Consider the following 144,179-nt stretch of genomic DNA (forward strand, 5'->3'; position numbering starts at 1 on the left):
CAAGTCATGGCAGCCCTGGGGTTTGCTGTTTGGGTGACTGTGAGTTAAGTTTGGCTCAGGAGTGCCTTTGCCCGTGTCCCTGTTCCATTTTCACCTCAAGAGTTCCTCCTCCTCCCTTCTATTTTGTGTGTAAGTACTTTTATTGGTGCAGTGTAATTATACATCACTATGAGGTATAGACACTTGGTATGTTTCCCTCTGGATCCTACCCTCCTTATTGAGATTGGTATTAATTTCATACAGGTAGGTAACATTCTTTAAGCTCTTACCTTCTTTATGTCTCTATCTCATTTTCTCTCTCCCTTAAGCCCCCTGCATTGCTTCATTGGAATCTTAAGTCTTTTATCTAAGGTCTCTTTGTTACACAATTTCTCTGTAGCTTCTACATATGAGAGAAAACATAGCTAACTCTTTGCTGTCTGAGGCTGGCTAATTCCACTTAAACACAGGATTCTCAAGTTCTACCCATTTTCCTAAATTTTATTTATCCTCCTTATTCCTAAAGGGGAGGGGGTGAGGATCTCTTATCTTTATTTTGTTGATAAAAACTGTCATTTAATTGGAAACTATTTTATATGAAAATAACCAATTATGCCAAATTAGTGCTATTTTGTGCAAAGAAAGTATATCACAGTTCCTTCTAATGGTCTGCTATTCCAGCAGAATTAATTGCCCAAAGAATTAAATGTTTCCATTTTTATTTCTCAAAATATTTTATGATTTCTTTTTAAATTTTATTTTATTGGTGCACTATAGTCTCACATCATAATGTAAATCATGTTGACAATGGCATACATTCACACAGTACTTATTACACACTGGCCCCCTCCCCCATGTCATTTCCTTCCCTCCTGATACTGAGTGTCCATGCGTAAGAAGATGGAAAGACCTGGAGAACATTATGTTACGTGAGATTAGCCAAGCACAGAAAGAGAAGGGAAATATGTTTTCTCTAATATGCTTGAGCTGGGGAGTATTTGGGATACCGGAGGGACTCCAGATAATGGAGAAGAAACCTCAGCGAAACCAGGCAGGAAGGGTAGGGGAGGAAGAAGGCTGAGGTTCATTAATGGAAATGCTATCTGCAACTATGTGTATACGTGTGAATATAACATTGCTAACCTGGACACTCAGTATCTTTTATAACTGTTTCTCTTGAGGTTTTCTATTCAGAGCTAGGCAGGAATCTCATCTCATGAGGGTTGGTGGGATCCTCCCTCCCATTCTTTCCTCTGCTCTCCTCTCATCTAATGCCTAATGATGGTTGTTGGGGAGCTGGAAGGATCCAAGTAGAGAAACTGTAGGTGAGGAAGTTGCTCTAGGAGTAGATCACTCAGACATGATAAGAAAAAACAACCTCCCTATTGCAAGAATTATCTTTTATGTATTTCTGCATCTCCCTTGCTCTTGGCATAGATTCAGTGACTGTTTTGAATAGGTGGTTGAATTTTAAACTCATTGGCTTTATTCCCAGCCAGGAATAACCCTACATGTGACCCCGTGAACAAATGAGGAGGATATTTATGGAACTTGGGAATGCTTTAAGACTGAAATGAAATGACAAGTGGGAAGACTCTGCAAGTGTAAAACCATATATTCAAACAAAGGATTCTTCACACACATTTTTATTTCTTTATTTATTTTTGTGGTACTGTGGATGGAACCCAGGGGCATTCTACCTTCGAGCTACACTCCCAAGCCCTATTTTTTAAAATTCCTTATTTTAAAAGAGGGTCTCACTGGGTTGCAAAGGGTCTCACTAAGTAGGAGCTGAGGCTGTCTTTGAACCGCGATCCTCCTGTCTCAACTTCCCAAATGCTGGGATTACAAGCATGTACCACCACACCTGGATCACAAACATTTTTAATTGTGTGTCTGAACATATCTTGCATGCTCCTTCTTTCTTGGCCTTTTAATTGGGGGGGGAGGAAGTGTACTGGGGATTAAAACTAGGGGCATTCTACCTCTGAAGTATACCCCAGCCCCCCTTTTTATTTTAAAACAGGGTTTTGCTAAGTTGCTGAGGGTCTAAGTTGCTGAGGCTGGCTTTCAACTTGCAATCCTCTTGTCTCAGCCTTCCAAGTACTGGGATTACAGGTATGTACCACCCTGCCCAGCACTCATGGCTTTTTTAAATTTTATTCTTTTCATCTCTTTCCCTTTCTTTTCTGAGACTTGTAAGAGGACATGATCACCTTCTTTGATTCATCAAAGACTCTGAACTTGCATTACTATTCTGCTTTGTGGCATTATTACATGTTGATTTTTCTTATCTTTAAGAGGGTAACCCATTCCACTTTGATTTTTAAGTGTTCGTAGGAGTGGTGCCTCTGAATTACTAGACTCCAGGCATTGCAATAAGACTACAGCTTTAAAACATTGCAAACTCTCCTTTAATCATAAATTTTGAGAACCTAAAAGGACCTTAGAATCCTGCTGTCCTATTTTTTTTTAATAGATGAGGAGACCTGGGCACATGGTTATTGAATTAAAGGGCATTTAATTTTTTTTTTTTTTTTTTACTGGTGCATTGTATTCATACATCATAATGGGATATAAAACTTGTGTAGACATGCATGCACACATCACCCAGTTAGCCCCTACCCAATCCCTACCCCATTCCCTCTCCATCCCTCCTTCCCATGATTGGCTTAATGGTTGACATTGGTATGTTTAAGTACAGCCTGTGCTTTATAAAGTCTCCTTCTTCCCCCCTCCCAATTCCTCAGTTAGGTTGCCTTATTTGCTCCTCTGCAGGATCTCCATTTTCATCTAGAATTCCTCCTATGACCCATTTCTCCTTAGCTTTCACATATTAGGGAAAACATCCAATTTCTTCTTTTTTGTGACTGACTAATCTGTCTTAGCATAATGTCTTCCAGTTCCATCCATTTCCCTGAGAATGATGTAATTGTGTTTTTTTTATAGCTGAGTAAAATTCCACTGTGTACATATCCTACAGTTTTGTAATCCATTCATCTGTTGATGGTCATCTTGGCTGGTTCCATAGTTTGGCAATGGTGAATTGCGCAGCTATGAACATAGATACGCGTGAATTGGTTTGGTAGCTTGGTTTCATTTCTTTTGGGTAGATACCAAGAAGTGGTATTGCTGGGTCAAATGGTAAATTTGTTCCCATTCTTATAAGGATTTTCCATACTGTTTTCCAAAGTGGTTGCACTAATTTTCAATCCCACCAACAATGTTTTAGAGTTCCTACTTGCCAGCATTGGTTGTTGTCTGTGTTTTGATGATTGCCATTCTAGTTGGAGTTAGGTTGGATCTCAGGGTAGTTTAGATTTGCATCTCTCTGATTGCCAATGATGTTGAGCATTTTTTTATGCATTTATTGGCCATTTGAATTTCTTCTTTTGTGAAGTGTCTGTTTAGTTCGCTTGACCATTTTTTGATTGGATTTTTTTTAGTGTTGAGTTTCTGAGTTCTCTGTATGTTCTATATATCAGTCCTCTATTGGAGGAGTAGGTGGCAAAAATCTTCTCCCATTCTGTTGGGAGGTTCTTGACAGTTTCCTTTGCTGAACAGAAGCTCTTCAGTTTAATGCAATGCCACATACTGATTTGCCTTTTAGTTTCATGTGCCTTTGGTGTCTTGTTGAGAAAGTTTTTATCTGTGCCTATGTGTTGCAGTGTTGGGCCTATGCCCTCTTCAAAGAGCCTCAATGTCTCTGGTATAATTGCCAAGTCTTTGATCCATCTTGAATAGATTATTGTGCAGGGTGAGAAAGAAATTTATTTCCATTTTTCTCCATATAGTTAACCAGTTTTGCCAACACCATTTGTGGAACAGATGATCCTTCTTCCAGTGTATGTTTTTGGCCCCTTTGTAAAAAATCAATTGGCTGTAAGTGTGTGGACTTGTTTCTGAGTTTTCTATTCTGCTCCATTGGTCTATGCATCTGTTTTTGTGCCAGTGCCATGCTGTTTTTTTTTTTTTTTTTTTTATTACAATGGCTTTTTAGTATAGTTTAAAGTCAGGTATTGTGATTCCTCCTGCATGGTTTTTTGTTGCTGAGAACTACTTTGGCTTTCTGTGTTTTTTGTTTTTCCAAATGAATTTAAGGACTGATTTTTCTATATCTGTGAGGAATGATCTTGGTAATTTAATGGGTATTGTATTGATTCTGTAGATGAGTTTTGGAAGTATGGCCATTTTGATATTTATTCTGCCTATCCATGAACATGGAAGACCTTTCCATATTCTAAAATCTTCTTTGATTTCTTTTTTCAATGTTTTATAATTTTCTTTGTAGAGGTCTTTTACCTCCTTGGTTAAATTTATTCCTAAGTATTTTATTGTTTTGTGGGAAACCCTGAGTGGAAACGTTTTCTGAATTTCTTTTTCAGTGGATTTATGGTTGTTGTACAGAAAAGCTTCTGATTTTTTAAGATTGATTTTGTATCCAGACACTTTGCTGAATTAATTGATCTGTTCTATGTTGAATTTGTTGGGTCTTCTAAGTAGGTATGTTTCTTGCAGGGTATATTTCTTGCAAGCTGCGTATAGATGGATTCTGGTTTTTAATTCATTTTGCTACTTTATGTCTTTTTATTGGGGAGTTGAGGCCATTTGCATTCAGTGTGATTATTGAGAGATGATTTTTAATTCCTATCATGTTGAGATTTTACTTCTGTTTGAAATACTGTTTGTTCTTCTTTGCTTAGTTGTCTGCTGGATGGAAATTCTTGTTTCTCTGTTTCTGGCATGTATTACTTGTTTCCTCTTTGTAGTTAATCTCTTTGAGTATTTTCTCTAGCGCTGTTTTGTAGGCATGAACTCTTTCAGCTTCTGTTTGTCATGGAAGATTTTTATTTACCCATCTCATTTGAGGGATAATTTTGCTGGGTAGGAAATTTTTGGCTGCAAGTTGTTTTCTTTCAGAGTTTGGAATATGTTACTCCAGGCCCTTCTGGCTTTCATGACTTGGTTTGGGAAGTCTGGAGTTATTCTAATTGGTTTCCCTCTGAGTGTCACTTTAAGATTCTCTCCTTGGCTTCTACATTGGTCATTTTGACTATTATGTGGCATGGGTAATCTTTTATCTGATCTTGTCTAAAGGGGGTTCTAGAAGTTTTCTGTACCTGTGTCTCAATCTCTTGCTCTATGTTTGGAAAGTTTTCTGACATTACTTCTTTGAAAAGATTGTTGAGCCCATTGGTTCACCTTCTTTTCCCTCCTCTATGACAATTATTTTTAGGTTAGCTCTTTTAAGATGGGCCCATATCTCTTCAGTGTCCAATTTCTACTGTTGAACTGTTTTTCTGTGTTATATACTATATGTTCATTTTTGGTTCTAGGAGCAAGATTCTACTCTCCATGTGGTCTAAATGATTATTTATAGTTTGAATAGATGCCTTTATTTCAATGATTGCATCCTTTATTTCTTTCAGACTTTCTCTAAATTTTTTTCAGAATTTCTCTATTATTTCTACAGTTACATTCCTGATTTGACCTTCTGGAGATCCCTGCAATTCTGTGTTATCAGATTCTGTAATTGTGGAGTTGTGGGATCTCATTGCTCCTTTGTTGTTTCATGATTTCAGAAGTTTGCCTCTGTTGCTTTTGATAGATTTCTTTCAGTCTTTAGGTGTCAGCTGGTATATTCAAGGGCAGTTTATATTGTATTCAACAGTAAAGTCTGAGGAAGGAGGACAGTGAAGTAGTAAATGGAAGAATAGGGTAAAGTCTCAGGGTTGAATAGAATGAGAGTATGGTAATGAGTTTGGTAATGTAATATATACTAGAGATTAGAGATAGTAAACATATAGTAGTACTCTAGTAATCAATGTAGAGTTTCTGGTATACTGATATGAGGTGAAATTGATACAAGACAAGGGAGAGATAAAAAGCAGAAAAAAGATAGGAGAGGGATAGTGAGAATAGAGTTGGTATGTACAAAGGAAGAAGTTTGAGAGAGGGTTTGGGAAGAGGGTTAAAAAAAAAAAAAGAAACAAACAAAAAACCCACCAGGCATACACACTCACACACACAAAAAGAACAAAAAACCAAAACAACTCCAACAACAAATTAATGCAACTCTACAAATAAATGACTATTCAGCAGATAGGTCCACTGTAGTCTATGTGCAGATACCGAGTGTCACTGCTACCCTTCCTGCTGCGAAGTGTGGTTCTCTGAGATTTTCTCAGTCTATGCAGATGGGTGATATCATTGGGGTTGGATTTAGTATTAAGCACAGGTCACCCTCCACGCTTTCTACAGATTTGGGGTCTCAGTCTCTCCCTGGCACTTTTGGTGTCGTATGCCTCTGAGACCAGACTCAATGTAGGAGTCTCTGTTCTCCGCAGCTAGGGCTGTTCTGGTCTGACTTCTCCCCATTTGCCACAATTGGGAGATCTGTGGTAATCCTGGAGCTTCCATTAGTTGGTTCTAGTGTTAAGTTAGACCTTCCCCCCACACTGTCCGCTGATCACAGCCTGAATGTCTGAGCTTCTGTTTTGTCCAACAGTGGTCTCCATTCCCACATTCTCCAGGTTGTGTTGGAAAGTCTCAGACTTGGGGTATTTATCGGGCCTATGTGATTTCCTACAGGCACCTGGCTGGGCGTTTTCCCACAGGGACTGCAACCTCACTTACAGTATTATTGAGCACTGCTCTGAGTCTCTGGAGGGTGTGGTAATCTCTGCCACCGCTCCTCCTTCACTGGGTTGAACCACAAGATCTCAGACCCAGGGAGTTTATCGTGGCTGTGCTAGTCCCTAGGGGCACTGTACTGGAAGTTCTCCTGAGGGGACTGCAGTTTCACCTATGATTTTGGTGCTGGTCTGGAGCTCTAGGGGGCATTGTGAGCTCAGCTGTCTCTGCCAAGATGGTGCTGCCATGGCACCCTTGGTGGCCAGTCTGGCGGATTTCTGTTCTTGTTTTGAGCTCCACTCAGGATCCCTGGAGGGCATGATAAGCTCCTGGAAGCTGTAGCAGGTCTTTGTGCGGGATGTCTGATGTCTTATAACCTGTGGATCTGCAGCTGCTCACTTTGTTTTCCTTTTCATCTCTGGTGTGCAGAGCTGTGAGGGAAGACTGTGCCGGTGCTGGCTGGAGGGCAGGTTTTTTTTTTTTTTTTTCTCTCTGGTTGATCTTCTAATCTTCTTTTTCTCTGTCCCTTGTGTTTATTGTTTTTATTCTTCTACTGATAGTATTTTCTGGCTTTGTAGAGCTCTGTTTTTGAGGAAATGGAGATGAAACTCAGAGGCTTTCCACCTCTGGTCTATACTCCTAGACCTATTTTATATTTTATTTGGAAACAAGGTCTCACTAAATTGCTGAGAGCCTTCATAAGTAGCTGAGGCTGGCTTCAAACCTACACGATCCTCAGCCTCGCGAATACTGGGATTACAAACATGTACCACCACGCCCAGCTTTTCTTTCTTTCTTTTTTTTTTTGTTGGTACTGGGGATGGAACCCAGGGGCCTTCTACCTCTGGCTGCAATCCCAGACCTATTTTATATTTTATTTGGAAACAGGGTCTCTTAAGCCAGCTGAGGCTGGCTTTGAACCTACGTGATCTTCCTGTCTCAGCCTCCCAAGCATGGGGATTACAAGCATGTGCCACCATGCCCAGCTCTTTCTGCTATTTATTTATTTATTTATTTATTTATTTATTTATTTATTTATTTTGGTGGTACTGGGGTTCCTGGAAGCCCTTCTACTTCTGGGTTATACTCTCAGACCTATTTTTATTTTTGGAAACAGGGTCTCCTAAGCCAGCACGGCTGGCTTCGAACCTGCGTGATCCTCCTGTCTCTGTCTCCCAAGTGTGGGGATTACAAGCGTGCACCACCACACCTGGCTTCTTTCTGTTATTTTAAAGATGCTTTTTTCCGGAGTTGTGGCAGCAGTTCTGAGATTTAAAAAATGCGCGAAAGCTCTCTTCCTCTGGGGTTTGGAAGAGTGTTTATTGGGCCTGGTGGGGTCCAGTGCTTGATCCCATGAATGCCCATCTGGTAAAGAAGTCAGAACTTGCAGGCAGAGTGGATGGTGCTAGCCACAGTTGCCTGATAGAGAGTTTTAGGTCCTTTGCTTTTTTCCTATTTTTGAAGGAAAGAAGACAAAAGCAGAGGAACATTGGATATTGTGAGGATGGTAAGATTGTCTTCCATGTATCCTTGGGGATCTGCCAAGGAGGGCAAAGGAAGCAGCCTAAGAACTTCAATAACGGCAAAGGCCAGTGACATTTCACCCAGCCTGGCTAGAATGGGCAATAAGTGGTCACTTTTGACAACTGCTAATGAAGGAGTCCATTGTTATACGCATGTCGGCAAGCACAAGCCTATGTGGTAAAGATGCTGTGGAACTTTTTTTTTCCTTTTTCCTTTTCTCTCCTTTCCTGTTCTTTCCTTTTTGAGTCACATCCCTTGCATATCAATTTCCTTGAGGGTGCACTTGGCAGACATGAGTCTCATGTTCACTCTGCCAGCCTCAGTTCAGGGGCTCTCACTGATGGAACATCCTGCTGCATGGTGTAGGCTGGCGATGCCTCTGTATAGACTGGGAGCTGAATATGCCATATTGTACTGCAGCGTTTTAGATAACTTAAGGGAATTTCAAAGGTAACCTGGATGATATTCAATATTGGCTACATATGCTGACTTAGATGATAACTTTTATGTAACGTGTCTTTATAGCAGTGTGTATGTGTCTTTATATGCTCCAGCTACCTTAAGGATTAAATATACTTGTGTGACTTAGGCTTGGAATTGAATAGTAAGTTTATGACTTCAACTTTAGTGGAAAAAATGGAAACCAAGTTTTAAATGCCTGACTTGGAAACAGTTTGAAACATCTATAAGTAAAGGCAAATCAGTTCTTTGTAGATGTCTGCATATTATACCATATTCCAAGCTCTTTAGTAATTTAGGGGTTTTATATGTTAAAAGACAGTTTTTCTTGGAATATAAACTTTTCCCCCCTCTCTCCCCTTAGTGATTTGCCTTCAAGGAAGTTGGGAAGTTGGGAGCTCATATCAACATGGCAAACCTCCTGAAAACGGTGGTGACTGGCTGTTCCTGTCCATTACTTAGCAATTTGGGGTCCTGTAAAGTTCTGCCTGTGAAGAAGAATATTTTACGACCACTTCATACTTATCAGTCACTGTGGTGCAAAGCCCCTGTGAAACCAGGTAAAGTCTCATTTCAGTGTTTGCTAATTGGTCCCTCGATGACAGATAAGAACAAATGCCATGCATTTTTATGGCTTGGTGCTTATAAGAGATTATTTCTAATAAAAAACAAGGGAGTGCTATCTTCTTTTTCCATGTATAAAGCCTCCTTCCTTATTGCTATTGTTAACAGAGAAGAAAAGATAATAAAGGATAAAAGATAAACCAGTTGAATTTTACCTGGGAGCTTATTGTTTATATTATTTCTCCTAGCAATTTCCCTTGCTTCTGGTTAGTGTTGAAGAATTTTACTATATATAGCTCATCTGTGCTCAGGAATTAAAAATTAAGTGTATTAGTTGATCTATATTAATGCTTTCAATTTTAGTAAATGGCAGTTTCATCTCAGTTGGTCAGGTCAGAAACCTTGGAGTCATCCTATATCCTTTGAGTAGGTGAAGGTTAGCTCTATCTTATATATAGACTCTGTCCTCTTCTCAACGTTACTTGGTCCAAGCCACCATCATCTGCCACTGTACTGATGCACCAGTCTCCTAAATTGTCTCTGAGCTTTCTACTTCTACCCTCTTATTGTCCATGGCAGTGACGATAAACTTTTCAGGATGTAAGAGCAGAGTAGGAACTGAAGTCTTCCAGTGGGTTACAAAACCTTTCCTTTTTGACGTTCACCATTCTTCTTCTGCTCTGTGGTACAAGAGAAGATGCTAAAAGGGAGCCCTTTTGAGCTGAGTCAGCACCCTCCCATTAGTATTCTCAAAGATATCTCAGCATTTCTATTTATCCCTCACTGGCCATGCTTCAGGCAAGTGGCTATTTGTAGGGGAATTTAGTCTTTCATTCTAGATGGAAATATACCCAACTAAAAATTGACCTTTTATTAATAAGGTGGAGGAAAGGATGGATGTTTGGGCAACAACTGTTGATATATAGAATAATACCTTTCTTCATTTTAAGTTTGTAGGACTATTTGTTTATGAAGGTCCCCTATATTGCTAGGCATTTTGAGTTATTTTTTGCCTTGAATAGACTTAATAGCTTCTTTATACTCAGATGACAAGTCACTATTGGCAGAATACCTTTCCCTTCTTTCATCTACCTATCCATCCATCCATCTATGCATTTTCTTTCCCATACTGTATAGGTTCTTCTACTTTTTTCCTATAATTTATTTGTTGTTCCCAGGATTTGGGAAGCCGAGACAGGAAAGATCACAGGCTCAAGCCAGCCTAAGCAATTTAGTGAGACCTGGGTTCAAAATAAATAGAGCTGCAGATGTAAGTTGGAGATGGAATGCCTCTGGCTTCAATCTCTAATACCCCCCCAAAAAAATTGTTGAATAATTTAGTTATTACTTTATACAAGTTTAACATTCTAAGTTTGACTGATTGAATCTCCTTGGTTTTGTAACTAATTTCCCTGTTCCTTTTATTTTTTGTAACATTTAGTTAGATCTATAGAATTATTAGACTTAGGTTTGCTTTGTTTAGGCAAGAATACTTCCTTGGTGGTACTGTGTACTGTTGTATTACATTAGAAGATTAGTAGCTGGGTGTGGTGGTGCACGCTTGTAATCCCAGCATTTGGGAGGCTGAGACCGGAGGATCGTGGTTCTTGGACAGCCTCAGCTACTTAGTGAGGCTCTCTGCAACTCAGTCAGATCCTGTTTCAAAATAAAGAATAAAAAATAGGGCAGGGGGTGTAGCTCAGAGGTTGAATGCCCCTGGGTTCCATCTCCAGACCCGCAAAAAAAAAGATTAGTGAGTGAATTTAGGTGCCATTGCGATCTATTCACTGTTAATTTCCCATTAGCTTTTTATACAGACCCTGTAGCAGCCATTTGATTTGTCATTAACTCAATCCAGAATTTTATTAAGGATTTCAAACTAGGAATAGTTTATCAGTATTTATTAGCTAGAATTTTTTTGTAGAGAAGTCTTTTTTCTCCATTATTTAGTTACCCTGAGATTGTACTAGAAAGGTAGAATCAATGCTTAATCCTTTCCAATTATTTACTAGTTTTGCTAATAATCAATTGCTTTCCTTGTGTATTAGTTTCTTATTCCTACTGTACCAAATAGTAATGAACCTAGAAGCTTCATATCATACAACGTTATTATCTTATACTGCTGGAAGTCAAAGTTTGAACAGATCTCACTAGACTTAAAGTGTTGGCAGTCTGTGTTCCTCCTGGAAGCTCTAGAGAACAGTCTGCTTCCTGGCTGTTAGGGAGCACCTGCACTGTTGACTTGTGGTCTTTTCCTCCATCATCAAAGCAGCAGTGTAGCATCTTTAAACTCCACATTGACACTGACTCTTCTGCTTCCTTCTTCCTCATTTAAGGACCCATCCAGATAATCCAGGATATTCTTCTTAAGGTCAACTGATTAGCAACCTTAATTCTACCTGCTACTTTAATTAATTACTCTTTGCCATGTATTTTCACATATTCTCAGGTATTGGGGATTAGGACATGCATCTTTTTTTGGAGGCCATTATTCTACCTACCACATGATATTTCCTCCTAAGTTGACCAATGAAGCTTTAAAAAAAGATTTCATTTGTTGAACATCAACACAAACTCAGGATTATAACATCTTTGGTTGTACTTTACACCATTAATTAATATTCTTTTTGATGATCAAATTATCATATTTGGCCAGTGCAAGTCATTTCAGGTTGGCTCCTAAATTCTTTTGACATGATCTTGGCCATATATGGTAGCTTTCTTGACTTTTGGCATAAAGGGCCTACCTAGATATGAGGTTGTTAGGTAAGTAAACTCCAGATAAATGTATATGATTTAATTTTGCACATCAGTTCAAATATTTGCCAACTTTCTATTTTCCTTCCTCTCCTAGTAGGAAGTAAGCATTTGTTTGCCTTTGGTTTACTGTAGACTGTTAATGTGTAAATAGTAATGAAATCAATGACTATGTTTAAGTTCATGTATTTTAGGTTGACTTATTTTTTCTAAGGTTTTACTTAATAGCTTACTCTGTACTTATAGTTTGACTCATTTTTTCTTATGTATATTCAGAGTTAGGTTTTAAGAGTGAATTCCCTAGACTTTAGTAAAGCTTATAGGGAGGCACTCTGTTTTAAAAATTGTGCTTACTCCCACATATTGAGTAAAACAGCAGAAAAAAGTAATGGTCTTTGGATAAAGCTGGCCCGAACCATATATAAATGTTTCTATTATATAGGCTCTTTTAGGTTGCAAGGAACAGAATTGTTTTAGGTTACATTTTGTGATGAGGGTGCATTGAATGTTTTCTTAGGAAGAATAAGAGCCCAGAAAACCCCTCATTTAATCTTGGACAAATGAAAAGTTATTCTGGATTTCATAGCTGTGATTCATATTCTGTCTTTAAATATCCACTATGACTATGTCTACCAGTATTGCTGCTGACTGTGCTTACAAATAACGTATGTACCATTCTACTTTTGTGAGTCTCTCATTCAAACTCCCTGGGAGAGAAGCTGATTGGTTCTGTATTCTCTGACCAACATGAGTGTCCTGGGTCAGAGCTCCTGTGTGAGTCATCTTATAGGCTACAGCTGCCCTTTCCCTGCACTTCTGTCCTGTAGAGGGTCATCTTGGACCTCTTGCTGACGCTCTTATCTAACCAGTTCTTGCTAAGCATACAGGGTCTCAAGATAGAACACTTGGAAATCTCCGAGGAATTGCCTCTAGCCAGATTGACAGAAAAGGAACTTTAGATGTGACAGATCACCAAAGTATCTAGTATAGGGCTGTTCTTCAAAACAGTTACTGGCTTTTGTCTTTGTTAAAGGTCAGAACAGGGAAACCTGAACCCTAGAAGGTTAATTTGAAGAATGGAGTTAGCATGCTGTGTGATCTTTGAACTCATTTTTATCTCTAAGAATAAACCAAGTTTGTTCTGTGCCTTGGAGACAACCATTTGATTAAATAAAATATTTAGCATTTTAAGGAGAGTGGACATAATTTCTCATCATTTTTTAAAAAAGGTAAAAGAATTATTGATATGAATCACGAGCATCATTTGGAATAGCAATATATGTGATATATATATATATATATATATAGTTTTTTTTTTTTTTGGTGGTACTGGGGTTCCTGGAAACCCTTCTACAACCGGGCTACACTCCCGGACCTATTTTTATACTTTTTTTTTTATTTGGAAACAGGGTCTCTTAAGCCAGCGAGGCTGGCTTCGAACCTGCGTGATCCTCCTGTCTCCACTTCCCAAGCACGGGGATTACAAGCATGCGCCACCACGCCCGGCTGTGTGTAGTATATTTTAAAGAACAGATTTCCTGTACCCATTACTAAATCTGTTATTAAACATTAAAAAAAATTTTTTTTTACCTTTGTCTTTCTATAGGAACTCCATATAAGCAACTGACTGTTGGAGTCCCCAAGGAAATTTTCCAAAATGAGAAGCGAGTGGCATTGTCCCCTGCTGGTGTCCTGGCCTTGGTCAAGCAGGGTTTTAATGTTGTTGTGGAATCAGGTGCAGGTGAAGCTTCTAAGTTCTCAGATGATCACTACAGAGCAGCAGGTGCCCAAATCCAAGGGGTGAAGGAAGTGCTGGCTTCTGACTTGGTGGTCAAAGTAATTATGCTTTTTCCTTCTCCCATTGATGGCATGCTGACTTTTTGAAATCCTTCCATAGAAAAATTAAATTACTTTCTCTGGTTTTATATCTCTTTCAATGTTCTTTCTTTCTTTTCAATTGACACACAATATTTTTATATATTTTGGGTACATTTTTATGTATACATTTATGAGCAATGGTCAAATCAGGGTAATTAGCATATATGTCACATTAAACTGTAATCATTTAGCTTTTCCTATTTTCAGATGATGCCTTTATTCTCAAAGAAATGGTTACATGCTGTGAATATTTTTCATGCTCCAGTAGAACTTTTGTCAGACACTGGTCTGTATTTAATCATGAGAAGTAAAAAAGTACTTTTCATTTTTATACTTGTTATATGGAAATTCCCATTTAATTGGCTAGGAAGAATTTGCATGGTTCATTTAAATCCAGATTATCCACAGGTAAGTATTTAACTGCCACTAGAATAGAAAGAAGGTGTAGACCTCCACCTGGAACTGAATGGGCATCTGGTACCTGGAAGCACAGTGATATTCACTGACATAAGTGCTATTTTTATCGAGGGTATGACTATTCTAAAGAAAGAAGAATTAGAATAGCCTTACCAATTCCTAAAGAAGATCTAAAGGTAATATATAGTAGAAGTTTATATGCTAAAGAACTTTAGAATTAATATCCCAAGTAAAAAACAATCATGAAGAGAAGCTGAACATGATGAAGCATACTTGTGATTCCAGTACTTAGGAGGCTGAGACAGGAAGATGGTATACTCAAAACCAGCCTCGGCAACTTATCGAGGCTCTGTTTCAAAATAAAAATAAGAATGGTTAGGGGTGTATCTTGGAGATAGAATTCCCTAGTCTCTCCCACCCACAAATCATAGAGAAAGAGAGCCCGTATCAAGTTTAGTGCAGATGATAACTAGAATTGAGCATTGAATTAATCCCTAAACCTCTTGTAACCAAGGTAAACAACAAAGTGGGCTATAGAAGTATAATTACCAGATTAATAAACTTACTTTTTGGGAAAGACATGCTTTCTTTTATATTAATTCCTAAGAAGAATCACATATAAGTGTGTGTGTATTCGTGTGTGTGTGTGTGTGTGTGTGTGTGTGATATTAAGTCCACTGAATAATTTGACAAGATAATTTTGTAGATGTTGGTGATTGAACCCAGGGCCTTGATTATGCAAAGCATAAGTTCTACCACTGAGCTACACCCCCATCCCCAACAAGACCTTAAGTGGTAATTTTTGCTATAGAAAATTAATAGTGAAATGTATGGTATGGAGCTAAATTGTAATTCAGTTAAAGATCTTAATAGTTTTAAGTATAAATACATGGTGATATAATTTGATATACAGAAAAAAATCTTAGGGGAAATGGGAAAGTAAATACAGCTGATTACAGTTTTAGGTGGCAAAACCTTTTTGAGATGTCCCTTAATAAAAAGATATAAGTATGTACAAAAATTTTGTAAATGCTCTAATTTTCTTTTAGGGTTTCATAATGTGTACGAGCATGTAAAAAGTGCTTTGAGAAATCTATAATACAGAATCTTATAAAACTTTTTATGCCAGCACTAATCAACTACTTGACCTGGAGCCTCTTTTTTTTTTTTTAAGTCAAGTTTGTTAATATCCTGAGGAACACCTTCAGGGTACCATTCAATTGGCTTGACATACCCAGATGCCCACAGTCTCAGCTGAGCATTTGCTAGGGGCCAGTAGAATCAATTCAGAGTTGTTCTCTAATTTTTCTAGATCTCTATTATAAATTTTCTTGGAGGAAAAAAATAGACCTTGCCAAAAAAGTGTTTTGTTTTTGTTTTTTGCAATGCTTGGGATCAAACCCAGGGCCTTACTTGTGCCAGGCAAGTGCTCTATCACTGAACTACGTCCAACCCAATCTGGACTTTTTTTTTTCTTTTTCTAGTACTAGAGGTTGAACCCAGGCCCTTGTACATGTGAAGCAGGCACTATAACCTGGGCTTGGTGTCACATGCCTGTAATCCCAGTACCTGGGAGGCTGAGACAGGAGGGACGCAAATTCAAGACCAGCCTTAGCAACTTAGCGAAACTCTCAGCAGCTTAACAAGGCCCCGTTTCAAAGTAAAAATAAAAAGAGCTGGGAGTGTAACTCAGAGTGCAATGCCCCTAAATTTCACCCCTGGCATCAAAGCAAACAACCAACCAACTAACCAACCAACCAACCAACTAACCAACCAACCAAAAAAAACAAAAAGCCCCAAAAGTAAGGCAGGTGCTCTCCCAGTGAGCTACATCCACAGTGCAGTCTTTTTATTTACTTTTTAGGTATTGAGGATTGAACGCGGGGGCATTCTACCTCCGAGCTACACCCCCAGCCCTATTTTTCATTTTTTATTTTGAAGAAGGGACTCACTAAGTTGTGGAGTCACTGTCTCAGCCTCTCAAATGCTGGGATTACAAGCATGTGCTACCACACATAGCTCAGCTCTATTTTTTTTTTTTTTTTGGTCTTACTGGGGATGGAACCCAGGGGCATTCTACCTCTGAGCTACGCCCCCAGCCCTTCAGGTCTATTTTATTTTAATTTTGAAACATGGTCTTACTAAGTTGCTGAGGCTGGCTTCAAACCTGCGATTCTTCTGTCTTAGTTTCCCAAGTACGGGGAGCACAGGCATGTGCCATTATGCCAAGTAGGAAGCTATTTATTTTAAGCAGAGCACTATCATGGGCAAATTTATTTATATGTATATGGCAGTACTGAAGATGGAACCAGGGTCATCGTATCTCCAAGCTACACCCCCAGCCCCATTTTTTAGTATTTTTATTATTTGAAACAGGTTCTCACTGAGTTGCGAAGTGCCTCGCTAAGTAGCTGAGAGCTTAGAGCTACTAAGTAGCTGAGGCTGGTTAACAACCTGCAGTCCTGTCTCAGCCTCCCAAGTACTGGGATCTTAGGCTTGTGCCACCATGCCTGTCTCACAGTGCAGAGTCCTGAATCATGTGCTTCACCAGGTCAACACCTGACGTGGAACAGTAGGCAAAGGTGCCTCCAAGCTAAGCTGTGGTGAAATGCTGTGATGGGAAATAATTGACTCAGTGTTTGTGTTTCCTGTGTTTACTTGCTTAAAAGCATTACTGCAAATGGGGAATTAATAAAATGGGATGAAACTTCTAAACAGAATGCATTGTAGCTTTTTGCTTAAGCTGAGTTCAGCAAAGCTACTTCCTTGAATTGTTTGTCTATAAGTAGTCACTTGAAATTTTAAGGTGACATAAGTCTATACTTACTGCCATGGAGATTTTGGTTCTGCATCATTCCTAATGTCTCGCCATTCCAAATGTTTATGCTTGCCCAAATTAGCAAGGGTGGAATCTTTGAACACAACAAAAACTTTCAGTCTGTTTATTCTAATGTCTTTTAGTTTTAACAGAGTAACAGGTTTTGAGAGGACAGGTTTGTTATTAAACCTCTGTATTATTTCATTACTTTACAGTTAATTGTCAAATCTCAATCAATACTGTATTTCCCAGGTATGTGTGCTATTTACACAGAAGAGTTCATAGGTCAATAGTCAGATAATAACTTAGCTGAGTACAGCGGTGCACACCTATAATCCCAGTACTTGAGAGGCTGAGGCAGGAGATTGCAGCTTGGAGGCCAGCCTCAGCAGTTTAGAGAGACCCTTAGCAACTTAGACTCTGTTTCAAAATAAAAAATAAAAAGGGCTGGAAATGTAGATCAGAGGTAGAATGCCCCTGGGTTCAATCCCTAGGACTACAAAAATGAAGACATAAGTATACATCTTTGTGTGCCTTTCCTTCCTTAAGAATTTGGGAAGACGCTTACTGATGAATTATTTACTTTTGGAGTATTCCTGCAATTATGGTATCTTATATATATTGTCCTGTTTACTTAAATATATGATTAAGGTATTTACATATATATTTACATTTATATATATATATATATATATATATATATATATATATATAATTTTTTTTTTTACCACGTTGGGATGGAACATGGCTTTGTGCATGCTAACCATGTGCTCTACCATTGAGTTACATCCCCAGCCCAATAATAATGATGATTATTATTTTTTGCAGTACTGGGGATAGAACCCAGGGGCATTCTACCTCCAAGCTATACCCCCAGCTCTATTTTTTATTCTTTATTTTGAAACAGGGTCTCCCTGAGTTGCAAAGGGCCTCACTAAGTAGCTGAAGCTAGCCACAAACCATGACCTCCTGGCTCAGCCTCCCGAATGCTAGGATTACGGGTGCGTGCCACCATGCCTGGCTAATAATTATGTTTTTTAATTTGTTATTTGACTTTGTTTTCAGGTGCGAGCCCCCATGGTTAATCCAATATCAGGTGTTCATGAAGCTGACCTTTTAAAGACATCAGGAACGTTGATTAGTTTTATTTACCCAGCCCAAAATCCAGAGTTGCTAAACAAGCTTTCAGAAAGAAAAACTACAGTTCTGGCAATGGACCAGGTTCCAAGAGTCACAATTGCTCAGGGATACGATGCACTAAGCTCCATGGCCAACATTGCAGGGTAGGTTGATTCTTTTCCCTTTTAGCTGGACAAACATCCACATGGTAGCTCTTCTCTCTTCCAGTGCTAAAAATAGTTGGAGATTGTAATGATAGTTGGAGATTATAGTCTTTTGAGAGTGCACTTAAATTATTTTTATAACTAATTTTATTGTTTCACAACCATCAGATAGAAAATTAACTCTGTTGTACACTCCTTTTTAATCTTTGTGGGTAGAAGAGAAGTAGTATTTCCATCTACCAAAGGAAATAACAGTCAGGTTATTTGTATGTGGAATACATTGTATTTTTTTGTGTGTGTTTGTGTATGTATTAGGTTGAAATTGCCACTTTCCTAGGTCAAAAGTGTTTGCATATTGGCAGTTTTATTTGGTGAAATGCAACACAGGTTGATTATCTCTAATCTGAAAAGCTTGGGACCAGAAGTAGTTCAGATTTTGGAATATTTGTATATATAAGATATCTTGGGGCTGGGACCCAAACCTAAACATAAAACTATTTATGTTTAACATATACCTTACACACATAGCATGAGAGTAAATTATAAAATACTTTTAAGCCAGGCGTGGTGGTGCATGCTTGTAATGTACTTGGGAGGCTGAGACAGGAGAATCACAGGTTCACGACCAGCCTCAGCTACTTAATGAGACCCTCTGCAACTTAGTGTGACCCTGTTTCAAAAATAAAAGAATAAAATAGGCTAGAGTTGTAGCTTGGAGGTAGAATGCCTCTGGTACCACAAAAAAATCCCCAGTACCACAAAAATTAAAAAAATAATAATTTTGTGCTTGAAACAAAGCTTATGCATTGCAACAGAAGAGTCTGGGAGGAGCTGGGCGTGGTCATGCACGCTTGTAATCCCGCGCTTGAGAGGCAGAGACAGGAGGATCGCGCTAGTTCGGAGCCAGCCTCACTGGCTTAAGAGACCCTGTTTCCAAATTAAAAAAAAAAAAAAAAAAAAAAAAAAAAATATATATATATATATATATATATATATATATATAAAGAAATAGGTCTGGGAGTGTTGCCCGGAGGTAGAAGGGCTTCCAGGAACCTCAGTACCACCACCAAAAAAAAAAAAAAAAAAAAAAAAGAAGAATCTGGGAGGGTCGTTTTTCCCCTTGAGGGCATTGAGTGGACAGTGTAATGCACCTGAATTTTTTACTGCAAACGGCCATGTGAGGTCAAGTGTGGAATTCCCACTTGTGTCATGTCAATGCTCTAAAAGTTTCAATGTGGAAATATTTTGGGTTTCAGAGTTTCAAATTAGGGGTGCTCAACCTGTATGTGCATATTAGCAGATTGACCATCTTTATTAGATTTTACGTAGGTGATTTATAAAACAGTTAATGAATAGGGAAGATGTATGAATCAAAGGAAGTCTCATGTGGCATCACAACTCATCTTGATAAGTGGAAGCTGAGTCATCTACTTCCAAGGCTGTGATGTTACTAAGCTTCTTTTTCCTGCCAGCACTATGACATTCTGTGTTCGTTACCTGGAATGCTGTGTGGAGAAGGATCCTGAGGTCCATTCTACTCAGAGGAATGTGGCTATGATTGAGTGATCATGCCTGCTCTGGGTGAGGGAGAGGAGCCACTGCATGAATGCAGTGTGTTGTTGACCTGGCCTGGGAGGGTGGGGAACTGTGGAAAAGGGCAGTGCCCCTGAAATCACCTCCTCTAGGAGACTAAACTTAATTTTAAGCATGAAAGCAACTAGTAGTTATCATTTTGCCAATGTGAATAAGGCACCAACAAAAGAAAACGCTTTTTAAAAAGTTATGTGTTTCCGGAAGATGGCGACCGAGAAAAGCGGGGTTTAAGAGCCCCGCTAACAACCAATCTCCATTACCACAAAATCAGCGCCTTTCATAGCCAGAAAACACCATCACCAGTGAAACAAAAAATCACCAGGCTCCAGAGAGAAAGCGGACTGAGAACAGAGCCACAGAGGAGATACACCGGCCTCACGCCCGAGGACATGGCAGACGCGGCAGAAGCGCCATACTGCCGGCGGCACCGGCGAATTCACGGGATGGCTACAGCAAGCCGAGGTGAGCCACTGCGGAACAGCCAGGCGGGATTTCTCCGCGCAGAGAGCATCTAAAGCTCCCAGTGGCCGAGCTCAGCACACGGTGCAGAAATTGAGTGGAAATCAAAACCAAGAAGAAAAACACCAGCCCCACAGCCGAGGGCGTAGCAGTGGCGCTATATTGCCACCGGCGGCAGCAGCACCGAATTCAGCGAGGCCAGTACAGCTACATCTGCGTACTCAAGAACTGTGAGTCAAATTGCGGGCCACAGAGGAGAAATCCCAGTACTGTACTCCCTGAGTCTTGACCCAGTGGGGGAGGGGCGGTGGCAGAGATATCACACCATAGAGAATGTGCAACCTGGCACCCCCCACAGTCTAAAGCAGCCTCTATCAACTCTCTGGGTCGGAGACTCTGTGATAAAACCCAGTAAAGGAGTAGTGGGGTCTGAGATACTACTGACTCGAGATCCAGAGCACCTTAAGGGAAGTCATAGTGACCCAAGGGAAGAACCCAGAGAAGGCACAAACTTCCAAAATCATGGGAAAGAGGAATAATACTGGAGCAATAAATGCCCACAACCCCACAACATCAGAACCCGATAAAACTGAAAATCAGAGATTTCTAGAAGATCAAATCAGGAAAATAACTGTAGAAATAATAGAGGTGCTTCGAAAAGAACTCAGAGAGAGCCAGAAAGAGATAAAGGATGCAATTAATGAAGTAAAGGCCTCAATTCAAAGCACAAACAACCGATTAGAACACATGGAGAACAGAATCTCGCTCTTAGAAGATGAGCAATCCAAAAATGAACGCATAGTTTCTAATCTAGGAAAAAATATCCGACAGCAGGAATCTGATATTGAAGAAATATGGGCCCATTTTAAGAGAGCTAACCTAAGAATAATTGGAATAGAGGAGGGAAAAGAAAGTGAAACCAAAGGGATCAACAATCTCTTCAAGGAAGTAATAGCAGAAATTTTTCCAAACATAGAGCAAGAGGTCGATACACAGGTCCAGGAAACTTATAGAACTCCCTTTAGACAGGATCGGAGAAGAGGATCCCCACGCCACATAATTGTCAAAATGACCAATGTGGAAGCCAAGCAGAGAATCTTAAAGGCAACAAAAGCAAAGGGCCAAGTGACATTCAGAGGCAAACCAATTAGAATCACTCCAGACTTCCCAAACCAAGTCATGAGAGCCAGAAGGGATTGGAGTAACACATTCCAAACTCTGAAAGAAAACAACTTCCAGCCAAAAATTTCCTACCCAGCAAAACTTTCTATCAAATTAGATGGAGAAATAAGAAGCTTCCATGATAAACAGAAACTGAAGGAATTTATGTCTTCAAAACCAGCACTAGAGAAAATACTCAAAGAGATTAACTACAAAGAAGAAATAGGTAACACTCACCAGAACCAGAGAAACAAGAGTTTCCATCCAACAGACAACTAAGATTGGTTATCTGTGGAGATTCATTATTTATGTTAGTCTTTTACCTATCTCTAAATTGTATTGTTTGCCTTTATTGTTAATTTTTAGGATTTCTAGTTGGAATACTAATATACCTTCAGATATAGCATTTGGAAATATTTTATCCCATTCTATTAGTAACTTTTAACTCTGCTTACATTGTCTTTGGATACACAATATATTTTTTTATTTTTTAGGGAGTTTGTATACTCTTCTGTTGCCTGTGCCATTGAAATCATATCCAAGAAATCACTGCCAATTTCAATGTTGTGAGGTTTTATGACCCAGATTTTCTCCTAAAAGTTTATAGTCTTAAGATTTATATTTAGGTCTTTTATCTATTTTGAGTTAATATTTGTATATGGGATTAGGTAAGGGTCCAATTTTATTCTTTTCCATGTAATTATTATTTTTCAACAATATTTAGTTAAAAGATTATTATTTCTACCACCGAATGTTCGTGGAAACCTTGTCAAAAATAACTTGACAATATAGGGAAGAGTTCAGCTCTAGGCTTGTATTTAACTCCAATGGTTTATATATCTGCCTTTAGAACAGTACTACACTGTTTCAATTATTGTAGCTTTATATGGTTTGAAATCAGAAAATATATATCTTCTAGCTTTGTTCTTTTTCAAGATCGTTGTGGGTATCTAGAGTCCATATTCCATATTAGGATAGATTTTTTTTCTGAAAAATAAATATATAAATATATAATAGTTTCACCTAAAAAAAATAGAAAAAAAATATTCTCTGGTAAGAAAGAAAGTAAAAAGAAATATTGAAATGTTATCTTTAAGTCATCAAAAGCTTGGTATCAGACAAATGAAACTGTTATGTGAGATTATCATTTTTAATTTTGGATAAATTGCTATAATACTATATGTCAACCACTAAGCCAAGCATGGGAGGGAGGGATGGGGAGAGAATGGGGTGGGGATTGGGTGGGGACTGACTGGGCGATGTGTGCATGTATGTCTACAAAAATTTGTATCCCACTATGATGTATGAATACAGTGCACCAATAAAAAATTAAAAAAATAAAAATAAAAAAATAAAAAGTTATGTGAAAAATAAGACAAAAATTAATAAAACCTAAATTTATAGCCTGTTTTCTTAGGTTTTATATTTTAGGTGAGGCATATGAAATATGCAATTGATTCAATTTTGTATTTTAGCTGTTCACTTTTTGATATGAATGAGAGGTCTTAAACAAAAACTATAAGTTAAAAACATTTTTGTTGTCCTGAATATAATATGGAAATGGTTTGTTTGAAGATACTGCTTGTGGCATTAATATATATTAATATAATGGTTTTATATATTATTTATATATTATTATATAATATATTATCTATATATTTTTATATATTATATATTATATATTATATATTATTTATATATTATATATTATTATCTATCAATATAATGGTTTTTATATATTATTATATATTTATATAATGGTTTGTTTGAAGATACTGCTTGTGGCATTAATGATATGCCAAGGGACAAAATAAACTGTTGCCATACTTGTTTAGTTAATAAAAGAGTTGTATTATGCCATGTGGGACTTAAATTTTTATATAGAAAATAATGTAAAGTAAAGGGTGCTGTTGATTCTATTATGTGAAATGCACATGTGTGAAATAATATAAAAACCAGGAGCTCAGCTAGGTGTGATAGTGCACACCTGTAGTCCCAGCTAGTTGGGAGACTGAGGCAGGAGGATGGATCACTTGAGCCCAGGAGTTTGAGACCAACTTGGGTAACATAGTGAGACTCTCAAAATGAAAGAAAAAAATCCATTAGTTTTAGATCAGTATTTTGAATTGCAGAATATTTTGAGCAAAATAAATATGAGGCAATAGAAATAAAAAAAATCAAATAAGAGCTGAATGGGCTTGGTTGTATTTTTCTGGAAACAAGTATCCAGAAACACATCTCCTTTCCATTCTACCAATTATGGCCCCAGGTTTGCCTGAAGTCTCAACCTTTGGTGATCCAGGGGACACTATTTGAAGAATCACTATCTTATGTCCTGAGCTGATATATACAAAGGGCATTGTGTGAAGGGAATATATATTCACATGAGATTTGATAAATCATTACCTAACTTACATAGTCATCTTACAGTGAAGATGTGTTGCCTTTAATGCATTATTATTCATTCTGAGATTTTTGCCTTTTATAAAAAAAAATGCCCAGTTTGTTTTTTTCCAGAACCAACAGTCTTTTTATATCTCCTGTGCAATGATTCTCATTTTTGTAACTTTTTTTTTTGTGGTACTGGGGATGGAACCCAGCAATATTGTACCTTCAAGCTACACCCCAGCCTTATGTTTTAGCTTTTTTATTTATTGAAACAGGGTCTCACTGAGTTGTAAAGGGCCTCGCTTAGTAGCTGAGACTGTCGGTGAACTGTGGTCCTCTGATCTCTGCCTCCTGAATGCTGGGATTTCAACCGTGCCCGGCTCATTTTTGTAATTTAAGAGTAGTGAATGAATATTTAAAAGCATTAATTCTAAAATTCATTCTTACAACGGCCTTTGAATATTAGTCATACTTGCCCTTTGAAAATTTCTATCACTTGAATTCAGAAGTAAGATAAAGTTATCTCTGAAGGATTGTTTTCCTGTTCCAGGGTGACTAACTCAAAGTAAGAGGAGTGACTTTTACATGTTTTTGCATTAATTATCAAGTATTATACAAAATATAATCAGAGAGAGGTTTTGTTGCAAGTTAGCAGGTGGGTCTTAACATTAAATAGTTGTATTATAATATTGAGACAGTGTATATTACAGAGAAAAAATGTAAAAAGAGTACCTTTTAATTTTGAAATGCTACAAAAATGAGATTAGTGTACTATGCCAGAACTATCCTATTGGAGCAAAGATGGTGTGCACTGTTAGTTTTATTGCATACTTATTAGCTAAACCACTTAATGTTTATTGAACATTTATTGTATGATAGGCATTATGCTACGAGCCTCTCCTGTGTTAGCTCATTTATGTAGTCTTCATAGCTCTCAGCGATAGATGTTCTTTTTGTCTCTACTTTATAGATGATGAAACCAAGAATCAGATTTTCTTAAGGTCACAAAGCTAGTCAGTGGTAGAACCAGGACATAAAGATTAACATGAGGTTAATATGTCTCAAAGTCCCAAGCTTTCAACCATTAGAGACCAAGGGTAGTGTTCTTCGTTCTCTGAGGTTGAGATATTACCATATCCAAGCATATAAGAAACCTAGGAATGCTTCCCCCCTTCTGTTATATGAGGAGTACATAGTTATCAACCTCATTTTGGACAACACAATAAAGCAAAATGAAAAGTTTAAAGAATGTAGAGTTTTAGCATCCAAAGAAAAGCATTGCTAGCATTTTTATGTTTTTCCTTCTTTTTATATTTCAACTGATCTTCCGTGGTATTTGTTATGGAGAGGTAAAGCATCATGGCTATGTGTTGCTTCTATTGGCAGCTGCCCAGGTTAGGCTTCTGGTTCTGACACTTACTAGCTGAGTGAACTTGGCAAATCTCTTCATCTCTCTCAATCTCAGCTGCATCTCTATTTTATTATTTTATTTATTTATGGTAGTGGGGATTGACCCCAGGCCCCATTTTATTTTGAAACAGGGTCTCACTGAGTTGCAGAGGGCCTCTCTAGGTTGTTAAGGCTGGCCTAGAACTTGGGATGATCCTGTTTCAACCTCCCAAATACTGAAATTATAGGTGTGCACCACCACACTTGGCTTCAGCTTCCTATCTTATAAAATAAAGTCAATATTTGTACCTATTTGTAGGCTTGCTGTGAAGATTAAAGGAATAAGTGTATATACAACACTTAGAACTATTCGTGGCACATAGTAAATACAGCATAAACGTTACGTGTTATCCTTTGAAAAGTATAATTGATAACTTGCCATAACATATGGACCTAAGATCTTTAATTAAATGGAATTATCTATGCTTATTTGTTTCTTAAGCTATAAAGCTGTTGTCCTAGCCGCAAATCATTTTGGACGGTTTTTCACTGGTCAGATCACGGCTGCTGGTAAAGTTCCTCCAGCTAAGGTAGGTACAACTTTAATGTTTCTTCATAACACAAATTAATTAAAAATTATAGTCTTAAAATACAGTTACTTTTAAAGCTTTGTTGTATCTTAGCTTTACTGATGACTTGTGATGTTCATAAATTTATGGGGAGCCTCAAAACTCACCCATAATTTAAGATTACTGGAAAAAATGGACTTTGACTATTTTTGACTTACTAACTTGAAATCTTAAAGGGGCTTTGAATAAGTTGGTCGATGGTCCTATTTGTTACTAATTTTAAAAAAGCTTTAAGATATTCTTCAGCCGATTTTGGGTTTCCTCATTATTGCAACATTTTGGCTCATAGAAAATACTTCTTTGATTTCCTCACTGTCAGTGTTTGGGTGAAGAGGACAGAGGTGGGAGGTGGTGTAATGAGGGCATTGGCAGAGGGAAAGATGGTGCTGCTTCTCACATCCAGTTTGGGAGAAGAACAGTTAATGCTAAGAAATGGAGGAAGGCTAGGAAAATAAACAGAAGGTCATGTTGTGACTCTTCAATTCCAAGTACACTAAATAACAGCATACCTGAAACCAGGTAAAGAAAAGAGGACCACTTTGTTCCTGCTCTCAAACACTTTGTTAGATAAATCCTGAGTTCTACATTTTTTTTTTTTTTTTTTTTTTTTTGCGATACCAGGGATGGAACCCAGGGACATTGTACCTCTGAGCTACACTTATGCCCCCCCCTTTTTTTGGTCTTTTTATTTTTGAAACAGGGTCTCACTGAGTTGTGAAGGGCCTCCCTAAGGCTGTCCGCAAACCTTGATCTTCTGGTCTTTGTCTCCCAAATGGTCAGATTACAAGTGTGCACCACCACACCTGGCAATCCTAAATTCTACTAACAAAACAAAACAAAAAACAACAAACACCTAATAGCAGCTTCAAGAAACCTATTATATATTGCTTTGAGAACAGGCCACATTAAAAAAAAAACAGCACGTGGTTTTGACAAAGGACAGAATACTTAGTGAGAAAATATGAGTGAACAATGCAGACACGATGTGTGAAATGATTAAATTTTTATCTCCTTTGGATTGTGAGAAGATGTCCGGCAGTCAAGTTGGCCAGAAATTCCATGCCGTTCTTTTTCTTTTTCTTTTGTTTTCATGCTGTTCTTAAACAGACAGAATACTTTGATGTATAAATCTACTACTCAGTTTTTTTTTTTTTTTTTTTTTGGTGTGGAGGTGGGGAACTGGTACTGGAGATTGAACTCAGGGACATTCTACTTTTCATCTATAGCTCTAAGCCTTTCTATTTTTTATTTTGAAACGGTCTCAGTTGCTGAGGACTTCACTAAGTTGCGGAGGCTGGCCGCGAACCTGTGACCCTCGTGTCACAGCCTCCTGAGTACAGGGATTATAGATGTGCACCACCATGCCTTGCTCGCTATTCAGTTTTGATTAGAATCTTTTGAGAAATATGTGGAAGTTGAGAGGAAGGCTGTGACTATAAGGGATTAAAAGATGAAATGAGACAATAGGCTTAAAAGAAAGAGCCAGTCAGCCTGGCTGGTGGAAAAGTCAGTCGGGTGGAAAAGCGACTGCATTTCCTGGAATTTAATTGCTGTTTCAGGGATTTTGTTTGCACGTCAGAAATAGTTTTCTGAAAATGAAACATTAACAGTTAGCTGGGCTTATCAAGGTAGAATGCAAGAGCTTTCATTTGGGGTTTTCTTAAACATAGAGGGTTTTTCCTTGTTTAGAAGGAACTCAAGTCAATCAGTTGAAGGCTTACAGAATGCTAGGCATTGATGTAGGTGCTTGGGAATGGCGAACAAGGCGGACAATGTCCCAGACACACAAAACTTAAATTCTAGAGGGAGAATACAGTGAGGACACAAATAAAAAGCCAGAAAAACAAGTGAGATAATTTTAGACATTAAAAAAAAATGGCCCAGATGATGCTATTTTAGCTAACAGATGGCAAGGGCTCCTTTAATATTTGAACTGAGACCTGAAGGATGGCACGAAAGAAACCAAGGATTTAGGATCCTAGGCAAAAAGAGCAACACATATACAGGTCCCCAGACGGGAAAGGGTCTAGTGTGTTCTAGGAAAATAAAGCCACTGATGTTGGTGTGTGGGGAGCAGGTAGGGAGGGGTCTGAGATGATGTGGGAAAGGAAGGTGTGGCTGGATCATGTGGGGCCTGTCTGGAAGGTCATGTTATACAATTTGGAATCTCTCACATAAAGGAAACGTCCCAGTTAGGATTTAGAAAAATCATCTGGGCGATTTGTGGGGAGTGGGTAGTAGAGGGAAGAGTGGGAGCCAGATTTCTCAGGAGCTGGTCTCACCTGGAAGATGGTGGGAACAGAAGGGGATGGACTGGGGATTTTTGGGGATTAAAACCTATAGTACTTCCTGGTACATTGGAAATGGGAGGATGCAAAGGTGCAAAGGGAGGATTCTAGGTGACCTTCCTCTTGTCTCAAGGATGTATGCAGTGAGTCTTCTTTACTGAGCCGGAGAAGCCAAGAGGAAATGCAGGTTACGTGAACACTGAGAGCATTCCTACAGGTAGCTCCTTTTTCTTGCCCTTTTTTTTTTTTCCTGTTTCTTGAATACATGTCTGCACTGCACTGGGTAGCAATAAATGCTTTAGTTAGATCCCATCAGTTAATGTAATGACAGTTTGGGATGGCATTTGGACTGCTGTGTCACCAGTGCTAAGCAGCTCGCTCAAGGTCATCCAGAACAAGTTAGAACAGAGGCAGAGTTTCTTCCTTCCTTCCTTCCTTCCTTCCTTCCTTCCTTCCTTCCTTCCTTCCTTCCTTCCTTCTCTCTCTCTCTCCCTCTCTCTCTCTCTATCTCTCTCTCTCTGTCTCTCTCTCTTTTCTTTTTTGTGGTACTGGGGAGGGAACCCAAGGACTTTCTACCTCCAGGGTACACTCCAAGGCCTATTTTTTAAATATTTTATTTGGAAACAGGGTCTCACTAGTCAGCCTCACTAAGTAGCTGAGGCTGGCTTTGAACCTGTGCAATCCTCTTGTCTCAGCCTCCCAAGAACTGGGATTATAAGCATTTGCCACCATGCCTGGCTTGAAGAGAGGCAGAATTTCAATCTAAGCTCTTGACTCATGATCTCTAGGCCCTTTTTTTTTTTATCCCATGTTGCAGAGAGTTATTTTCTATGGTGGAATCTATATTGCTTTATTCATGTGCTATTCTGTCTTTTAAATTATGGAGTCTTTAACTGGCTACCATAATCCTACTACTTGAGAGACTGAGATAGGAATATTGTGAGTTCAAGGACAGGCTTGGCAACTTATCCAACTTATTGAGACCCTGTTTCAAAGTACTAAATAAAATAGGGCTGAGGTCGGCATGGTGGTGCTCACATATAATCCCAGTACTTGGGAGGCTGGGCTATAACTCAGAGGTAGAGCACCCATGGATTTAATCTTATTGAAAAAATGGAGTCTTTTCTATTTCTTTTTTTTGTTAAAGAATTTTTTGTATTGGCAGATAATAAGATTATACCAGTAACTTTATCATGTACAACATGTTGTTTTCAAGCAAGTGCACATTGTAAAATAGCTAAATTTAGCTTATAACATATGTATCACCTTATATAGCTATCATTTTTGTGATGGGAACACTTAATATCCATTCTCCACTTTTAAAATAATAAATATATCATCATTATCTATTGCTATATTGCAGTACAATACATTTCTTTCTTTCTGTTTTTTTCTTTTTTTTTGATACTGGGAATTGAACCCAGGGCCTTTCTACCTTTGAGCAACATTCTCAGTCCTTTTTATCTTTTATTTTGAAACAGGGGTTCATTAACTTAAAAAGAGGGCTCTGTTAAGTTGCTAAGGCTGGTCTTGAACCTGTGATTCTCCTGTCTCATCTTGACATTACAGAAATGTAAAATCATACCCAGCTTACACAATAGCACTCTCTTATGCTTGCTCTCTCTCTCTTTCTCTCTCTCTCTTTCTTTCTCTCTCTCTTGTGGTACTGGGGATGGAGCCCAGGGGCATTCTACCTCCGAGCTCCTGCCCCAGCCCTACATTTTATTCTTTATTTTGAAACAGGGTCTTACTGAGTTGCAAAGGGCCTCACTAAGTATCTGAGGCTGACCATAAACCCTGATCCTCCTGTCTCAGCCTCCTGAATGCTGGGATTACAAGTGTGTGCCACCACGCCTGGATTTATAATAGCTCTCTTGAAGTATAGTCCTTCTAGCTGTGATCATGCATCCTCTTTATTTTTTGATTCAAGATAACTTGGCATAGTCTTATGACTTTTACTTTTTACTTTTTAAAAATTTATTTGTTGCTGGGCGTAGGTGGCGAACGCTTGTAACCCCCACGCTTGGGAGGCGGAGACAGGAGGATCACGCAGGTTCGAAACTAGCCTTGCTGGCTTAAGAGACCCTGTTTCCAAATAAAATATAAAATAGGTTTGGGAGTGTAGCCCGGAGGTAGAAGGTAGAAGGGTTCCATCCCCAGTACCACCCAAAAAAAAAAAGTATTTATTAAGTAGTAGTAGAATTTTTATGTAGACCATAAAATAGGTTGGTGCCATGGAGCCCAGGGCTTTTTCTTCACTTTGGTCTTTTCTTATCCCTTTCCTATAGACTTTTCCCCTTCCTCCAACAAACCACCATCATTTGGACCAATTGGCATGATCTCTGAGACATGGCCAAGGGGGTCACTGTAGCAGTTTGATAGTCTAAACTTTTAAAAAAAGTGAAAAGAGATGTGGGCATGATGGGTGGGTGGGAATTTATAAGCTTCACTTTCTGTGGGTGGTGTTTTTTCTACAGGAGCAGGGAGCTGCCTTCAATGGACTATTTATAGGCTCTATAAGAACCTTCTTTGTGGAAGGCCCATTCCCGGCTAGACAGTTTGTTTGTGAGAGGGCAGGGAGTTCTTTGTTTCTGAGAGGGCAGGGAGACTTGTGCTGAGTTTGTTCTTAGTTTGTTTCTGAGTTTGTTTCTGAGAGGGCAGGGAGACTTGTGCTGGGAATTTCTTTGCCTCTCTTGGCTCTGGGCCTTCCATGGTTAGGGAGATTAGTGACATCACATTATACCTCATGTATAGTTCGTTCCAAATGGTTTAGAATTCCGCAGTTGTTTGCCAGCCGTTCTGTTCAGAAGCATTTTAGCTACAAATTGGAGTTAGGGTAGATGTTTCTCTCAGGTTGTGCTCATCTTTGAAACGTGATTTGGTGCTTTATGAGCATAAAAACTGTGGAATTAGAGAGGGGAGAGGTAGTTAGAATGCCACCTGGGGATTTCAGTAGTAGTAGTTTTGTAGAGCGAGCCAGAAGCTGTTAATCTTTAACATATGCAACGTTGCCTGTGCTTACATAGTTTTACACTGTGATGCTGATCCTGGGCTATTTTTAGCGAAGGTTGTTGGCCATTGCTAGCAGTTACTTCTTTGATAAATTTTTAAAACAGTGGTGGTTTTGTTGAAGAATAGACTGTCTACGTGTAGACATGTGTGGGAGGGCTGGTCATCAAAGCAACCTGGCACAGTCATGCTCGTTTGTTATCCCAGCATGTGGAAGGCAGAGACAGGAGAATTGCAGGTTCAAAGGCAGCCTCAGAAACTTAGTAAGACCATGTTTCAAACTAGAAAATAAGGAGGGCTGGGATGAAGCTCAGAGAGAGATTAACACTGGGTTCAATCCCTAATACTACACCCTCCCCCCCCAAAAAAAAAAAAAAAGAAAAGGTAACTGTGACCCAAGCTAGTTTTTTATTTTTTATTTTATTTTATTTTTTGGTGGTACTGGGGGTTCCTGGAAGCCCTTCTACCTCTGGGCTACACTCCCAGACCTATTTTTATACTTTTTTATTTGGAAACAGGGTCTCTTAAGCCAGCGCCTCTGGCTTCGAACCTGCGTGATCCTCCTGTCTCCGCCTCTCAAGTGCGGGGATTACAAGTGTGCGCTACCACGCCCAGCCCAAGCTAGTTTTTAGCTGGTGATTTTTCACAACCAACTGATAGTGAACTTTAATAAAAACGTAAGTGGTTCTCTCTTCTTTTCCAGATTCTGATTGTTGGTGGTGGTGTTGCTGGGCTAGCTTCTGCAGGGGCGGCCAAGTCCATGGGTGCCATTGTTCGAGGATTTGATACAAGGTAAGTGATTTATTGGTGACGGATATTAAGTTTCAAATGGAACCTATTATGTTTTTCTTAGAATATAACTCCAGTGGAGTCAGGGAGGTAGTCCAGGGGAAGGGGAGGGGGAGGGAGGATCAATGAAGGAATCTTCCCCATTGACATTATGAATATATGTAAGAATACCAATGTTAATCTCAATGCCCTGTATGGGGAAGAGATGAGGAGGGAGGCGGGAGCCCGGGAAAGCCCATTAAGTGCTGTGCGCATGTATGTCACTATCTCTATGAACTACATTTATGATGTGAGATTATATACACCAATAAAATGCTGGGCGTGGTGGCGCGCACCTGTAATCCCCGCGCTTGGGAGGTCGAGACAGGAGGATCCTGCAGGTTCAAAGCCAGCGTCAGCTACTTAGTGAGGCTCTCAGAAACTTAGTGAGACCCTGTTTCTAAATATAAATATAAAATACATCTGGGGGTGTCTCCCAGAGGTAGAATGCCCCCCCGCCACACACAAAAATGTATAACTCAGTGGAAGAAGAAAAAAAAAGGGGACAGGCCCAACTTTAGTACAGCAGAAATGATAAATGAAAGATTGAAAACCGACAGCTGACAGTTCTTTCTCTCTGTGAGTTGGCTGTGAGGTTAGAGCTGTCTGTGTCCTGAGTTTCAGGCATGTTGCCTTAATTTGTCCTGTTTCTCTTCAGGATGCTTTCAGGCACTAGGTAGGACATGAACATACCGTGGGTGTGAGGAGAGAGCAGCAGAGGGCACAGCTCTGCATCCCGTGGGAGGAAGCCTTAGAGTTGACTGAGCCTCCAGGCACTTTTCACCTAAAGAGTAGCCACATCTTCATCATTATTATTGCATTATGCATGTTAATGCACCTGCTTTGAATGTAAAGAGAGAGTCCAGTATCTTTCTCTGATAGTTTTAGAACCTCTAGGTGAAAAGCACTGGGCTTCGTTCATTCTGTATTTCTCTAAAGCATTTAAACATTTTCCTAGATTGTTTCTAAAGAGAAGTTTAATTAAATTCTTTTTTATTACTGAAGAGAATAGATGCTGGATTTTATTAAATGCTTGTTGAGGCCGGGCGTGGTGGCGCACTTTTGTAATCCCCGCACTTGGGAGGTGGAGACAGGAGGATCGCGCAGGTTCAAAACCAGCCTCACTGGCTTAAGAGACCCTGTTTCCAAATAAAATATAAAAAATTGGTCTGGGAGTGTAGCCGGGAGGTAGAAGGGTTCCATCCCCAGTACCACCAAAAAACAAAACAAAACAAAACAACCTTGTTGAGTACTGTTATCATTGAGGTGTTTCAGTATTTATTGAGATTGAAACATGTAGTTATTTATTATCAACCAAGAGCAATAGAGAAAGAATATTACTGCCAATCTTATTATTTTTTCTTGTTTTCTTGGTGATAGGATTGAATCTAGGATCTTGTGAATACTAAGCACATGTTCTGCCTCTGAGCTACACACCTTAACTATCAATCTTGAATACAGAAAGCTAAAAATCATTCAAAGTTGGAAAGAATGTGACTTTTCAGAGTAAATAATTTTCCTAGAATATAGTTAATAGTTCCTAGGTGGAGTTGAAAGAAGTGATGTACTGATAAAAATCTGGGTGAAATGAGAAAATAAGGCATGTCTTTAATAGCTGTGTCACAAACCAAGGAGAACCAGAATCAAGGATTCCATTTATTTTGCTTTTTCATTTTCAATGATGATTTTTCCAGACCTTTGAGTGTTTAAAATACATGTTCACATTTTTCACTGTAGTGGTCAATCACATTAAATTAGACATGCATTTACTTGGCCTAGAGATAATTTGAAACTTGGTGGTGGATGAACTGCTAAGAATTTAGTGTACTGATCATTGTTTTAGAGGGTATACAGAGTAGGCAGCTAGAATGTGACTGTTGCTTAACTCTGTAGTTATAATTTATTCAGTTTATAATTTATTCAGTTTATTATACAGATAACTGAAGTGTGCAGTGAAGATTCATGCGTCTGGAGTGATAAATTCTTTTTAAAAGAATTATAGCTTATTAATCTAGTCATGGTTTTTAAACTAGGTGTTCATCATATTTCTAGATCAAAGTGATCTAGAAACCAACTGCATATTTTTGTGGCAAGGCTGATATACATATATTTTCAGTTAAATATTCTAAAAACTTGAGGATAGCTCATTGTTCAATGGTATTAAAGCCTAGAATATTTGAATTATTTGAAGCAATAACTAGTAGTTGGAGGTATATAGCTTAGTGGTAGAATACATGGTTAGTTTGTGTAATGCCCTGGGCTCAATCCCTGGCACCAAAAAACAAACAAAAGTTACTAGATACAGCTGAATGCAGTGATGCAGACCTGTAATCCTAGTACTTGAGAGGTCGAGACAGGAGGATTGCAAGTGTTTGGCCAGACTCAGGAATTTAGTGAAGTCCTATACAACTTAATGAGACTTTGTTTCAAAAAAAAAAATAAATAAAACAAGTCTGGAGTTATAGCTCAGAGTTAGAACACCCCTGGATTTCATCCTCAGTACCACTAAAACTAAACCAACCAACCAAACAAACAAACAAAAGTCACTAGGAGATTGCCCTCTTAATAACAGTGATTATTTTGCCTAACACTTGTTTACAAAGTTAAAAATATAAAAGCATTATTTTCTGTTTATCATTTATCGTAAAAATAATATATAATTATTTCTTGTCTCAGTCAGCATTCTCACTATTGTGACTCAATAAGCCTGACTATGAAACTTATATGAAGACCAGGTGTTGTGGCACACACTTGTAATCCCCGCGCTTGGGAGGCAGAGACAGGAGGATCACACAGGTTCGAAGCCAGCCGCGTGCGCTGGCTTAGGAGACGCTGTTTCCAAATAAAAATGTAAAAATAGGTCTGGGAGTGTAGCCCAGAGGTAGAAGGGCTTCCAGGAACCCCAGTACCCCACACACACACACACACACACACACACACACACACACACACACACACACAAAACCTTATATGAAGGGAGACTTATTTGCTCACAGTTTTGGAGATTTTAGGTTCAGTCTATATCAGTATGTCAGGCTGGCTCTGCAGAGCTCAGGGCATGGCATTGGGAAGGAGGGAGTGAGAGGAGGAGGGAGGGAAGAAGAGAGGGAAGGAGAGAGAGTGAGAGAGCGAAAGAGAGAGAGAGAGCGAGCAAGCGAAAGAGAGAGAGAGTGAGCGCACAAGCACCATCCCCAAGAGCCACCCCTAGGGACCCACCTCCTCCAGCCACACCCCACCTGCCATGGTTACTACCCAGTGAGTCCATTACAATGGATTTTTCCATTGATGAGATTATAACTCATAGTGATATCACCTCTTATCATTAATACATGAGCTCTTCAAGAGATATTCTTTATCTAACCATAACATTTCCCCATTCAGAAAAATATAAGAAAGTACAAAAAATGAAAATAAAAATAAAAGCCAGGTGTGGTGGCACATGCTTGTAATCCCAGTACTTGGGAGGCAGAGACAGGAGGATTGCAGGTTCGCAGCCAGCCTCAGCTACTTAGTGAGGCTTCCTCCTGAGGCTAATTCCACTTGTGGTTGCAGCTTGACCTGCAAGGACAACCTGGGCTGTGATTGCCTTGTTAAGCTAGCAGTGAGAACTCTGGCTCCACAGTGGAGCTCGTGTTCTTCCATTTATGCACACTGCAGAACATGATGGTTGCTAGGGATTTGTTGGCTCAGACCATGGCTTCCCAAACTTCCCTGATGGCAAGAATGACCTGCTGCTCTTGCTGTAAAAATAGCTCCCGGCCTCTCTGCTGAAGATTGTACTTCAGTGGTTCTTGGAAGGGGACTGGGAATTTGAATTTTTAACAAGTACCTGAAGTGATCATTGTTATTAGGGAGACATGGGATTTATTGTACTGGAATGAATGTTGGTGAATTCTACCAAAGAGCTGGAATATTTGTTGACTCTGGTTTTCCAACCAGGATACTATGGTTGGGTAGCATCTATTTATTTTTTATATTTATTTATTAATTAATTTTTATACTGAAAATGAGCTCAGAGGCAATTCTACCTCTGAGCTACACCCCCCAGCCCTACTTTTTTATTCTTTATTTTAAAACAGTTTCTCACTAAGTCACTGAAGGCCTCATGAGGTTACTGAGGCTGGGTGCAAACCTGCGATCCTCCTGTCTCAGCCTCCCAAGTACTGGGATTGTAAGTGTGCACCACCACGTCTGGCAGAATTCTTTTTTCTTCTTTCTTGAAGTGCTAGGAATTGACCCAGAGCCTTACACATGCTAAGTAAGTGCTTTACCAGTAAGCTACATCCCAGCCCCCATTTATTTTTTAAAAGTGAATTTATTTATATATTTACTTATTTATGATGTTAGGGATGTAACTCAGAAGCATCCTATCTCCAAGCTACACCCCAGCCCTATTTTTTATTCTTTATTTTGAAACAGGATCTCATTGAGTTGCAAAGGGCCTCACTAAGTAGCTGAGGCTGTCCGTGAATAACAATCCTCCTGTCTCAACCTCACAAATGCTGAGATTACAAGTGTGCGCCACCACACTTGGCAAATTTATTTTTACATAATTTAAATATTTGGCTTTTCATATCTTACCATTTACTACCATTTACAGGTCACTATTTTCAAGTATAATTTCATGAGAACTAGAGACAAAATCACTTTATTAAATATTTCTACATTAAAGAGCTATTTAGCCGGGCGTGGTGGCGCACGCCTGTAATCCCCGTGCTTGGGAGGCGGAGACAGGAGGATCACGCAGGTTCGGAGCCAGCCGCCCTGGCTTAAGAGACCCTGTTTCCAAATAAAAATATAAAATAGGTCTGGGAGTGTAGCCTGGAGGTAGAAGGGCTCCCAGGAACCCCAGTTCCACAAAAACAAACAAACAAAAAAGAACTATTTATGTGGGAAAAGCCTCAAAAAGGACAACTTTAGAATATTTACAAATGAAAAAATTTCTAACTTGGATATGAATGAAATAAAATAAAAATTATTATTATTATTATTTTTTGTGGTACTGTGGATTGAACTAAGGGGCATTCTACCTTTGAGCTAACATGCCCAATCCTATTTTATATTTTATTTTGAAACAGGGACTTACTAAATTGCTGAACACTTACTAAGTTGCTGGGGCTGGCCTTGAACCTGCAATCCTCCTGTCTTGGCCTTCCAAGTACTGAGGATTATAGGCATGCACCACCATGCCTGGCTGACATGCCAAATCTTAATGTACACCTGGCAACATACACTATCATTATTGGGGCCACAAGGAGCATAACTAATTACTGAGACTGGGATTGGCAACAGTAAAATTCTTTTTGCAGCTTAACATGGGTAGATGTTGGAATTCACCACGTATTTATGGAGAATATATATATATAATTTTAAAGAAGAAACATCAGAATAGTGTCACCTGCTTTGAGGGGGGAAAGATGAGAGTCTGGTCAAAGGCATCAAAAGAAACTCTGAACTTTTGTCTATATACGGTTTATACTTCTTGAAAATGTACATGTAAGTGAAGATTTTAGGGGCCTAAAATTATGACTGGTCTCCTTTAATAATCACGCCAGAGCTGCAGCTTTGGAGCAGTTCAAGTCTCTTGGTGCTGAGCCCTTGGAGGTGGACTTGAAGGAATCTGGTGAGGGACAAGGAGGGTATGCAAAGGAGATGTCCAAGGAGTTCATTGAAGCCGAAATGAAGCTCTTTGCTCAGCAGTGCAAGGAGGTGGACATCCTTATCAGCACCGCACTTATTCCAGGTATGCCGCTGAGTAAATGGTTATCTTTAGAGAGCTTTCACTAGTGACTTTTTAAATACTGAGGATTCATAATCATTTACTATTTGAGTATACGTGTACATCAATCTTTTCATATAAAAGTCCTAGAAAGTGAGAAGGCACATGACACAAATTGCTGCAGCCCTTGGGGTAACAGCTAAAAGTGATTTTGTGTGCTTTTTTTCCCACTGTTTTATATGACTGTGTTCGTAGATCATTTTCTATGTACGATATTGTATTTGTAAGCAGTTTCTTCTGCTTAAACCGTTGATAAATTGATTGTTGATGTTTTTGTGCTCTAGTTGTTAAGACACAGTGTTCTCATTTTAGGAAATGCAAACACTATTGAAAAATATGAAGAAAAAGTACAGATCATCAGAAGTTCCACTAGCAATGCCCACTACTAATCGATCTTTCCTCTCCTCCTCTCCTCTCCTCTCCTCTCCTCTCCTCTCCTCTCCTCTCCTCTCCTCTCCTCTCCTCTCCTCTCCTCTCCTCTCCTCTCCTCTCCTCTCCTCTCCTCTCCCCTCCCCTCCCCTCCCCTCCCCTCCCCTCCCCTCCCCTCCCCTCCCCTCCCCTCCCCTCCCTTCTTCTTCTTCTTCTTCTTCTTCTTCTTCTTCTTCTTCTTCTTCTTCTTCTTCTTCTTCTTCTTCTTCTTCTTCTTCCTCCCTCTCTCTCTCTCTCTCTCTCTCTCTCTCTCTCTCTCTCTCTCTCTTCCTTTTTTTGTACTGGGGATTGAACCTGGGACATTCTACCTCTGAGTTACACCCACCAGCCCTATTTTATTTTTTATTTTGAAACGGGGTTTCACTAAGTTTGAGACTAGCCTTGAATCAGTAATTCTCCTGTCTCAGGCTCCCAACTACTGGAATTACAGGTGTTTGCTACTGTGCCTGACCCATTGCTAATCTTTTGATGTTTATTTTTTCATAAACGTGTGAGAGAAATTGGAGCCCTTGTGTGTGTATTTAGGGAATTTCCGGTCATCTCCTGATTATTTTCTATGACATATTTGTTCTTTCCAACCAGACTGTGAGTTTTCTGATGGCAGGAATTACTTTCTAGGCTCATTGCAACATCTTCTAAAGAATATTTTGAATCCCAGTCGTTGGAAGGCTGAGACAAGAGGATCTCAGGTTCAGAGCCAGTTGCATCAACTTAGTGAGGCTGTCAGCAATTTAGCAAGACTGTTTCTAAATAAATAAAAAAATGGGGCTGGGGGTATGCCCCTCGGTGATAATCCCAGTAAAGCGCGCGCGCACGCGCGCACGCGCGCACGCGCGCACACACACACACACACACACACACACACATTTTGTACTCAATGCATGATTTCAAGCCAATAAGCATTTATCATCAGTAAATAGTAATCTGATCTGGCAAAATTTTGTAGTGAAGTAATCATCTATCTTTTATTTTCTTACCTCTTTGCCTGGCTTTTCCTTCTATTATTGAATAATAAATACCATGCTGACTCTAATATTTTTCCTTTTTGAAAGAAGGTAGACCAGATACTAAGAGCTTAAATGATTCATGAGTGCTTGTGTTTGTTCTTTCTAAGGAAGCCTCACTTTCTTTGGGGGCAGGTGGAGAATTAGATGTTGCTTTGTCGTGGGGCCAGGAGAGAGGAGAAATTCTATTTTGGCACTCTCCTTCACTAAAATATCGGGTTAATATAAACCCCTGATGATATCAGGTCTATGAGCTTCTGGGGGAAAATGTACTTTTGGTATTCAGCTGGTAGGTGAGCTGGTCTCTCCAGGCCAGGCACCCCATTTCATCAGAGCTGGCTAGATGAAGCTGACAGGCAGGAGGGTGATAGGGGCTCAGCCCACAGAAGCTATGAGTGAAGAAATGAGGTCTATTGTTGGATGTTAGCAGTGGATGCAGATCAGGAGCCACTGACCCAGGGCAGTGTCTGTGAAATCTGTTAGCCAGGACGGAAGTACCATAAGCAGTGTCTGGAGAGAACTTCAGGATTCTTCATTTCCCTTTGTGTCAACAGCTCCTGGTTCAGCTTTAGGATACAAGGCTTGAAAGAAGGGATGGGAGAGCTGTACTGTAACCATAGAGACAGCTGCATGGGGAGGAGAGGGGGGTGCCGAGTTGACCAGATGTAATAAGTGGCCACTAGAGGGTGCTAAAACATTTGCTCACAGGAAATGTTAAGGACAGGAAACTAGCTTTAGTTAACTCCTACTTTTAATAAAGAACTGGGGATAACTTGCTTTTAGTATATAGGACCTTTTTTTTTTATATGCTGGAGATTGAACCCAGGGGCATTATATCTCTGAGCTGCACCAACAGCCCTTTGTTTTTTTGAAACAAAGTCTCACTAAGTTGGTGAGACTGGCCTCTAACTTGCCATCCTCCTGCCTCAATTGACCAAGTACTGGGATCATAGGCTTGTGGAAGCATGGCCTGGATGTATATAGGCTTATTACTGATCATGAACTAGGAATAACTGATAAAAACTCAAGACTTTTGTAAATAACCACACACTGACTTTTAGGACCTATTCTCATAATAGCTTACTTTCGCATATAGTTTATAGTCAGTGTGCTTTTAGTAAAAGGTCAAATTGTATGATATTTTTCAAGACTAAAGAGTTTTTGTGAATCTGTTTCACTGAGTCATTCCAGTTTTCTGAAGCCCTGATCTATAGATTAAATGTGTACAAAGTCGATACATTGGCCCTGAGCTTGGTTTCAAAAGGCTTATTGTAAAGGACCTTTCCTTTACCAGTCTTTTTGAAAATCTATAAAAGGAGAAAAATTAATTAGGATGTCATAAGAAAAAAGGTGATTTTTCTAAAAATATTTCAAATCCCTGTGGACTGAACACTGAAAGCATGAGCATTAAAAAAATGGAAACGGTTATATGAAGGGACAGATGACCTTGGAAAACTGTCCTTGGCCTTGTGCTCTACTGCTTTATGTCCTGACTCTTTGTATGGGTCTCCTGGTGGTGTTTAGCTCTTGGCAGACTCTTAGAGCAGAAGTTGTTCTCAAGTTTTCTTTTTCTTTTGGATTCAAAGAGGAGCAAGTCAACTCTCAGAAATTCTATTAACTTGACGTTCTGGGACCTGACATTGTATGAAATCGAGGTTCTGTTTTCAGGAAGCAACTTCAGGGAGTCAGTAAATTTTCATTGCTCCTAGGTACACATCAGTCAGGGTGCTTAAAGGACAATGAGCTTATATTTACAGTTAGGTTGTACATGGAACAACACAGTTCTGCAGCTAGCAATTTTTATGCTGCCTGGTATCTTATACCATTATATAGACCCCTGCTGGAATGGGTGATCTCATTTTGTGGTGCTGGACATAGAAGAAAAAGCTGTCCATCTTTTTGCCCAGCCTTTTAGACATTTGAAGCTACCATTAAAAAGTAAGTGAGTTCCACCTTTCTATAAATGTTCAGGCCATATTCATCATCTTTTCTACTAAGATTTTTGAGACACAAAAGATCATTCAGCACCCCTATGATCTTTAGAAGATTTTACCAGGAAGGGACTGAATTAAGTTGAAAATCTGGTTGGGGAATATTGAGCTGTGGGTGAGGAGTAATCATAGTTATTTTGCATTATCTGTATCCTGGGTGAATTTCACCTTAATTTCAGAGAGAATTCAGAGTAATATGGAGCAGATGTTCGATTTACCTGGCAGAAACCACATTTTCCACTGAAAATATTTACTGATGGCCAATTAAAAATCATGATGTTATATAGTCAGATAGCTTCCCTACACCTCCCTCCCTCACCTTGGTTCTTTTCCTTTATTCATTTAATGACCCAAAGGTACTACAAACATGAGATTTTGATTGTTAATGATGACTGTATCTTGGGCCACTCAGGTTCCCAGCATCCTTAGATAAATTGCTCAGGCATCTAAATTGCTCAGGGTTGAATCACAGACCTCTACATCACCCCCATCTCCTGTACTATACAGTTTACACTTCTTGTTAAGGTACTTTTTTTTGTTAGTCCTGATTTAGCTTTTGGGTGTTATGTTAAACTTATGTATTCTTTGGGCCTGATATTGTTATGCGAGCTGTGGTGAGCTCTTCAAATAGGCTAAGATACTTCCCTACCTTTGCATTACTGTTTTTTTTCTTTCCTGCCCTCCCATGCTTTTGAAGTCCTATGCTATTCAGTTGGCACTTCCTCCACAGCGTTTACTCTGCCCCGTTCAGTAGCAGATGCTTTTTTTCCTGCCCTCCCAGTGCCTTGTCTGCATTTCATATGACTGCAGTGCTCATTCTCAACCACTGAAGTTGTCCTGTCTCCCTGTGAGTACAGCAGGTGCATTCTATTTATCTCTTTCATGGCCAGTGCTTGGCATAGTGCTTAGTACCCAATAGTTGCTCAGCACATGTTGCTGACCTTTTAATTCTGCATGCCTTCCTTGGAACTTTTTTTTGGCACAATCCCTTTTATTTTTCCGATGCTATCTAAGGAAAGTTGGATAGAACACTCTGTTGGCTCACTTTTGGAAAGGAGCATTGCAGAAGCTGATTAAGACTGGAAGCATAGCTTTCTTAAATTATTCAAAACTAGGACACATGCCCAGTGTACAATTTGAGGTGGCTAGCTAGACCTCTCAGGAGATCAATTTAGGAAGTAGTTGGAGGTTTGTTCAGGAATTAAAAATATTGCCAGGCATGGTGGCACATGAGTGTAATCCCAGCATTTGGGAGGCTGTATCAGAAGGATCACAGGTTTGGGTGTAGCCTTAGAAGCTTAATGAGACCCTGTTTAAAATGAAGAAGGAGAAGGAGAAGGAGAAGAAGAAAAGAAGAAGAAGAAGAAGAAGAAGAAGAAGAAGAAGAAGAAGAAGAAGAAGAAGAAGAAGAAGAAGAAGGCGGCGGCTGAGGGTGTAGGTTGGAGGTAGAATGCACCTTGATTTAAACCCTGGTGTCAAAAAAAGCATCTTTTCAGAAATGAAGCTATTCATTGCTTGATTCTTAGTTATGATATCTAAGGTCATACATAGTTGGATTTTTTAAGGTACAACTCAGATTAGGGTAGAGGTACTATTTGTTTTTATGTATACCAGATAGGGTCTATAAATTATACGTCTCAAAGGATACATGATTTTCTATAATTCTGGAGAATTGTGAGGAAGGTGGTTTCCTTTGATATGCAAGAGATTACTCTTACTTAAAAAAAGTAACCTGGAAAGTCACAACATTGATTTTCCTTCTTTTTTTGAGTCTACTTTTCATAGAGAGTTTAATTATAATATGAAATAATGATTTTTCATGGTAATTTTCAAACTTTTAGGCAGGAGTATAATTGCTGTAATAATAACTGACACTCTCCATTTATGTAATTACATAAAATACTATTGTTTGATTCCATATAAAAATTTTCTCAAAAGTCAGGGCTTATTTTTCAGATTGTTCTTATTTTTTGGTATACATTATGATCTTAGAAGTAAAAAATATAAGCTGAGCACTGTACTCTCAGTATGTGGGAGGCTGAGACAAGAATATTGCAGGTTCAAGGCCAATGTGTGAGATCCCGTTTCAAAATAGTTAGAAAATTCGGAATCACTGATCACTGATCTATATTTTTACATACATGTGTGTCTGCATGTGTGTCCATGAGTGTGTGTGCCTGTGTGTTAATGGGTATATAACCCAGGTGCATTTTGTTTCTGAACTACACCTCATGCTCTTTTTATTTTTTATTTTGTGCATTTTTGGACATATTTAAATGGCCTTTTCTCTTTTCTTCACCTTGTAATTTTTTTTTTTTTTTGGTGGTACTGGGGTTCCTGGAATTCCTTCTACCTCCGGGCTACACTCCCAGACCTGTTTTTACATTTTCATTTGGAAACAGGGTCTCCTAAACCAGCACACGCGGCTGGCTTCGAACCTGCGCGATCTTCCTGTCTCTGCCTCCCAAGCGCGGGGATTACAAACGTGCCACCACGCCCGGCTAACCTTGTAATTTTTAATCTGTCTATGTTTAATCTACCCATTGGAAATCAGAAGAGAGATCATGGATTTAGAATCAGATCAAACAGATTTAAATTCTATTTCTACTACCGAATTGCTTATTTGTCTCTGAACATCGGAATCCTCAACTCTGACACAGGGATAACAATCCCTACTTTTCAGAGGTATTTTGAGGAATAAATGAAGTAAAATCTCCATTGTAGGGCATATAGCACATTAGTAGAACTCTTTCTTCACTGATGATGCCTGGTCTGGTGCAGGTTACTCAGGACTAAAATGCCTATTGGATTTTGTGAGCCTCAGCTCACATCTGCATCTCTGGACCAGTCACTAGTAATATGGTGAGTTCACCCATAGGCCAGCCAGACTGCTGCTGTGGTGGCTTATGATATTCTCTCTCCTGAAGCTTGCAGACTGTGTGGAAGAAATGGAAATTAGAATAGTGACAAAAGGAATAAATGGATGACAAGTAGATACTACAATAGTGTTCTTACTTTGTTGCAATGAAATTAATTTCTAAACACTAAAGTTCAGAATGACTTGCTTTACCTGTTCAGTTTTACATTTAGTCTATATATTGTACTGCATTGTATTAAAAACTATCCTTGACTTCTTGGTTCTGGTTCTTTTCCTTTTTTTGGTACTGGAGGTTGAATCCAGAGACATTCTACCTCTGAGTGATATCTGCAACCCTATTCTTTATTTTGAAACAAGATCTGACTAAGTTGCTGAGGGACCTTGCCAAGTTGCTGAGGCTGACCTAGAACCTCTGATTCTTCTGTCTCAGCCTCCTAAATGCTGGGATTACAGATCTGCACCCTTGCCTTGTCTTCCTGGTTCTTGTTAAAGATAAAATCTGCTGTGTTTTGGAGAAAAGATGTTCTACAATTTATATTAGTAATTGATATTCTAATATTGTGGTTTAGATAGAATATATTCTATAATTTATATTATTAATTGTTGCTAGTATTGAGTTAAATATATCATGTTTGTGTTAAAGAAGAAAGTTTTTCTTGAGCCTCTGTCTAATTGGATGCTTTATAGGCCAGGAAGTTCGGAATTTCCTCATGATTGCATGCCATTGAATGATTCCAGTAAATATGCTAAACACTCTTTGGAATCATTATAACATTTTGTGGTAAACCCATTTCATCTTGATGTCTTTCTGTTCTTAATATTTCTAGTGGTTTCCTTTTAATTTATTTCCTTTTTTTCTTTTTGGTGTGATTAAAGTTGTCTGCAAAGACTTCATTCTTTTTCCAATAAGATAGAATCTGAGAATTTATTGATTTCAGATGATCATGTTGGGCCTAATTTATTCAGAGAGATATGTTACAAAATTTTCCAGTAAATCTTTAGCCTTTGATATTTAGTTTGTGCTACATCACTCATTTTTTGAACTTAATGTTGTAAAGAAGCCAGTGATATGCTGGGTGTGGTGTCACACGCCTATAATTCCCGCTACTTTGGAGTCTGAGACCAGACCTCTGATCATGAGTTCAAGGCCAGCCTGGGTAACTTAGTGAGACCTCATTTCAATAAAAAAGAATAAATATAAAAGAAGCCAATGATATAATCTTTTGCTATATAGTAATATGATTTGAAGCTATTTTTAGACATTAGTAATTTTTCTAGCAGCTTCTACTTTGAATCCTTTAAAAATTATCAGTGTAAGTTTATAAACGTATGATTATAAGAAGATACAATAAATTCAATCACATTTAAAAATAAAATTTATTTGTGTGCGCGTTAAGAAACAGTGCACACGCTTGAGGCATCTCTAGAGTATATAGTCAATCCATGGTGCACACGGAGGGTCAAGAGGGCCTTCCAGTAGCTGGTGGTTATTCCTACTCAACCCAAATAATGGCCAACAAACGGGGAAACTCTCTAATTAAAATTTTTAGGTGAGTGCTTTAAATACCCAGCTCTTCTAGAAATGAAACCATGGACTGATCTTTGAATACAGCCTCTTTCAGCTAGAGGTCATCTAGCTCCAAATCCATGACAAAAATATAAAATATTTAAAGGAATGAGACGCCAGAGCCATCAGTAAAAGTTTCTTTCCTGATTTAGCCTACATCCAGGAGACACTACATAATCGTTAGTTGAGTCAATGAACGAGTGACTTTTTGGATGATGACTGACTTGCTTGATGTCTTCCCAGTATCTTGGCAAAAAGCTCGGAAATCACTCCCAGCAGGGAAGGAACTGAGTGACTTTACCAGGGGAACTTAATGTCTATGAACCAGAAAGACACAGGAAATAGTCCATGAGGTTGGATACCATGTCACATCTTTCATCCGTTTGTACTGTGTCAAGAAATGCTTTTAAAGTTTTATCTTCTTTCTTTGTTAATATTTTCTGTCATAGTTATTTTTTTAGAGGGCTAGTGGTAGGAAATATTAATAGTTTGGGCCTTTTTGTATCTCCTATCTTTTTCAGATTAATGAAAAAATTAACATGAGCTTTAAAGTGGGAAAATACAGTTGTAAAAAAACCCTCCCCCAATCCCTCTGATCTCCTTTTTAAATTACTCTTCTATTTTCTGCAGTTATATCCTAAAGACCTGATATGCTCATTTTGTCTTTTATCCTTATTCTATGCTCATTTGTCTTTCATCCTTACTTCTAGGACCTTCACTAGACTTCATATTTGGATGATTTTGCAGTAAAGATTGGTTGTATTTTTTTCTGTGCTATACATCATAAATAATCTGTACAAACCTGCCTGTCCCTTTGTTGGGGTGAGTTATCGGCTCAGGAACTCCTTGGGGTCTGCAGGGTCCTTGGCTAACGTGACGGAAAAGAATTTCAGCACGTGCCAGTTAGAGACATAGACAGAGGTTTATTGGGGAAAAGGGAAGGAAATACATATTCAAGAGAGAATGCGGGCCCCTCAAGATGAGGAAGGCATTTTGGGGAGTTCAGGGTTCTCTTCTTATAGGAGACTTTTGTGAGGGGTGGGCTAGAGAAGGTATGTGAGGGTGAGCTCAGTCCGGTAGTCCCAAGGCGGTTTATGGTGGGCAGGTGGTCTGGTTGGCCTTAGGGTGGATGAGCTCAGTCCAGTAGTCCTGAGGCACTTCCTGATGGTCTGGTTGGTGGTCTGTTCAGCCTTAGGGTGGATGGTCTTGGGTTGATTGGGGTCCTCATTAGTTGTTTGATGGATAAGCTGGGATATCCTAAATTATAGGTTTTCTTGGAAATATTGTTAACTCTAGGATGTACTGGTTTCCCAAGAATTTATGGTAGAGTCAGGCCTGGGAAAGAGAGCTGGTCTGTGGACTAGAGGTAGAAGCAGTTCAGCTCCAGGTTCTTATATCAAAGTTATATTTTTACTTTTCCTTCCTGTCTGTCTCCTTTCTACCTACTTATTCCTTCTATCCTACATCACTTTCATAAGTGTTTTGGTGTGCTCTTTGACAGACTGTGCTAACAGTAGAGCTTTATTTGCTGTAGCAGGGATGGCAGGTGATTTTTCATGAAGCTTTTTTAGTTGGCGAGTAAATATATTGGTCTGGTGGCTTTTTCTAAATTATTCTAATTTTCCTAATACAAATCTTAAACCATATCCTCTAATTAAAGAAGAAAGGAGTTAAGATTATTCAGGGAGAGTTTATTTTACTAAAACAGTATGTGGTTTTTGTTAGAGATGCAATAAAGCACGCACTAGAAAATAAAGACCACCTATGATTCCTCCATTTAGTGAGAAATACTATTAGCATTTTATCATTTTTTTCTGTCCTTTATCAATTAATTTTTAGAAGATGTAGTGTATCTTTTCCCCCTACTTAGTGTTATAAGCTTTCATCTTTGATGCAATATGAGCCATTAAAAATCCAACTCAATATGTTTTAAAACTTTTATAGAATTTTCTTATTGGAAGGTACCATATTTTATTTGTTTCCCCAGAGCTGGGCTTTTAATTTATTTCTAGTTTTTGCCAATTAAAAATTATGCTCATAACATTTCCCCCTGCATAGTTCCTGTGTCTGCATTTTTACTTACCTCCCCAAGGAGCAATCAGATTTGAGAAGTAGAATTACTAGATGGTTGGATGTCAATGTTTTTGGCTAGTTGATATGTACTTGAGAAACTGCTTTCATAAAAGTTGCGCAATTCATAATCTCCTCAATAGGTTATCCAGTTAGTTATTTTATTTCAACATTAATGGTATACTTTTTTGGGTACTAGTTTGAGAGACCAGACAAAAGTTTCTCACTTTTTCCCTATACTTCTTTGAATTTCCTGAAGCTGAACATTTTATCATTTGTCTTTTAACAATTTTTTAATTGACCGTTTATTTTTGTTATTTTTCTACTAGGATTTTAGCACTCTGTTCTTATTTAGATTTCTGTGAGCTTTTTTTTTTTTAGCACTCTGTTCTTAATTTAGATTTCTGTGAGCTTTTTTTTTTTTTTTTTTTTTTTTTTGTGGTACTGGAGGTTGAACCCAGGGGCAGTCTATCTCCGAGCTACACCCCCAGCTCTCTCTTTCTCTATATTCTTTTTTGCGGGTCTGGGGATAGAACCCAGAGGCATTCGACCTCCGAGCTACACTCCTGCTCTATTTTTTATTCTTTATTTTGAAGCAGGGTCTCACTGAGTTGCAGAGGGCCTCACTAAGTAGCTGAGGCTGTCCACAAACCGGGATCCTCCAGTCTCAGCCTCCCAAATGCTGGGATTATAAGCGTGCACCACCACGCCTGGCTCCCAGCTCTATATTTTATTCTTTGAAACAGGGTCTCAGTAAGTTGCAGAGGGCCTCACTAAGTAGTTGAGACTGTCTGCGAACCGAGATCCTCCTGTCTCAGTCTCCTAAGTACTTGGATTACAAGTGTGTGCCACCATGCCTAGGTCTCTGTGTTTTTTATTTATAATTTTTGAGAAGTATACATATTTTCAAATTTAAATCCATTGATGTTTTTCTTTGTAAATTTCCCAATTGCTTTACATTTAGGAGTTTTTTTTTTTTTTTTTTTTTTTTTTTTTTTTATCCAGACAAGAGAGATATTCCAGTTTTTTTTTTCTCTTCATGGGTTGATTCTCTTACCATTAACTTGGATGTAGCTAAAGTATGAAAATACATGTAGATAAGTTTTTTCCCCTCAAATATCTACCAGTCATTCTTTTTGTCCTTTCCATTTTGCGATGCCACATTTATCATATATTCAGTTTCGTCATATTAGATGATCGGAATATGATAAGTGTTTTGAAATTGCCATTTTGGTTTTTTCTCTCTTGACCTATTCTTTTGAGGATTTACTCACTTGGAACTTTTATTTACTACTTGCTTCTTTTTTGGCTCTGTTTCCCCCTTCTGCTTTTGATTTTCATTTCTGCACTTTCCAGAATTAAAAAAAAAAAGTTGATCCCCATGTGAGTGCTTACAGGGCAGCAGCAATATTAGGTTCTTCACTGTATTCCCTAGAGACCCTATTAAGATTTCTTAATTTTAAAATTAGGACATTTGAGAGATAAGACAAAGTACAGAGGAGAAAATAAATTAATCTCACCACTCAAATATTTCCTGTTACTATTAAATGCTATTTGATTTGATGGAATTAATCAGAAGCTATATTGTATATGAACTATTTTATGCATATATATCAGTATAATCCCAGTACTTGGGAGGCTGAGACAGGAAGATGGCAGGTCGTGGCCAGCCTCAGTTACTTAGTGAGGCCCTCTGTAACCTGGTGAGACCCTGTTTCAAAATAGAAGAATAAAAAAATAGGGTCGAGGGTGGGTCTCAGAGGTAGAATGCCCCTGGATTCAGCCCCCAGGTCTGCACACACACAAAAAGTCAAAGGGGGTGGACCTAAATCCAGAAAGGTAGTTTTAGCCTGGAGGGTACAAAGAGGGTGTGAGGAAAGACTACAACAAACAAGAGTTTGGCAAATAGAGAAGAGGCTCTGGAGAGGAGGGAGGGGATGCTCCCATTCTGGCTGAGTAAAATTTAGTTAAATATTCAAGGTTGCTTCATTAAGGCCAGGTGGGGAGAGTACCAGGACGTAAAGATGTTGTCTTTGGGGGGGAAAAAAGTCTCTTGATTCTTACTCTATCATGGAGATTCCAAAGACAGAAGCAGAGACCACTCAGCAAATCCAGTGGCAGCCAGCCCATTGTGGCTAGAGCAGAAGGTCTGCTGGGGCGATACTAAGAGGTCATGTTAGAAAGAGTGCTTCAAGTCAGGAATAAGAGCCTTGGGATTTGGTTTTTTTTTTTTTTTTTTTTTTTGGTGGTACTGGGGGTGGAACCCAGAGGCTTCCTACCTCCGGGCTATACTTCCAGACCTTTTTAAAAATATTTTATTTGGAAACAGGGTCTCACTAAGTTGCTGAGGCTGGCTTCGAACCCGTGTGATCCTCCTGTCTCAGCCTCCCAAGAGCGTGGATTACAAGCGTGCGCCACCATGCCCGGCGAGCCTTGGGATTTGGACTTAATGTTGAAATATGAAGTTTGTAGCAAAAAGGAGGTACCACATAAACACTCCACTTGTATCTTTGCAATATTTTTTTCACATGTGCTACAAATGTCCTTTTTCCCTTTGGAATCATATACACATACCAATCAAGTGGATTGAAAAACATGATTATAAAGCAAATTCTATTTTTAATCGATTTCCATTTGTAAATGGACAGTGTTTTTACTGAGAGTCTAAATACAGAAGTTGACAATGTTCAAAACAAGAAGTGAAGGCCGTTAATGCTCTGCTCTCATTATCCTAACTTCACAAGCTCCTTTCTTTTTCTTTTGGTTTAGGGGCTTGCACTGTTCTATGAAATGTTACTATGATAATATACTGACAGTGTGAGCCCCTGTCGAGCACTCTGATATGTTAGCTTGAAAATTCTCAATGGTTTGGGCTTTATCTTCTGTGTAAGAATCTGTGAACTTCTTAAGAACATATCATGAACTTAAAATGTGAATTTTTTTTTTTTTTTGCGGTACTAGCGATGGGACCCAGGGGCATTTTACCCCTGAGCTATGCCCCCAGCCCTATATCTTATTCTTTATTTTGAAACAGGGTCTCAGTGACTTGCAAAGGGCCTTACTAAGTAGCTGAAACTGTCCTCAAACCATGATCCTCCTGTCTCAGCCTCCCAAATGCTGGGATCACAAGCATGCGCCACCACGCCCGGCGTGAAATTTTGCATAAAGGAAATGTGCATGATGAGTAGAGGGAGCTTCTTTTTAATCTACCTTGTGTCCCCAGCGCCAGTCATAGATAATAGTTGTTGAGTGAAATAAAAGGGTATGAGTAATTCCTTCCATAGAGTCTCAAAGTCAGCAATGGGTGGGGGCACTCTAATGTTTCAGGGAGTGGAAGTAGCCTTTAGTACAATTGGGAGGCATTTAATAAAAATAAGGGGGTAATGGAAGCCCCTGGGTGGGTGCTGAATAATTTTTTTTTTTAAGGGAATGGTAAGGCAATACATTTGGGAATCTATGCTGGAGTGGCTATATACCATCACTTTGATTTCCTGACTGTCTTTCCACCTTTCCCAGAAATTGTCCTTATTAAATTAAGGCAGGTTATAGCCAGGCATGGTGGCACACACTTGCAATCCCAGTACTTGGGAGGCTGAGACAAGAGGATAACAGGTGTGTGGCCAGCCTCAAATACATAGTGAGGCCCTACACGAATTAGTGAGACCTTGTTTCAAAATAAAGAATAAAAGACAGGGCTGGGGGTGGAGCTTGGAGGTAGAATGCCCCTGGGTTCAATCCCCAGTACTGAAAAGTAAAAAAATTAAATTGAGGTAGGTTAGTAAAATGTGTTGGAAAATTGGGTGACATTTGTTAAAATATTCCATTTTGCAACTTTTTTTTTGGTGTGTGTGTTTTGCTGGGGGTTTAACCCAGAACCATTCTACCCCTGAGCTATACCCCCAGCCTGATTTTTTTATTCTTTATTTTGAAATAAGGTCTCACTAAGTTGTGGAGGGCCTCACTAAGGAGCTGAAGCTGGCCAGGAACCCGCAATCCTCCTGTCTCAGCTTCCTAAGTACTGGTATTACAAGTGTGCCTCACTATGCCTGGCCCATTTTGCAATTCTTAAATTAGTACTGAATATGCTTTTGACATTGGTGAGCTTTATGAATTGTTCCATTTGCGTGAACACAGTTTCTGCAATATTATTATGCATTTTCTTAAACAAGCAAAACGTTTCTCTTTTTGTGAATGGTGCTGGATATATAGCCATTTAGGAAGAGCAGGCTGGGATTCCCATACCCAGCAAATGGCAAGGCTTGCGGACCGTCCACAGCTGGCCTTGTAGCTCACACACCTATTTTGTCTTTCCTTGAAGAGAATGCTCAGTCTTACTTGTGTTATGGTCTTTAGTACTCTCTTGGAAAGAAGTAAAATTTCAGATGTTAAATTCCCAAATGCCCAGAGACTACTGTAACCATTAGAAAACAAGGCCTTAATAATGATAATGTAATCTGTACTGTTTTCTTTGATTTTATCAGGTAAAAAAGCTCCTGTTTTATTTAGTAAAGAAATGATTGAGTCAATGAAGGAAGGTTCAGTTGTTGTGGATTTAGCTGCTGAGGCTGGCGGAAACTTTGAAACCACTAAGCCAGGAGAACTTTACATTCATAAGGTATAGCAAAAAAAAAAAAAAGCATTTTTTGCCTATGAATGAATTCTGCTATCTCAGTGATTTATGGGTTCCCTCCTACCACCACAGTACTAGGGATCTAACCCAAGGCCTTGTGCATGCTAGGCAGGCGCTCTACCACTGAGCAACACCCCCAGCCCGCTGCGAGGGGCTCTTTATTCTTTTAAGTATATAGATAAAATGAATTCTGAAACTTTTTATAATTAAAAATAGACACTGATAAATTTCCATTTGAAATATGTTTTTATGTTTTTGTGTATACATATATATGTAGACATAATTTCTAAACTAAATGTTGATTGTGGATGAGAATTGTCCTAGAAAGCATGTGATCATAAGGTAATTTAAGTTTTCTTTCTTTTTTTAATTTAAAATTTTTTTTTATTGGTGCATTGTAGTCATACATCTTAATGGGATACAAGATGGTGGAGACATACATGGACACATCACCCAAATAGCCTTTATATATGTTTTGTCATTCAGGGGGTTACGCACATAGGCTACACAGATCTTCCCAGCCGGATGGCCACTCAGGCCAGCACCTTGTATTCCAACAACATCACCAAACTCCTGAAGGCCATCAGCCCCGACAAAGATAATTTTTATTTTGAAGTGAAAGATGACTTTGACTTTGGCACAATGGGTCATGTCATTAGAGGAACTGTAGTGATGAAGGTAAGTAAAGACATCTCTTGCTGTTTCCCTGGTACTGGGAATTGAACCTGGAGCACTCTACCACCAACCTACATCTCTAGCACCTTTTAGTTTTTGCTTTAAGATGGGGTCTCATTAAGTTGTTCTGGCTAGTCCTGAACTTTTGATTCTCCTGTCCTAGCCTTCAGAGTTGCTAGAATTATCGGTGTGTGCTACTGCACCCAGTTCTTCTGTTTTTAATGTTAATTTGTTTTAGATTAATTTAAAAATCCTATTTTCAAATAGAGATATATTCTAATAAAACATTGATATACAAGGATTGTGCTAATAAAATTATTTAAAGATGAAGAATGACTGCCGGGTGTGGTGGGGCACGCTTGTAATCCCCATGCTTGGGAGGTGGAGACAGGAGGATCACACAAGTTAGAAGCCAGCCGCGCTGGCTTAAGAGACCCTGTTTCCAAAAAAAAAAAAAGTATAAAAAATAGGTCTGGGAGTGTAGCCCGGAGGTAGAAGGGCTTCCAGCAACCCCAGTAAAACAAACAAACAAACAAAAAAATGAGTTAAAGAAAAATACTTCAAAGACAGAAGTGCACATGACTTGCCAAAAGATATATATTCCTTTGAAAACTAGAATCAAACAAATTGAATAAAACAAAAACTTTCTCCTCACTCATCTGCTCTTAAGGCTTTGATCTTAATTTTTTGTAGATGTCCTAGACATTTACAAAATCTATATCAATGGGTATGTAACATAAACACATTAAATTTTTGTGTATATGCTATAAATTATATAAACTTATATATTCACATAAAACTGTATTTAAAAGAACAGCTAGTTTTGTCAGCAGTGAGCTATCTTCTGTGAAGGATTTTGATACATTGATTTGACTTTTTTATATATATTTTTTTGTTCTGTGAGGCTGGGGACTGAACTGAAGGACATTCTACCTCTTAGCTACACCTCCAACCCTCTTTCATTTTTTATTTGGAAACAGGGTCCCACTAGGTTGCTGAGAGCCTCGCTAAGTTGCCGAGGCTGATTTTGCACTTGTGATCCTCTCAAGTAGTAAGATCACAGGCATGTGTCACCCCTGGTTTGGTTTGACTTTTTGGAAAAATAAAAATGCTATTTTTTAATCTCTGTTAGGATGGTGAAGTGATTTTCCCAGCTCCCACACCAAAAAATATTCCTCAAGGTGCCCCAGTAAAACAGAAGACAGTGGCTGAGCTGGAGGCCGAGAAGGCCGCCACAGTGACGCCCCTCAGGAAGACGATGACAACGGCTTCCGCATATACAGCAGGTGAGTGTCAGACGCACCAGGACTGAGTCCTGACTCTGTGCATTTCGTACTTAATTTTTAGTTGCTAAAATTAGTAATTGCAGTGCTGTTATTCTTGTTTCGATTCCATTGACAATTGGGGCTGATAGACCCTATTTCTCTATTTTTTTTTGTGGTACTGGGGATTTGTGGGTACAGGGACATTCTACCTGGGTTCTACCTTTTATTTTGAAACAGGGTTTCACTAAGTTGCTGAGGCTGGCCTTGAACTTATGGTCAAGGCCTCCTGTCCCAGCCTCCCAACTATTGGAATTACAGTGTGTGCCACCATGCCTTACTTGATCTGATTATTTTTTTTTGCCTGTACTTGTCCCTCCCTGTGGAAGTGGGGACTGCACTGATTGACTCCCCCAGGGGGCACAGGCACCATGCTAAATACTGGAGTGAAGGCCTGGGAAATAATCTACAAGCTAGTAACTCTTAATAGCTTGAAATACGGTCTTTTGTATTTTTGTTAAAGTCAAGTGTTTTGAGTAGTAATGAAGAATAGATTGTGTTGGTGTTAAGCGTATGTAAATGTAGGTAAGGTTTGTTTTTGGTGCCTGTAGAAATTAATGATTATCTGTATAGTCGGATAAGCTGGTGAACCAAATATTTGCCTTGAAGAATACACAGTACAATAAAAGGTATAACCTTTGAACATTCAACTACTGTTCTGAGTTTCTCATAAAGAATTCAACGTTTAGCCAGTTGTGGCGGTGCACACTTGTAATCCCAGTACCTGGGAGGCTGAGACAGGAGGATCGTGGGCTTTCCGCCAGCCTCAGCTACTTAGGCCCTTTGCAACTTAGTGAGACCCTGTTTCAAAATAAAGAATAAAAATTAGGGCTGGGGGTGTAGCTCGGAGATAAAATGCCCCTGGGTTCAGTCTCCAGTACTGCAAAAGCAAACAAACAAACAAACAAACAAACAACCCAAAAAACTCAACCTTTTTATTTTGGTCCCTTTCTTCACAATTTAACATATGTTCTTTGTTTTTAAAGTCATCTTGTTTAAACACTAAAGAATTATTGCAAAATAGCGACAAATATTCATTCTGGCTCTGCATCATCAGAGGCTGAAGTATGGATATTTGATGTAAAATTGGTTTATCTCTGATAAAATGTGTTTAAAAAGTTTAGATCTACTTAGAGCCAAATAGAAACAAAACAAAAGCAAACTATAAAGAACCGAGGACCAGCACAGGCACACAGAATTCTTGTCGCTTCAGCGTTCTTCAAATTCCCATGTGAGTCCAGATGTTTTAAAGCTAAATATGTAACTCTCCTTGAATAAAGAGCAAGTCTCAGCAAAACGATGGGGATGATTTCTGGTTGTGAACATTGTGACTAGGAAGGGCAGTGTCCCTACTTGCACTTGCTTGTTAAAAAAAAAAAAAAGGAAGGAAAGTAGATTATTGTATTGTACGTGGAGTGTTTTCTGAGGATTGTCAATGTCTATTTCTCTATGAGATTCCAAGAAAATGTAGCAACATATGGATGATGATTCATTTTTCTAGCCTTCTATTATAATTGTTGAGTCAACTTTCCTACAGATTATTAAATTTATTAAGTCATTGATAAGAAAACCTTCACAGGTGTGATGTGACTTGTATCTCTGATGTCGATTAGGATAACTTAGTGTTTCCTGACTAATGTGGTCAGAAGTCTAGCAAGAGTTTAGTAAGTGCCAGGCACTGTGCTAAATACCCCACATGCCTCAGCTCATTTATTCCTTAAAAGAATTCAGTGAAGTGGCGATATTATCATATTCTTTTCCAGATGAAGACAGAAATGGTTAGTAATTTTATGGATGAGGACACGGAAGGACAGGGAGGCAAAGTAACTTGCTTGAGATCACACAGCCAGTTTTCAGTGGAATGAGGATTTGAACCTGACTTAAGAAAACATGACTAGCTACACCCTGAGTAGCTAAACTTCCAGCTACTTTTATATTTTGTTTTAAAACAGGGTCTTGCTAAGTTGCTGAGGCTGGCCTTGAACCTGCAATCCTCTGGTCCTGGACTCCCAAGTACTAGAATTATGGGTGTGTGTCACCATGCTTGCTTGGCCCTTTCTGATTTTTTTTTTTTTAAACTGGAAAGTAAAACGTTTTATCTGACTCTTTCCAGATGGTTAGCAGGCTACATGTGAGAGTAAAACTACTATCAACATGTAGTTCTTCCAGCTCTGTCACTTTTAAAGAAATAGTCCTTAGCAAGGAAAAACGGCCCCTTATTCGGGAAAGTTAAAAATTCCAGCTCCCGGGAACCCACTGTCTTTCTGTTTTCACTGACCACTAGGTAACCCTTTCTCCCACCGCACAATAGTCCACATGTTTGTTATTAAGGAAGGCGATAATTAAAGATGTATGTTCGGAGCTGACTGTTTTTATTCTGCACATTCTTAATTTAATTTGTATTTTTTTTCTTTTCTTTGTAAAATCCTGTTTGCTGACTTGGTGTTGAGGCTGGAGCTGACTGCCCTGGCCAGCAGTCCAGTCCAGAGTCAGGAGCAATTGCAAAACTTCTGTCCCGGGTGGGTGGAAGCCATATGTTTTGGGGAGGGGCTGGGGTGGATGGAATACTTCCTTCTCTTTTCAAACCCCGATTCCTTAGCCAAATCTGAGAGTAACATGAAATTGGCCTCATAAAAGACCTGTCTTATAAAGGTTATGTCTTGCCCAAGCAGAAAATGCTCTGTACCTCCTCTATGATATTTTAATTCTGGAATAAAAATGCTTGTTCAAACACATGTGGCATTGCCAATGAACTTTAAAACGGGGAAGAGGACAAACCTACGCAGAGGAAAATGTGCAGATTGTCATTAAGGTGACTCAGAAATATCAGTAGATCTTTACAGTTTGTGGGGAAGAGGGGTCGGAAAGTTGGGTTTTGTCCATCTTGTCTCCCTGGCTCCCCTCCTTCTCAACTGCCAAATGTCTAAAAGGTCTGCTTGTTGCTGGCGAGGAGAGGAATTGTCATTCTCACGTTTGGTTTGAGTGGCGGTGTGTGCATGAGGTTTTATTTATTTTATTTTATTTTTTTGTGGTACTGGGGGTAGAACCCAGGGGCTTTTCTACCTCAGGGGTATATTCTCAGACCTATTTTATACTTTATTTGGAAACCAGGTCTCACTAAGTTGCTGAGAGCCTCACTTAGTAGCTGAGGCTGGCTTCGAACCTGTGCGATCCTCCTGTCTCAGCCTCCCAAGCGTGGGGATTACAAGTGTGCGCCACCACGCCCGGCGTGTGCACACTTTTAATCGTAGGTGATTGGAAGTCATTCTACATTCTTCATTCTCTTTCCCTAGGTCTCACTGGGATGCTGGGTCTGGGCATCGTGGCGCCCAATCTCGCCTTTTCTCAGATGGTGACCACTTTTGGCCTGGCTGGCATCGTGGGGTACCACACTGTCTGGGGTGTGACTCCTGCTCTGCACTCACCCCTGATGTCTGTGACTAACGCAATCTCAGGTTCGTTCCCTCATGTGCATCTCTCTCCTTAGGTTTCCACAGCCTCTCGGCTCTGCTTGCTTTCCTCGAGGTTCATGAAGCCTGTGTTTTCAAGTTGTTCCCCTGGTGTCCGAGTTAGCTGTGGCGACTTAGAGGCTCCCAGAGGGGTAGTAGGCAGTGAAGCAAAAGGCTGGAGAGCCTGTCAGCCCTTCAGACAGCTCCCTTTTCAAGAAGTGCTGGTCCGCTGGTATTTCTTTCAATTATGATTTCGTTTAAGGAAAAGGTTCTGCCTATGCAATTTGAAAGGTGCTGTTTCAAAGAATTAGTGGCAGCATCTTTCTGGGGCTCTTCTCCAGTCACCTAGACATTCAGTCTGGCAAGGCATCCATTCACAGTGAAGCTGAGGGGACAGGAACCAGCTAGCGGTGGGCAGCACCACGCCTTTCCCCTTGGTAGTCCAAACAGCTGCCCGGGAGCAGCTTTTGGATCCCTGGCGATGGCTCCAACAGAAGAAAATGAGACCAATACTGGGCAGGCAGCAGGGCCCACAGGTACCTCTTCCGCTACTGCCATTGGCAGAGATTCCAGGATATGTGCAGGGAGCACATCTAGTTTCAAGGAGCACTGTACTCAGCAAAGCCCAGTGCTCTGGCATCCCATCGGGTAGCAGAGTTCATGACTAGTCCCTTCCATTCCAGTTGCCAATATCTACCTGTGGACACTTTTCCTTATAAGCAATGTCTACTCAGTTGTTGTTTTCTATTTTTACTGGGAACAGAGAGAAAGTTAAAGGAAGGTCAGATTCTTATGCAAAAGGAGGAAAGGTTTTGGGAGCCTGCCAACAATCTTGCTTCGAGAAAGCTGTGACTTTGTCCATAGTCCTCATCAGGAAAATTGGTTGTATCATTCAACAAAGGCACAAGAATGATGTCTTGTTTTTGATACTGAGAGCGATCTTCTTTCTAAATCAGTGGATGAGAGGGCCTTCCACTGGGGCGTTTGATTTGGATGTCACTACAGCTGCCACAATGATGTGTCTTTCCAGGTCTCACAGCAGTTGGTGGGCTGGCGCTGATGGGAGGACATTTGTATCCTTCCACAACTTCTCAGGGTCTTGCTGCTCTGGCTACATTCATATCCTCAGTCAACATCGCAGGTACGACAAGCAGAGATATGATGCAAAAGTACAAAGATCAAAGAACCCAAAGCCCTATTTTTAATGGAGCCATAGGATGCAAATATAAGCCAGAATAAAGTATGCTTTATGATTTTAAGAATTTTTTCCTTTTTCTTGGCATTGAGGATTGAGTCTCTAAGCTATACCCCCAGCCATATTTTATTTATTTATTTATTTAATTTTGGAACACAAGTCTCACCAAGTTACCATACACTGGCCTTGAACCTGCATTCCTCCTCGCCCTGATTTTAACAATTTATTTTTTATGTATTTTTTTGGAGGTACTGGGGGTGGAACCCAGGGGTTTTTCTACCTCCAGGCTATACTCCAGACCTATTTTATACTTTATTTGGAAACAGGGTCTCACTAAGTTGCAGACAGCCTCACTGAGTAGCCGAGGCTGGTTTCAAACCTGTGCGATCCTCCTGTCTCAGCCTCCCAAGCACTGGGATTACAAGCGTGCGCCACCACACCCGGCTTAATTTTAACAATTTATTTATACCGTTAAAAATACTCCATTCAGACCATAAATGCTCTTTGTCAAGGAAAATTAATTATTTTGTCCATCTGTGACTGCTAGAAGCTTTATTGATAAAAAAGCTACTTCCCCCATACCCAAAACAAACAGGAAGATATCTTGCTGCAAGTTAACTTCAAAGTTATCTGATGCATTGTTTTTCAGTTATGATGACTTAGAACTATCACCATAACATCTACAAATGAGTGTAATTTTAGATAAAATATTAGTCTTTTGCCTTATTGCAGCCAGTGTTTGTTCCTCTAAACTAAAAGCCTAGCACGTCATTGATGAGTGAGATGCATTTGATGCTATTTTGTAGCTAACATTCTTTAATGTGTCCAAGAAACCTGGTGACTGTTAGTACGGTATTTTACCTCCTTTATCACTTATCCTCATTTAACAAGGAGAATAACCTCTTAGAAAAACATACTGACCTTTCATCTTTTGCATTTCCAAGCTTTTGAATGGCTATTTACATTTAGTCATGCAGAAATAGTTGCTTTTGCATTTCAATACCAAGTTTTCTTTCTGAATATATTTGGTATTTTTTGTCTTCCTCTATTTGAACTGACTTGACTAATAGGATGACTTTTAATATTCTAAAATGTTACTTATATTTAACCCCCCCCAGAAATATAAAATGGAAAAATTGTAGCACTCTAAAAAATAAATCACTCTGCTCAATGAGCTGAATGAGATACTCTTTCTGCTTTATGTCTTCATTGATTTGATAAGGTGGCTTTCTGGTGACTCAGAGAATGCTGGACATGTTCAAGCGTCCCACGGATCCCCCAGAATACAATTACCTGTATCTGCTTCCTGCTGGCACCTTTGTGGGTGGATATTTAGCTGCACTCTACAGTGGTTATAACATTGAACAAGTAAGAGGCCTTTTGAATGTTTCTATTATTACCACTGTAATATTTAAATATTATTATTACCCAAACTCAAACTATGAAGAATATACAGACTTGAAGCAAATATAATGATTCTCTGGGAACGTTTTGGTTGATCAGAGTATTCCTACTAGGGAATTGGAAGTAGGACTCTGGATTCTAGAGACAGATTTGCTGCTAATGTTGTTGCTCTGTTTGTTCCTAAGTCAGCCTCCTTCCCTCTCCTCTTCCTCCTCCTCCTCCTCCTCCTCTCCCTCCCTTCCTTCCTTCCTTCCTTCCTTCCTTCCTTCCTTCTTTCCTTCTGCTATTGGGAATTTTAACCCAGGGGTATTCTACCTCCCAACTATATCCTAGTCCTATTTTATTTTTTATTTGGAAACTGGGCTTCGATGTGTTGCTGAGAGCTTCACTAAGTTGCTGAGGCTCGCTGTGAGCCTGTGATCCTCCTGTCTCAGTCTCCCAAGTGCTAAGTTTTTCACGTGTTAAAAAAGCTGTGAAGTTATCCTTACTTTTTTTTTTAATGTATCTGGCTGGATTGTGTCAAGGATACAATGAAAACAATCAGTAATAATTTTAAGATTTTATTAAGTACTATTAAGCCATCCTATTTTCTTTTTTTCCACTATAAACTTAGCATATCATCTCATTACTAAGAGATGTTATACCAATTCATTTTAAAAAGATGATATAACAATTGATATTGAATAGTAAAAGGAAAATAATCAAGTTGAACTTTTTTTGTGGTACTGAGGATTGAGCACCGGGGCATTCTACCTCCTGTCTACACCCTCCAGCCCTATTTTTCTTCTTTATTTTGAAACAAGGTCTCACTAAGTTGCTAAGGCTGGCTTTGAACCTGTGATCTTCCTGTCTCAGCCTCACAAGTACTGGGATTACAAGCGTTCATCACCATGCCCAGCTTCAAGTTGAACTTTGAAAGCTCTCGGCCAAAATACAATACAAACTGAACTTTGATTTGAATTCTTTCTTTTCCATTTATTTTCAATGACTGTCACTGATTGCAATATCAATAAAGACAGAAAAAGCAAAAAGTCTCTCCAAATTACTTCTGTGTTTCCAACATGCCATATTCACTGAATGAAAAAAAAAATATTTGAGAAGAGTTGAAGCAGTGAGTCAGAGAGACCTGCGTCTGAATTCCATCTCTGCCATTTACTGATCCTTTGGCCTCGGAGAAATTATGTAATTTCTCTAAGCTTCAATCTTTTCTTTTGTAAAGTGAAGATAGTTCTTTCCTCATACATCCCTCACAAGGCCAAGTCACAGTGTAATTAAAGCATATCCGCAGTTCCTGCACTTATGACCTTGGATTGGCTCTTTTATAGCATTTGGTCAGGTTTAGTATTTTTAGATCCAACCGTAACTCTATTTAAATTTAGGTACTTTTATATGTATATGTGCATGATAACCAATCCAGAAGAAACCAGCTTACATAAATGGCATAAGGGCAAAAACAACTTAAAGTATTTAATATGTTAATATTCCTAATAGGTAGAAAAACGGACGGAACTATTAAAAGAGCTCAGATTTGTTTCTCTATGATCTGAACTTAAATTGCCCATAGAGGATCATGTGTCCACTAGAGAAGTCCTCTCTCAGCTAATAGACTGAAGGTTTTAATGATTTCTCTCTCCCCCCCCCCTTTTTTTTTTTAAAGATGATGTACTTGGGCTCCGGCTTGTGCTGTGTTGGGGCCCTGGCTGGCCTTTCCACCCAGGGAACAGCTCGTCTTGGCAACGCCTTGGGCATGATCGGGGTAGCTGGAGGCCTGGCAGCCACCCTCGGGGGACTAAAACCAAATCCAGAATTGTTAGCTCAGATGTCTGGAGCAATGGCTTTGGGCGGTACGATTGGTAAGCACTTTGGGCTTTTGCCTTCAATGTGAACCCATGTCCTATATGTCCCTTCATATGAACCCATGTCAAATACCTGAAGACAGGTAGGCTCAGAGAGTTAAGGGTCATGTATTGCTTAATGATGTGAATACATTTTGAAGATGTGTCTTTAGGTGAGTTCATCCTTGTGCAAACATCATAGAGTATACTTCTACAACCCTAGATCACATAGCCTATTATACCCTGAAATATATGGTATAGCCTTATTGCTCCTAGGCAACAAATCGGTAGAGCACATTATTGTATAGAATATGTATGCAATTATAACACGATGGTAAGTATTTGTATATCTTAACATAGGAAAGGTACCATAAAAATTCTAAAAAATAGGAATTTTTCATTTCCATTATACCCTATAGGACCAAAGTCTATATATGTTTCTTCATTGAAGTGTTCTATGGTACATGACTGTATTTTGTTGGGAGTAAGACTTTTTCCTATCAATTCAGTTTTTAAATATACATTTCTGTTTCAGCCTATATTGATGAATTAAGTTGCCTTGATGGAAATTGCTTCAATAAATTTTATCATATTTATCAAATTGGTATAATTCTCACTAAAAACAGAGTAAAAGTTTTACCTAAGTCAAAAGAGAGGGAAAACCCAAACCCAGGCAAACAAAAAAGATCTCTAGGCTCATTTTTCCTTTTCTTTCCTGACAGTGTCTAGTTGGCTGACAGTAGACTGGGGGATTGGAATCTTACGTATATACCATATATAGGCTTATATTTTGTTGTTGTTATAAATCACAATAGAAAATTCTGCTTCATAGACCCGTTAAAAACTTGAAAAACAAAGCTGGGCGTGGTGGCACACAGTTGTAATCCCTATGCTTGGGAGGCTGAGACAGGAGGATCCCACAGGTTGGAAGCCAGCCTCAGCTATTTAGTGAGGCTCTCAGCAACTTAGTGAGACCCTGTTTCCAAGTAAAATATAAAATAGGTCTGGGAGTGTAGCCCGGAGGTAGAAAGCCTCTGGGTTCCACCCCCAATACCACCACTAAAACCAAAACAAAACAAAACAAAAATCTTGAAAAACACACATGCAAGGAAAAAAAACTATTGTTAATTTTGTTCAATGCTGTGCTGGGGCTACTGTTAAATTTTCAGGAATGTTGTGAGCTGTTTTTGAAGCAGACATAATTAAAAATATATTTATATCTCTTATATGTGTATGGTAGAAATACTATATAGTGTTGGCTTCCATACATTTATTCTCAATTCCACATTCAGTGTTATCACATTGGTGGCTATAATTGTCCTTACCAAAAAAAAATTTACACCATGGAAATAACCACATACTACAAATTTGGGCTTGATGTATTATTTTGTTTATTGTCCAGATCTAAGAAAGTGATGGAAAGATGTTAATAATGCAGCTTAAGTTTAAAATATGTTGTGATGACAGCCATTGCATTGTGAGTAGTATAACATTTTGAACTAATAGTCTTCCAGTATTTGTTAGTTATCAGATTCAGAGAAATTACTCATATGGTTGGCAAATGAGTAAATTTATCCCATACATCTTACACATACATGATACAAACATAGTGTTTTACTTTCATCATAATTATTAATGTAAACAAAATATTAACATATTTATGTGGTGAGTAAGCTCATTCATCACTTGCAAACATTAGAGGTTGGCTGCAGGAACAAAATTTGTCAAAAATCAAGAAAAGCATTCTATGACAATCAATTACCTATATAAAACCTGGAATAAAGAATGTTGTGTATTTTATTTTAGAATAAAAGTTGTGTGCTATATACCCTTTTTTAATGGTTTTATTGGTGTATTGTAATTATACGTCATAGTGAATTTCAAAGTGATACAAACATATATGTACACAGGTATTGGCGTGTTTCCTTCTAGATCTCACCCAGCTACCAACCTCTTCCCATACATATTAGTGAGTAATGGTAGTAATACCTTCATATCTGGACATTGTGTTATTTAAATGGTTTCCTTCATTAAGCCTTCTTTTGCCCTTTCCCACCTCCCTCCCCAACCTTCCACTATTTACTGGTTTCTTTTCTCAATTATCCAAAGTCCCTTTTGTTTTGTAGTTTCTCTCTAGCTTCCAGAGAAAGCCCTTGACTTTCTGAGATGGGCTGATCTTAGTGTAATATTCTCTAATTTCATCCATTTTTCCTGCAAATGACATAATTTTATTGTTCTTTATGGCTGAGTAAAATTGCATTGTGTGTATATACCACATTTTATGGCCGAGCAAAATTCTGTTGTGTGTATACCACATTTTCATTATCCATTCATTTGTTGACTGTCACTAGTTTGCTTCTTTAATTTGGTTATTATGAACTAGCTTTTATAAACATGGGCATGCATGTATCACTATAGTATTCTGACTTTAATTCTTTTGGAAAGATGCTGAGGAAGCGATAGAGTTGGGTCATATGGTGGTTCAATTCCTAACCTTTTGAGGACTGTTCATACTGAATATAGCAGTTGCAGTAATTTGCAGTCCTGCCAACAGCATAGAAGGCTTCCTATTTCCCAACATCTCTCACGAGCATTTATTACGATTTGTATTTGTTATGATTGCCATTCTAACTGGAGTTAGGTAGCATCTCAATTGAATTTTGATTTACATTTCCCTAATTTTTAGTGATGTTGAACATTTTTTAGCCATTTGTATTTCTTCTTTTGAGAAGTCTCTATTCAGTTCACCCCCCTCACCCCTTTTTTGCGGTACTGGGGATTGATCTCAGGGACATTCTACCTCTAAGCTCATTCCCAGCCCTATTTTACTTTTATTTAAAAACTTTTAAATTATTTTACTTTTAAATTTATTTTAATTTATTTTACTTTTAATTTATTTTACTTTTAAATTTATTTTACTTTTAAAGCCCTATTTAACTTTTATTTTAAAACAGGGTCTCACTAAGTTTCTTAGGGCCTAAGTTGCTGAGGCTGGCTCTGAACCCGTGATCCTCTCTTCTCAACCTCCCAACTACTGGGATTTACACCAGTCACCAAATTTGGCTCAATTGCCCATTTTTTCAATTGGGTTATTTTACTTACTATTACTTTTTAAAAGTTCTTTCTATATTCTAGATATCAGTTCTCTATCAGAAAAGTAGTTGGCAAAGATTTCTCTCTCATTCTGTAGGTATATCAGTAAAAACTTATGTGTTTATACACACACATATTTTTCCCTCTAAATTGGTTGTTAAATTTCTCTCAGTGCAGTGTTAGCTTAGATTTCATTTTATACTTTCCCAGGTAATCTTTGAGTTATTTTTGACAGTCCCTAAAAAGACAGTTGAAGGAAAATGCTTGTGCTGTAGGGTCATGACATTAAATCCTATGGACACGATCTTGCAAATATTCTGAGCCCCACTCTTTCCACTTATCTAACTATAGCTGCATTTCTTTCAGAAACTCCTAATTTGGGCATTCACTGTCCACAGTTTCACAGTTAATTATTTTATCCACCTGAAACCTAAGTTTTTTGTTTGTTTTTCATAATCTCACTTTTTTTATGTGCATAGGAGCAAGCATTGGCAATAGAAAAGAGGGCCTGGAATATTCATTCAGTGAGGAGAACTTACGGGGATTTAATTGCAGGGTTAAGTAATCTGAAAAAAAAAAAGCTATATCTAGGAGAGTGTTTGGAGTCTGAGAGAGGAAGAGATGTGCACTGATGCTTTATTTAAATTGGGTCTTGGTTAGATGTATGGAGGAAACCTGCCATTTTGAAAGTGCCTATATAACAGCTAATGCATTGAATATTTAGCCCTGGCCAGGAGCTAGGTAATATTTATTGGTGACACTGATGGGAAACCTGAGTGTGCGGATCTTTGTTGTGGTTACTTCTCAAAGGCCTGTTGAGTTTAATTTCTCTTTGCCCTCATTTCCCAACAGGATTGACCATCGCCAAACGCATCCAGATTTCTGACTTACCTCAGTTAGTTGCTGCTTTCCACAGCTTGGTGGGTCTGGCAGCGGTGCTCACTTGCGTAGCTGAGTACATTGTAGAGTACCCACATTTCGCGATGGATGCAGCTGCAAATCTCACCAAGATTGTGGCCTACCTTGGCACTTACATCGGCGGTGTCACCTTTAGTGGGTCTCTTGTCGCATATGGCAAATTGCAGGGTGAGTGATTCAGCATAACAAGCAGGTAAATAGCCATTGCTCAGGGAATGCGTGAGTCCACTTCAGTTTCAGAAAACATGCTCACAGTAGAAGATGTTAGGTGAAGTCTTTGATAGCACTCAGAAATATTCCATATTCAGAAATACATAAAGTATTTCTCTCTCCCTTAAAGATGATTAAAAGGGATTTTTATTTTTGTGGTACTGGGGATTGAACCCAGAGGCATTCTACCTATGAGCTACATCCCCAGCACTTTTGATTATTTGTTGTGAAACTTGGTCTTGCTAGGCTGCTGGGAGTCCCACTAGGGTGCTGAGGCTGACCTTGAACCTGTGATCCTCCTGTCTTAGCCCCTCAAATTCTGGAGTTATAGGCATGCGCCACTAGACCTGGCTAAGATGGTTCCCTTTTATTGATCCCTGTATTGTCAGAGCTTTAGAAATTAGCCTTCAGATAGCCAATGAAGGAAATGAGTGTGCAGATTTGTGTAGAGTCCAGTTGCCTTTTGATAATACATACAAGCCCAAGGATATCTTCATGGTCTTTGGTTAGAGACGTCTATGTAGACGTAACAAAAATGAACTTTATATGTCCTATAGAATAAAGAGCTTATTGAACAAGTCTATGTAAACAGTGCTCTTTCTGAAAACAATTTCGGGGCTCTGATATGGCAACTTATGCTACTGCCATAGTGAATTGTGAAAATAAAAGTATAGAAAAAATTCAGGGGGGCTGCTTTTATTTTATTTTTTAAAATAAGAGTCTCTGGACGGGTGTGGTGGCGCATGCTTGTAATCCCCGCACTTGGGAGGCGGAGACAGGAGGATCAAGCAGTTTCGAAGCCAGCCTCGCTGGCTTAAGAGACCCTGTTTCCAAATAAAATATAGGTCTGGGAGTGTAGCCCAGAGGTAGAAGGGTTCCATCCCCAATACCACCACACACAAAAAAAGAGTCTGTAAGAAAAGGAGTTTGTGATGTAAAAATCTGGTTTTGCCTCTCAGTAATAAAGTCATAAACAGAGAAATCCCATGAAATTAAAAAAAATTATAAAAGAACTTCAAACCTAAAATATTCTTGTCTTAGGCTTTGTCCTTAGAAGCAACTATCAAAGGTTTTTCTCCCTTGGGTTTAGTTGATAGGATCAAAAATACCAGTGTACTAGGACTCAGCATTGAGGCTTTAAATAAATGAAACCACACTTAACAACTTCTGTGTTGGGGGGAGGAATGATCACTTTTTAAGATTCCGTGACAAAGAGTAAAGACATTATGTGATCAGAGAAGAGAAAAGAATCGTTAAATTGAACCATGTTTTTCTTGTCTCCATTGTTGTTTGTTAGGAATAATAATGGTAAGATGTTTTTATGGTTCATATCTAGCAATATAAAGTAATATTTTAAATAGTATGTCATTCTAACAATAAATTTCAGTAGTTTAGAATAAATGACATGAGTGTGTGTGAGTGTGTGTGTGTGTGTGCGTGCATGTGTGTGTGTGAAAGGGGGTTTCTTATAGCACATCCTGTATTCTGAATACTGTGTGCTTCGGTTTAGGAATCCTGAAATCAGCCCCTCTCCTACTACCTGGAAGGCACTTGCTCAATGCAGGCTTGCTGGCAGCCAGTGTGGGTGGAATGGTCCCATTCATGATTGACCCCAGCTTCACCACTGGTATCACCTGCCTGGGCTCCGTCTCTGCTCTTTCTGCTGTCATGGTAAGAAGTTGGAAATGAAAAGACACATATTTATCCAGGTGCAGTGGTGCTATCTGTCATCCCAGTAGTTAAGAGGCTGAGATAGGAGGATTGTGGGATCGAGACCAACCTCAGCAACTTATCAAGACCCTATTTCAAAGTAAAAATAGAAAGAGCTGGGAGTGTGTAGCTCAGAGGTAAAATGTCCCTAGGTTAAATCTCCAGTGCCAAAAACCAAAACAGCCCTCCCTCATACTTAGCAAGGAATTGGACATATTTTGTTAGATTACAGTCTCATTTTTATCCCAAGATCCTTGATGAAATAAAAACTTTAAAAAATTGTTACATATGCATCTTCTTAGAATCTTGAAAATATAGAAAAGTATTTCTAAGGAGAAAATTTCTGTTTATCTCATCTTAATTCCTCATTTGAAAGTTGTCAAATGTGACACTTTTATTGCTCTGGAGTCCCTTCATTGGATTGGAGTGCTGGTGAATCGGAGTTGAAAAAAAGTCCGGGGTTTTAGCTCTATTCATTAGATGCCTCCTGTGTGACGAGTCCTACAAATTACAGAGTATGCTTAAGATAACCTCTGCTATTAGTTGCTCTCACAGTCACTGGGAGATATGACACCAAGCAACAATGATCTGAGGTGAAATGCTCAGTGAGGGAGTCCAGCCTGTATGATACGGTCACTCTTCTTCCCTAAATTTTGCATTCATTATATTAATATGTATTTTTGTTGTTTATGGGTTACTGTTTAGAATTTTATTATATCAGTGTTATTTATTTGTTTATTTTTTGGTACTGGAGATTGAATTCAGGGATGTTCTACTGAGCTACATCCTCAGCCCTATTTTTATTTATTTTTTTATTTTGAAAGAAGCACTTGCTAAGTTACTGAGAGCTTCGCTTAGCTGCTGAGGCTGCCCTTGAACCTGTGATTCTCCTGTCTCAGCTTCCCAAGTCCTGGTAATTACAGGTGTGAGCCAACAGGCTGTTTGATGCTATTACATGTAATTCTGTGTTATTCATTGATCGCTCCATATTCTCTACATGTTATCTAATCTGATATATAAATTGGATACAGGGGTTATTTTTTATTTATTTATTTTTTTGGTGGTACTGGGGATGGAACCCTTCTACCTCCGGACTGCACTCCCAGACCTATTTTATATTTGATTTGGAAACAGGGTCTCTTAAGCCAGCGATGCTGGCTTCGAACCTGCATGATCCTCTCGTCTCCACCTCCCAAAGTGTGGGGATTACAAGGGTGAGCGCCCGGCTACAGGAGTTATATTTTAAATTAAAAAAAGTACCTATAGTGGTGGCACATGCTTGTAATTCTCATGCTTGGGAGGCAGAGACAGGAGGATCGTGCAGGTTCGAAGCCAGCCTCTGGCTTAAGAGACCCTGTTTCCAAATTAAAAAAATATATAGATATAAAATAGGTCTGGGAGTGTAGTTGGAGGTAGAAGGGTTTCCAGGAACCCCAGTACCACCAAAAAAAAGTACCTACAGTCTTTAGCACAAAGTTTGATATATAGTAATTGCTTGTTAAACACTTATTGGCGTCTTGATTCAGAAAAACAAGATTTATAGTATAGATATGACAGTTATTTTTGTGTGGTCCTAAGAATTAGGTCATGATTTCAGTACCTAAATTTTAGAACACTGAAGAATAACTTAAAGTTCTATATATGAATACTATTTGATATATCGATGATTTTTTTTTTTGGCACGATGGAACCCAGGGGCATTCTACCTGTGAGCTACACCCCCAGTCCTATTTTGAAGGGTCTCACTAAGTTGCAAAAGGCTGCACTAAGTAGCTGAGGCTGTCTGAGAACAGAGGTCCTTCTGTCTCAGTCTCCCAAGTATACTGGAATTACAAGCATGTGCCACCATGCACGGCAGCAATAATTTTTTTTTAATCAGAAGAAAAATCATTTTGGTATTTGTTAGTATAATAAAGCAAAAGAGGTTAAAAAGGCTCAAAATTAACCCTAGAGCATAGAAATATTAAATTTCAAGAGTTTTTATTTTTTGAGAAGAGGTGAATGCAGTATTTCAAAAGCAACCCATTTCTCCCATGCAAATATTTTGGGGCTTGTTTTGTTTGCTTTTGAGTTCAGTAAATAATAAACAGACTCATATAGTAAGAAGCAAGAAAAATGTAGACATATGTGGAATAAAACACAAACATCTTCCCACTGTCCTTTTTATCTTCTTGCATTTAGTAATTTTGGATTGCATCGTGGATAATGTTAATGATGTCTTATACACACTTTGGATTCTGTTGTATTCACCCAAAGAGTATTGATTATCATTTTTTATCTGTTTCTATGGGCAGCTAACTTAGCAGGAATCATATTTCAGATTCTGCCTCTCTTATGGTGGGGGCAGCTGAAATCTATTATTTTATTTTTAACAGGATTGCTTGCAGTCTGTCTCACATCTGCATAGTTTAAGTCAGCCAGATAATTGGGTAGTGTTATACGCAGAGTTTGTGGCTCCCTTAAACACTGCTAGCTTGCTCCTTTGTGAGATTCTCTCTTCCTTTCCAGCTGTTGGAGCACCCCCAACCCTATCCTCAGGATGTTTAAACCATGAGACTGTGGGCTCATAATCTTAGTGTTAGCTTTTCCACTTGGTACCAACGCAGACCTGACTTCAGTCTAAAGCCATAAAAACTGGGAAATCCACTTAGTGTAATTTATATTTTTCCCCAAACATAGCTCCCTCTCCAGTTTCTGCCTGCTTTTCATTACTGATTTTATTTAGGGTTTTTTTTTGGGGGGGGAAGAATGGGCAAGAGTGGCTCAGTGTTTATAGTTGTTATGTGTATGGGAGAATTGGTCAGGTGGAAGATCCTTGGTCATTACCAGAAGAACTTTTATGGAACTATATTAGTTGGGGAGCTGGAATAGTTAAGAACCATGACTTTAAATGCCAGAGGTTTTGTTTCTGCATGATTACTCTGAGTTCTGCTTTGCTTTTCGTCCTAGGGTGTGACTTTGACGGCTGCTATCGGGGGTGCTGACATGCCAGTCGTCATCACTGTGTTGAACAGCTACTCGGGCTGGGCTCTGTGTGCGGAGGGCTTCCTGCTGAACAACAATCTGCTGACCATCGTGGGCGCACTCATTGGCTCCTCTGGTGCTATCCTGTCCTACATCATGTGTGTGGTAAGAAGCGCGTGTGAAGGAAAAGGATATGTGCCTGGAGGTGTGGATGTGCTTGTCATGCCTTTTGTTTGCAATAAAAATAAATCTCTCAGTTTTAATTCTAAGAAGCAGAAGTTATTAGGATGCTTATTCATTTGAATACACTGCTCAGGCTATTTTTAAAATATCCACCTAGAGAATTATAAATAGTAAAGATACAAATATTCAGCCACTTGGGATGGCACATGCCTACAATCCCAGGAATTGGGAGACTAAGACAGGAGGAGTCCAGGTTTGAGGATAGCCTCAGCGGTTTATCAAGACCTTCAGCAACTTAGATCCTTTTTCAAAATAAAAAGTAAAAAGGGCTAGGAGTGTAGCTCAGAGGTAGAACGACCTTGAGTTCAATCCCTAGTATCATAAACAAACACACAAAAAACTAGACACAAATGAACAAAGTATTTAGGACTGGGAGTATTGTTCAGAGGCAGAACATACCTGGGATTTATCCCCCGTACCAAAAGAATAAAAAAAGATATAAAATATTCTAATGTCTTTCTCCATTTGAAGATAAATATGTATGATTTTTCTCTTTTCTTTGTATATTACATATTTGTATATTTATTTATCTAATTTTATAATATTTTAATTCAATTTAAAATATATTCTTGAATTTTTTAATTATTAAAATGCTTTTAAAGTATTAAGAGATTTTTTTGTTAGTTCACTCTATGGATATATAAAATTCTTTAAAATTTTCCCAATGTTGTATGTCTTAGATTGTTTGATTTTTTACCTATCTAGGTACATAAGAAAAATCTTTGAAATTTCTGTTTTTTTTTGTGTTAGGATAGATTCCTAGAAATGAAACATGGCAGTAAGTGTGATACACCTATAAAACTGAGACTTTTATAGTTTTTTAAATACTTAATACCACATTTCTGGAAAGCTTGTTCTAACTTGTATTTCTACTAGTCATCTATGAGAGATACTATCTTGAAGCTGATGGTTAGCATGGTTTAAAAAATCAGAACAGAAAAAAGGGACAACAAATACTTTTTGGCTTCTTTTTTTATTTTTAATTCTCTTCCTGATAGCAAAACAACAGCCTGCAAATAATGAAAGGTTTGACTAGAGAACTTGGTTAAATTATAAATTTTGTTCTCTACATAATAGTTTTTTTGATGGTACTGGGGTGGAACCCAGAGGCTTTCTACCTCCAGGCTATACTCCCAGACCTTTATTTTTAAATGTTTTATTTGGAAACAGGGTCTCACTAAGTTGCTGAGGCTGGCTTCAAACCAGCGCGATCCTCCTGTCTCAGCCTCCCAAGTCCGGGGATTACAAGCGTGCGCCACCACGCCCGGCTACATAATAGTTTTGAATGTCGATTGAAGTACAAGTATGAATCAAAGTGAAATCAGAATGTTACTTTACGCTGATAAATTATTTTTATTTTATACTTTTATTGGTGCATTAGAGTCTCATCATAATGTAGTTCAGAGTGACAGTGACATCCACACACACAGCACGTGGTGGACTTTCTCCAGGCTCTCTCCCCACCCCATCCCCCTATAGGACATTTAGATTGATATTGGTATTCTCACAGTGGAAGTGTTTCCTTCCTTAATTCTTCCTCCTTTCCCCCTCCCCTAGACCCCTCCCTGGCTCCACTGGGGTCTCCTCCTCCATTACTAAAGTTCCCCTGGGCTCCTGATTACTGCCTTCATTCCGCATATGAGAAAACATACTTTCTGTGATGGGCTAATACTGGTAAATAATTTAGACACAAAGGAGGTGCTATTCTACCTTCACTTTATTGCCACTTTAAAAACTCATTGTACAACTTAAAATTTTTCTTATGCTTTAACTGAAAAATCTTCTTTGCAACTTAGATGCGGAAGTGTTCTTTTTATAATAAAAAAGATTTTGTTTCTTTGGCCCTATTGTAAAAAGATCTGATAGCCCAAGTTCAAAACAAGTGAAGAGATTCTTAAATCATCCAAGTCGTTCAAGGATGTGTATCCTGTTTGTAAAATGTCAAGATTTATTCTTTTTTGAAAAAAAATGTTTTTAAACAAAGTTTACTCAGCTGTGTTATAAATACAGTTTTATCCAAAAATGAATGTTTAACCCTTGGTTTGACTGTGTTTGGAGAATTTGAATGACCAGCAGGGGGAAGCAGATTTTCATTATTACTTAAACTTGTGGTTTGCCAGAAAATTGATTTAAAAATTGAGAGGATTTAGAATTTAACAAAGCTAGTGGCAAACTGACAGGGGGAAGGCCTTATACCTAGTTCCTCATGGGACCCTTCCTGCATATTCTATCCTTGTTTTTTAAATGGTTTTCTTTAGGTTCTTAAATTGACCATCCATCTCCCAAATATCTATCTTATTTTTCTTTTCCTTCTTTGTTTAGCTTCTTTGATTATTATAGTATCCAAAGTAACTCCTGCAGTAGAATAAGGTAATAAGAGGCATTTGTTGAAAATAGTCCTTCATGTACTTTGGAAATGATCACATCTTTCTCTTAATATGTCTATTCTTTTATGTCTTTTGATCTGTTTTCTCTAGTGTTCCTGTTTCTTATTTTTGTTTCCATAGCATCAAGCATGTCTTTTGCAATCAGCATACCACAAACAATATTCCTATATTTTATATGTAGCCAACAAGATATTTTTGGCTGCCTGAGACCATAAAAAATATCTTATTGGATCAGGTTAGTAGTTTCTTAGTATCAGCAAGTTTGCATTAATTTGGATTCAAGGACAGGTGAATCTTAACTTAAAAACTATTCCAATTACAAAAGCGAAAGATGTCTCATGTAGGAAATTTAAAAGAAACGGAAAAGATATGTAAGAAAATAAAATAATCTGAACTCTCATTATCACTTACCTGTGAACATTTAGTGTTCTAATTTTCCTCATAGGCATATGTTAGATACATTCTATTTAATATGTTATTTAATTTTCTAGCATTGATTTAATTTTCTAACTAGTAATTTACATTATTATTACAGCATATAGATATACTACAATCTATCAAAACCCACATTATTAGTGTTTAACTATTGCAGTATTCCTCCTTGTGTATCTTTGATGATTTCCTCCAGTTACATTTTTACACATGTAATTACATGGTTGAGGGCGTGAGAACTTCCTGTTGGGTTTTGAAAATGGCGCCCTGGTCACCACAAATGACTGGCCAGTCGGCGCTCTTACTGGTGATGAGTGGTGTGCTCAGCTCCCTTTCTGCTCCCTGAGCCCAAGTGTTGTTATTAAACAAAAAAGACACAAACATAATGAAACTGGCCATGTTTTTAGATTTTAGAGATAGAAATTTTCTTTTTCCAAATTTCCCTGATTTCTGACAGATTTCTGACTGTTGGTTTGTTGACTTTCACTGAGCCTTTTTAACTTGATTTCTTATTATAACTTTTTTTCCATGACTTATGCTTAGAAACTCAGGGTAATTCACAATAATAATAAAAATACAAAGTTGGGTATTAGTGCAATACTCCAAGCATTCTGCTGGGTGCTTTACAAATGTTGGCTTATTTAGTTCCCACAGTGATTCTGCAAATAGGAAATATTTTTGTTTTACAGAGTGGGTATTTTTTTAAGGTACTGTTTATTATTCACCTTTGTGTTTATGAGGCCTGGCTTAGCACAGAGTACATTAAAATGTGTATAATTTTTCCTAAAATGAAGATTAGGTGAATATTAATTCATTTCATTATTTTGAATTCTCCCTGGGTAGATTTGGTAGCAGACATGCTATAGTTAATATGGTACCAGTATATTGACATTCATTATTATTTATTGAAGGAAACATGCAAGTTCAAACCAAAACTGGGTGGTTTTATTATGTGGGAAGAAATGGAATGCACCCTAAGTGGCTAGCCAGCAATCCTTGAAATTGAATTTTTGTTTGGACAATGAATTCTTTTGGGTGTCCTCTGAGCGCAATGCTTTGGTTACACAACACCCGATATTATAAAAACTGAAAAATGTTGACAGAGTATAACAACAAATTTGAGTCGAAGATGCACTTTGTGTCCGTATATCAAATAGAACTTACCTTTTAAAAATTATTTTTGTTCTACTTGTGATAGATCACCTGGGAAACAGAGGTCTTGTATAAACGGCAAATTTTTAGACAAAATGTTCTAATTTTTGTACTTTGTTGCTTGTTTCCAAGTAAAAATAGAACAAAGTAGGTCCAAAGCTAACCTCAAAAATATAAAAATATACATGGTAAATGGTATATATATTATTAATTTGACTTTGTTTATTTTATGATCTTTCCTTTTTTGTCTTCAGAATTATTTCTAACAGTACTTTTGGAATTATATGAACTAAGTATCTCTTTAATGTAGAATACAATTTTCATTATAGGGCTTAATAGCTTAAAAGGAACAGCTTGGGCAGTGTTGTAAATTTTTTGTCTTGGAAGCTGGGAACTCTTCAATCTGTGAATCAGTGGCCACAGGATAGGCAATTAATCACTTAAACCAGCAAAAAGTAAGAAATAAAAAAAGAAACAAAGCCACAAACTGTAAACATTTGTTGAGGACACGATGTTGCAATGGTAAATTTAGAGATGAAAAATAATTTAGTTTTTAAGAGACCACATGGATTAATATAATGATTATATAATTGTGGATATGTTTAACAAGTGGACTTTGATATTTAAACTACCTTGGAGCTCCTTGTTTTTTCTTCCTAAGTTGCCATCAGAAGTGGGTATGCTTTAATTGTCTTCAGAAAGTTTTTCCTTTTCCTACATTTAGTTTTATAGAAAATAAATGATTCCTTTTAGAATAATGTGATCATGTCCCTATACATCTGTCCCTCTGCATCATGTCCTTTTAACATCCATTCCTCTGCAAGTCTGTGATAAGGTGATAGAGCCTCTTTGTCTAGTTGATGTGTGTGTGCACACGCGCGTATGTGGCCCCAGCCCTATTTTATTTTATATTTTTTGAAACAAGGTCTTGCTAAGTTGCTGAGGCTGACCTTGAATGTGCAATCCTTCTTTCTCAGCCTCCCAAGGATTGGGATTACCAGTGTGAGCCATCTTGCCTGCCTGTGAAGGCTATTTTTGAGGCCTCTGTTTTCTATGTTGGACCCTGCTGTCTTTGTAAATGGTTGGGCACTTTTACATACCTGTCTCAGGACTAATTTATAAGTTTGTGTGCAGGTCTGGGGACCAAACCTGGGTCGAGTGCTTGCTTAAAGTGCTAGGTAAGCATTTTACCACTAAGCCACATCCCTAGCCCTTATGACTACAATTTTAAAACAATCAAACAAACAAATACAAGATCTTCATGTATTGTGATGTGTGTGTGTGTGTGTGTGTGTGTGTGTGTGTGTGTGTGTTTTACTGGGGATTGAACCTAGGGACATTCTACCTCCAAGTTATACCCCAGCCCTTTTTTATTTTGTGTGTGTGTGTGTGTGTGTGTGTGTGTGTCTTTGTGTCTGTGTGTGTGTTACTGCAGATTGAATCTAGCATGTGTTACCATGCCTATCTCCAGATGACTTTTAAATAAAGTTATCTATGATAGAAATATTTTAATGAATGCCTAATGTGTTTTTTAAATGAATTTTTAAAGACAAAAGTTTGATTTTTTTTTTTTTTTGCGGTACTGGGTATGGAACCCAGGGACATTCTACCTCTGAGCTATATCCCCCAGCCCTATTTTTTTATTCTTTACTTTGAAACAGGGTCTCACTGAGTTGGAAAGGGCCTCATTAAGTAGCTGAGGCTCTCATCAAACCATGATCCTCCTGTCTCAGCCTCCCTGTAAATCAAAACTGGAAAATATTTATGAAAATCAGTAAAAGTTGAACATTAGGGAAGAAGTCTCAGGGCTGGATAGTTGGGCTTTCATTTAAATCTTGGATTCAAATATGAAAAGATGTGTTAAGAATTTAGAACTTCATTTCAGGTTGGGATTATAAACTTAATTGAAAGCATTACTTTAATTTTCCCCTGATACTCTTATTAATAACACACATATACCTGCTCCAGGCTTTATTTTGTATTTAATAATTTTAGCTGAACATAGTGGTTTTTGCCTATAATTGCAGTTCATGGGAGGTTGAGAGAGGAGAATCATAGGTTGAGGACAGCCTCAGCAACTTTGTGAAACCCTGTTTCAAAATAAAGATAATAATAAACCGGGCGTGGTGGCGCGCGCTTGTAATCCCTGCGCTTCGGAGGCAGAGACAGGAGGATCGCGCAGGTTCAAAGCCAGCCGTGTTGGCTTAAGAGACCCTGTTTCCAAATAAAAAAGTATAAAATAGGTCTGGGAGTGTAGCCTGGAGGTAGAAGGGTTTCCAGGGACCCCAGTACCACCCCCCAAAAATAAAGATAATAAAAAGATCTTGGGGTGCAGCTCCAAGGTAGAATGCCAATGAGTTCAATTTCCAGTCCCCCTCCCTAAGAAACAAAACAAAACAAAAAAACCTGTAAGCTAACTTATTAGACTTTGAAATCTCTAAAATGTGAATGTTATATATGATAAATGAGCTTAGATAAAAAAATTTTTTAGTTAGGCCGATGCCGGGGCCAACGGCTGGCATTGGAGCCTGACAGGAGGCAAGGCCGCTACTGGGGCCTCCGAGGCTGGGATTGGAGCCTGCCGAGGGGTTAGGCCGGTGCTGGGGTCAGCGAGGCTGGGATCGGAGCCTGCCGTGAGGCTAGGTCGGTGCTGGGGCCTCCAAGGCTGGGATTGGAGCCTGCTGAGGGGTTAGGCCAGTGCCGGGGCCAATGGTCGGCATCGGAGCCTGCCGTGAGGCAAGGCTGCTACTGGGGCCTCCGAGGCTGAGATCGGAGCCAGCTGAGGGGTTAGGCTGGTGTCTGGGCCAGCGAGACCAGAATCGGGTCCTCCCATGAGGGAAGGCCGCTGCTTGAGGCAGCGAGGTCTGGATCAGTCCATCAGGTAGCCAGGCCACTACCGGGGCGGTCGAGAGTGGGATGGGTACTTGCAATGCGGCATGCACAGAGAAATATCGCAGAAAATAAAAATCAGATGCTTGCCCTAATCAGCAAAAACTAGGAGGAAAGGGGCAACAGGAAGAGGTCGAGCTATAGAAAGGGCCCTATAGTGAAGCAATTAAGGTGATCAATCAGAGGGTATGGAATAGGGGAGGAAGGAGCCTCTTTAAAACACAGGAGGTACATAAACAAATGTATCAAAGTTAATCACCAAACAAGCATGGGATCGAGGGAGGGGGAGGGAATGGGATGGGGGCTGGATGAGGGCTAATTGGATGATGTGTGCTTGTATATCCTCTCAAGTCTTGTACTCCAATGTGATATATGATTACAATGCACCAATTAAAAACAAAATTCTGACACTTTGGTCCATCACCTTTGAAATTTATGTTGAAAGCATGGCTCTGCATACTGTCTGTGCTCCTTCTTCCCTCGGCCTTGTCAAACATGAACAGTCATGTAAATGTCTCACCTATGTGGTCATCAACAGCTGGACCATCATTGTATGGGCAGCCAGGGCTTTTTCTGGACATGGTACTTAGAGATTTCTGGGTGCTTTCCTCCCTCCCCTCCTTTCTTTCTTTCTTTCTTTCTTTCTTTCTTTCTTTCTTTCTTTCTTTCTTTCTTTCTTTCTTTCTTTCTTTCTTTCTTTGGTGGTACTGGGGTTCCTGGAAGCCCTTCTACCTCCGGGCTACAATCCCAGACCTATTTTATACTTTTTATTTGGAAACAAGGTCTCTTAAGCCAGCGCTGCTGACTTCGAACCTGCGCGATCCTCCAGTCTCCGCCTCCCAAGTGCAGGGATTACAATCCTGTGCCACCACGACCAGCTCTGGGTGCTTTTTAAATAATAAAGGTTATTTGTTTTTAAGTAATAGGTTGGTGCTTGGATAGCTTTGCAGTGGTACAGTGGATCTGTGGTATATTTATTATTAGTGATGTGAATTCTTAAAACACATTCAGTTACTCAGAACATCTAGTTACTTTCCTTTTTATTTCCACCACCCTGCCTCTCGACATTTAGAAATGCATGCTTTTGAGAGCCAGAACAGTTGCTGTCATGTATTCAATAGCATTCATATGGTATGCTCTTGGATTGTGAGTGTGCAATATGTGTCTTTATTTTCTTCCTGAGATTATTTTACTAGTTAAAAGGATGGGTGTGCATTTAAAGAGTATATTATCTTATTCACATACCTCATCAGAAGTGAGTTGTTTGAGATCCTAGTGATGAATCTATTTGCTTCTATTACAACTTAGGGATGGGATGGGTTGCATGGTGCTGTCAGATCTGGAAAATGTTTCAACCCTATGTCTTTCTTCTTCTTGAAGACAGAGGGCAGCATAGTTTTAAGTGAAATGTATCCTTATTTTGATTTCTTCTGGTTGATGCTTGACAGTTTATATCTGGTAGCAGATGATACTTTAGAGACCTGAAGGGCTGTTTTGTAAAATTTTATTCATATCTTTCTCTTTGGTCCTCTTTTAATCTGGTGTAATACACATAAATATGCAGAGAGACCTTGCTCAACCATCATTTAGACAATAATTGTAGATCTGAGTTTTTCATTAATTTCTAAATTTTACTGGTGGTTTTCATTAAATTCTTTGTTTTTATTTAACTTTTTATTTTTTATATTTTTGCGGTACTAGGAATGGAACCCAGGGACATTCTACCTATGAGCTACACCCCTAGTCCAATTTTCTATTCTTTATTTTGAAACAGGATCTCACTGAGTTGCAAAGGACCTCACTAAGTAGCTGAGGTTGTCTGCAAACTGTGATCCTCCTGTCTCAGCCTCCCAAATGCTGGGATTACAAGTGTGTGCCACTATGCCCGGCTGTTTCTATTTACTTTTTAAAAAATGAAAATGTATTGGCATGTAAATGACTTGGTAGAAAAAACGATGTGATTCTCAGATGTCCTGTCATTTAATTTTTTTGAAATAATTTTAGAAGCCAGCTCAAATGTATCTGTTTAAAATGCTCTAAGTGATCAAATAAGGCTTTTAAAGTGGTTCCAAATATTATGTACACAACACTTATACAATTCTCAAAGAGTTATGTGGATTAAACTCTCACAGCTGATTATTTTCCTCTGTAGGCAATGAATCGCTCCCTGGCAAATGTGATTCTTGGAGGCTATGGGACTGCTTCAACAGCTGGTGGAAAACCCATGGAGATTTCCGGCACACACACAGAAATTAACCTTGACAATGCAATTGACATGATTCGAGAAGCCAATAGCATTATCATTACTCCAGGTAAAAAATTAACAGCAAAAAATCAAAAGCGAACATCCTGTAACAGTTGTAATTGATACATTAATTTCTTACAATAGGAAAATAATAGAATTTGAACTTCCTCATTTTTGAAAACAGAATGGAAACTTCGTAGCCTCTCTGTGACTACTGAGTGGGCAATTCTCAGACATTTTGGTCAATATTTAAGAATCACATAGATATTTTAAATTGATGTATTGGTTCAAGCCATGTCTTTTTGTGATTCTGTACATGTTTTAAATAATTTTTGAGCCCTGGATATCTTTTTTCATTGGTTATTGTAAGGCCTATTGTCTAAATTAAACTAGATATCATATGTGAAAGTGGCTGTCTTTCTCATTAGACTCACTTAGTAAATGTTGGTCCCTTTTCAGCAATGCATATTTTGAAAGTCATCAAGAATCATGTGGTTTCCAGCAGGCTGAAGGAACACAACCCAGCAGCTGGAGCTTGTCCTGGGAGTCATAGCACCTCACCTTTGCTCATAACTTTGAGTCTAACAGTCTTCGTGACATTAACCACGTCATTTCATCCTTCCTTTGTCTCATCAATTTGACAGTTTTGTTAGGTTTATCTCAGATCTTCATTCTTATAACAGAATGGTATAATAGATAAGGTGTTGGTTTCAGAGTAAGATTTTAACTATGTCATCCTGTCATATGAGTTTTCTATAAAGAAAGTCTGCTGAATACCCACACGTGTGGGTATTCAGTGTGGGTCAAGTGTGGCTGTTTTACTGGTGGGTACTAAGATAAAAATAACAAACATTAGCCAAACTAAATTGTAAGGCATATGCCTTCTCAACTTGACGGTATTACCTTTTAGGTGCATTTGAAGCATTTAGTTTCTGGTTTTCACAGAGGTGGGGCTGCTGCTGTTGCCAGCTAGTAGCTAGAAGCAGATGAACCAAATATGCTGCCATGCATTGGACATTCTTGTGTAATGAATTGTCCCACTCACAACAGTGCAGACATTGCCTGTTGAGATGCTCTGTGTTGGAGTATCAGGGTGTAAGTTGTATAGAATATGGTCTCTTCCTTTAGGCATTTCCTATTGAGTTACCAAGTTAGGTAGATATACTGCAAGGTGGGTTATGTTAAAGGCTAAATTGAGTAGTGAAGATCATTTTTCTATCATGAGAAACCTAAGAATGTTTTAGGGAAGAGAGGATTTATTTGGGGCCTTAGAGGGTGGATGGGGTTGTGGGCGAATGAAGGCAGAAAGAATAGCTTGAGTAGATACTTACTTAACAGTTGTAAAAATGGGCTAGAAAAGTTGGGACAAAAGTGAGAGTCATTGTATAAAAAGAATGGACAGAATTTAGGAGTTAAAATGAGAAGGAGGAGGACTAAAGTTTTTGTTATACCTGTAATAACTTTTTTTTTGGTGATACTGGGGTTCCTGGAAGCCCGTCTATCTCCGGACTACACTCCCAGACCTATTTTATTTTTGGAAACAGGGTCTCCTAAGCCAGCACGGCTGGCTTCGAACTTGCGCGATCCTCCTGTCTCCGCCTCCCAAGCGCGGGGATTACAAGCGTGCACCACCATGCCCGGCTATACCTGTAATAACTTTAAATATGAAGATATATATTTATATCATATATATGTTGCATATGCATCTTAATATAGCCTATTACATAGTATATTATCTATAACATTTGTGAATATAGGTATATATATACATATATATATATATATATATTCATCTGGGTGCAGAGTGTGAGAATTTTAAGTTATTTTGGGGAGACATGCAGTTTGACAATGAACATGTTGTCCTGAAACTCAAATGACAGACCTATTATTGGGAATCATTGGGTGGTTTCTGAAGCTTCAAATGAGCTGATATTTTTAGGGGAGAGGTGAGGGGTGAAGTTAAACCCCTAGAGGAAACTTGGTCACTGAAAGCAGAGAACAGAAAGAGGAAAGATATTTGAGAAATCGGAGGAAGAACAGAGTTAGAAGGGGAGCCAGGCAAATGTAGTGTCATCAAAGCCACATGTACAGAAAGTTTAAAAACATGTGGAAGGGGCAGAGAGAAGAGAGGCCCAGAAAAAAAGTGCATGTGGCGTGTGGGGCAGGGGTGTCAAACACTGCAGAAGACTGAGGGATCATGCGATTTGGAATTTTAAATTCATTGTCATATTTTTCAAAGCCCAGATTATATAAATTTGCTTTTATTTCTAGTACTGTTAATTGATTGCCTTTTGTTGGCACAAAAATATGTTTTGATCAAGAAAAGTTTTAGTTCATAAAATTTCAAAATAAAAACCACATTCTTCTGTGTTCGTAATGTTCCTTGCAGGCTACGGTCTCTGCGCAGCCAAAGCTCAGTACCCCATTGCTGATTTGGTAAAGATGCTCACTGAGCAAGGCAAAAAAGTCAGGTAAGTGTGTGCAGTGAGAGGTCACACTGCACGTGAGGGTGCGTGCGTGAAAAGGAAATGCATGACATTTTAGAAAGATGACCGCATTGTCACTGATCATGATAGTGAGAGTCACAGTAACACATCTTATATGTGCATGACATTATTTGGTCTGTTTCTTTTATCATACCTCCCCTGTTTTCCCCTCCTCCCTCCTCTGGTCACCTTCACTCCTCTACTGGTCTCTCCGAACATGATCCTTCCTCTCTCCCTCCTCCCCTCCCTTTCATCCTTTCTTCCTTTTTTCTTTCTTTCTTTTTTTTTTTTGTGGTATCGGGAGCTGAAACCTGGGGCATTCTAGCTGTGAGCTACACTCCCAGTACTTTGTTTCTGTTTTTGGAACAGGGTCTCACTAGGTTGCTGAGAGTCTTGCTACATTGCTGAGGTTGTCCTTGAACCTGAGATCCTCTTGGCTCAGCCTCTCAAGTACTGGAATTACAGGTGTGAACCACCATGTTGGCTAAAGATGACTCTTTTTTTTTTTTTTGGTTTTGGTGGTACTGGGAATGGAACCCAGGGGCCTTCTACCTCCGGGCTATAATCCCAGACCTATTTTATATTTTATTTGGAGACAGGGTCTCTTAAACCAGCTGAGGCTGGCTTTGAACCTGCACGATCCTCCTATCTCACCCTCCCAAGCGCGGGGATTACAAGTGTGCACCACCACGCCCGGCAAGATGACTCTTTTTTTTAACGTGGCATTTTACACATGTAATCTTAGGTAAAGAAAAATTAGGTTGACAACTAAATTGTCAAACACAAACAAACAACCTTTATTCTGGTCTCAGCCTAACCACCCAGTCTTCACTGCTTCTGTCTAACAGCATTAAATGTAAACATAGATTCATTTTAGAAATGGAAATTTCCTTATTTCAAATTCCAGGATATTTACTAATGAAGAAATGCAGAAATTGTATTTCTCTGTGGTTTGATTTGGGGAAGGAGGTTAAGTGAAGCATTCCAACGACATCAAGTTGTGTTCATTTGGTTTCTGTTCACATTGCAAAATGAAAGATCTCTGATGAGGTTTTTGAAGAGTAAATCTCCGTGGGCTGGTCACTGTTTGCTGAGCTAGCTCCCGAACTTTTGGAGTGGAAAAGACTGTTGAAAATGTTTCTTTTCTAAAACCCTATATTTTAGGAGTCTGAATTAGCTCAGCAGTTGTTCTTGCCACTTGTCATTTGGGTATTAGACTCTGCTCTCGGGAGGATATTTAGCAGAACAGAAGAGTTGAGGATTCTGCACTTAGATTATTCTCCATGACTTTGGAGGAAGGGTTTGAGGAATGTAAAAATGGGGCAACTGGTTGTTCAATTTGGTGACCATGGCAGCATTTTGCATCGGTCCTTCCCATCTCTGGATCCTCATTGTAGAACTCTGCTCTAACAAATCAGAGGAGAGCATATCTGCAGTCATCACTGGAGGATCACAGCTGCCCATTCCTGGGAAGCTGGCTCACGAGCAGGTGCATTGCCATGGTACAATAAGAGAGACAAGATAACTCATTAAGTAGAATCAGTTTGTTTGTCAAAATCTTCACATCTTTTGACCAAATTGTTAATGTCTGTTATTAATTCCTTTTAGATGCCAACTGTACACTTTTGTCTAGGGGAAGACGATAAGAAAATAAGTCAAGTGGGGCATGGTGGTATATGCTTATAATCTGAGTTGCTTGGGAGGCTGAAGAAGGAGGATCTCAAGTTTGAGGTTAGCCTGGGCAATTTAACGAGATCTCATCTTGAAATAAAACAAAACAAGTTGGTGATGTAGCTCAGAGGTGGAGTGCTTGCGGAGCAATGGTTTCAGTCTGCATTACTGAGAAAAAAAATCACCTATATCTAGTTGGAATTGGGGTATCTGTGCAAGACTAGATACAGAAGCCTGCTCTTTGGCCTGAATGTTCCAGCAATCGATAGTGATAGGAGACACTCAGATGATGAACTCAGAGGGTTACCTCAGCTGTCTTAGTGTCAGCAGCCATGCCACCTGCGTTTTATGACTTCCTTTTTTTTTCCTTCCTTCCTTTTTTCTCTCACTCTTCCTGTCTCTTCCTATAGTCTATAGTTAGGGTTTCTCCAAGATACAGAGTCAAGCTACTATTTTGTGGCAGAACTAGCATGTCTGTGGCACAGATAATTTTCATGTTTAGTGAAAATCTGGTGGATTGAAGATAAAATGAAAATAGTCATTGGCTTTATTTTTAATGGTAACATAAGAAGTCTCCTTTTTAGTTATTTATTCCTTATTTTATATAGGAATAGGACATTATACTATGCTTTCTTTTTCAGTCATGTCTTGGCATTAAGAGCATTTGCAGGTGTCTAAGTAAAAAGGATGTGTTAAAGACACAAGCTAAAAAGAAATCATCCTCTTTATTCTCTCCACATATAAGACAGCCTAACGTACTAGCAGTGCCTTCTATCACCACATAAGTGTTTAGATAAATAAGTGGCAGTCATAATAAAATAGATTTGGCTTTCATGTCTTAGGGAAGGGAGTGCTTAATTTGTCATACCTCTCTCCCTGCTCAGCCCAGGTTAACCAGACTTCTTTCAGTCTTGTGTTACTTTGGGGGGTGCCGAGTTGAAGAGCCTCATAAGACGGTTGGGCAGTCTTATGAAGGAAGATAGGACATAAAAGGAAAGGAATAAGAGAGATGAAGAAAAACGACACAAAAAGAAGGTATAGGACAAGTGAGTTTGCAATTTCTGACCTGACTAAAATTAGAATTTTATCTGAATTCCTGTTGAAGGATGACTTCTATTACTCTGAATGGGGAAATTACTGATTAAGATTTATGAAAGACTTTGTGTGTGTGTGTGTGTGTGTGTGTGTGTGTGTGTGTGTGTGTGTTACTGGTGATTAAGCTCCAGGGTGTGTTCTACATCTGAGCTATATCCCCAGTCCTATTTTATTTTTTTAATCATTTAGATTCCCTTATTTTTTTGCTTTTATTGGTACATTATAGTTTCATAACATAATGTAAATCATGTTGACAATGGAATACATGCACATAGTACTTGGTGCCCTGTCTTTTATGGACAAGTTGAAATTATATATTAATACATTGCAGTGCTTTTTTTTTAAAAAAAACTATACTATGTTGAATTTTTAGCATGAACTTTGTTGTACATATCTTACATTTGGATTAGATGGAAGAGGACTATTCTTGCAAACATGTTGGCAGTAGCATATCATATTTTTACTTTCTAGCTTCTGTGTGGAATTTCTTTTGTTTAATTGAAAAAGAACCAGAAACTTTGATATGGCTTTATGTAAGTGTCATCATGTTTCCATAGAGCAATGTGGATTTTCTGGACAAGTTAGAAACACAGATATGCCTAGATGCCAGCCTTCTTTAAGAGGCAAAAGGCTGTGTGAATGGGGGATGGCTGCCGCAGTTACCTCGTATTTTAATGAAATAAGTCTGTATTTACAGTTTGCGGTAATTTGCTCCTTTCATCACTCGGCGGCTCCCACGGTGTTCATTGAGCACAGCTGCTGAGCCTCTGGTTTTAGTAGGTCTTTGCGCCTCAGGACCCCAGCATGCCTCGCATCCAGATGTGGTGACATATTCACACACATCCCCTGTGGAAATGTGCCAGTGTGGACATACGATTGTCATCAATTAGTGATGCCCCAGTGGTGCCAAGAAAAATCGCATTTGTCATACAGTCTGTCTGGCTTCATGGCCCGTGATTGATTTAGAGACACTCCTGTTTTCCTTTCCTTTGGCCACAGTCATAACATTCTCACAAAGAGCCGAGCTTATATACTGGAGCCCATTACATTTCCTGACCAGAACTCCTTTCGACACGCTGACGTCATGAAGGTTCACTGGCTGAGACTTTGTTTAATGGCCAAGGCGCTGTCACTTCACGGGTACTCCCAAGGCGCTGTTACTTCACAGGTACTCCCAGTGCCTGTGCAACTTACCTGGCTGATGCTGGATCTGTAAAAGCATTCCAGGACCCAAATCATAGGACTTAGCAGCAGACAGTTTTTCTCTTTATTTCCCAATCTTTGGAGTAATTATATTGTGGACTTTTTATTATAAAGCAGAGGTAATGTTCCCAATGAGTAAATCTCAGTGTAAATATATGTTACTTTTATTAAGATTTTCTCTTCTGTAAATAATAACTGCTTGATTTTCTTTCTGCAAAGCATTATTGTTTGGATTATCATAGAAGCCTTTTAAATTTAAGGAAATACTTTTGAACTTCTTTGACTAACTTGTTATATATTGCTTTTATGTTAACATTCAACTATATCTTTTAAAAATAATTTATTAACAAAAATTATTAGTAGGTACTGAGAATACAAGTGCCCACGAGCCTAGTTCTTACTCTCAAAGTTTTATAATTATGAAGAAAGCAAATTAAATTTTTTGTGGCACTAGGGATTGAACCCATGGGCACTCTATCTTTGAGCTATAGCCCCAGCTCAATTTTATTTTTATTTTGAAACAGTGTCTTGCTAAGTCGATGAGAGTCTCACTATTTGCTGAGGCTTATAATCCTCCGAACTTACAATCCTCCTGTCTCAGCCTTCCAAATACTGGGATTATAAGCATATGCCACCACGCCCAGCTAAGAAAGCAAATTTATAAACAAAAGAACCAATGAATTCCATTTAATGGAGAGTAGGCTCAGTCTTATAAAGTAGAAGTAGAACAAGAATGGTAAAAAGAGGGATTAACTGCCAGGGGACATTTCCAATGTTTTTATACTACTCAAAATGTGAATTTTTTGAAGGCTTTAAAACTATGTGTGTATGTTTCATCCTGTCTAAACACATCAAGTTGTCCACAGTATTTTTAGATTAATAGTTTTTAGTCTTGTGTAACATGTTTATAGGTTTAAATATATATTGTTTTTACTAAGAAATCAGTTCTTTGAACAGAGCTAAAGAAGAAATATTTTGTTGTTCTAACTGAATTTTTCTGTTTTTCACGGGTTAAATGTGATCCAAATAGAGTTCAGCCTTGTAGAATTTGTTATGTTTTGGAGCACAGAAAGGGCCTTGGTATGCAAATTTGTAAAGTAATAGCAGTATACACTTCTTAAGATGGACATTAGGCCAGGCAAAAGACATAGTGTAGTATCTAAATAAATAAACAAGCATTATTATTTAGCAGTTTCATGTCAGCACTGTATTTTTTTAAAGATATGACTATTCGAATCAATGATTTTTCATTGAACAAATAATTATATAGGAGTTTGTGCAAGGCCCTGTTGTAGGTTCTGTGGATACATCAGTGAATGCACCAGATAAACATTCCAGATCCCATACAGCTTCCATTCATTGGGAGGTTAGGTAACAGGCTTCAAGTTATTCTGAATTGGGATACTTAAAAGCCCCTTATATCTCTATTTCAGATACTAGTTAAAAAAAGGAGTGAAGCTGCAGGATGGCAGATTAGACCAGAGTTTCAGTTAGAATTGGCACTAGTTGGTGATACCTTAGCCAGTATTTCTGGCTTTCTCAAAGAATGTTGTATGTTATTTTGCACTAAGTCTGTCTTCTTGAAAAACATAGTAGCAGGTGTGTGTGTGTGTGTGTGTGTGTGTGTGTGTGTGTGTGTGTGTGTGAGTTTTAAAAGGTATTTGTGTAATTGGGTAAATTTGTGAAACTTTTGGTGAAAAAGAAAAATCAAAGCAAGTATGTCTATTCATTTATCGTTATGTTGAACCTTTTGCATAGGATTGCTAGTAATTCCCTCAGATCAAAGGTGTCTGCTAAGTTTTTATAAAATGATGGCGTTCTCTCCAGATTAGGTTGCTTTATGCTATCCGTAGGATATCAGGGTGGTGAAGACTGTGAAAAGCCAGTGTCTGAGGGGCTTTGTAAAGCATTCTCCAGCCATATCACTCTAGGATTCATTCCTTAGAAACTCTTGTCACATAGCCAGGCAAGGTGGTGCACACTTGTGATCCCCATGCTTGGGAGGCAGAGACAGAAAGATCGCACAGGTTTGAAGCCAGCCTCACTGACTTAAGAGACCCTGTTTACAAAATAAAAATATATATAAAAAAATAGGTCTGGGAGTGTATCCCGGAGGTAGAAGGGCTTCCAGGAACCCCAGTACCACCAAAATTAAAAAAAAAAAAAAAGAAAGAAACTCTCATCACAGGTATTCCAATGGTCAGAAGAAGAAACCTTCACTGTATGATGTCATTGTTCTTGATTATCAGGGTGATTTCTGGTATCTAGTTCTAATAGTAGGTATAATAAACTCTTTGAGTTTAGTTTCTTCAATGAGGTTCATGTGAATATAGAGAAGTGCCAATACATCAAATACTTCTTTCTCATTTCATGTTCAGATTCTCCTGTATCTTGCTTATCATTTTCACTTTATGGTGCTCATTAGCTATTGCATTCCAGGAGCCATTCAACAATATGAATAAGGTTATTCAGGCAGAAAAAAATGAAATTATGTAGACTTTTAACTAAATCTCTATAATATGCTAGGATATAATATTCTAGAACATTAGTCACAAATTGAGTTTCAGTTTTTCCTCTGATATCATTCTTCATGGTCTTGGTGATTATTTTGGAAATGAAAAGAGTGTCAGTAGTCATACAGTTTCTATTCTGGGCTGGGTAGCTGGACTCAGTTCAGTGATGGAAAAGCCAGATTTGGGCACAGTCTACAATTAATCTCTTTGGTGTAGAAAAGGTAATGTTGCAGCTTGGTGCCATAGAAGACTGCATTGATGTTTGCATTGGACTGTTTTACCTGGTCCTCCATAGCCAACTTCTCATCTCTTTGGGTGGCCTTGGTGTCATGGGCCTCATGGACGGATGGAAAATGTGACCAGAGCCTGTCAAACATTTCCTCATTCACATTCATAGAACAGGGGCTATTATTCTATATTAGAAAAATTGTGCCCCTGAGACATTTTCGTAAGCTCTTTGATTTTATAATTTTTTTTCTGAAGAAGGGAAAGAGTTTGATGAATACCAAATTTCAGAACCAGAAGAGCAGTTCAGCCCTTATTTGCCTTCAAATAAATGAAGAAAGGTACAAAGTATTCTCTAATTCTGGCTTTTGGAAAATTCTAGGGATTTTTTAAAAAAAATTATACGAATGAGTGACTTTGAGCCACTGCTTCTAAGAAGGACTTTCACAATTTGAGAATGCTGAATGTTTCTCTTGCTGCCTGAGAATCCTTGCCAGAGAGGATGATTTTAGAACCTTTCTCATTAATCAGTTTTTGTGGACAGCAATTGCCCTGTGTTGGGAAAATTTTTTTTTGCTTTATTACCATGTTACTTTCAGATGAATAGACTTGCCCCACCTAGCTGGTCTAGGCCTTCCCACCACTAAGGTTATTTTAGGTAACATTTGCACACTGATCTCTTGTTTTAGAAGGTTTAGAACTGACTTGTAAAAATTGCCACTTAAAATTTTTCCTATATTTGTCAATCAGAAATTCTGACCAATATCTGATAAACCAAAGAGACTTGCCTTTTTAGATAGGTTGTCATATTTTCACAAGTGAAAGACATCATTAAATATAAAGAATATTGATTTTTATAACAAATTTTTGCATTGTTTCCATGGGTTTCCTTAGAAGGGACATCCTGGAGTGATGCTTTATTGTGTTGATGAAGGACTTACAGTCTTTTTTGTGACAGAGCCTTGTGTAAGCATATTTGGTATAATTGTTAATGAAAAAGTCCTTCATTAGGAATTAGTTGGCTTGGAGAATCTTTACCATCTCTGTTCACCATTAAGGTGATTGTGATTTTTCTCTGATTTGGTCCTGGGGTCTCTCTTAGAAGGTTGCTATCAACCTTGGGAGAGTGGTTGGGGATGTTTATAAGGCACCATTTTTTATCCTGGAAGACAACCTAATGGTCAAGTGTCTTCTCTGTGACCATTTGTGCTTCTCACAGGAAACCTGTCTGTACTGGTAGACGCCCCCATGGCTCTTCTCTGACCTGTGTCCAGTGTATTCCTCTTAAGATGGCTACTCAGTATGAGAGCCCTGACTAGGAAAAGCTAGCTTTGGGTGTTCTGGTCAGGTGAAGCATAAGGGACACAGCTCAACAAACAATAGAATCACTTATTATTTACAGGTCCCAGAGAGAAGAGGAGTGCAGATATCAGCCTATGGGAGGATTGGAGGGAGGATGGGAGGATGTCATGTCCAACCAGCAGGTGTGGGAGCAAGAGAGGGAGAAGAAGGAGTGGAGGGAGGGAGGGAGGCAGGGAGGCAGGGAGGAGGGAGGGAGAGAGAGAGAGGAGAGAGGAGAGAGGAGAGAGGAGAGAGAGAGACAGAGAGAGACAGAGAGAGACAGAAAAAAAACACACACAAACACACACACACACACACACACACACACACACACACACACACACACACCTGTAGGCCAAAATCTTTATTGGGATTCAAACAATTTCTCTTTAGGGAGTTCTAATTGGTGGGTTTAGAGAAAGTCAACAGGAGTTCCAAGGGGCTATGCCATGACTTCAGAGTGACCTCCAAACCATGTCTACATAGTCTATGCAGGAAGTGGGGTCAGTGGGTGAGTCAGGAAGGTTGTAGCCACATGTGCCATAGGTAGGTGGTTATGTAGGGCAGATATTTGGATTGACCATGGGAGGAAAAGGGAAGAAGGAGGAGGTGGCAGAGAACTGGAAATGGTTTCAAAGTTAACTAAGTCTATTTTCTTGTATGAGACAGTTAACTCTATATTCATAAAGAATGCCAAAGCAACATAAAATTGTAAATATTCAATATGGTGGTTTTATTGATTTTTAAAATAAGTACCCGCCATTTAAAAACAGGTGGAAGCTGGGCGTGGTGGTGCACACTTGTAATCCCAGCGCTTGGGAGGCTGAGACAGGAAGATCACACAGGTTCGAAGCTAGCCTCAGCTACTTAGTGAGGCTGTCTGCAACTTAGTGAGACCCTGTTTCAAAATAAAGTATAAAATGGGTCTGGGAGTATAGCCCAGAGCTAGAAAAGCCCCTGGGTTCCACCCCCAGTACCACCAAAACAAAACAAAACAAAACAACAACAACAACAACAACAAAAACCCAGATGGAATAAGTGAGTTTTCAACCAAAGGACCCTTTTTTAATTTTATATTTTTGTGTGTTATTTTCCTAGTTAACTTGTTAACCCCCTAAGAGGTTAGAATAACTTATTTAGAGAATTATGGGATGATGATATTGGGAAGGCAGAATTCCAAAATGCTATCAACATTCATTGTTCTGTGTAAAGTTTAAGTTTGAAATGTAAACCAGTATAATAAGGGAAATGAACACTATGGATATTCTGAATATGTGTAGAAATTTTGTACAGTGACTCCCCAAACACATAACTGAATAACTGGAAGTTGTGAAGAGCTTCTTTAAAAATAAAAAGATCTTTTTTGCTGTTCATAATAGCAAAAGACTATAAAATGGGGGAAACACTAAGTACTTGAGAAAGGGGCCTAGTGGTCCCTGTAGTTTCTTTGTCTAATTATTAAATTAGATACTCAACTCAATAGAGCATTGTCAGTAGTTTATTGCTGAACTAGATCTGGATATTTCCATAATGCCAAAAGGAAAATGTAGTTTATTTTGACAGTTGTGGTAGGATCCATGTGGTCAATGTTTTATATACTTTAATATCCCCACATGCCCAAGAACAACTGAAGTAATGCACCCTGGTGAGGACATATTGTCCCCAAGGCCTGTGATCATAGAAATTTGTGTTCTTGTGTCCCCTTTAAAACATGTGGTATCTGAAATCTAATGTGAGGTTGCAAAGACTCTAAGAGTGGGGTTTATGTCATCATGTATCATAAAAGGAGCTTTTAAAAAATGATATGTTTTGAATTATTCCTTTCCCAAATTTTATCCAGTTACTTGATACTCATGAATAGATTTTATAGTCACTCATATTTGTTTGTATTCTTTCTTGGTTAATTTAGAAGGCTCTGAAGATCAGGTTGTCTCACTGAGGTAGATTATTTCTCTTTTTTCAAGCTGTGCCTGGGTCTATTTTTAATTGGTGCCTGAGCTCTCTTTTTAATTATCTAAGGAAAGACTTTATCATTTTCGTATTCATGAGAAGATAATTGCAAAGAGTGTTGAAAATTTTCTTCACTATATTGAAGAGATTACTCTAAATTGAATGATGGCATTTATTATGTCTCTCAAACAAAGCAACAAAACTTATTTTTGCCTAATAGCACTTGTTGAACAGTTTAAAGTGGTATTTTGAAATTGAACCCTTAGCATAAATGTGTATTTGGATATTAATTATCACCATGATTCCAGTGAGTCCAATGTTCATAATTATTAGCTTTAGTCTATATTAACTATATAATTTTTCTAGTCTTTTGATGTAATCTCAAGTACAAAGAACTTTTGGCTTTTATTAGACTATATTGATATTTAGCAACTCAGAAAGTATTGATATTAAACCAGTATTTGTTTTAATGTAAAAAGTGTGCTTTTTTGTATTATGCTATCTTTAGAAAAATGTAAATTTAGCTGGGCGTGGTGGCGCACGCTTATAATCCCCGTGCTTGGGAGGCAGAGACAGGAGGATCGTGCAGGTTCGAAGCCAGCCAAGCTGGCTTAAGAGACCCTGTTTCCAAATAAAAATATAAAATAGGTCTGGGAGTGTAGCACAGTGGTAGAAGGGTTTCCAGAAACCCCAGTACCACCACCAAAAAAAAAAAAAAAAAAAAAAAGTAAATTTATTTGAAAAATGTGGATAAGCAAGCTGGGCATAGTGGCACATGCTTGTAACCATGCTTGTAATCCCAGCATTTGGGAGGCTGAGACAGGAGGATCTTGGTTTCTTAGCCAGCCTCAGCTACTTAGTGAGGCCTTTCTCAACTTAGTGAGACCCTGTTTCAAAATAAAGAGTTAAAAATGTGCTGGGGGTGTAGCTGTAGTTCAGAGTTAGAATGCCCCTGCACTCAATCCCCAGTATTGCAAAAAAATTTTTATGGATAAGCATTTATATTAAAATATATTTTGGTGAATATTATACTAAGTGAGAGATCAGCCAATCTCTGAAAGTCAAGGGTTTTATGTTTTCTCTCATATGTGGAAGCGAGAGAGAAAATAGGTAACAAAAGAGACTTCAGATAAATTAAAAGAGAAGGTAGAATAGCGGAAGGGGATTGGCGAGAGAGGCGAGCAGGGGGAAAAGGAAGACTGAGGAAGGAAACAACTAAACAATATTATGTCCGTAAATGAAGGTACCACTACCTGTCTCACTAACATGCATGGAGAGGGCGGAGTCTGGTGGATGTGGAGGGAATAGACCAAGTGATGTGTGCATGGATGATTGTATCACTGAACCTCACTATGATGTTATTTATAGTGCACCAGTAAAAGTATAAAAAAGCTGGGCATGGTGGCACACACCTGAAATCCCAGTACTTGGGAGGCTGAGGCAGGAGGATAACAGCTCCAAAAAGGTCTGGGGGTGTAGCACAGAGGTAGAATGCCCCTGCATTTAATCTTCAGATGAGTACATCATTACTGTAGTGTACATTTATTGAAGGCATAAGTCTGGTAGGAAAAGCTCTTTACATGAACTATTTCACTTAAATCTCACAATAATCTTCTGAAGAGAATTTGTTATCAGTTACATTGTACCCATTAAACTGAGAGGTACAGATACAATCTGTAAAATGCTGGTGGCAATCTAGAACTCTGAACTGCTACCCCTTTCTGTTATTCTAAATTCTTTCTCTAAAAAGAGACATAGAAAACATGAGTCAGCATGGTAGTGCATGCTTGTAATCCCAGTACTTGGGAGGCTGAGAAAGGAGGATCATGCAGGTTCAAAGCCAGCCTCATCTACTTAATGAGGCTCTCAGCAACTTAGTAAGACCCGTTTCCAAACAAAATATAAACTAGGTCTGGGAGTGTAACCTGGCAGTAGAAGGCCCCTTGTTTCCATCTGCAGCACCACAAAAAAAAAAAAAAAAAAAAAAAAAAATTGAGCAATTGTACCTTATTGGGCACACTATCTTATTTAAAAACTTTTCCTCCCCCCCCCCTCTCTCTCTCTTTGAGTGCCAGGTGCTGTGGAGACTGACAGATAAGGCATGGTTCCTTTACTCAGGGAGCTCCCAGTTGGAAAAGCACAGTTATGTCTACCTGTTGTTGGGGTGCGATGTGTTAAGGAGAAGATGCATAAATGAAAATGTTCTGGGAACTCAGAAGATCTTTCTGTGATCTCATTTTAGTAGCTATTTTCCTTCTGTCAAATCTTGTCATGGTCAGGGATAACTGACTCTGTGTTTTTAAGCATGTGCATAACAAAGGATAATTTTCTTGGTCCAAAGGGAAGAGCTAAAAGGCTAGTAGGCTTTGCATGTTGGAATTCTGGATGGTCTTCATGTGATGATGGAACACTGATGAGCTTTGGCCATTAGTTCTTGGAAATTGTTGGTCATGGCCAACCTTTAATATCATTAATTTTAATACGTACTTTGGAGATTGGCTAGCTACACGGGCCAGAATTGTTATAAATTCACATTGACTCATCAGTGTGCATATATATATATATATATTTCTACAAATTTGAATGTGTTCTGTTATTTCTCTCCAAACACTAGCATTCTCTTTTAATAATCTTCCATGTATTTTCTCCAACTTTAGAGCCTTAAATTTGAGCATGATAGACTATTATGCAAACAGATATAAAATGATCTGTCCTCTGGGATATTCAGCATAACATGATGGTGAGAGTGGTGATTATTTATCCCTTACAACTAGCCAAATAGAAACATTGTCTTTTTGCAGTCTGTAGCTAATCAAGACATTAGAATAAGAACTAATGTATTTAGAGGTCTTTGATTTCTAACTTGGCCCAAAATGCCTCTGTTAAAGCATAAAGATGGTAGCCAGATGGGTTAATTTAAAGATGACAAAGGCAGTATTGAAAGAAAATTATTTAAAATTAAACAGAAATATTAGAATCAAGGAGGGATACAAAATTGAAATTCAGGAATAAATCACAAAGTGTATATTGGGTTATTCAGCTAAAATAGAAGCTCTGGAAATTTAGACTGAAAAGTGGGCTTTGTAGTAGGCTTAATAATGTCCCCCCCAAGAAAGGTCACATCCTTATCATGAAAACTTTAAAAGATATCTTGCATTGCAAAATGGATGGTGTAGATTTGATTAGGATGAGGATTTTGAGACAAGGAGGTTATCTTGTATTATTAGGGTTGGATTAGTGAAATCACTAAGGTCTCGATAGGAGGAGGAAAAGAAGGTCCAAGTCAGAGAAGGAAATGTGCCAGCAGAACCAGAGATGGGAATGAGGTGGCCACAAAATAGGCGATAGGGTAGACTCCAGAAGGAACATAGCTCTTCCAAAATCTTGATTTCTTAGCGTAGGGCATTCTATTGTAGACTTCTGACCTTCACAACTGTAAAAAACCAAATTTCTATTGTTTTAAGGTATGAATTTTTTGTAGTTTTAGTAGCAATACAGACCCTAAGTGTCATGTGGTACATGTTATTAGTTTTTCTTAAGTCTCACCAATCAGGATTTGAAAAGAAGGAAGGATCTTAGGAAAGTAGGGAACATTTATGGATGAACAGAGAAAGACTGTGAGATTAGGAGAATGTTTTTGGTATTCAAAATTATTATTAACATCTCCAAAGAGCACACATGAATAATTTGACAGGTTATTAGTCCTACAGGGTTGGGGTAAAGCACTATCATGTAGTTATTCTGGACATTATGGGTTCAACCTGAATTGTTTCTCTTTCTTATTAGTATTTGGACCATTCTCTCACCCCCATAAATGAAGGACTGTCTCAATTGCCATAACTGTTTTGATCTTGTCCATTTTCACTCTCTTCTGTAGTTATAAAAGACTCTTGAATCCATTTGGACTGAGCTAGTGGTACATATCTGTCTGATTAATGAAACTCTCCCTGACCCAGAGAAGAAGCCTAAAACTTACCCTTGGTACATTTGTTTTACATTATTAGTAGAAAGTCTTTTTTTTTTTATTAAAGAAAAGTAATTTTAGTTATTTCTTTTGAATTTGAAGGACATTTCCTTTTTGTCTGTTCTATGAAAATAAGAAATACTTGGTCAACCTTTATTTGAAAAATCAGTTTTGTGTTTTTTTTTCTATCCAGAGGATCCTGCCCTCCTCTTGAGAATGCGTTATTTTATAAGTTTGTATTAGACATCTTTCTGTCACTGTACCAAAATATCTAAAAAAATCAGCTTCTAAAGAGAAAAGGTTTGTTTTGGCTCACAGGTTTTTTTTGTAGGTTCCAGTCCATGGTGGATTAATCCATTGCTTCTGGGCCTGTGGTGAGGAAGCACATCATGGTGGGAATGCCTGGTGAAGGAAAATTGCTCCTCTCATGACTAAGAAGCAAAAATTGGCAAGAGAAAAAGGCTGGGGTTTCACTGTCCCTTTCAAGGGCACATATCCAATCACCTCAAGACTTTTCACTAGGTCTTCCTTCTTAAAGGTTCTACTGCCTACCAGTAGCACCACCCTGTGACCAAGACATGGACCTTTGAGGAACATTTAAGATGCAAACTACAGCAAAAGTTGCTAGGTACTTTATTTTTTTAATTTTTATTTTTTTATTTGTTTTTTGGGCATTGATCCCAGGGGCATTCTATCTCCAAGCTGCACCCCCAGTCCTATTTCTTTTTGTTTTGAAACAGGGTCTTATTAGGTTGATAAGAGTCTCACTAACTGGCTGAGGCTTGTCATTAAACTGTGCTCCTCCTTGTCTCAGCCTCCCAAGTACTGGGATTACAGGTGTGCAGCATCACAACTGGCAATAGGTACTTCATGTTTCTCTTAAATAATATAAAAGCATTCTCCAATTCTTTTAATTTGTAATTTTCTGAACTAAACCCAGTTATTTGATTTTATTGTTGTGCCTAATCAATGATAGAAGTATCTTTTAGTGAATGTAAGGAAAAAACCCTAAGTTAATATGGAATATTGATTTGAAATTGATATCATTGAAATACAAATTGTCATTAAGTTCGAAAGAAAAATAATAATGCGATTTGATACTTTAGGTACATTACAAAAAATCTTTGTAAAGTGAAATGACCTTTAAAGAACATATTTTAAAATATGTTCTTTTGAAACAATATTGTCCCACCATTATTCAAAAGCAAACACAGTCTGGGCCCTAATATTTAATAATTATAGAATCTCTGCCTTTCTTGGAGCACATTCTCTGACTCTTAGTTCTGTCATATATTGTTCTTTTGTTCTTTATTCTTGGTGCACATTAATTATGTGGAATGGTGAATCTGACTGTGGAATATTGAGCATGTACATGATGTAATTGATCCATTTCATTCTCTAATCTCTCCCCTTTCCTCCTTACTCTTCCTGATTGTCTATCCTGTTGGTCTTCCTTCTGCTTTCATGACATCCTTTTTTTTTCATTCTCCCCCCCCCCACTAGCTTCTGCATTTGAGAGAAAACATATGGTAATTGTCTTTCTGAGTCTGGCTTATTTCACTTAACATGATGTTCTCCAGTTCTTTCCATTTATTTTCAAATGATGTAATTTCTTATTTACTGTGGACTAAAACTTCATTGTATATATATTTCACATTTTATTTATCCATTTTTCTGTTGATTGACACCTAGGCTAGTTCTATACTTGACTATTAGGAACTGTGCTGCTATAAACATGGGAATACATGCATTTCTAAAAAATGTTGACTTTAATTCTTTTGGATAAACACTAAGGAGGTATATTGCCAGATCATATGGTAGCTCTATTTTTAGTTTTTTTGAGACACTGTACTGATTTCCACAGTGGCTTTACTAGTTTACATTTCCATTAGCAGTGCATAAGAGTTCCTTTTCCCTCATTTCCTCACCAGCATTCATTGCTGTTTGTGTCATTGGTGACTAATTACCATTCTGACTGGAATGAAATAGAATCTTAGTGTGGTTTTGATCTGCATTTCACTAATGGCTAAAGATGTTGAACGTTTTATTTTCATAGAGTTTTGGCCATTCGTACTTCTTTTGAGAAGTGGTTGTTCAGTTCATTTCCCCATTTATTGAATGAATTACTTTTTTTGGTATTGGTTGGAGTTCTTTATATATTTTGGATATCAATCCTCTGTCAGAAGAGTAGCTGACAAAGCTCTTTTTCCATTCCGTAAGCTATTTCTTCTTGCTATTACTTGTTTTTCTTTGCTCTGCAGAAGCTTTTAAATTCAATGCTATCCCATTTATTAATTATAGCTATATTATTTCCTTATTGATAGGAGTCCCACTGAGGAAGTTGTTTCCTGTGTTTATATGTTGAAGTGTTTCATCTATGTTTTCTTCTAATATGTGCAAATTTTCTGGTTTGTACTTAGATTATTGATCTACTTTGATATGACTTTTGTACAGGGAGAGAGGTAGGGATCTAGTTTTGTTCTTTTACATGTATATGTACAGCTTTTACAGACTATTTGTGAAAGAATGTGTCTTTTCTCCAAGGTTTTTTTTTGACACCTTTATAAATTTTAGATAACTGTAGCTAAGTGGGTTTGTTTCTGTGTCTTCTATTCTATTGGTCTATGTGTCTGTTTTAATACCAGTACTATGCTGTTATTGTTACTATGGTTCTGTAGTATAATTTTAAATCAGGTGTTGTGATGCTTCTAGCTTTACACTTCTTGTTCTGAGTGGCTTTGGCTTGCTGTTTTTTTTTTGCTATTTTATATTAATTTTAATGTTTTTTGTAGTTTTTGAAGAATAATAGGTTGTATTTTGAAGGGATTGCAATGAATCTGTAGATTGCTTCTGGTAACATGGCCATTTTGACAATATTTATTTGGCTTACCCATGAATATTGATGATCTTTCCATTTTCTGGTATCTTTTTCAATTTCTTTCTTTGGTGTTCTATATAATTTTTATTGTAGAGGTCCTTCACCTCCTCGGTTAGGTTTATTCCTAGGTATGTTATTTTTTTTTAAAGCTTTTGTGAATATAATTGTTTTCTTGATTTTTTTAGCTGATTTATTATTGTTATATAGAAAAGCTATTGATTTTTGTTCATCAGATCTAGAAGTCTTCCGGTAGAACCTTTAAGGTGTTATATAAAGCTGGGCTGGTGGCACATGCTTGTAATCCCAGCATTTGGGAGGCTGAAACCAGAGGATCGTGGTTTGCGGACAGCCTCAGCTACTTAGTGAGGCCCTCCGCAACTTAGTGAGACCCTGTTTCAAAATAAAGAATAAAAATAGGGCAGGGGATGTGCCTTGGAGGTCAAATGCCCCTGGGTTCCATCCCCAGGCCCGGAAAAAAAAAAGATCATATATATATACATACATATATATGGGGTCATAACATATGTAAATGGTGGTAATTTGACTTCTTCCTTTCCTATTTGTACCCCTAAAATTTTTATTTCTTCCTCTTGCTTAATTGCTTTCATTAAAATTTAGGTCCTATATTGAATACAAGTGGTGAGAATAAACATTCCTATCTTGTTCCTAATTTTAGAGGACATGCTTTTGATTTTTCTCCATTTAGTATAATGTTGACTTTGGGTTTGTCCTACATAGCCTTTATGATGTTGAGGTAAGTTTCTTCTATCCCTAGTTTCATCAGGGTTTTTATGATGAGGAAGTATTGTTTTGTTAAGGCTTTTATCTGCATCTATTGATATTATGTGATTTTTGTCCTTGCTTTTTCTTTTTTTTTGTGTGTGTGTCCACTTTATTTTATTTATTTATTTATTTATTTATTTATTTATTTATTTTTTATTGGTGCACTGTATTCATACATCATAGTGGGATACAAATTTTTGTAGACATACATGCACACATCGCCCAGTCAGCCCCCACCTGATCCCCACACCATTCTCTCCCCATCCCTCCCTCCCATGCTTGGCTTAGTGGTTGACATCTAGTATTATAGCAATTTATCCAAAATTAAAAATGATAATCTCACATAACAGTTTCATTTGTCTGATACCAAGCTTTTGATGACTTAAAGATAACATTTCAATATTTCTTTTTACTTTCTTTCTTACCAGAGAATATTTTTTTCTATTTTTTTTAGGTGAAACTATCATATATTTATATATTTATTTTTCAGAAAAAAACTCTATCCTAATATGGAATATGGACTCTAGATACCCAAAACGATCTTGAAAAAGAACAAAGCTAGAAGATATATATTTTCTGATTTCAAACCATATAAAGCTACAATAATTGAAACAGTGTAGTACTATTCTAAAGGCAGATATATAAACCATTGGAGTTAAATAAAAGCCTAGAGCTAAATTCTTCCCTATATTGTCAAGTTAATTTTGACAAAGTTTCCACAAAAATTTGGTGGTGGAAAAATAATATTTTAACTAAATATTGTTGAAACATAATAATTACATGGAAAAGAATAAAGTTGGACCCTTACCTAATTCCATATACAAATATTATCTCAAAATAGATAAAAGACCTAAATATAAATCTTAAGACTATAAACTTTTAGGAGAAAATCTGGGTCATAAAACCTCACAACACTGAAATTGGCAGTAATTTCTTGGATATGATTTCAATGGCACAGGCAACAGAAGAGTATACAAACTCCCTTAAAAAAAATATATATATATATATATATATATATATATATATTGTATATCCAAAGACAATGTAAACAGAGTTAATAGTTACTATTATATAGAATGTGATAAAATATTTCCAAATGCTATATCTGAAGGTATATTAATATTCCAACTAGAAATCCTAAAAATTAACAACAATAAAGGCAAACAATACCATTTAGAGATAGGTTAAAGACTAACATAAGTAATGAATCTCCACAGATAACCAATCTTAGTTGTCTGTTGGATGGAAAATCTTGTTTCTCTGGTTCTGGTGTGTGTTACCTATTTCTTCTTTGTAGTTAATCTCTTTGAGTATTTTCTCTAGTGCTGGTTTTGAAGACATAAATTCCTTCAGTTTCTGTTTGTCATGGAAGCTTCTTATTTCTCCATCTAATTTGATAGAAAGTTTTGCTGGGTAGGAAATTTTTGGCTGGAAGTTGTTTTCTTTCAGAGTTTGGAATATGTTACTCCAAGCCCTTTTGGCTCTCATGACTTGGTTTGGGAAGTCTGGAGTGATTCTAATTGGCTTGCCTCTGAATGTCACTTGGCCCTTTGTTTTTGTTGCCTTTAAGATTCTCTGCTTGGCTTCCACATTGGTCATTTTGACAATTATGTGGCGTGGGGATCCTCTTCTCTGATCCTGTCTAAAGGGAGTTCTATAAGTTTCCTGGACCTGTGTATCAACCTCTTGCTCTATGTTTGGAAAATTTTCTGCTATTACTTCCTTGAAGAGATTGTTGATCCCTTTGGTATCACTTTCTTTTCCCTCCTCTATTCCAATTATTCTTAGGTTAGCTCTCTTAAAATGGGCCCATATTTCTTCAATATCAGATTCCTGCTGTCGGATATTTTTTCCTAGATTAGAAACTATGCGTTCATTTTTTGAATGATCATCTTCTAAGAGCGAGATTCTGTTTTCCATGTGGTCTAATCGGTTGTTTGTGCTTTGAATGGAGGCCTTTACTTCATTAATTGCATCCTTTATCTCTTTTTGGCTCTCTCTGAGTTCTTTTCGAAGCACCTCTATTATTTCTACAGTTATTTTCCTGATTTGATCTTCTAGAAATCTCTGATTTTCTGTTTTATCGGGTTCTGATGTTGTGGGGTTGTGGGCATTAATTGCTCCAGTATTATTCCTCTTTCCCATGATTTTGAAAGTTTGTGCCTTCTCTGGGTTCTTCCATTGGGTCACTATGACTTCCCTTAAGGTGTTCTGGATCTCGAGTCAGTAGTATCTCAGACCCCACTACTCCTTTACTGGGTTGTATCACAGAGTCTCCGACCCAGAGAGTAGATAGAGGCTGCTTTAGACTGTGGGGGGTGCCAGGTTGCACGTTCTCCTATGGTGTGATATCTCTGCCACCGCCCCTCCCCCACTGGGTCAAGTCCCAGGGAGTACAGTACTGGGATTTCTCCTCTGTGGCCCACAATTTGACTCACTGTTCTTGAGTACGCAGATGTAGCTGTACTGGATTCGATGGATTCTCTGCTGCTGCCGCCGGTGGCAATATGGCGCCGCTGCCACGCCCTCGGCTATGAGGCTGGTGTATTTCTTCTTGGTTTTGAGTTCCACTCTGAATCCCTGCAGCGTGTACCTGCGGCGAGAAATTCCACCTGGCTGTTCCGCAGCAGCTCACCTCGGCTTGCTGTAGCCGTCCAGTGAATTTGCCGCTACCGCCGGCAGTATGGCACTGCTGCTGCATCCTCGGGTGTGAGGCCAGTTATCTCCTCTGTGGCTCTGAGCTCTGTTCTCAGTCCGCTTTCTCTTGGAGCCTGGTGATTTTTTTGTTTCTCTGGTGATGGTGTTTTCTGGCTATGAAAGGCGCTGATTTTGTGGTAATGGAGATTGGTTGTTAGTGGGGCTCTTAAGCCCCGCTTTTCTCGGTCGCCATCTTCCCGGAAGTCCCCTGTCCTTGCTTTTTCTTATGTGGTGTATTAATTTGTTGATTTCCAAATGTTGAATCATCCTTGCATCTTTGGGATAAAAACTACTTGATCAAGGTATATAATCTCTTTAACATGTTGCTTTTTGATTTACTAATATTTTATTAAGGATTTTTTCATTTCTGTTCAACAAGGATATTGATCATTAGTTTTCTTTCTTTGAAATGTCCTTATTGGGTTTAGGTATCAAGGTGATACTGGCTTCATAGAATGAGTTCACAGTGTTTCCTCCCTTTTAGTTTTATGGAATAATTGGAGGAGCATCACCATTAGTGATTTTCTAAATATCTGAGAAAATTCAGCCATGAATCCTTTTTATCCCTGGGCTTTTCCTTGTTGGGAGGTTTTTTTTTTATTGCTGCTTCAGTCTCATTATTTATTAGTCTCTAGGTTTTTTGAATCTTATTGGTTTAATTTTCATAGTTTGCATGTGTGTAGAAATTGACACATTTATCCTATATTTTCCAATTTATTGGAATATAAGCTTTCAAAATAGTCCCTAATGAGTCCCTATAAATTTCAGCTTTTTCTGATGTAATATTCCCATTTTTGTTTTTACTTTTATTAACTTGAGTTTTTACTTTTTTTTCTTGTCTTTAGTTTCACTGAGGGTTTATAAATCTTGCTTATATTTTCAAAGAACCTGATCTTCCTTACATCAATAGTTTGTTATTTTAAAAAATTCTCTCTCATCAAAGGACCTACTCAGCATATGTTCAGTGTTGCAATTAGTCCCTGATACCACTCACCAAGAAACTGTTTTCAGTTCCAACCTATGAAGGAGTTGGAACTATAGACTGTTTCTACTCTACCACCTTGATCTCTGTCATATGACATTTAGAAGAATTTTTAATTAAAATATTCACTTGGAGCTGGGCTTGGTGGTGCACGCTTGTAACCCCAGCATTTGGGAGTCTAAGACAGGAGGATTGAGGTTTGCGGACAGCCTCAGCTTCTACTTAGTGAGGCCCTTTGCAACTCAGTGAGACCCTGTTTCAAAATAAAAAATAATAAATGAGCTGGGGTATAGCTTGAAGGTAGAATGCCTCTGGGTTCCATCCCCAGTACAAAAAAAAATCTCTTGGTACTCATGTTTACCAAATAGTGTATTAAAATCTATAATGTATAACAGTTTCAATTTAAATTCTTCTTAGTTGAGATTTGGATTTTTGACCTTTATAATACTTATTATTAAATATTTACAAGGAATTATCATCTGGGGAGAAAATAGAATTATGGATTCTGTCCACTTAATCCAAAGCTTATAAAGCAAAATGGCTTCTTTGTAAATATCTTGTTTCTAATTGAACTTTATCACCCTAATTGAACTTTATATATGCTGATAATTTATATAGTACCAATACCAGTCTGTATTGTGATGGCTGCAAAGTTTTTAAAATTTTACCACATTTCCCCTGTCCATAAATATAAGGGAAAGTGCTTCCTTCTTAAGTTATTTATATCTTTTCTTATTGATTTAGGAATCTGCTATCAATATTGACTCATGATTTTCCATTTTCTCCATTTGTCTTTATTCTGATGTTTAAGTAGCTTTCTTGCTTTTACACACACTAGTATCATGTGTATTACATGTTCATGCCACTCTCTATGTGCATTTTTTTGGATTTTTGTCTTCATTTTTTGCAAGGAATGACAAATACAGCCACATTCCTCCTCTTTTTCTTGTTTTTCCTCTTTTCTTTTTTTGAGGTACTGGGGCTGGAACCCAGGATCTCATGCATGGTAGGCAAATGACCTACTACTGAACTATACTTTCAGCTTTTTATTTAATTTTCAAATTTAAATTGTTACCACATTTAAATGAGCTTTACCTTGGTTAGGTCTGTTATCTTTTTCTTGTTGCTTCTGTTATTATCCATGAACCTACAAGATTATTTGGCTATCCCATCACAGAAGAAGAGAGTACAAGTTCTGAATTGAAAACTGTGATGCTTACTTATAAAATCAGGCACTATTGAAACTTCCACCCATCCTATCTTTTCTAAGGCCATTGCTGTCAGTAGGCTTATTCTGATAATTTCCATGTAATATGTTTTCTTTCACAGTTTATTTTTTGTGTACAGGGCTAAATGTATATAAAAAAGATATTAGCTGGGTGTGGTGGTACACACCTCTAATCCCAGTACGTTGGAGGCTGAGACAGGAAGACTATAAGTTTGAGGGCAGCTTTAGCAACTTAGTGAGACCCTGTTTTCAAATAGATGCATATATATATATATATATATATATATATATATATATATATATATGTGTGTGTGTGTGTGTGTGTGTGTGTGTGTGTGTGTATGTGTATGTTAGTGGTAGAGCAACTTTGGGTGTATCCTGGAGGTAGAAGACCTCTGGATTCCAGCCCCAGTATCACACACACACACACACAAATCCCTAAACTAAGTGGTTTAGAGACTCTTGAGGTTGGTGAACACAGTGAGGTGCTGGGAGAGTGGCACATGGAATTTCTACTCATTCCTCTTCTCCAAACCTTGCTTTATGAACCTCTACTATTTGGCCCTTCCTGAATCATATTCTGTAAAATAATTTGTAAACATAAGTGTTTTGTGAGCTGTTCTAGTAAATTATCAAAACTGAAGAGGGTCTGAATTGTTTTAAGGATAGGTAGTAACATGGGACTTGTGGCTGGTATCTGGAGTTGGAACAGCCTGTGAGAGGAGCCCTTAAACCTGGGAAATCTGATATTCTAAGTGATTACTTTAAAAATTGAATTGGTAGCCGGGCGTGGTGGCGCACGCTTATAATCCCCGTGCTTGGGAGGCAGAGACAGAAGGATCGCGCAGGTTCGAAGCCAGCCGCGCTGGCTTAAGAGACCCTGTTTCAAAAATATAAAATAGGTCTGGGAGTGTAGCCCAGAGATAGAAGGGCTTCCAGGAACCCCAGTACCACAAAAAAAAAAAAAAAATTGAATTGGATGATAGGATACCCAGTTGATGTTTGGAGTGTTGGAGAACTGTTTCTCGGTGCAGGAAAAACCCATACATTTGGTATCAAAAGTGTTATGAGTAGAAACACTATTTGATCATCCCTAGAAATTTTTTTTGGAATTGAATTCCTCAGAATTTGAGGGTTTCTTCTAAATATTTGCTTTGTAATGAAAAAGGTGCAAACCAAGGGAATTTTCCCCTATATATTCATCTATGCAAGTATTTGATAATTTTTAAATAGATTATAACATTGTTGGAACTTTCTGGAGTTTTTGATTGTTTTCAAAGGACAACATAAAATGGGTTATTGAAACAGAACACCCTATTACCTTAATTAACCCGCGCTAGCACTGATACATAGGTCTTTTTCAAATTTTTTTGACAACACTTTTCTATAGCCTTTGCCATGAAGTGGACTTATTATAATAGCCAGTTATAGCCAGGGGAAAAGGTGCAGTCCTGTAGTACCAGCTTTTGGGAGACCGAGACAGGAGGTTCACAAGTTCAAGGCCAGCCTGAGAAATTTAGTGAGACCCTATCTCAAAATAAAAAATAAAAAAAGGGGCTGAGCATTCAGCTTAGTGGTAGAACACCCCTGGGTTCATTCCCCACCATTGTGTTGGAAAAAAATTCAGAATATATCAGGAAGTTTCATGAGAGAACATAATGTTTTGAAATGCAAGGGGATATTTATTAATATTCTTAGAAGTTCATTGTGTTTGATATATATGTTATACTCTTATTTTTATGAGGGAAGATACATTTTATATATACTAAAACACTGAATTTCCAACTTCAGTGTTTGTAGACTGATCATATATTTGGACTAATTCTACTTTTGTTGTAGAGATCAGATAGTACCAGGAGAGAGCAGACACGCCAAGAACAAAATGTGCAGATTTGGAGGTGATACTGGGGCCTCTGTACACTTTAGCCTCTCAAGTAAGGCCAGCTGTTCATTTGTTTCATGTCTAGGTTTGGAATTCACCCAGTTGCAGGCCGAATGCCTGGTCAGCTTAACGTGCTGCTGGCTGAGGCTGGGGTGCCATATGATATCGTGTTGGAAATGGATGAAATCAACCATGATTTCCCAGGTAAGCGATGGGGATGATGGTGATATTTCAATATTCTTAGTGTGAATGAAGTGATGCCAGACTTCATATTCCATTTGTGGAATCACTGAAGAGCTCCTGGTCAGATGAAGAATAATCTGCACAGAGTAGGTATGCAACCCAAAGTAGGTAAGCACAAGACACTATTGAATCAGGTGCAGCAGATTTGTAAGCAGCATGGTTTTGTTCTGTGAAGAACTGAAGGATGATAAAAAATCCTGGGCTGCAGAGCACAGGTGAATGTTGAGATCTGGGCAGACCTGGCTCTTCTGAATCCAGGTCCCGACTCTAGCTTGAGCTATTCAGTAGGCTTGGACTGAGTACTCATGCTCAGGCTTCTCATTTATAAAAGTGCCCTGTTGATGATTTAGTATCTGATTCTTGCCAGTATCTGAACTCTTACTGGTTTTAATGGTATCAGTTCATGATCAGTGGAGTAGCTTTCTTTTTTTCCTTAATTTTTATTTTTTGAATACTAGGACTTCATGAGATAAGGTGCCACACTTTTTAGCTGACACTGGGTAAATATGTTGAAAGGTGATTTCATTTGGCCCAAGATCATGTTTGTTAAAATCTTAGACGAGTCCCCTCTTGCAAGTGTCCACTGCAAACTTAAAAAAATAATAACTACATCACTGTTTATTAGAAAAAAATAATGAAATTGTATGTATGTCTAGATGCACATGACATTTTTTTGCAACATACTAAGGTATAGTTTAAGTTATAGTCCTTAAAGAAAGAAAGAATTTAGACAGCTTTAGTTTTATGCCCGCTGTTAAATTTCACTGTTGATAAATTATGTGCAAAACCAGTGCGCTCCAGAAATTATGGACACAGCTTCAATACACATGGACTTTTAGACTATTATCTTTTAGACATTAGATTGCATCTTAATTGGCCATTTTAATAGTTGAAAATAGATGCAAACCTAGAAATTCATGCAACTAGCAAGGTCATTTTGGAATAACAAAAAGATTATGAAATCCAATTAGGTATATTCATTGGAAGGGAAGAAGTGCAATAAAGCAGGCCGTAGTCAGATGGTCAGGTTCAATGCCAGACCTGCTATTGTTTTTTAGCTGTGTGACATTGTCTAAGATGGCTTTTTCTGATAAAGCTGTTTGTACAGTACCTGGCACAAATGAGTATCCTATAAATATTAGCTTACATTATTGTTATTATCATAAAGTTAGATAACTATAATTTTCCTGAAAAGAACCAAAAGTGACCTACTTGGTGCTTTATATTTTGTTTTTTCCTTTTCTTTTAATATGTAGACACTGATTTGGTCCTTGTAATTGGAGCCAATGACACGGTTAATTCAGCAGCTCAAGAAGACCCCAACTCTATCATTGCAGGCATGCCAGTCCTTGAGGTCTGGAAGTCAAAGCAGGTAAAGTTTCAGACTTGAATTCCATTCTGATGATCAACGATTACTTGAAGTGCACACACAGAGCCAGGCGTGGTGGTGCATGTCTGTAATCCCAGTTCTTCAGAAGTGGAGACAAGAAGATTGTAGGTTCAGCAATTTAGGGAGATGCTCAGCAACTTAGTGAGACCCTGCCTGTTTCAAAATCAAAAAAATAAAAAGGGGTAGGGATGTAGTTCAGAGGTAGAATGTCCCTGGGGTCAGCACCCAGTACATTCACACACGCACGCATGCACGCATATATATATTTATGTATATGTCTATATATACATTTATATATTCAAATATTTATATATTGATTTACACACACACACATACACACACACGCACACACACACACACACACACACACACACACACACACACACACGCCCCATACAACTTTCTTTCTTTGGTCACTTGATGGGAAATGGTGATCCTTTTAGGAGGCCCACAAGTAAGGACATGTTTGGAGCCTGGTTCCTGTGTCCAGCTTCTGTCTGTCCTGTGGCCACCAGAGAACCTGAGTGAGTGCCTCCTCATGAGTAGAACCAGATGAGATTATGTGGATGGATTAGCAAAATCTGTAACCACAGCTGAAATAAAGCCGTGAGTTTTTGGAATGAGTCTGGCCAAATTCCAGCTCGAGTCCAGCGGAGCAGATGGATTTCCTCTGGGACAGTGAGTCAGTATCATCGCCTTCATATACCAAGATGAGCACATTTTTTTAATTTAATTTTTTTGAAAGAGAATTTATATGTTTTTATGAACCCTCCAGCAGAAAGGTGATTTAGAAATCCAAACAATAACATGGCATATGGAAGCAAGCTTTCCTCATACACATTATTTCTGGGGGGGGGGGATCCCTAATTGCTAGATTCTGGAGAACTCACAGGCTTGTAAATTTCTGTCCCATCCAAGGGCATCCCCTACTCCCACTCCAAAGCCATGCCTGCTTGAAGTTATAGGAACAGAATGTACATTTCTTTTTAATTTTGTCTTTCATATTGTAAGCCTAAGAGTTTAATGCTGAGTATTTGAGGTGAGTTACTGTGTGAAATATACTTGCGCATGTGCATATGAAATAATATGGCATCAATAGTCAATGTTTGAGAGTTTGAGGAGTTCACTACTGTGCTAATGTTAGATAATGCGGGAATAAATTTTCACTGTTCCCACTTTTGAATAGGATACACATTCTAGAAGACCATGGGGGGGCGGTTCCATCTTATTAAATATGGATATGACATTCAAGAAGACAGAATATGCAAACCATAATAAATATGCAAACCATAATGCAAACCAGAATAAATGAGTAGAGCACATTAGTGTTGTACATTGACTTCTCCCTTTTTTTGTTTTATGGGAATTTTTTTTTTTTTTTTGGTGGTACTGAGGTTCCTGGAAGCCCTTCTACCTCCGGGCTACACTCCCAGACCTATTTTATACTTTTTTATTTTTGGAAACAGGGTCTCTTAAGCCAGCACGGCTGGCTTCGAACCTGCGCGACCCTCCTGTCTCCGCCTCCCAAGCACGGGGATTACAAGCGTTCTGCTAGTTATTAGTTCCATCCTTAAGGGAAGCTGTATTGCTTTGGTCCTCGAACTTTCTGATATATTTTAAAGCTATAGAAAATAATTGTGCCATTTCTTCATTCAGCCACATTTATTTTAGGATTTGTAGTTGGAGCTTATGCATTAATTTGGTTCTCTTCAGCTTATTCATAAAAAAGCTAAGGGTGCTAGTTTTCTGTCTAGAAAAGGCATTTATTGTCTTTATAGGGAAAAATCACAAAGAACAAAAGCACCAAAATCTTATACTCAGAGATAAACTATTATTAACATGACATTTTCTCTAATGGACTTAAGTGTGGACACACTTTAAAAATTAGCATTAATACCATGTAAACATACATTTAACAATAATCTGGATATACTTAAAAAGTTCCTGTACTAAAGTATTAGGAGCCAGGTGTGATGGCAGAGAGGAGGATGAAACAGGAAGATTGTAGGTTGGAGACCAATCTCCGTAATTTAGTGAGGCTCTCAGTGATATAGCAAGACCCTGTTTCAAAACAGAAAGTAAAAACAACTGGGGTTTGGCTCAGAGGTAGAATGCCCCTGGGTTCAATACTTAGTACCATACATACAAATTAGGAGTGATACATACCTTGTTTAAAGTTAAGAAAGAAGTTTGGTGTGTTATTGCAGTTGAGTGATTATAGAAAATGAGCACTATATTTAGAAAAGCTAGAAGGAAAGTGTTTGGATGTTTTTATCATAAATGATAAATGGTGGAGGAGATAGATAGGTTCAACCTGATTTAAATATCATACAGTGTATACATGTATGGAAATATCATTTAATACCCTATAAATATATATCACAGAAGTTGAATTTAAAGAAAAAAGAAATATACACATTTAAAAAAATAAAAATAAAGCTGGCCATGGTGGTGCATGCGGTGGATACACCTATAATCCCAGTACTTGGGAGGCTGAGACAGGAGGATTGCTGGTTCAAGGCCAGCCTGGTTAACTTAGTGAGACCCTGTTTTAAAATAAAAAATTAAAGGAGCTGCAGTTGTAGCTCAGAGGTAGAACGCCACTGGGTTAAATCCCTAGAACTGCAAAAAGACAAAACAAAACAATGCTACTTCTGTACTCTTTGATTCCTAGGTCATTGTCATGAAGAGGTCTTTGGGTGTTGGCTACGCTGCGGTGGACAATCCAATCTTCTACAAGCCAAACACAGCCATGCTTCTAGGTGACGCCAAGAAGACATGTGATGCGCTGCAGGCGAAAGTTAGAGAATCCTATCAGAAGTAAACATCACCCTGGGGTCTAATGAAGCTTCACTCCAGTGGTAGGCAAACCAAGTAGCATCAGTATAGCTAAGCTCCTGGAAGAAGAAGGAAACAGAAGAAAGCCAAGCAAATAGAGGGAGAGTTTTCAAGAGCAGTGATGCCTTAATTTTAGAAAAGGGATAAAAAATTCTAAATGTCTGTGCATATTTTTTATGTTATGGAGCCAAAGTATTTTATAAATGGAGAAAGAACAGCTTTATTCTGGATATGATCCTGTTGGATTTTTCAATTCCCCTTCAGTAACAAGGAATATTTTTAGAAGCTGAATGTTTAAGACTTCAAGACTTACATTATACTTGGGTATGAACAATGTGATGTGATGTAAACATTGAAGATACATGTATTTATGTTTTCCCCCACCCCAGGAAATGTGACTAATTTGAAACTTCTGTCAACTCCTGAGCTGTCCCATTGAATTTAAACATAGGCTGAATTGATCTTACCAAATTTGTTTCCGTTTTTCAAATTGTACTTCGGATTCTAGATTTCAAGGGTATATTTTCTCATTTCTATTTTAATACATAAAATGACTAGATAATTTTTTAGAGATGCTGGAAACAAATCGTGTGCTTTATATGTCCAATGAAATATAACTTGAAATTAATCTTAGTTGTATTTTTGAAAACCCTATTGCCAACTAAAGATCTCTTTAATTTCAATCAGTTTATACTGTGTAGTACTGTATTAAGTAAACTTGAGTGGAATTCAACTATTTGACAAATAAAATGAATTAATTGTGTTTGCAAACGGTGTAGCAATTCTCTCTGGTGACAAAAAACAAACATTGAATAGTTCTGTCTGCTATTAACATTGAGGGAAGACATTACTATGAAATTAATCTGTTTTTAAATTTTTTATTGGTGCATTGTAGTCATATAACTTAATGGAGAACAAGATGGTAGAGACATACATGCACACATCACCCATTAGCCCTTAGGCAATTTCCACCCCATTTCCTCTCCTTCCCTCCTTCTCATGTTTAGCTTAGTAATTGACTTTGATCTGTTTGTGCATGTACATCATATACATTAGTGAATTTCCCTCTTCCCACTCCCATCCTTCTCAGTTAGGTCACCTTATTTGTTCATTCTCATTCTTTGTGTAGAGTTTTTCCTATAACCCATTTTCTCCCTAGTTTCCACATATTAGAGAGAGCATCCGATTTCTTATTTTTGTGATTAACTAATCTCACTTAGTATGATGTTCTCCAGTTCCAACCCTTTCCCTGTAAATGATGTAATTGTGATCTTCTTTATGGCTGAGTAAAATTACATTGTTGATGGACATCTTGGCTGGTTCCATAGTTTGGCAGTGGTGAATTGTGCGACTATGAACATAGATACACATGTATTATATCATTAGTTTCGTTTCCTTCTCTGGGTTAGATACCTAGAAGTGGTATTGCTCAATCATGTGGTAGGTTCGTTTCCATTCTTCTGAGGATCTTCCATACTGTTTTCCAAAGTGTTTGCACTAATTTGTAATCCTACCAACAATGTATTAGGGTTACCATTTCTCCACACAATCACCAGCATTTGTTGTTGTTTGTGTTTTGAATGATCGCCATTCTAGTTGGATTAAGTGAAATCTCAGGGTAGTTTTTATTTGCATCTCTCTGCTAATGATGTTGAACATTTTTTCATACATTTATTGGCTATTTGAATTTCTTCTTTTGTGAAGTCTCTGTTTATTTCACTTGCATATTTTTTGATTGGTTTATTTGTTTTCTTAGTGCTGAGTTTCTTGAGTTCTCTGGATGCTTTAGATATTATTCCTTCTTTGGAGGAATAGTTGACAAAAACTTTCTCCAATTCTGTTGGCTCTTGGTTGAGGTTCTTAATAGTTTGCTTTACAGAAGTTCTTCAGTTTAATGCAATCTCATGTATTGATCACCTTTTAGTTTTTTATGCCTTTGGAGTCTTGTTGAGAAATTTTTTACCTGTGCCTATGTGTTGAGTTTTGGACCTATGCCCTTTTCAAGAAGCTTCAAGGTCTCTGGTCTAATTTCCAAGTCTTTGATACATCTTGAATTGACTCTTGTGCAGGGTGAGAAAATGGTGTTTATTTTCATTTTTCTGCATATGGTTAATAGTTTTTCCAACACCATTTGTTGACACTATCTTTTTTCCAGTGTATATTTTTGCCCCCTTTGTCAAAAATCAATTAGCTGTAAGTGGGTGGATTTGTTTCTGAGTCGTCTATTCTGCTCCATTGATCTATGTATCTGTTCTTGTGGCAGTGCCATGCATTTTATTACTATGGCTTTGTAGTATACTTTAAAGTCAGGTATTATGATTCCTCCAGCATGGTTTTTGTTGCTGAGAACTACTTTGGCTATTCTGTTTTTTTGTTTTTTGCTTTTTGTTGTTGTTCCAAATTAATTTAAGGACTGATTTTTCTGTCTGTGAGGAATGAACTTGGTAATTTAATGGGTATTTCATTGAGTCTACAGATCACTTTTGGAAGAATGGCCTTTTTTTTTTTTTTGGTGGTACCGGGGTTCCTGAAAACCCTTCTACCTCCAGGATACACTCCCGGACCTATTTTATATTTTTTTAAATTTGGAAACAGGGTTTCTTAAGCCAGTGAGGCTGGTTTCGAACCTGCATGATCCTCCTGTCTCTGCCTCCCAAGTGCGGGGATTACAAGTGTGTGCCACCACGCCTGGCAGAATGGCCGTTTTGATGATATCTATTCTGCCTTTCCAAGAACATGGAAGATCTTTCCATTTTCTAAGGTCTTCTTTGATTTCTTTGTTCATTATTTTGTAATTTCCTTATAGAGGTCTTTTACCTCCTTGGTTAAGTTTATTACTAAGTATTTTACTTTTTGGTGGGATATTCTGAGTGGAAGAGTTTTCTGGATTTCTTTTTCAATGGATTTATGGTTAGCATATAGAAAATCTTCTGATTTCTTGTGATTGATTTTGTATCCAGACACTGCTGAATTTGTTGATCAGTTCTATAAGCCTTTTGTTTGAGTTTGTTGGGTCTTCTAGGCATAGTATCATGTCATCTGCAAATAGTGAAAGTTTTAGTTCTTTTCCTATTTGTATTCCCTTGATTCCCTTTTCTTCCCTTAGTGCTCTGGCTGGAGTCTCAAGTAGTATATTGACAAGAAGTGGTGATAATGGACATCCTTGTCTTGTTCCTGCTTTTAGGGGAATCTTTGCAGTTTTTCCCCATTTAATCTGATGTTGGCTGTGGGCCTATGTAGATTGCCTTAATGATGTTGATGTATGTTCCTTGTATTCTAATTCTCTGCAGTGCTTTTATCATAAATGGATGTTGGATTTTGTCAAATGCTTTTTTAGCATCTATTGAAATGATCATGTAATTTTTGTCTTTGGTTCTGCTTATGTGATGAATTACATGGGTTGATTTTCATATGTTGAACCAGCCTTGCATCCCTGGGATGAACCCTGCTTGGTCATGGTGTATGATTTTCTTGATGTGGTATTGAATGCATGTTGCTAGTATTTTATCTAACAATTTTGCATCTAATTTCACCCACAATATAGGCCTGTAGTTTTTTTTTCCTTGAGCTGTCTTCATTTGGTTTTGGTATTAATGTATGTTGGCTTTATAGAATGTATTTGGGAAAGTCCGGTTTTTTTCTATTTCACAAAATAGATTAAGGAGTATTGGACTAGCTCTTCTATAAATGTTTTATAAAATTCACTTGGGATACCATCTGGTTCTGGGCTTTTGTTTGATGGTAAGCTCTTTGTTGCTACTTCAATCTCTTTGATTGCTATTGGTTAGTTTACATTTTCTATGTTTTCTTGACTCAGTTTAGGAAGATTGTGTTTATTTAGAAAGTTGTCAACTTCCTCCAGATTTTCCATTTTGTTGGAGTATAGTTTTTCAAAGTAGTTTCTGATAATTCTCTGGATTTCTACACTGTAGACGCTAATATCTCCTTTTTTTTCTTTTATCCTCATAATTTGGGTTGAATCTGTTTATATGGTTAAGTTGGCTAGTGGTTTATTTAATTTTTTTGAGAAACCAGCTTTTGATTTTGTTAATTTCCTGTATTTTTTATTATCTACTTAATTGATTTCTGCTCTGATTTTTGTAATTTCCTATCTTCCTGGCTTTGTGGTTAGACTGTTTCTGTTTTCGAAGGGCTTTGAGGTGTGTCATTAGACACACCTTTTGTCTAGAAGATCATTCTAGCAGTGTGAGAAGGGTGTTGATGTCTCCCAGTGGTATTGTATTGGGATTTATGTGTTACTTAATGTTACAAAGGGTTTGTTTTATGAAAGTAGCTGCACCTATGTTTGGGGCATAAATATTGACTATTGTTATTTTCTCTTGCTGGATTGTACCTTTAACCATTAAAAAATGACCTGCATTTTCATTTTTGATAAGCTTGGGCTTGAAGTCTAACTTGTCTGATATCATAGTTGCTACTCCTGCTTGTCTTTGAGTTCTGTTGACATCGATTACCTTGGTTCAGCCCTTTATCTTTAGTTACTATCTTTACTTGTAAGGTGTGTTTTTTCAGGCAGCAGATAGATGGATTCTGTTTTTTAATCTACTTTGCCATCTTATGTCTTTTTATTGGGGAGTTGAGGCCATTTATATTCAACTTAATTATTGAGAGATGATTTTTAATTCCTTACATTTTTGTGTTTTAACTTCTGTTTGAGGTGTTTGTTCTTTGCTTAGTTGTTTGCTTGATGAAAATTCTTGTTTCTCTGGTTCTGTCATGTATTACTCATTTCTTTTTTGTAGTTAATCTCTGAGTATTTTCTCTAGTGCTGATTTGGAAGGCATAACTTGTTTCAGCTTCTGTTTGTTGTGGAAGATTTTTATTTCCCTGTTTTAACTGAGAGATAGTGATCTGAAGTGGATTTAATATAAGACACAGAAGGTAAAAGAAGAAAAAAAGGGATGGAGAGAAGAGAGTAGGCATGTACAAGAGAAGAGGCTTGTAAAAGGTATGGGGAAGAGAGCAAACAAAGAAGAATACACACACAAACAAAAACCAAAACAACAACAACAACAACAAAGTAATGCATCCCTACAAATATATGAATATTCAGCAGACTTGGGCTTTGCAGTCTCTCTGAGCAGATGCCGAGTACCATTGGCACCTTTCCTGCTTTAAGCCTGGTTCTCTGAGTCTCTCTTTCTATGCAGATGGCCAGTATCAATGAGGCTGAATCTAGTGTTAAGTGTGGGCCTCCCTCTATGATTTCCACCAGTGCAGAGCCCGAGTCTCTCCCTGTCTGCATAGGTGGTGGGTGCCTCTGAAACCAAACCCAGTATATATGTAAGAGTCTCTGTTCTCTATTGCTAGGGCTGGGTTGGTCTGACTTCTCATTCATCACAGTTGTGTGGTCTGTGGTAATCTTGGAGATCCTATTAGTTTGATCTAGTGTTTAGCATGGGTCTCCCTCCACACTTTTCACTGATGCAGAGCCTGAGTCTCTCCAAGACTCTGCCATGTCCAATAGCAGACTCCATCCCTATCTTTGCTGGGTTGAACTGCAAAATCTCAGACCCAGGGAGTCTATCGTGGCTGGGTGGGGGTACAGCACTAAGCATTCTCCCATAGGGGTGGCAGGTTCACTTAAGGAGTTGTTGAGCACTGCTCTGGATCTCTGGAGGTTGTGATGAACTCAGCTGTCACTGCTTCAAGTCTTAGCTGGTATTTGCACAGGAGGAACTAATGGCTTACAATTTTGATGAGCTGCAGCTGCTTCCTTCATTTAAAGTCTTGGTTGTTTTATTGTGAGTCTCTGGCAGTTGGGCACAGTGAGGTAAGATGGCACCAGCCACTGCTGTGCTGTGGCCACAGCCATTGGAGGTGGGTGGGGTTCTTTTCTGTTCTCTGATCGACCTTCTAGCTTTTTTTTCCTGCCACCTTTCACTTATCATGTTCTTTTTAAAGTTATGGTGCTTTTCTTCTTTTGTCATAACGCAGTTTTTAAGGCAATGAAGACCAAGCGTCAGCAGGACTGATATGTGCTGCTTCCCTTGGTCTCCATCTTCCCCAAATTAATCTGTTTAAAATGTTTTAAGAATGGATTTCTTAAAAAAAAACAACAGAGTATGTTTTGAATTCTTATGTAATTGATGACATTTGGGAGAAACAGTGATACTTTTTTTTGTAGCTATATCTTTACTTATCTAAGCACTAGTAATGATCAAGACTGTGTAGAAGTCTAGATTTTTTTCTCATGACTTTGTTACTGTGCCAAAAGCTCTAAATATAAGTGAATGTGTTCCTCTATAATCAATTTGGTACTAAATTTCTCAAAATAATTAACCTAGATAAAACTATCTCTGAGCCAGAAAAGGAAACATCTGGTGCAATTTTTTTTTTTATTTATTTTTATTTTTTTAAATTAATTTATTTTTTAAATTGGTGCATTGTAGTCATATATCAATCACATTGGAGTACAAGACTTGAGAGGATATACAAGCACACATCATCCAATTAGCCCTCCTCCAGCCCCCATCCCATTCCCTCCCCCTCCCTCCATCCCACACTTCTTTGGTGATTTACTTTGATACATTTGTTTATGTACCTCCTGCATTTTAAAGAGGCTCCGTCCTCCAGTATTACATACCCTCTGATTCGTCACATTAGTTGCTTCACTATAGGGCCCTTTCTATAGCTCAACCTCTTCCTGTTGCCCTTTTCCTCCTAGTTATTGCTGATTAAGAGAAGCGTCTGATTTATATTTTCTGCGATATTTCTCTGTGCATGCTGCGTTGCAAGTACCGATCCCACTCTTGATGGTCCCAGTAGTGGCCTGGCTACTCAGTGGACTGATCCAGACCTAGCTGGCTCAAGCAGCGGCCTTGCCTCATGGGAGGCCCCATTTCTGGTCTCGCTGGCCCCTGCACCGGTCTAACCCCTAAGCTGGCTTTGGTCCCGGCCTTGGAGGCCGCAGGAGTGAACTTGCCTCACGCCAGGCTCCGATGCTGGCCATTGGCCCCTGCACCAGTCTAACCCCTTGGCAGGATTCCAATCCCGGCCTCGGAGGCCCCAGCACCGGCCTAGCCTCACGGCAGGCTCCAATGCCGGCCTCGTTGGCCCCAGCACCGGCCTAACCCCTCGGCAGGTTCCGTTCCCGGGTTAGGAGGCCCCAGCACTGGCCATGTCTCACGGCAGGCTCCGATGCCGGCCTTGCTGGCCCCAGCACCGGCCTAACCCCTCGGCAGGCTTTTATCCCGGCCTCGGAGGTCCCAGTACCGGCCTTGCTTCACGGCAGGCTCCGATGCCGGCCTCACTGGCCCCAGCAGCGGCCTAACCCCTCGGCAGGCTCCGATCCCAGCCTCGGAGGCCCCAGTACCGGCCTTGCCTCACGGCAGGCTCCGATGCCGGCCTCGCTGGCCCCAGCACCGGCCTAACCCCTCGAAATGCTCCGATCCCGGCCTCGGAGGCCCCAGTACCGGCCTTGCCTCACGGCAGGCTCCGATGCCGGCCTCGCTGGCCCCAGCACTGGCCTAACCTCTCGGCAAGCTCTTATCCTGGCCTCGGAGGCCCCAGTACCGGCCTTGCCTCACAGTAGGCTCCGATGCCGGCCTTGCTGGCCCCAGCACCGGCCTAACCCCTCGGCAGGCTCTTATCCTGGCCTCGAGGCCCCAGTACCGGCCTTGCCTCACGGCAGGCTCCGATGCCGGCCTCGCTGGCCCCAGCACCGGCCTAACCCCTCAGCAGGCTCTTATCCTGGCCTCGGAGGCCCCAGTACCGGCCTTGCCTCACGGCAGGCTCCGATGCCGGCCTCACTGGCCCCAGCAGCGGCCTAACCCCTCGGCAGGCTCCGATCCCGGCCTCAGAGGCCCCAGTACCGGCCTTGCCTCACGGCAGGCTCCGATGCCGGCCTCGCTGGCCCCAGCACCGGCCTAACCCCTCGGCAGGCTCTTGTCCTGGCCTCGGAGGCCCCAGTACCGGCCTTGCCTCACGGCAGGCTCCGATGCCGGCCTCGCTGGCCCCAGCAGCGGCCTAACCCCTCGGCAGGCTCCGATCCCGGCCTCGGAGGCCCCAGCACTGGTCATGCCTCAAGGCAGGCTCCGATGCCGGCCTCGCTGGCCCCAGCACCGGCCTAACCCCTTGGCAGGCTCTTATCCTGGCCTCGGAGGCCCCAGTACCGGCCTTGCCTCACGGCAGGCTCCGATGCCGGCCTCGCTGGCCCCAGCACCGGCCTAACCCCTCGGCATGCTCCGATCCCGGCCTCGGAGGCCCCAGCACTGGGCATGCCTCACGGCAGGCTCCGCTGCCGGCCTCGTTGGCCCCAGCACCGGCCTAACCCCTCAGCAAGCTCTTATCCTGGCCTCGGAGGCCCCAGTACCGGCCTTGCCTCACGGCAGGCTCCGATGCCGGCCTCGCTGGCCCCAGCACCGGCCTAACCCCTCGGCAGGCTCTTATCCTGGCCTAGAGGCCCCAGTACCGGCCTTGCCTCAAGACAGGCTCCGATGCCGGCCTCACTGGCCCCAGCACTGGCCTAACCCCTCGGCAGGCTCTTATCCTGGCCTCGGAGGCCCCAGTACCGGCCTTGCCTCACGGCGGGCTCCGATGCCGGTCTCGCTGGCCCCAGCACCGGCCTAACCCCTCGGCAGGCTCCGATCCCGGCCTCGAAGGCCCCAGCCCTGGTCATGCCTCAAGGCAGGCTCCGATGCCGGCCTCGCTGGCCCCAACACCGGCCTAGCCCCTTGGCAGGCTCTTATCCTGGCCTCGGAGGCCCCAGTACCGGCCTTGCCTCAAGGCAGGCTCCGATGCCGGCCTCGCTGGCCCCAGCACCTGCCTACCCCCTCGGCATGCTCCGATCCCGGCCTCGGAGGCCCCAGCACTGGGCATGCCTCACGGCAGGCTCCGCTGCCGGCCTCGTTGGCCCCAGCACCGGCCTAACCCCTCGGCAAGCTCTTAACCTGGCCTTGGAGGCCCCAGTACCGGCCTTGCCTCACAGCAGGCTCCGATGCCGGCCTCGCTGGCCCCAGCACCGGCCTAACCCCTCAGCAGGCTCTTATCCTGGCCTCGGAGGCCCCAGTACCGGCCTTGCCTCACGGCAGGCTCCGATGCCGGCCTCACTGGCCCCAGCAGCGGCCTAACCCCTCGGCAGGCTCCGATCCCGGCCTCGGAGGCCCCAGTACCGGCCTTGCCTCAAGGCAGGCTCCGATGCCGGCCTCGCTGGCCCCAGCACCGGCCTAACCCCTCGGCAGGCTCTTGTCCTGGCCTCAGAGGCCCCAGTACCGGCCTTGCCTCAAGGCAGGCTCCGATGCCGGCCTCGCTGGCCCCAGCAGCGGCCTAACCCCTCGGCAGGCTCCGATCCCGGCCTCAGAGGCCCCAGTACCGGCCTTGCCTCACGGCAGGCTCCGATGCCGGCCTCGCTGGCCCCAGCACTGGCCTAACCCCTCGGCATGCTCTTGTCCTGGCCTCAGAGGCCCCAGTACCGGCCTTGCCTCAAGACAGGCTCCGATGCCGGCCTCACTGGCCCCAGCACTGGCCTAACCCCTCGGCAGGCTCTTATCCTGGCCTCGGAGGCCCCAGTACCGGCCTTGCCTCACGGCGGGCTCCGATGCCGGTCTCGCTGGCCCCAGCACCGGCCTAACCCCTCGGCAGGCTCCGATCCCGGCCTCGAAGGCCCCAGCCCTGGTCATGCCTCAAGGCAGGCTCCGATGCCGGCCTCGCTGGCCCCAGCACCGGCCTAGCCCCTTGGCAGGCTCTTATCCTGGCCTCGGAGGCCCCAGTACCGGCCTTGCCTCAAGGCAGGCTCCGATGCCGGCCTCGCTGGCCCCAGCACCGGCCTACCCCCTCGGCATGCTCCGATCCCGGCCTCGGAGGCCCCAGCACTGGGCATGCCTCACGGCAGGCTCTGCTGCCGGCCTCGTTGGCCCCAGCACCGGCCTAACCCCTCGGCAAGCTCTTAACCTGGCCTCGGAGGCCCCAGTACCGGCCTTGCCTCACAGCAGGCTCCGATGCCGGCCTCGCTGGCCCCAGCACCGGCCTAACCCCTCAGCAGGCTCTTATCCGGCCTCGGAGGCCCCAGTACCGGCCTTGCCTCACGGCAGGCTCCGATGCCGGCCTCACTGGCCCCAGCAGCGGCCTAACCCCTCGGCAGGCTCTTGTCCTGGCCTCAGAGGCCCCAGTACCGGCCTTGCCTCAAGGCAGGCTCCGATGCCGGCCTCGCTGGCCCCAGCAGCGGCCTAACCCCTCGGCAGGCTCCGATCCCGGCCTCAGAGGCCCCAGTACCGGCCTTGCCTCAAGGCAGGCTCCGATGCCGGCCTCGCTGGCCCCAGCACCGGCCTAACCCCTCGGCAGGCTCTTGTCCTGGCCTCAGAGGCCCCAGTACCGGCCTTGCCTCAAGGCAGGCTCCGATGCCGGCCTCGCTGGCCCCAGCAGCGGCCTAACCCCTCGGCATGCTCCGATCCTGGCCTCGGAGGCCCCAGCACTGGTCATGCCTCAAGGCAGGCTCCGATGCCGGCCTCGCTGGCCCCAGCACCGGCCTAACCCCTCAGCAGGCTCTTATCCTGGCCTCGGAGGCCCCAAAACCGGCCTTGCCTCACGGCAGGCTCCGATGCCGGCCTCACTGGCCCCAGCAGCGGCCTAACCCCTCGGCAGGCTCCGATCCCAGCCTCGGAGGCCCCAGTACCAGCCTTGCCTCAAGGCAGGCTCCAATGCCGGCCTCGCTGGCCCCAGCAGCGGCCTAACCCCTCGGCAGGCTCCGATCCCGGCCTCGGAGGCCCCAGCACTGGTCATGCCTCAAGGCAGGCTCCGATGCCGGCCTTGCTGGCCCCAGCACCGGCCTAACCCCTCAGCAGGCTCTTGTCCTGGCCTCGGAGGCCCCAGTACCGGCCTTGCCTCAAGGCAGACTCCGATGCCGGCCTCGCTGGCCCCAGCAGCGGCCTAACCCCTCTGCATGCTCCGATCCTGGCCTCTGAGGCCCCAGCACTGGTCATGCCTCAAGGCAGGCTCCGATGCCGTCCTCACCAGCCCCAGCACCAGCCTAACCCCTCAGCAGGCTCTTATCCTGGCCTCGGAGGCCCCAGCACCGGCCTAACCCCTCGGCAGGCTCTTATCCTGGCCTCGGAGGCCCCAGTACCGGCTTTGCTTCACGGCAGGCTCCGATGCCGGCCTCACTGACCCCAGCACCGGCCTAACCCCTCAGCAAGTTCCGGACCCGACCTCGGAGGCCCTAGCACAAGCCTTGCATCATGGCAGGCTCCAATGCCGGCCTCGCTGGCCCCAGCATCAGTCTAACCCCTCTGCAGGTTCCAATCCCGGCCACGGAGGCCTCAGTAGTGGCCTTGCCTCACAGCAAGCTCCGATGTCGGCCACTGGCCCCGGCGCCCGCCTAACCCCTCAGCAGGTTCCGATCACTGTCTCTGTGGTTAGTATTTCAAAGGATCCAGTTGTAATGTATCAGATCTCTGCCTCCCCCGAATATTGGCCACTGGCATTGCCACTGCCTCCACCGTTTCAAATCCTTCCCAGGCTCTTTTTCCACTCTGAATGTTGTCCAGTGTTCCTAAGCATGCGTGATGGTAGCATTCGACATTTGGTGTAATTTCTCCAAAAAAATAAAGTTGGTAAGATCCGGTTTCTGCTTCTCCTGAATACAAGTCTCTACCACCATCGCGAAGAATTCTTTCAACACCGCATTTCTCCTTGGTCTCCGCTAAACTCTCTCCTTATATGTGATGTCTGAGATTCTTAACAATATAGAGAAATAGCAGTCCTCTTTCACGGCGAATTTTTCCATAAGTTCCAGTGCATTTAGATAAGTTTCGTCTGCATCTCCAGTGTCCTGGCATCCATAACGGCTTTCTTACCACCTCTCAGATATTTTTCTTTATCTTTTTCTGTTCTGGGCCCGGTTTCTCCAGGGGTCTGGTGTGCTACTCGCAGTTCGGCTGGGACCCAGAGTCCAGAGATCCGGGCCCCAGCTGGCGTGCCCTGTGCTCGACCCCGCCCAGAACCCAGCGTCTTACTGGGCCTTGTTTCTCCAGGGGTCTGGCGTGCTACTCGCAGTTCGGCCTGGGGCCCAGAGTCCCGCGACCCGGGCCCCATCTGGCGTGCCCAGCCCGCGACCCCCGCCCAGAACCCAGCGTCTTACTGGGTCTGGTTTCTCCAGGGGTCTGGCGTGCTACGCGCAGTTCGGCCGGGGCCCAGAGTCCCGTGACCCGGGCCCCATTAGGCGTGCCCCGCCCGCGACCCCCGCCCAGAACCCAGCGTCTTACTGGGCCTGGTTTCTCCAGGGGTCTGGCGTGCTACGCGCAGTTTGGCTGGGGCCCAGAGTCCCGCGACCCGGGCCCCATTAGGCGTGCCCCGCCCGCGACCCCCGCCCAGAACCCAGCGTCTTACTGGGCCTGGTTTCTCCAGGGGTCTGGCGTGCTACGCACAGTTCGGCCCGGGGCCCAGGGTCCCGCGACCCAGGCCCCAGCTTTTGTGCGCCGCGCGCGACCCCTGCCCAGAACCCAGCGTCTTACTGGGCCTGGTTTCTCCAGGGATCTGGCGTGCTACTCGCAGTTCTGCCTGGGGCCCAGAGTCCCGCGACCCGGGCCCCATCTGGCGTGCCCAGCCCGCGACCCCTGCCCAGAACCCAGCGTCTTACTTGGCCTGGTTTCTCCAGGGGTCTGGCGTGCTATGCGCAGTTCGGTCTGGGGCCCAGAGTCCCGCGACCCGGGCCCCATCTGGCGTGCCCAGCCCGCGACCCCCGCCCAGAACCCAGCGTCTTACTGGGTCTGGTTTCTCCAGGGGTCTCGCAATTTTTTTTTTATTGTAATGCTCATGTTTACTGAATTTACACTGTGTAGTGTCTTTTGGTTTGGTAATCAATTTCTGTTTTGCTATGGCTGAGATTAGCATGTGTGTGTGTGTGTGTGTGTGTGTGTGTGTGTGTGTGTGTTAAAGCAGGAAAGCTTTTCTTTGAGTTTGAGTGACAAATGCAATTTGTTAATGAATATGAGATCATTTTTAACATTAGAACTGATATTACCTATTAAGATTCTATCAGAAGAAATTAAGCAGTATCTTTTTCATGTAGGTACATTTGGAAAGTAGCAACTTGAATATTTTTTAAAAGATAGTTCCTAGTTAGGTGTGGTGATACATGCCTCTAATATCAGTATTTGGGAGGCTGAGACAGGAAGATCACAGGTTTAAGACTAGCCTCAGCAATTAGTGAGACTCTCAGCAACCTAATGAGACCCTCTTTCTCAACAAAAAATAAAAAGGGTTGGGGGTGTTGCTCATAGGTTAGAATGCCCCTGAGTTCAGTCCCCAATAACACACACACACGCACACTTAAAAAAGATAGTTTCTGCATTCAATTTAAATTGAAAATCACTTAGATTTATTTTTGTCATTAATTGTAAATTTACATATATGTATACATAATATTTATTTAGTATGATCTTATTCTTTGCTACCTACCAATCCTTAGCCATTTAGTTTTGTTAATGGAACTGAAAAATCATGTTTCATTATTTAGTAGTATATTTATTAATTGGTATATTTAAAGGGCTTTCAGATACATAATTTCTAAAATTTTAGTACTCTAAAAGATTGATGATCTTGGATTACTAATTATGGTAAAGCCTAAAAAGAACAAAAATGATATTGCATACATTTTAATTGTTTGTCCTTTTCTGATAAGTCATACAACTGGTAGATATGACTTATTTTTGTATTATTGACTATGATATTCAAATGTTTTAGTCCAATTTGTGTTGCTATAACAAGACACTCAAGACTGGGTACTTTATAAGGAAAAGAGGTTTATTTGGCTCAGGATTCTGGTGGCTGGAAAGTCTGAACAGCATGGTCCTGGCATCTGAATATGGCACAACATATCTGAGAAATGGAAGGAACTGGGCTTCTGAAGAAGGAGCCTAAGTGTGAGGGAGGAAGCAAGAGAACAGAGAGGGACCAAGGTTAGACTTTCACAAAAACCTGCTCTTGAGAGAAGTCATCTGCTTCAAGAAGACCTGACCACTCCCTTGAGACAACATTAAGCTATTTATTAAGGGGAACTTAATTACCTTCTCTTGGGCACTGCCCTCAAAGGGTTTGGTCATCCTCAACACTACTATACTGGGGCCAAACTTTAAGCACATGAACCTGTGAGGGACAAATCACATATAAACCATAGCATATGGTTAGTACATGTAATAACATTATATATAAAACATATAATATTGCCAAAAATAGTTTTTTCTTGGCAGTGAAATGCTAATGTAGATTAGTTTTTGAGTCTCATTTGTCTTCAATTGAGAGTTTGTGTTTAAATTACTCATCTAAGTAAAAAAAATATATATATAAGTAAATATATATTTATAAATTATATATCTGGAGAATTTCCTGATATATAAATTTTCTTTATCATTCTAAAGATGCTTTTCCCCCTAGAGGTTGGAACAGAGGGGACTAATCTTGTCATGAAGTTGGCTTTCAGCCTTTAACTAAGTTAGGTAGTATCAGTTAAGTATTTGGTCATTAATCTGGAAAGTCGGCTTTAGATTTTCTGATTCTACTCCAGTCGTGACCCTAACTTTTAGATTTTCTATAGTCTGTCATCCAACACAAATATAGAACATATTATGTATCAGCCAATGTTAGGGTTTAGTTCAATTAATCTGATTTCAGAGCTTTATTCTGTATAACCAATAACTCATAACTCATATGTTTACCTAACTTAGAGCAAATTTTCCAGTCCCCTAAGGCATGTCTTGAGAATTAAGCAGTTTAGTACTGGAAAGTTGGATAGCTCTTTTGTATAGCTAAGGATAATAGTCCAAGTATCTAACTTAGAGTTCCTGCCAGTTTTTGAGAGCCATTGCCAATAAATATTATTGGGTCAAAATGGTACCCCTGCTCCACAACCCAAACCAAACCCCTTCACTCCAGTGGCAGCAACTTGCATAATCCAGCTGCTCTTTAGCTTCTCAAAGGAAAAAAAAAGAATTATGCTAATTAACAGGCAGAAAAAATAAAACTTTTCTAAGTGAAGCTTTAAAAATGTTTTTTCAATACAGCAGCAGAAATGGTCACTTTTGACTTTCAGAGCCTTCAAGATTCTTGTTCTCAAACTTTCATCTCTTAGAAGTTATGTATTGAGCTAAGGAACTATATTCTTCACTACTTAAAGTGATGACAGATATTTAACATATTGCATATTATGATTCTGGATGAGAATCTTTCAGCTGCAACATGGTGACGTATGTGATGGGACAGTAATGAAAGCAGCAAATATTTGGAACTCAAATACAGTGACTAAGATAACTGTAGAAAACATAGAGCATAGTAGAGCATTTTAATGAGTAATAGGAAATCTATTGTATAGGTAGAGAAAGTTCAGTAATAATTATTGGGAACTTTGAAAGTTGGAATTCTATGTAGAAGGGATACATTCCATCTGTCATGATGATTGTCAAAATATATGACTGCCTGGTTCTATATAAAATACTTGCACTTAATTACTTTTCAAAGATATACCATCTTGAGTTTGGCTTTCTAGTTATTGCCCAAAGCATATTTGGGAAGAGTATACTCATGGAAAAACTGATCAAAGAATGTAGAGTCTAGCATATTTATGGAGAGTATACTCACGGAAAAACTGCCTGAAGAATATGGAGTCTAGTTTGCCCCTGGATATTTTCTAATTTACCCATGGACCAAACAAGACCATCAGAGAACTGTGTACTTGCGCCGCATGGTTTCTGTGTCCTTGTGAAACACAAGGACATAAGAACATCAGAATGGGCAGAGTAAAAGTGATTTCACTTGCCGAAGGGATAATTAATTCGGGGGAAAATGTTTGCATGGCAGCTAGAGTGGTGAGGAAGCCAGCGGACTCTGAGAAGAATGGAGGAGGTATGGATCTGGGGAGTGCACACTACGCTTCAGATGATGGCAGCTAATTCCTTCCCCATTGTTCCTTCCCCAGCTAGTTCCATCTCCCTAGGAGATCAATGACTAGGGCCCTGGGAGTCAGAGCCAGGACTTGGACTTGCTCACATTTCCCCTGCATAAGGATGAAATAGGAAGATTGAATCAACTTTTCTTGTCCACCTTCTGGTAGCACTTGGGAAGATGGAAAAACAGGCAGCAGCCATATGATAGGACATAGAGAATCGTAAAAATCCTTGGAAATGGATCATGTGGAATTCGGAATTAGGCCAAATTGAAAATTTTCGACTTTATTTTCCCACTTCAGTTTTGACTTACCATAGAAAAAGAACTAGGAAATGTCTCTAGCCAAGTGTAGAACTAGATTCAGCTAGAACTTGTATTTAAACCAAGTTCTTTTCTGGAACTGATTTTTCTAAAAGCCAAGGAGCTATTATCAGCCAGCCCTGTCTTTTTGTTTTTGCCTTCTCCCAGTTAGGGACTGCACTTTTCATAAGAATACAGTGTTTAACACTAATAGAGCAGGGCCCTGTGCCTGGTTAATTTTTTTCAGATCTTGTATTTCTAATCCTCTACAACATGCATGACCTCAGTGGGTTAGAATTGAAAGGTCATGTCTAAAACTCTGCCGAGGAATGGGAAAAGGTACAACGAAATAACCTCTTTGTGCTGTGTCAAGAGGGAGATGATTTATTCCCCAGAGGAGAGAAACAGAATGTCATGACTTTTTCTTTAGAAAGTTTTTTCACTAGTTCCGGAGTTTACTGGAACATTATGCTTCAGAAATTGCCCCTTCTAGCAAGGGCCTTTTAAAACTTCCAGGGCTTTACTGATTCATGGAAAATGTTGAGTTTGTAAATTACAGCCAGCTCTGCGGTTTTATCCTGTTGGGATAGATGTACGGGAATGGTAGTGTAGACACCCTTCAGGTCCACACCCTTAATCTGATTGCGAATAACTGCTTCATTAATGTTGGGTATCATTATAGTAACTTGGAAATATGGTCTCATAAAGATTTGAATCATCATTGTAAATAGAGCAATAGAACATTCAAAGGACTTTAACAGAACATTGTGAGGGGATACCATCCATGAAAGAACTTAGAGTATTAGTTATGTCCTTTGCCTTGCTATAGCACTGCAGGGTGGGTTTTAGTAACGAGCCTGGGATGGGTCTTAGGGTAGTGGCACCACTATGAGAAGTGTTATTATTTTCTACAAGCGTTTTCTACAGAGTGAATCACTTATGGTCATATTTATATTTCTATAGTGGTCACTTTATTTTTTGGTGGTACTGGGGTTCCTGGAAAGGCTTCTAACTCCATGCTACACTCCCAGACCTATTTTATACTTTTTAAAATTTGGAAACAGGGTCTCTTAAGCCAGCGCGCACGGCTGGCTTCCAACCTGCGTGATCCTCCTGTCTCTGCCTCTCAAGCGCGGGGATTACAAGGGTGCGCCACCACGCCTGGCTATAGTGGTCACCTTTTGACCAAATAAGGCACAAAGGCGTGTGTGTGCATATCAAACCATTACATGCAGGGAAGAAGGAGGGGGAACTTATGTTTATGTATACTTCCCTTTGATCTTTGTTTAGGGCTCATTATCTAGAAAGTGTATCTTAGCTCATTTATTGCATTTCACTCTTTTATTTTGTTTTTAGATTCTAGCCAGGAAGACCCTGCTCCTTCATTTATTTTAGTAGCTCATCAGGCTGGTGGCAGTTACAGTAGCTATTAGTTAATAAACACTATTTTATGCTAGAGGTCCACTTAACCACCCTTTTGACTTCTGTTAAAAAGAAATAAAGAAAAGGATGCCATTTATGAAAGGGAAGAACTGTTTCATTAAAAAAATTTAAGTACTTTTTAAGACTCCAGCTATATTTTTAGCAAGAAGATGTCACTCACTGACAGAATGACAGGAGGAAATGATAATAACTTCCTAGACAAAATGAGTTCCTGCTGTTTTTATTAACTTTAGGAAAGTTGCTGGTTATTTGCTCGTGATTTGCCCTTCCAGCCAGTTTTTATTCAAGAAGCTATTGCCATTTTTGTCTCATACACAAAAGCCTAAACTCTGATAGTGCTTTCTCCTTAAGAACAAAAATAAAGTCTTAGAAGCAGACTGTCCTCCTCTCTGGGGTTTGCTTTCCATGGGCATTCCTGATGTACCACCTTGCATGTCTTGGTCTACACCTGCTGGATCACAGAGAGTCAAAAATCCTTACCCAGATGTGATTCCTTTCTCTAACCAAATTTCTCTCTGGAGTCCCTATTTTCCCTGATGATGGAAATTTGACCTTAATTCCAGTGTGCCCTGTCTGTCTCTTACCCCTTGGGATACATCTTCCCTCAGGAGCAAGGCCAGTGGCATGATGTCACTGTGTAGGTGGAGTGAACCATGTAGTCATCTTTCCAGTCTGAAGTGAACATTGTCTTATCTTGTCTCAGTTACTGATACATTTAATGCACACTGATCTCTAATTTTTCTTTGGCCTAAATCAAATAAAAGAAGTTACAAGATGGGTATATCAATTAGAATGGGAAGGAATAAATACACAAGGTGGAAGGCATGATAATCTCAGAGTACTTCGGTCAATTTCTCCTATCTCTATGATTTACATTTGGAGTATAATTTTAGAAGCTTTCTTTTAGGAGAATGAAATATTAGTGCTATTTTCACAAGAAAAAAGTAGGCCCTCTATTTAAATAATTTGGAATGGAATTCATCCAAATGTTTCATGCACAGATATTTTAAGGAATAGTCATTTAATTAATCTCCTCAGAAGAGTTAAATTGCTTTAGAAATGTGAACTTTTAGAAACTTAATAAGATATTAAGTTGTTTTGGGGAAGTATTTTCCCTATCCTCTGAGGAATAAAAAGTGCTCTATCATCTAATTTCTCTTAGTTTATCAGCAATGCAATATTAAGTCTATAGCCAAAAGTTGAAAAGACCCATTAATTCATAGTTGGAGCATATCTGGAACAAAGACAGAAAGGTCAAAACGCAGCTCTTTTGGTAATTATTCTCTTGTTAAGAAAACAAGTTAACATTTCTAATTTTTTGCTCATAAAATTATTTTTAAAAGTGATTTCTGTGTATGTTATTAATTGTATTTTTCATTGGACATATTAGAGCACAAAATAGCACAACCTTCTTATAACTATCCTGTGACTGATGAAAAAGCAAGAATAATTATTTACTGATCAACTACATTTTTTTTAGATTATAAGAGATTGGTCATTTTAGTAAAGTCATTTTTCCTGTTTAATGCATAAGCTTTTTTCTCCTCTGGAATATTCCCCCCCACAGAAATAAAGGAAGTTAAGAAAAATGGAACAAAGATAAACTTAAAAAATTTTTTTGGTACTGCAGATTAAACTTGGGGGTTTTCTATCTCTGAGCTACACTCCTAGTCATTTTTATTTTTTAAATTTTAAAACAGTGTCTAAGATGCTGAGGCTGGCCTCAACCTCTGATTCTCCTGTCTTGGTCTTCTATGTACTGGGATTGCAGGTGTGGCACTGGCCTGGCTGATAAACATGCTTAAAATTGCCATGATATAATATAATAATATAAAATTGCCATAATATAATATTTTCACCTGAGCATGAAGTTAAAACAGATTTCAGGGGGAACATGGAAGAAGAACATAACAAGTATTCTTGATGGACTTGAGCCAGCAGGGCGAGGCAAGCTTGTCAAGGTGGGACACAGTTTGAGAAGTAAAGTGGCCATTTCTAAGTGTAAGAGACCTTTCATATTCCATGAGATAAGGAGGAAAAGCTCCTGGGCAAAAAGAGACCGAAGGAGCATTGTGAGATGGAGTGAAATCCAAACTATCATAGTTCTTTAGGACTCAAATTGAAGTGGGAGATGACGCAGGGGAGAAGAATTGAAGACTTTGGGGTGTGATTTTTGAAAGGGATCTCAGATAAGCTGCAATTCAAACTAGAAGAAGCCATAAAAGAGGCCAGTGGTTGTAGTAAATGACATTTTCTTGATTATAAGGTGATGTGAGAAATTGCTTATAATTGAAATGTTTTGAATTCTTTTCTTGTCATTGCTAACTTGATTTGGCCTCCTATTTACAAAATAAATGATCAGGTGACAATGACAAGTGTATGTATTAGGTGCCATGTACCATATACTAGGTGACAGACACATGTGACAGGCCCCTGCTTTCTAGGAACTTGTAGTGTAGTAAGAGATGCATATAAGGATAATAAAGTTATAATCTGATGCAAAAATCAAATCATTTATGGATTATGGAGGTAGTTCATAGCAAAGAATGGGGCATGGGGTACAATCCAAGTCAAAGATTCTGGGGAACTTTTGTAAAGGAAGGGTTCTGAGCAACAAAGAAGAGATGAGATGGCTAGGTAAAAAAGGAAGGAATAGGCATTTTTAAACAGAGTAGGAAAAAATAAAAATTCATTAAATCAAGAAATTTCAAAGGCAATGATTTTCTTCAAATATGTAACAAAATGCAGATTTAAAAATAATTATTTTAGTTTAGCTTCTATTATTTTTCAAGGTGTGTGTGTGTGTGTGTGTGTGTGTGTGTGTGTGTGTATTTCTGGGGACTTGGACCTGGAACTAAAGGGCATTCTACTTCTGAGAAACACTCCCAGCTCTATTTTATTGTTTGTGAATGTACATCCTGTATATTAGGGAATTTCTCTCTTCCCCCTCCCACACTCCTCAGGTCCTTATTTGCTCATCTATGGTTTCTCCTTCTTCATCTAGAGTTCCTCCTATGACCCCTTTTCTCTCTAGCTTCCACATATTAAAGCGAGCATCCAATTTTTTTACTCTTTGTGACTGACTAATCTCACGTAGCATAATGTTCTCCAGTTCCATCCATTTCCCCACAGATGACATAATTTTGTTCTCCTCCTGGCTGAGTAAAATTCCATTGTGTACATATTCCATAGTTTTGTAATCCATTCATCTGTTGATGGACATCTTGGCTGGTTCCATAGTTTGGCAATTGTGACATTCCCAGAAATCTGTTCCTTGCCTCACTGTTAGAGCATGAATGAGAGAAAAGCACTAAACCCTTTTCTTGCAGAAGCCTCAATTTACTGAGTGAACATCGCATCAACAGAACTCAGGCATCAGTGATTCAGTCACACCAGCATCTTCTCAGCCTTCTCTTTGTAGCTTGATCTTGGATCCGTCTAGGCAAGAAAGGAGCCCTATTTCTGATGCGTGGTGGGCAGAATTTAGTTGTGGGTCCATGTAGTAAAGTTGAAAGTATGGCTCCTGGAACATTCCTCTTTGTTTGATTGTAGTTTGGCCCCAACAGAAATTGTGTGAGATTTGGGAGGTGAGGCAAAGCAGTCACCATTGTGCTCTGAGCTTTGTTTTAAGCACTGCTGCAGCTTGGTGCACTCCACAGTTGATCTTTTGGCTTAAGCATTTGTCTGACATGGCAGGTAGGACCACAGATTCCTTCCCTTCTATTGTTTTTTTTTTCTTTAGCTTTTTTCCATTCTGGTAGAGGTACATGAACAGCCATGAGGTGAGGGGCACCAGCTTCTGCAGAAGCCTGTGTAGTTGGGTGTCAGTGCGCCAAGAGATAGGCAAGGGTTCCAGTTTGTCCAGCTTCCCCCACTTTATCTCCTCCAACTGGCTGCCCTGATCACTTGTGGTCACTTTAGGCCCAGTACCATGAACAGCCAAGGGCTTCTCATAGGTTCCTTCCCCAGCATCCACAATTGTGTGAAGTCTAACTCCTAATAAAGCTCTTCTTTCCCAGCACAGACTGATAGAAGTTCTGTTGCTTTGATTGAGCTTTAACTAATTATAGTTCTCTTACATCATGAATGGTAATGGAACTAATCCGTGGTTATTAATGGTGATGAGAAACTGGGGTGGCATAAGTCATTGAAATGATAGGTGATCAGAACATCTAATTTAATAATTTAACCATTTCTATTTTGTAATTTTATTAGTACATTGCAATTATGCATCATAGTGAGGTTTACAGTGATGCAAATGGAAGTGCACAGAGTATTTGATGTGTTTCTTCCTGGATCCCATCCTACTCCCCACAAAGCCATACATGTTAGTGAAATAGTGGCGATACCTTCCTGTATGAACATAGCATTATTTGCACTGTTCCCTTCATCATTTCTCCTTTTTCCCCTCCCACCCTCACCCCCAACCCCCTTCTACTATTCTTCTGGTCACACTTCTCATTTATCTGAAGCCCCTTTGTTATAGAACACTAAAGAAAGAAATTGAAGAAGACCTTAGAAGGTAGAAAGACCTCCCATGTTATTGTATGGGCAGAAAACATATTTTCAAAATGGCCATACTCCCAAATGGGTGTGGTGGTATATGCCTGTAATCCCAGTACTTGAGAAGCTGAGAAAGAAAGATACAGCTTCAAGGCCAGACTCAGTAACTTCACTTAGTAACCTCACTTAGTGAGCCCCTCAGCAATTTAGACCTTGTTTTAAAATGAAAAATAAAATAGAAATGGGGTATAGCTTAGAGTTAGAATGCCCTGGATTCAATCCCAGTATAACACACACACACACACACACACACACACACACACACACACACACACACACTGTCCTACAGAAAGGAATGTATAGCTTTGAAATCCCTATCAGAATGCCAATGTCATTCTTCACAGAGCTAGAGAAAACAATCCTAAAACTCATATGGAAAAATAAAAGATCCAGAATAGTCAAATTCTGAGCAATATGAACAATACTGGAGGTATCACAGTGCCTGATTTCAAATTATCCTACATATATATAGTAGTAAAACAGGATAATATTGACATAAAAACAGACACATAGACCAATGCAATACAAATCGAAGATACAGAAACAAAACTTCACATCTATGGCCAGATGATTTTTGACAAAGGAGCAAGAACATACTAGAAGAAAGACAGCCTTTTCAGCAAATGCTGCTGGGAAAACTGGATATCTTTATGTAGAAGAATGAAGCTAGAACCCAATTGCTTGCTCTGAAACAGAGTCAATTCAAGGTGGATCAAAGACATAGGGTTTATATCAGAAAATTTGCAATTTAGTAGAAGAAATTTTAAGCACTTTTAGCAAACATAAAAATTAGGTGACTCACATCTCATCACTTTTTAAAAATGAATGATGAATATAGTTAATAGTTTTCCCATACAAATAATTGCATATTTTTCCAAACAGAAAAATTTCATGTTGTGAGAATTTTAACACTTACACAAATCTATTTTCTCTGTAGCAGATCATGTGTGTGTGTGTGTGTGTGTGTGTGTGTGTGTGTGTGTGCATGCACGCATGTGTATAGAGTATTTACAGATCCCAGAAATAGAAAAAGCTAAGTATTTTTAGTGACATTTTGGTGATAGTATATGCAATATATAGGGAAAATACATCATTTTTGAAAATACCAAGGGCACTTGTTCCTGTAAATGTGAATCAATCCCCCCCCTCTGGGCTTGGCCATATGACTTGCTTTGTCTCATGGTATATTGGCACGTGACAAGCACAAAAAAGGCTTGATTAGTACTTGTGCACTGGGGCTTGGATTTTTGGAAAGTTTCCTTTTGGGAGTCAGTTGCCATGTTGTAAAACAGTTTGGGCTGCACCATGGGAGGCAGTGTGGAGACTGTTTTGAGAACTGGGGGTTGGCTGGTATACCAGCTGCAGGAGGTTGCATGGGCCAGCACCACATGGAGCAGGAAAACCACTAGTAGAACCTTGCCCAAATCCCTGAAAAACAGAATTCTGGGAAATAATACATTCTTGTTCAGAGATGGTTTGTAACACGGCAATGGAAGACTGAGACAAGCTATCAAAGAGCCTTAATAAACTTTGTCTTTTAACAAAGAAATAATACTTATTCATTAACTTACTTCTGATCAGTCCCCTTTCATTTATTTCCTTAGTTTCCTTCTGATTTCTTCCTCTTTTCTCGACTCTCTTTCCCTACAAAAGTATGGATGGTTGATTCTATAGGCAGAGTGAATTGGGAGACCCTGGGAAGCCCCACTTATCTCCGATTATCTTTCATAACCTGTCTCAGTACTTGAAGTCTTCAGCATTCTGTAAATTACTTTTGTATTTTGTCTAAGAATGTCCATCTTCAGGAAGAGACATGCAACTGTCTCTGGAAAGAGGAGTACTATTCTTTGTCATTCACTACTGAGCTAGGATTAGTTTGTCAATTTGCTTTTCTAGGACTGCATACCAGGACATTGCTTGCTGGAACCCTGGCCACACATTGACTTCTGCCTGCCAGGCCCTTTCCCCACCCGCTCCTCCAATTAACTCCTGCTCTTCCTTCAGTTCTTGACCCCATTAACTCTTCCTTAGAGAAGCAGTTCCTGGTCCCTGTGATTAAGTCAATTCTCCCATTATAGTCTCTCACAGTACCAAATATCTCTTCTTCAAAGTACTAATCACAGTTATGATGTAAGCTTCTTTACATATACTTATGTCCATTGGGACTATAAACTCCAAGGGGACAGACATCTTGTATGTCCCAGTGCAGTACAATAGCTATGTCATGCCTGCAGTGGGTAGGGTCCCAAGATACACAGTGAATGTCTGAAATTGCACATGTCACTAAACCCCATATGTGCTGTTTCCTCATTTATCTATACTTATGATAAAATTAATTTACAAATCAGCACAGCAGGAGATTGACAACAACAGTAAAATGAAACATTATGAAAAGTATATTGTAATGAAAATTATGTGGAATGTGATCTTTCTCAAAAGACTTAAGACAAATATCTGTATTTCTGGAAGGTGGTAAGGTATGGGTAACTGAAACTGGAAAAATCACTGATAAGAAGAAACTATTGTGTTCCCCAAATCTCATATATATTCTGACCATGGAAGCTATTTGATACTTATTAATTGAATGAGTGAAGGAATAAATGAACTGCGACTCCAAACTACTAAATTCTCTTTTACCTTCTTTAGAAATTCTTGTGCCTGAACTTAGTGTTTTATTAGGGGCAAGAAAGCAGGAACTTGACATTCTTAAAGCACGGAGACATTTTGGGATGAGAAAGTAAAGCTACGAGTGCTACACTGAAACAAAGACTTATTAGGTAGAGGTGGGCTCCCTGATGATGCCTCATCCATTTAAATTCTAGCCCATGAACAAAATCATTCCCAGAAACAGGAAAACTAATAAGAGCTAACATGCATTATACTAGCATGCGTTGAAAAAAACATCACTGGGATGCCATAAATATTATTCCCGTTTTTCCATGCAATAATAGTTAAAAGCTTCCCTTTCTTTTTTAATTAAATAATTTCAGATTTGTTAAGGGAGAACTAAAATGCTTTATTACACTTTGCAGTTCTCAGATTTAATCTTCATTAAAGTCTGTAATAATTAACTTAAATATGGAAATTATTTATAGTGGGTTTACTAATAGGAGCAGAAAAAAGGAAGTGATGGAGCTTTGGGTTTTATTTGAACAGCGCTATTCTGACTTTGGGTTGAGCAAGAATAGCAATCATGGCTTAACCCATATTCAACTTAGGAATAGCATTTTTATAATTCTCTAAGGGATGTGAGTCAAAGCTTCTACTTCTATTTCCCTAGAGACAGCTGCTGCTTGTTCTTCAATTCAGAATATCTGGGAAGCAATTTATTTGGAGAAGCAGTTCCCAAAGTGCGGTGCTAATGGCAGGTAAGAGAAGAATGGTTTGGTGCAAAAATAAATTTGGAAAATGCTATAACAAACAAAATTAAAGGTTGTTTCATTCTTTTTAAAATGGCATGATTGATAATAATATGTACTGTAAATTTCCAAGAAGAAGTGATATGGTATACACATTTCCCATTGTCATCTGATCACTGAAGTTTTGACTTTTGTTTTTGGTTTATCAAGTTCTTTGGAATTTAAATAAGTTTTGCTAAATACTTCAGGGGATGTGACCTAGAGAAGTCTCCTCTTATGCATGCAGAGAGGTATATGCATGATCAAATCCCTGGGTCATAGCATTTCTGTCTTGCATGTTTCCATGGTCATAGCCCTAGGATTGTCTTGCTCTAAGACCCCCTTCCTGAGCTCCTGTTTTTATCAGGTACTGATGATTGTGAAAGCTAACTTTGGTGAATTTGGTAACCAAGCAGCAGGCATAATTTTAAAGACTTTTGATGCTGTAACTTGCAATTTGCAACAGAATAATTCTTTGAGTAGGTATCCACTTTAATAGATGTGGGTCCAATTAATTAAGTAGGTGGTGGAGTCAGGATTTGAACCTGGGCGGTCTGGTTTCACTGGGAACCACAATTGTATGCTGTCATAGAACTGACTCGCCAACTAACTTTTAGAAGACAACTTCTTCGTAATTTGGGAACTGCTTATTTGTGAGCTCTTAAGGATACTAAACAAAGAAGCAGTTTAATATACTGAATTGACATTTGCTTAACTATATGTTTGGCAGTCATTTTTCCTGAAATACTTTTTTCACCTTTTTCAAATACACAGTAGTTTTGCTCTGCCTCTGTAAGAAGACTCACATCACTCCTAGAATCTGAACTGCTTGTTATGAAGTTCAAGCTCCTCTTGAGTTCATAGTACATGCTTCTCTCTCTTTCCATCTCCTTCATCCCTCTCATTTTCTTCTTTCATGGTATAGCTCAAGGCTATATTATATACTTAAGCATATGTATCCACAAAACAAACTACAAATAATTCAATTACAAAACCACATTGTGGTTCAGGCGTTAACTACCACTCTTCGCTTACTAGAAAATTACGGAGTCTGTAGTCTATCCTGGTTTGGACAGGATCTTTGTCCTCTTGCTATTTCTGGTCCTTCTCTTTTTGTTCTGTGGGTTTGTCATCATCTTCTGGTCCTCTTTGTCCCATGTTATGCTGTGTTTCCTACAAGATTTTCTTTTTTTTACAGCAGATCTGATCTTTCATCTGCTGCTGCTCATAGTTTAGTTCCCCTTTTCTTTTTTACTGTGATATGATTCTGCTGAACCATATTATAGTCCCTATATATTACCTCACCACTAGTTCTTGGTGATATACTTAAGTGTAAAGCAAATGGAAAATTAAAACAAAATACAAAAATTATTGTTAGAGACAGAGCACAGCTGAAGCTGAACAACAATCTAGGAGTAGTAAGCATATATATATAACCTCTTGAGCTTACTTATGGTGTTTTGTATAAAATTATCAGTTTTCTTAAAAGAAACGATTCACTTCATTCATATAGTCTATAAACACACAAACTCTTGATATTTCTTATATATTGAACTCAACTAAAACCCTTAGCTTTTTACACACATGCTGTTGATAATCCATTTTTCTCCTGCTTAAAACTAATGTAGTTTTTTTTTTTAATTTTAAGTTAAAGTATTTTGGACTCTATGGTTTTTTCCCAAGGCAGCCATGTTAGAGGAATGGCTTGGCTGCTGACAAGGGCCCCTGAAGGTGTGGCCTTGGCAACTATATATGGTCCTTGAACTTGCTTTCTCTCTGCTTCTGGGCTCTGTGATATGAGAGCAGACCACCTGCCCACATACCCTGAGATCCATAGACTTCCTTTGGCCCAATATGTATTGAACCCCCTGAATTCTTCCAAACTGTGAGCATATAATTTTTTTTAAAGTTGTTGTCAGGTTTTTAGAGTCACAGAAGTGAGATTGATAAGTGAAACAGGTAAATTTTTAATTTTTATTTTTGAGATCGGATTCCTGAGTTTGCCCTCCAGTGAGTTAATTTTTTGTCACCTGCAATAAACTGAATTTATTGATGGGAAAAAGACTTCTTCATTTTGTAGGTAGGGCTTAGGGAAGAAGTAAACAGCATATGCTACAGACTCTTCTCCAAGCTGACTTTGATTTGTTAATACAGACAATTTAGATACAGAGAACAATAAATACAACATATTAAAGTCATATTTCTTCACTTTTGTCCAGATGGGTACCTTTAGAATTTTTGTCCAATGTCTTCTAAAAATACACAGAAAAAAAAAAACTAACCTAATAAATGCACAAAAACAGAAATGAGTTATTCTGGTAGGATTGTTTCCTGTGAACTAATTCTGATTCACACTCAACATGATTCCTTTTTAAAATCACATAGTCTGAAATTTTAATATTTTTTTCTAGAATATAACTGAGGACGATTAGTATTTTTGAAGTTTATTATTTACAGTGTCTGTTTCTTGCTACTTTTGGTCAGAAATACATTTTCCCACCATCAATCTTGTTGTACTTTTTCTGTTTGTCTTGCGTTCTCAGAGATGGCTGACAACAGATTCATAAGTAAGCCTTTTTGGGCACATGTTAGAGGAGTTAGAAGGTCCTTTATAAGGTCTTTTTTTAAAAATTTCTAATAAAAAATAGAATAGCCATAGTTTACTCTGTTTTACAGTAAACAAAGGAAAATAGGATTCAAAAACAACTTTATTTTTGCTTCTTATTTTTATGGCATCATATTGTGTAGGGCTGGGGGTGGAGCTTGGAGGTAGAGTGCTCTTGGGTTCAATCCTTAGTACCATCAAAAAGGGCCAAGTTTATTGCTCATATTTATCTACAACTTTGAGCTTATTTTGTGCTTTTGATCTCTTTCTTTTTTGTTGTTAAATAAATTTTTATTGGTGCATTGTAGTCATACATCTTAATGAGATGAAACACTTGTGGAGATATACATGCACCCATCACCCAATCAGCTCCTACCCAATCCCTAACCCTTCACTCCCCCTCCCTCCATCCCATGCTTGGTTTCCCGATTAACTTTCATATGTTTGTTTTTTTTCTTCCATATATGGTCAAGTTATTTTTGACCAGGTTTTCAAGAACATTTGGTGAAGGAAATAATAATATTTTCACTAAATATTGTTGAAAATAATAACTACATGAAAAAGAATAAAATTGGGCTCTTACCTAACACCATATACAAATATTAACTCAAAATAGATAAAAGACCTAAATGTAAATCTTAAGACTATTAACTTTTAGAAGAAAACCAGGGTCATAAAACTTCACAACATTGAAATTGGCAGTGATTTCTTGGATATGATGCCAAAGGCACAGGCAACAAAAGAATAAACAAACAAACTTCATAAAAAATAGAAAAATATTGTACATCCAAAGACAATGTAAACAGAATTAAAAGTTACTGATAGAATGGGATAAATTATTTCCAAATGCTATATCTGAAGGTATATTAATATTCCAAATAGAAATCCTAAAAATTAGCAATAATAAAAGCAAACAATACAATTTAGAAATAGGTAAAAGACTAAAATAGAAAATGAATCTCCAAAGATTTTTATATGACCAATAAACACATGAATATCACTCATCATTATCATAATATAACTAATCATTAAGGAAATACAAATAAAAACTATTGTGAAATACTACTTCACATTTGTTAGGATGGCTACTTAACATGAATTACCTTGCTCTAGCCCTTTACCTTGAGTTTGTTACTATCTTTACTTGTAAAGTGTGTTTCTTGAAAGCAACAGATGGATGGATTCTGGTTTTTAATCCATTTTGCCACTTTATGTCTTTTTATTGGGGACTTGAGGCCATTTACATTCAGTGTGATTATTAAGAGATAACTTTTAATTCCTAACATGTTAAGATTTTATTTCTGTTTGAAATACTGTTTATTCTTCTTTGCTTAGTTGTCTCCTGGATGGAAAATCTTGTTTCTCTGGTTCTGGTGTATATTACCTCTTTCTTCTTTGTAGTTAATCTCTTTGAGTATTTTCTCTAGCACTGGTTTTGAAGACATAAATTCCTTCAGTTTCTGTTTGTCATGGAAGCTTTTTATTTCCCCATCTAATTTAAAAGATAGTTCTGCTGGGTAGAAAACATTTGGCTGGAAGTTGTTTTCTTTCAGAGTTTGGAATATCTTACTCCACGCCCTTCTGGCTTTCATGACTTGGTTTGGGAAGTCTGGAGTGATTTTAATTGGTTGGCCTCTGAATGTCACTTGGCCATTTGTTTTTGTTGCCTTTAAGATTCTCTGCTTGGCTTCTACATTGGTCATTTTGACAATTATGTGACGTGGGGAACCTTTTCTCTGATCCTGTCTAAAGAAAGTTCTGTAAGTTTCCTGGACCTGTGTATCGACCTCTTGCTCTATGTTTGGAAATTTTTCTGCTGTTATTTCTTTTAAGAGATTATTGATCCCTTTGGTTTAACATTCTTTTCCCTCCTCTATTCTGATTATTCTTAGGTTAGCTCTCTTAAAATGGGCCCATATTTCTTCAGTGTCAGATTCCTGCTGTCTGATTTTTTTCCTAAGTTATAAATTGTGCATTCATTTTTGGAGTGATCATCTTCTAGGAGTGAGATTCTATTCTCCATGTGGTCTAATCGATTGTTATAGTTTGAATTGATGCCTTTACTTAAGTGATTGCATCCTTTATTTCTTTTAGACTCTCTCTAAATACTTTTTGAAGGTCCTGTATTATTTCTACAGTTATATTCCTGATTTGATCTCTGGAGATCTCTGAATTTCTGTGTTATCAGGTTCTGATATTATGGGGTTGTGGGCATTCATTGCTCTGTTGTTGTTTCTCTTTCCCATGATTTCAGAAGTTTGTGCCTTCTCTGGGTTCTTCCCCAGGTCACCATGACTTCACTTAGGGTGCTCTGGATCTCGAGTTTGTTGTAATTTCAGATGCCACTACTCCTTTACTGGGTTGTATTGTAAAGACTCAGACCCAGGGAGTTAATCAAGGCTGCGTGAGACTGTGGGGGTGCTGAGTTGGGCATTTTCCCACAGGGAGCTGCAACTAGGGTGTGGTATCTTTGCCACCACTACTCCTTCACTGGGTTTGATTGCAAAATCTCAGATCCTGGGAGATTATCAAAGCTGCACAAGTCCCTGGGGGGTGCAGTGCTGAGATTTCTCCTGTAGAAGCCGCAATTTCACTTACAGTTATTATGCGTGCTGATCGGGAGCTGTCGCAGGCATGGTGAACTTACCGCTGCTGCTGGCAATATGGCACCGTTTCCATGCCCTTAGCTGTGAGGCTGGCCTATTTCTTTTCTGGTTTTGAGGTCCATTCGGAGTCCCTGGAAGGTGTAATGACCTTGGCCACTGGGAGTTTTAGACGTTCTTCGCGCTGAAAGAACTGCTGAAGTACACCTGAATGATCTGCAGCTGCTCACTTCAGCTCCTTGTTTACCTTTCCTCTCTGGAGCCTGGTGCTGTGTGGGAAGATGGTGCTGGTGTGGCTATGCAATGAGGACTGGTTTCTATTTTGGTCTCTGGTTGTTCTTCTAGTCTTCTTTTTATCTGTCCCTTGTGTTTACATTTTTTATTTCTCTGCTGATAGTGTTTTCTGGCTATGAAAAGTGCTGATTTTGTGGCAATAGAGATCGAGTGTTAGCGGGACTCATAAACACTGCTTTTCTCTGTAGCCATCTTCCTGGAAGTCCTGTGCTTTTGATTTCTTTGGCACTTTTTTTATACTTTTCTGCCACCTTTTCATGTTATTTTTAGTTTTGAATCATTTATCTTTTTTTCATTTTAAAGTTTAAGATCTTAGAAATGATATGCATTGTCTCTTTTTATATAAAACATATAAGTATCAGCTAAGATTTTCAGTTGTTAAATAAATTTGAACAAAACCTAAAAAAATCTTTAGAATCCTTTCAGATTTTTGTCATTTCTCTTTAATCTTCTACTATTGTTTCACTTGATGCTATTTTTTTTAAATAAGTTTTTTGGTTAATAGTTTATTTACTCAAATTGTATAATTAGTATTGTATAACTACAATCAAAATTGGCAATAGACATAATTGGAAAAAAAGCCAATTGACTCTTATTAAGCATACAACTCACCTGATAGGGACAGAGTCCATGAATGTTTTAGAGTATCCTGCCAGTCCTAAGCATTCAGCATGCAGGGGCACCAGTCAATGCATTTCACAGATGTAATGGAGAGCTTCTGTTATGTGGTGAGTTGGCTAATTGGAGGTTGTCTAGGAGACTTCCTACTGTAGAATAAGATGTATTCTGTGTTCTTCAATGAAAGTATAAAAATGGCAGCCAATTATATCTGATCCTTCTGATTAGAAATAATTATACTCCATATTATAATAACTATATTAGTTCATGTCCTTAAAGTCTAAATATGCTAGCGTGTGGATTTCTTGAGGGCATAAATTGTCCTCAATAAATGCTTACATGAATATATTAAAACAATTATAGTGTGATAATGAAAAGAAAGAGAGAAAGAGAAAGTGAGAAAGAATGAGAGAAGATGAAGAAGAAGAAGGAGGAGGAGGAGGAGGAGGAGGAGGAGGAGGAGGAGGTGGTTATGATGGCTGATATAGAACCAAAAATTTCAAAAAACATTTTGGGATATTGGTACCATGTGCTATCTGAGACCCCATAGTTATTGATAGTA

At 39.3% G+C, this 144,179-nt stretch overlaps 1 protein-coding gene across 2 annotated transcripts; it reads left to right on the forward strand.

Annotated features, from left to right (window-relative positions):
- Positions 1 to 9,004: 9,004 nt before the first annotated feature.
- NNT (nicotinamide nucleotide transhydrogenase) lies at positions 9,005 to 111,882 on the forward strand (the record flags this gene model as incomplete). Of its 2 annotated transcripts, XM_080704795.1 has the most annotated exons (21): positions 9,005 to 9,155; positions 13,523 to 13,752; positions 18,095 to 18,312; positions 25,805 to 25,892; positions 31,932 to 32,020; positions 37,612 to 37,799; positions 52,256 to 52,389; positions 52,891 to 53,082; positions 54,212 to 54,365; positions 57,695 to 57,856; positions 58,881 to 58,991; positions 60,268 to 60,413; positions 62,107 to 62,302; positions 66,230 to 66,463; positions 68,016 to 68,176; positions 71,165 to 71,344; positions 80,435 to 80,594; positions 82,917 to 82,998; positions 107,511 to 107,629; positions 108,925 to 109,040; positions 111,733 to 111,882. In XM_080704795.1, the coding sequence occupies 21 exons, from the start codon at positions 9,005 to 9,007 to the stop codon at positions 111,880 to 111,882; spliced, it is 3,261 nt and encodes a 1,086-aa protein (XP_080560921.1). The 2 variants fall into 2 exon arrangements, with proteins under 2 accessions (XP_080560921.1, XP_080560922.1); XM_080704796.1 differs by lacking the exons at positions 52,256 to 52,389; positions 52,891 to 53,082; positions 54,212 to 54,365; positions 57,695 to 57,856; positions 58,881 to 58,991.
- Between the last annotated feature and the right edge of the window lie 32,297 nt (positions 111,883 to 144,179).

Source organism: Muscardinus avellanarius (genome assembly GCF_963383645.1).
Source record: "Muscardinus avellanarius genome assembly, chromosome: 1".
NCBI classification, from domain to species: Eukaryota; Metazoa; Chordata; class Mammalia; order Rodentia; family Gliridae; genus Muscardinus; species Muscardinus avellanarius.